General features: G+C 49.7%; 5 protein-coding genes and 1 pseudogene across 15 annotated transcripts; 2 read left to right on the top strand and 4 right to left on the bottom strand.

Annotated features, from left to right (window-relative positions):
• Window positions 1–2,682: 2,682 nt before the first annotated feature.
• CST11 (cystatin 11) lies at window positions 2,683–5,206 on the top strand. Its single transcript, XM_065919151.1, has 3 exons — window positions 2,683–2,907; window positions 3,442–3,546; window positions 5,123–5,206. Exons 1-3 carry the CDS (start codon window positions 2,683–2,685, stop codon window positions 5,204–5,206), a joined length of 414 nt encoding a protein of 137 aa, XP_065775223.1.
• Window positions 5,207–10,081: 4,875 nt separating this feature from the next.
• On the bottom strand, window positions 10,082–16,129 carry CSTL1 (cystatin like 1). Its single transcript, XM_065919150.1, has 4 exons — window positions 16,020–16,129; window positions 13,252–13,489; window positions 10,843–10,956; window positions 10,082–10,165 (listed from the first exon to the last, which is right to left on the bottom strand). The coding sequence occupies exons 2-4, from the start codon at window positions 13,459–13,461 to the stop codon at window positions 10,082–10,084; spliced, it is 408 nt and encodes a 135-aa protein (XP_065775222.1). The 5' UTR covers window positions 13,462–13,489; window positions 16,020–16,129.
• A 7,323-nt stretch (window positions 16,130–23,452) lies between these two features.
• Window positions 23,453–61,188, top strand: NAPB (NSF attachment protein beta). 7 transcript variants are annotated; one of them, XM_065921350.1, is made up of 12 exons: window positions 23,602–23,708; window positions 25,428–25,571; window positions 39,810–39,889; window positions 43,724–43,840; window positions 45,702–45,748; window positions 45,839–45,916; window positions 50,724–50,779; window positions 51,330–51,414; window positions 54,910–55,014; window positions 55,666–55,734; window positions 56,048–56,098; window positions 56,985–61,188. In XM_065921350.1, exons 3-12 carry the CDS (start codon window positions 39,841–39,843, stop codon window positions 57,093–57,095), a joined length of 768 nt encoding a protein of 255 aa, XP_065777422.1. In that variant the 5' UTR covers window positions 23,602–23,708; window positions 25,428–25,571; window positions 39,810–39,840; the 3' UTR covers window positions 57,096–61,188. The 7 variants fall into 7 exon arrangements, with proteins under 7 accessions (XP_065777425.1, XP_065777421.1, XP_065777419.1 ...); XM_065921349.1 differs by lacking the exon at window positions 25,428–25,571 and having other exon boundaries at window positions 23,457–23,708; XM_065921347.1 differs by lacking the exons at window positions 25,428–25,571; window positions 45,702–45,748 and adding an exon at window positions 41,829–41,947 and having other exon boundaries at window positions 23,457–23,708.
• LOC136157836 (transcription initiation factor TFIID subunit 13 pseudogene) lies at window positions 37,139–37,673 on the bottom strand (annotated as a pseudogene).
• Window positions 61,180–69,513, bottom strand: GZF1 (GDNF inducible zinc finger protein 1). Of its 5 annotated transcripts, XM_065921345.1 has the most exons (7): window positions 69,248–69,513; window positions 68,599–68,713; window positions 66,825–68,224; window positions 65,628–65,722; window positions 64,044–64,211; window positions 63,424–63,581; window positions 61,180–63,164 (listed from the first exon to the last, which is right to left on the bottom strand). In XM_065921345.1, the coding sequence occupies exons 3-7, from the start codon at window positions 68,201–68,203 to the stop codon at window positions 62,829–62,831; spliced, it is 2,136 nt and encodes a 711-aa protein (XP_065777417.1). In that variant the 5' UTR covers window positions 68,204–68,224; window positions 68,599–68,713; window positions 69,248–69,513; the 3' UTR covers window positions 61,180–62,828. The 5 variants fall into 5 exon arrangements, with proteins under 5 accessions (XP_065777417.1, XP_065777413.1, XP_065777415.1 ...); XM_065921341.1 differs by having other exon boundaries at window positions 68,599–69,513; XM_065921343.1 differs by lacking the exon at window positions 68,599–68,713 and having other exon boundaries at window positions 68,918–69,513.
• A 6,496-nt stretch (window positions 69,514–76,009) lies between these two features.
• Window positions 76,010–78,953, bottom strand: NXT1 (nuclear transport factor 2 like export factor 1). The gene is made up of 2 exons (XM_065919596.1): window positions 78,681–78,953; window positions 76,010–76,657 (listed from the first exon to the last, which is right to left on the bottom strand). Exon 2 carries the CDS (start codon window positions 76,601–76,603, stop codon window positions 76,181–76,183), a length of 423 nt encoding a protein of 140 aa, XP_065775668.1. The 5' UTR covers window positions 76,604–76,657; window positions 78,681–78,953; the 3' UTR covers window positions 76,010–76,180.
• Window positions 78,954–140,381: the final 61,428 nt, after the last annotated feature.

Raw genomic sequence — 140,381 nt, 5'->3', positions numbered from 1 at the left:
AGTGCTGAGATAACTCAGGTATTGGAAATATCTGACAGACTTTAAAGAAGGTATTATCCAAAAATTCCAGGGACTTCCCTGGCAGTCCAATGGTTAAAACTCCATGCTTCCAATGCAGGGGGCCCAGGTTCGATCCCTGGTTGGGAAACTAAGATCCCACATGCTGTGTGGCCAAAAGAAAAAAATGAAAGTTCCAAGTGGGAGTAGGCACTATTCAAAGATTGGAAAGGTAGGAACTACTAGTAAGAAATAGAAGATAGCCTTAAAAACAAATGGTAATTTTACTGATATCCTGGAAAATTAAATAACCAAAATAAAAATCTCATTAGTGAACTCAAGAGCAGACTGAAGATGTCGGCAAAAGAGGCTTATGAAGTTGAGGACAGATCAATAGAAATTATCCATTACAAACACTAAAAAGGAAGAAAATGTTTACAAGCATGAATAGAGCTTCAGCAGTCTATGGGACAATTTCAAAAAGTTTTTCCTGTCATTGGATGCGGGGAGCGGCTTGAAAGAGCTGACTCTGGGAGCTGCCTTGATTGATTATCAAGGGTCCCTTCAAGGACATAGCTCTCTGTCCCGCCACCCCTCTCCTGGAATCCAAAGTTAATCAGAACACTAGTAAGCCTTGAATGCACACATGATGCAGATAGAGAAGCCTTTCACGACCACCCTTAAGATAAACGGGATGCCCTTCTTAACCCTTGACGTTATCAGAGAGTTCTGGTGATTGTTATCTCAAAGTGTGTTTATGGAAAGATATTTTCTCTTCTTAAGATTCTCTTCTTGTTTTAGTATAAATGTAACCCTGAGAAATAAAGAATCATCGCTGACTGCAGCGATCCTCTCGACCCCATCTGTTCTGTGTCTTTATTTCTTAGCCTAAAGGAACGCGCCGTGTTGCTCGCTGAAATCTCCCGGCTGGTCCGGCAATTGGACTTCCAGAGGGAAATGAGAAAGTGTTACAGAAAAAGAAGAAGAAGGGGGAGACAAAGGAAGAAAAAGAAGAGATAATGGCTGAGACTTTACCAAATTTGTCAAAGACACAGGTTTATGAAACTCATTGAACCCCAAAACAAATAAATTCTAAGAAATCCACATCAAGGTACTGCTAAAAAACTAAAGACAAAGGAAAAAAACCTGAGAGCCTTTAGACAAAAGACATAACTTACAGAAGAACAAAGATTTAAACAACTGCAAATTTCTCACCAGGAACAGAGAAGCTAGAAGAAAGTGGAATAAGACTTTGAATTCTGAGAGATAAGAACTGCCAAACCAGAATCCCATAGTCAGGGGAAATATATGTTAGGAATAATCATGATACGAAGATGTTATCAGTTGAGGACAGGTTTATGATATCTCATTGCCAGCAGACTTGCTCTGGAAGAAGGGAGAAGGGAATTCTTCAACAGGGAGAAATTTTCTGAGTTCTTCATGGGCTCAGTAACCTTGGATTGCATTCTGGGCATATGCAAATTGTATTATGAGACTCTGTCTTACTTATCTCCTATGGGGAAAGTTGGTATTTTTGTTTGGAGGGATGGAGGAAGGGGTTCCACGTGAGTGATACAGGAGCCTCTGGAAGAACAGCGGCCCCGCCCATGCCTCTGATATTCAGAGCTACGAGATAATTAATGTGTGTCGTCTTAAGCCATTGTTGGTGGTAGCTTGTCACCACAGCCCCCGGGAGCTAACCAGCTGCCCAGAGAGGAGAGGTCGCTGCCAAGAAGGCTGGGGGAGAGCCTGAAGGGACCTGCTGGGGCTGGAGCCCTGCAGCGGGGCTTCTTCGTCTCTCCCCTTACTCTCCTCCTCAAGACCAGGAAAGTCCAGGATGTGTGATGAGACAGGAGGCAGGGCAGATTGAGGGCCGCCAGAGAAAGAAGACATGTCTCCCTCCCACAGGCAGGCCTCTGATTTGGAGAACCGCATCTCCAAATGCCTTCTAAGCTCTGGGCATCTGAAGACTCTGCCCAGATGGTGGTACCAGATGGAGGCTATGTGTGTACTGTCTGAGTGCCCCAGAGGGTCGCAAGGACGGGCAACACCGCTGGCCCATCCACAGGGACAGCAGGATGTGAACACAGAACTGCGTCGAGGCCACACCTGCAAGTTTTCATACGGGGCACACCCTCCGTTTTCTGGGGAATCTCAGCTTTTCTGGGGAGTCCCAGACACCTCTCACAGCTAAGAAATAGCAGGAGGAAGATGCCAAGGTTTGGGCTCGTGGACAAGCTTGCATCCTGGCCAGCCCAGGAAGTGGAGAGGGGACCCACGGGGGGAAAGTCTGAGGATGATCACAGAGACAGAACATGATGTTCGGGGCTCCACCTCGTTCCACTGCCCTGGGACCCAGCGCCCCCGTGTCCCCATCGCTTCCTGCCCCTCCAGGCCTCCCACGGCCTGGCTGGGCTGAACTCAGTGGACAGAAACCCCAGGCTGGCTCCCACTCAGAGCAGGAGGGTCTAGCTTGCCCAGAGAGCAGCACCCCAGAGAGACAGGGGGTTTGGTGGGTGTGTGTATTTGAGACGAGGAGGCCTGGGAGGAGTACGCGAGTCTGCCCAGTTCTCCCAGCGGGCTCTCACCTGCGAGATCAAGAGGAGGAGAATGGCTGTGTGTGTGGGTGGTACCCGGCTGCCTTGAATCCACTGGGCAGAGCGGCCCCAGGCAGGGCGAGCCACGATGGTCAGACCCCGGCAGGGCCCCCGGCTGCTGCTGGCTGTTGTGGGGGCTCTGGTGGCCCTCAGCTATCAATCAAAGCGGAAGAGCTTCATACTCGTCTACGAGGTGCCTGTGTCAGACCCCGTGGTGGTGACCACCATGGACTTTTTGACCGAGGACTTCAATAAGAAGAATGAGGACCTGTACAACTTCAGGATCGTGCGTGTCCTGAAGGCCGTGAAGAGGGTCAGTGCCCCCCACCCCTCGTGCCCCTCTCTGGGGATCTGTGGACTCAGGGCAGCCATGCAAGTGAACCCTGTCTCGTTTAATCCAAAGTGGGTGTTTCAAGAGAAGTAGAAACCTCCGGGAGTGGATGAAGTGCAGTCACTTAAATGATATCCAAGACAAGGGCTGCACATCCTGGTTCAAGGGCCTGAGCTGCGGGAAGGGGACTCCTGGGCACCGGGAGACCGTGTGTGTGCACGCCGGGGGCTGTCTCCATGCAGGGCAGCAGCACCCAGCACCCACAGCTGAGACGGGCTGGCCCTCAGAGTCTAGCCTGCTGCTCTCTGCCCTACGCATCAGCAACACATGGATCACCAAGGGTGATCTTTGCCCACGGAGTGGCTTCTGGGGAATTCTGCTCAAATGGCAGAGGGGCGAGGGGAGGCAACCAGGAAGGAGAGAGGGGATCCTGGGGTGCCCCACGAGGAGCTCCCACCCCCGGAAGTGACAGAGATGGGAGAGGGGTCCTTTATCCATCGTCCTTGCCTCCCACAGACGACCGACCACCTAGAGTATCAGGTCAACCTGGAGATGCGGCGGACTACCTGCCTCAAGTCGGAGCTCACCAACTGCTCCTTCCAGGAAGGGAAGCTCTACAAGGTACTGGGCGCATCACCAAGAAAGGGCTCACTTCCGGGGACCCTGCTCCTCAGTTGTTGGAAGAATGATGGGGAGGCAGGGGGCCCAGATCGGGGAGAAGAAGTGACTGAACTGCAGGGTTGGGGTGGAGCACTCTGGCCCCAGGCAAGTAGCTGGTTATAATAATATTTTAGCAGCTGGAGGACTTTGCTGGTGCACCCACTGAATATCTGAACATCAGCCTGTTGTGAACACACAGTTGCTAGGCTGTAGGCTCTGTTCCTTTCACCAGCAGTGTTGAGGCAAACAGGAGGAAGCGATAGGAAAATGGGTCAAAAATAGTTCAACCAGAGGTGGAGTTGGTCAGGAAGGGGAGAAGCCTGCAGGCACATGACCTGGTGAAGGAGCCACCTCCCCAAAAATGGCTTCATCCCCACCCAGTTTTCTCATACTGGGAAGGTCAGCTGGGCCATCATCACTCAGGAAGTGGACCATCACACACATACACACACACACGTCAGAAGGGCCCATGTGCTCATGGGCCTTGAAGACCTCAAGTCCTACAGGCCTGCGAGCTACAGCTCTTTACCCAAAGGGACTACCTGAGGGTGATCACATAGTGATCTTGCCTTGGACAGTCCTGGTTGGTGTCTGACTTCCTAGTGTCATTGTTAATACCATCCCCATTTGCTTACAACATGTCCTAGTTTGGTTCCTAGATTTCTGTTCACCCTAGTTCTAGTGGCCTGCATGCTCTGGACACAAACGCGTCCATCCACAGGTTTCTCCTCCCATGGAAAAGTCTTCAAAATTTAGCAAGTTAGACTTGTTGGTGAAGAAGATCATGAAGTCTATGAAAAGAGTAATTGATGATTACAGTAAACTTAGTCTTGTCACTGTGAGAGATTGAATTGTGGAGTCAGTATTCTGAATTCTATCTTAGGAGAAATGTCAATGTTTAAGCTTCCCACCCTACTGTGTCCTCGTCCTGGGGTTTCCAAGCAAGAGCAGGAAAACAAAATCACACTATGAAATGATAATAATGTACAAAATCTGTTGATTGAGCTTTCGTTGTTGGAAAAGAAATGGGATCTTGGGAGAGAACAAGGAAGGGGAAGGCGAAGGTGTGATAACAGGTGGATGGACAGATGAAGGAAGGAAGGACAGGAGGAGAGAAGGAGAGGGGATGGGTCTCATGGGAGGGAGGTGAAGCAAAGCATGAAGGGGTGAGGTAGGAGAGCAGGTGGAGGGAGAGAGGGAGGGAACCAAGCGAGGGCAAGTGTGACATGTACAGTGCATGAGTAGAAAAGAAGAGGAAGAAAAAGTCAGTCGTTCCCACAGTTATGTAGGCGGACAGACACTTTATCTCCAGTCTCCAATTCCAACCACGAGCAGAAGGCGGTTTTGTGGGGGTGGTTTCAGCAGGGACACTATCAAATCTTTAAAACCGAAATAAAGATGGATCCACAAGTTGCCTGGAGGTGGGTTGGGGGGCTGTCATTCCCCCTTCCACATGTCTAACACCTTCTTCTTTCCCCTTTAAAATGTTTACCTTGTGTGTTGATCTTTTCTACATTTTGTTTTGTGTTTATTTTAGAAAATCAATTGCTACTTCTCAGTATTTGTTATTCCCTGGTTTGAAAAGTATAAAGTTCTGGCCCAAAACTGCACAGATGTCTAGGTGTCTCGGAGTGCAGCCCACAGATACTGTGCATCAAGGAGCCCTGCACCCAACAGGAACTCTCAGTGGAGAAAATAAATGTCGGTCAACCTGTTTTCTTCATGCTCTGATGCTTATGATTCCACTCTTCCCGCCCCCGCCCCCCCCCCCCCCCAGATTCTTTAACTTACAATAAAATGATCTGGAGTTGTTCTGGGCTAGGGTAGGTTGCGGTCTAAGTGAGATGACATGTATAATTCTTGTCCTTATAGCCTATACACCTTCATGATAGCAGAACTTCAAACTCATCTTTATATCAAGTAGGATTGTTTAGATTTTAAAATAAGTTGAGAAAAGGGAGGAGAACAAAGGAAGATGCTCTAATTACTTAGCTGAACAGCTAAAAGATACTGGCAAGAATGCCTGTGATGACATCTCCGAGATGACCAGTCTTTCTTGTCTAAAGTGTGAAACAAGAAGAAACAAGGACAAACAATGAAAGTAATTGAAAAGAGGAGGGAACGTGCCTTATTTTTGCAGGCATGAGCACTTTCTGATACCAGACTCCAGAATTAGACTCATACCCCAGCATCAGCAGCACTGAACCAGAGAAGGTCTCTTCTTGGAAAGATTTCTCTCTCACATTTGGCAAACTAACCACAATGATGTTTGGTTTCTTGTTTTCCTTCCTGTGGGAGGAGGAGGATGTGGGCTGTCATGCCCCATTTATTCTTCCCAACAAACCCATCAGATGAATTCCTCCGGGAAGGCAGTGTTTGAGGGCGGAGAGAAACCAGGAATGCTGCATTAAAGGGGGTGCCCTTTCACGGATGTCACGTTAGCAGTGAGAAATAAGCACCCCCACCCACCAGTTTGATTCAGGATGTCAAGTAATGTCACCAGGCTCAGCTCCCCACTCGACTTCCCCCGTGTGGTCTCAAGATGGCACCTGTGGTTCACTGAGTCACATCCGCCCTGGTTCACACAAGGTAGGGGAAGGATGAGCCTCCCCAAGAGTTCGGGCAAATGCCTTGGGGTTCAATGTCTCCAGGGAATTCTAGGGACTCTGTGGGAGACGCACAGGCCCACACAGCAGCCATCGACTGGCAGAGAGAGAGGCAGCTGGGGCATTTATCTCCGGATTCAGGCTGCCAGGCATTAATTCCCTGGAACCTCTGGCTCCTGGTGGCTCGAGGGCAGAGCAAGCAGCCAGAGGTGATGGGAACAGGTGTTGGCATTTGGAGCCGGTGTGCACAGAAGGATGAGAAGTGAGAAGACATGGGCAGATACTGAGGGGACACGGCATGGGTGATCTGTGAGCTGACAGCAGCCGCCAAGTCCCCAACAGCTAGAGAAGGCTGCAGCTTTGAAAGAACAATTCTTCTTTTTTTTTCAACTTCCACTCTCCCAGTGAAAGTTCTGGAGTCCTCAGGACTCCATTTTAGGTGGTGCCCAGGTGAAAGTCCCCTCTACCAACCATCTGGGAAAATGTTAACCTACAGTCTCCTTATCCTTAAACAAGAATGGCAGTACCTATTTCTCAGAATCATTGTAAAGATTAATGATGATAAATGCATCTAAGTTGCTCAACATAATGCCTAACACAAAGCCAATATTCAAACAAACATTAGTGATTTGTAAGAACACCGGCAGTAGCAGTGTAATCTAACATTAATCGGCTGTCAACTCTCTTCTGGCATTTTGACTACTTTGTCTGGAGCTGGGGGCTGGGGTGGGGATGTGTTGGAGAATAAAGGAAAGGCAAGACATGTGTGCTCATTGACCTTGGACTTCCCAGCCCAGAGGGTTTTTGAAATTTCTTATTTTGAAATCCCTGTAGATTCAGAGGAAGTTACAGAGAATACAGAATGGTCCCTTTACCCTTCATTTAGTTCCCCGTCCCCCACCATGGTTACATCCTTTGTAATTATAGACAAATATCACAGGCAGGAAATTGACACCATACAGTGAGTGTGTGCCCCTTCATCATATATGTAGATTTGTGTGACCACCTCCAAAAAGACCTGCCCGAACTCCACGGCAGTCGCACCCTTTCTTCACCCTCTCATACTTCCAGAAATCACTAACTTCTTCTCCATCTCTATCACTGCACCAACTAAAACATTGTGTAAATGGAATCATACAGGGCTCTTTGGGAACTGGTAACAATGTCCTTGGGATCCATCCAAGTCATTTCATGCATTAGCAGTAAGTGCCTTTAAACTCCTGAGCGGCATTCCATGGTGTACTCAGTACCAGAGTTAATTATTTACTTGTTGCAGCTGTGTTAGTTGTTCAAGTTTTGGGCTATTACAAAAGAAGCTTTTATGAGGAATCATGTAAGGCAGTGGTCCCCAACCTTTTTGACTTCAGGGACCAGTTTCATGGAAAACAACTTTTCCATGGGCTGAGGAGGGGTGGGGGATGTTTCAGGATGATTCAAGGGCATTACATTTATTGTGCACTTTATTATTATTTTATTACATCAGCTCCACCTCAGATCATCAGGCATTAGATCCTGGAGGTTAGGGACCATTGATGTAAGATTTATGTGTGGAACTAAATTTCATTTCTCTAAGTTAAATGCCCAGGAGCGCAATTGCTGAGTTATGTGGTGAAGCATATTTTAAGATTAAAAAAAAAAAGAAAGAAACCGCCAAGCTTTTCCAGAGTGGATGTATTATAATGTTCCTCTCTGTCTCTGGTGATGGGCTTCTGTGGTGGCCCAGTGGTAAAGATTTCCCCCGCCAATGCAGAAGACACAGGAGACGCAGGTTCGATCCCTGGGTCGAGATGATCCCCTGGAGGAGGAAATGGCAACCCACTCCAGTATTCTTGCCTGAGAAATCCCATGGGCAGAGGAGCCTGGTGGGCTACAGACCATAGGGGTGCAAAAGAGTCAGACACAACTTAGAGACTAAACAGCAAAATCATCTCTGGTGACAATCTTTGCTCTGAGGTCAACTTCATCTGATACTAATGTAGGCTCTCCTGCTTTCAATGAATGCTTGCATAATAAAACTTTTTTCACCCTTTTATTTTCAACCTACCTATATCATTATGTTTAAGGAAAGTTTCTTGTAGACAGCCCACAGTTGGGTCATTTTCTAAATCCACTCTATCAATCTCTGTCTTTTGATTGGCTCATTGAGGCAATTTACATGTGACTTGTACGTACCATGCATATAATTATTAATATGTCAGTGATTATGTCTATTTTGCTATTTGCTCTCTATTCTCTCTGCTTTTTATTTCTGTTTTATTTTTCCTGTGAGTTTCTTGAACATTTTTTAAAAGAATTCCACTTGTATGTATCTATACTGTTTTTGGTTTTTTTCATGTATTTTTATACTGTTTTTGCTATGTGTCTCTACATACACTTTTTAGTGGTCACTCTAGATATTACTTTAAGTATATATAATTTGGTCTACTTGTATCAATATTCTACCAGTTTGAGAGACGTGTAGACAGTTTATCTCCGTTTACATTCCATTTCTAGAAGTCAGCCACTAGGCCGAACTCGGCTGGGATGTTAGGATCTGGACACAGAGGTTTCCTGGAGGCTCTTGGCCTGTGGCAGGGTGATAAGATGCCATTTCAAAGGACTCTCACTCTGATCAATGAGGGAGCGAGGGTAGCAGGCAGTGCCAGGTCCCCAGGCAGCCCCCTGGGACATCAGATTTGCAAAACTGGACATCCCTCTTTTTTGCACAACAATTTCACCACCTTTAACCTTTTACCTCCATTCTCTCTTCTGCCTCAGGACCTTCCGGCAAATGTGAGGTTCTTGCTTGTGTGTTTACTTTCCCCCTTTGAGAATACTCTATCCAGTTGCCATTATGACTGTGCTGGTGAGACCGGTCCCCAGGGTGGAGGCCAGCTGGTCGGGGGGCAGCGCTCAGCCCACAGCCACTGGTGGTTGAGGGGGCGCACCTTTTCTGCTCGACTATGAGTCACATGAGGGAAGAAACCATGGGTCTCACTCCCCCAGCCGTGAGCCCGAGAGAGGCTCCAGAACCCTCTTTCAAGAAAAGCTCCCAAGGCCAGCCCAAGATGGGGTCCTTGGAAAGGCCTGCTGGCAAAGCTGGCCTTGGCTGGAGCCTGGGAACTTGGATGATAAACCATTCCGACGCTGAATGCTTTCCCTCAGTGATAAGAGGGCCTCACTATGTCTATAATGTTTATACAAACAATGGGGTTTATGCTGAGCACTTGTTTTCTTTCTGCAAATCTGCAATTTCGGTACATGCTGGGCAGAGGCTGCCCATGTGAGCAGCACTAAGTCCCCAGGGAGATTCCCTGGCACACATTCCATTGAATTCTTAGAGGAATGAGGGGTGTCCCAATAGGTGGCCCCGAGAGGGGATGCTGGAATCCTGTGCCTGATGTCTGTGACGTCTCCCCCAGAGCCTCTTCCCTGTGCTGGTTTTGTCCTGTATCCATCACTGTAATAATCACATCCCTGAGCATCCTCCCAGTGGATTCCTGAGCCTGGAGGTGGGCACTGGGACCCCTGACATATCACAGAGACCGGTGTTAATCATAGAGCTATCCATACCTGGGGCAAAACTGGGCCCTCCAAGCTCAGGCCAGAGTCAGGAGGTACCTGAACTAAGAAAAGCCTCAGAGATGTGACTGAGGGTGGGAACTAAGTTATGAGATTCCCCCAAAGAATTAACCACCTTCTGCTCAAATGGCATCAGCTACCTAAAGACCATCGACTCTGTGCATGAGTGTGAGTACACGTGGGAGAGTTTTGGGTGGCCGCGAGTGTGCACGTGTGTGTGAGTGCGGACAAGATCTCAATGAGGGATATGAGGGCCTGGCGGATTCTACAGCATAAAGTACAAAGCACAGCAGCCCCAGGTTCCATCAAGGATCTTTACACACATGCATCTACACATCCAGGCATGAGTTATTCCAGAGCTGGTAATGGTTCATCCAGGGTAGAGTGTACACCAAAAAGTCGCAAATGAAACTCTGTGGGAGAAGAAAGAAAACAGTCAGCTTTCAGGGAAATGGTTCTTGAAGACGACAAGAAGTGTTTGCCTCTGCCCCCTGCCCCTGCTTGAGGAGTCTGGACCCTGTGCTGAGGCGGAGGCCTGACCACATGGGCGAGGTGGGTTCTGCTCACTGGCACATGCTGGGGGCGAAGGGGGTGTCCGAGTCAGCATAGGAATGTCATCCTGGGCTCCCCCACCTGGTCCTCCTGCACTTCCCTCCCGGGCACAGAGAGAGAGACTCTCAGGCCTGCCAACTTGCAGGAGGGACCAGGAGGAGGGCAGAGGTTGGGAGACAAAGAGGTGACTGGACAATCCAGAGGGTCCCAGGGATGTGGACCAAGACAGAACAAGGTCCCCAAGGAAAGTAAAGCCACTTCCACCTGAGGTCCAGGTGTGAACCAGATGGGCAAGGGGTCCGGCAGCCCAGAGACCTGGGGCCAGGGCGGTGCCAGCCAGGGGCACAGAGACGCCTAGTTACAGCGCTTCCCTTTTCCCCTCCCCGCCCCGGGTGCTGCCTGTGGCGTCAGGCAGCCCCGTGGCCGCGTCCTGGCTCTGCCCCAGCCACAGGGCCCCTGACGCCTATCCACCTTTCCTTGTGCAATGTTTACTGTCCCCTAGACTGGAGCCCCTTGGAAGCTGGTTGTCAGCACACACCTTCTTCAGATTCTTCTTGGTCTGAATGGGGCACGAGCGCTTTTTCGTGCTATTCCTCTTGCACTTGGTCCGGCTAAGCTTCACGGTAATCAGGTACTCCACGCCCGTCGTCAGCTACCAAGAAGCAAAGGCTGTTAGCTTTGACTCCCAGCGTGGCTGACGCTCTCCGAGAGGAGCTGGGACAGGAGAGGAGCTTCAGGAGACTCCACCCAGGTCTGTTCCTGGGGCTCAGCCTCCTCCCCACCTGCTGGAGGATGCCCAGTGCCCCCTGACCACCACCTGGGATGTGCGATGCCCTGTCCTTGCTCTGTACCCGCTCTACTGCTGCAGCCATGGGTGGCTTCTTACCTGTCTCCCTCTCATCCTTGGGACCAGAGAGGCAACCTGGCTGCAGTTCCATCATGCACCCAAGTCTGCACCGTGGTCCTCAGAACACGTGGACAGAGCCGTATGGGCTAGTCTAGTTCCTGGGCTCTGACTCTGTCTTCATCTTCCCTCTCTGCTGCCTTGTCTCAAAGTTAGTAGTCAAAGCGGTGAGAAGGCTGGGCACTCTGTGGGGTGGCTCCTGGGAGGACAGCCCCCAGAAAACCTCAGGGCAGAGCAGCAGGGGAAGGGGACTGGGGTAGGACCACCACCCTGATCCCAGTGTCCCCTGGAAGGATGTCAGGACGTGGGCCTGGTCCGACATCAGGATTCAGGGCTCCTGACCCTTCATCTAAAGATGGCTCCAACCAGCTAGCAGGACTGGTGCCAAGAGTTTTCTCACTGACCCTCAGCACACCCTGCACGTGTGAAGAAACAACACTGGCTGCAAAGTTAACTAATCTTTTAGTGTGCTCATGCCCGCATGCTCAGTCGCTCAGTCGTGTCCAACTCTTTGTGACCCCATGGACTATAACACCCCAGGTTCCTCTGGCCACAGGATTCTCCAGGCAAGAATACTGGAGTGGGTTGCCATTTCCTTCTCCAGAGGATCTTCTCGACCCAAGGATCGAAGCCAGGTCTCCCGCATTGCAGGCAGGTTCTATTTTTGTGCGTGCAAGCAGATTCTTTACCATCTGAGCCACCAGGGAAGCTTCAGTGTGCTTGGCATTTTCTTATTTATTGTTAGACTTATTTGTTATATCATAATAGGAAGGAATGATCGTGATGATACAAATGTTTTCACAGGTGCTACTTCACTCTGATTTAGCCTACTTTGTAGGTCAGGAAGCTGAGACCTGGAGAGTCTGGATGGCGTTTGATCAAGACCCCACAATTAGGAGGAGCTGGGTGTCAAAACCAGAAGGGGTACCGGGAGCCCAGCAAAGACGGCCACTCTGTCCCCTCCCTGCCCTTTGTGAGGTACGGATGGAAACAGTCAATGGGCAGAAGGCTCAGGACTGCCCAGGGGCCTGGCCCCAGGTCACCCAGCCCCTCAGGGGCACCCTCTCTCTGTCCACTAATCTGGCTGAATGATATCAGAGGTTTGCTTGTAAACAATTACTTCGGTTAACTGTTAGTGATAGAGGACGGATATTCCATGGGGTCCCAAAGAGTCGGACATGACTGAGCGACTTTCACTTTCACTTCACTTTCACCAACTCCGTTACTGGCCTCCTGGAGCTCCAGCTTTATCCCAGAGACCAAGAGGGGGAAGAAAAGGCCGATTTGGGCAGAATTTGGTGAGTGGATGCCACCTCGTGGCCACGTCACCTCAATGTCCTCGGGCCTGTGCGCTGCCTTCACGCAGCAGAAGTGACTCAGGTGACCGGCTGCTGTCCACGCCCGGTGAGGCCCTTCGGGTCACACCAGCACTGCCTGAGGGCCCGCCCCAGCCTGGTCTCCATTCCTGCCACCCCCCTCTCTAACCAGAGCCTTGATCTCCCAGTCAGTCATTTTCCCAAATCCAGCAAATCGGACCACGGTTTATTATTGTCACCGCCCTAACTCATAGAGTTTACCGTCTAACCTTGAGGGCAGGTTGGACCAACAGAAGTGTTTCTTAAACAGCTTTGCTTTCCTCTATTATCCTTCAACTGATGTATTTCAGAGAAAATTTATACGTTAAACAAAAGGAGAGAGGATGGGTAACTCCAGGTTCTGAAAGGACCCGACTAGAGGCCTTCTGTATCATTCTGGGCTTCTCAAGGACACAGCTACAATCTCCAGATCCAGATTTTCAAGCCCTGGTTGTGAACGCTTATATTTTGCCAAAAGAGAGGAATAATAAAGGCAATGAAAGCATCCTCGGCTGCTGTCCCTCTGGCAAATTTCTGAATGAAAGCAATTCTTCCGGGAGAAGAGCAGCTGAAAAGCTCAGGGGATATTCAGGGGGGTCGGGGGCTGAAGGACCCTGCGGGGCCGGCTCCCAGGAGGCCGCCCCCACCCCAGCCTTCTCTGGGAGCCACACCTGTGCCGCTGTCTCACCTGCACCTGACTGCGGAGCAGCCTGTCCACGCCGAACAGGTAGGAGTCATTGCTGTTGTTGTTGTAGTTCTCCAAGAAGAAGGCGAGTGTGGCGTTAACATTCTTTGGACTCTCGGAATCCTGGAAGCCAGGCCACTGTTGATGCCGACCCAGCACCAGCACCAGGGCCGCCAGCAGCAGCAGAGGGTTCCCCCAGCGTCCAGCTCCCATCTCTGTGGTCTCCTCTCCACGGGGCTACCTGGAGGTAGGAAGGTGCCAGCCACGTCCGCTCACTTGCTCTCCCCACCGCCCTCGTCAATGCAGGTTCCAGTTCTGCTGCCTGCGTGAAACAGAGAACTGAGACCTTGACCCCTTCTTTCTGGGGCTTGCCCGTGACTTGGCTGGAGGACCTGCGAGGGACCTGCAGAGGGTCATTCACTTTTCTCACCCCCTGGGTTCCTCAGTAAATGAGGCAAATATGATTTCTAAATGCCTCTCTCCTCCCCCATCATACCCTATGAGGAGGAAAGCTCCCAGGACAGACCCCGCAGGCAAGAAGAGGTGATGTATCAGACAGAGAAGAGGCTTCTCTGGTGGCTCAGACAGTAAAGAATGCGCCTGCAATGCAGGAGACATGGGTTGGATCCCTGGCTCGGGAAGAGCCCCTGGAGAAGGGAATAGCTACTCACTCCAGTATTCTTGCCTAGAAAATTCCATGGACAGAGGAGCCTGGCAGACTATAGTCCATGGGGGTCACAAAGCCTCAGACGTGACCAACTCCTTTCACTTTCTTTCATCAGATGGAAAAGAGGCTGTCTGTGGGACTGGGGGAAAGTTACAGAGAAGGTGATGCTTGAACTGGGATGCAAGGGATGAGGGCCTGATACATTTCCACTTACCTATAGTGGGTTCCAGCTGTCTAGGCCAGCAATCCACTATTTCCTGTGCTTCCCTTTTGGCACCGGTTCTCTGCCATCCACTGACCACAGAGTTCTGCTGCTGGATCCGACTGTGCCTGCAGGCCCCAGCACTAGCCCTTACCATCTTGGTGTGACCCCAGCAGAGCTTTGTGAGGTAACCCTGGCCTTTCTGTGAGGGAGCAATGAGCTATGAGCCTTGTTCAGAAACTAAATCCTGCCGTCCCCCGGAGGTTAGGTGTTACCTGTGCAGGAGGGGAAATTTCCTCTCCACTCTTTGGGTTTCTGTCTGGGCCTAAGAATTAAACTGACAGAAGCCAGATTAACAGGAGAAAGGCTACCAACTTTCTGGGCTTTCACAAGTACCTGGGAGCCTCTGCAAGAAAGTGAAGCCCCAGAGAAGTGACCAGAGCAGGGAGCTTTTGTAACTTGTAGACACAGTAAAACTGTGAAGTAGCCAAGATGAAGGGGTTGAGTTCAGGGCGCCCCATGGTGAAGGGTAACAGGTTAGTTTACACAGTCTCCTTGGCTCTGCGTTCGTCTCCAGTTACCAGGACAATCTCTGTTCTCACGTGCAGGGAGGGGATGGTTTCACTTGGGACATTTATCTCCTGCTTCAGGAAGGAAGGACTAGGGGGGAGGTCAGAGTGACCTTCCTGCTTCTGCCATTTTCTCAGACTCCTCTGGCTTAAGACCATCTTTGGGCCAAGGTGCCATATTTGGGGGTAGCTTGTCCTGAACCCCATCACCAGCACGCATAAGCCCTTAAGAGGTCCCTGTGCTTAAAACACTCATCGAAGTGGGATTCTGAATGGCATTTTGCTCCAGACAAAGAACGCTAGTGGGACAATTATGAAATGTGGATAAAGTCTGTAGACTAATAGCATAAAACTGCTGACATGGATAACCAATAACCCATCTATAATGGGGATAGAAAAGGGCTTTATTTGAGACAAACTGAGGCGTATAGCCAGAGACACAACACCTCAGATGACTCTGAGGAACTTCTGGGAAGATGCACGGCTGTTAGCAGTTTTATGTCATATCAGAACAAAGAACATCAAACCAGTCAGGGATACATGCCTGCAGGGTTTCAAAAAAACTGGATCAGAAGTATACAGAGTCAGTTCAGCCATGTCCCTGGGAGAGGAGTCTTATCATCAAGGAGTCTCAGCATTGACCTCCTAGGAAAGGAGGCATTTATCTCTTATCTTCAGGCATTATAAAATTCTGGACAGTCTGCCCTTTTCTTTAGCGATTAAAGCAGATATACAATGTATGTCTGATGAGCCACAAACAGGCTGTTTTAATTAGCATAAAATTCAACACAATTCATATATAAGCCAGAATGACTAACTCCTACCTCAATATGTGAACATTTCTTTTGTGAATACAAATGTTAACTATTTGGTTTCCACTGTCATCCTAGAATTAACAGAGGATTAAGTTAGCATGCAGGGATGGGAGAACTTGATGCCACTGTTGTAACCTTTTTGTAAGTCTGAACTGACTTCAAAATAAAGATTAAAATGTTCAAAAATAAATACATAGGATCTTAAGTCATTGAGAAGCAGCTTGATATGGTGAGGGAGACCCAGGTTTGTAATTGGTTCTGCTGGGGTCTTTGCTGGGTTCTAGGGGAGCTAGTTTATCTCCTCAGCTTCAGTTTCTTCATCTATAAGATGAAAACGGGGAAAAAGACTCATCTCAGATTAAGGTGGAGACAATGAAGGGAGGAACCTGTTCTCAAGCCAGGCAAGAACACCCTCCTCCTTGATTCTGCCATGACTCTAAACATACACGCCCATGGCCCGTTGGACCCCAGGTGTCCTGGAACCTAGGCCACCCTCCAGTGTGAAAGTCTTACTATACCTGGCAGGGTGTCCTCCCAGACCCCATGGCTTCATGATTTGTCCAGCTTGGGGAGGCAGCAGCTTTAGAACACTTGAGCCTGGATGGCAGGAGTGCAATCATGAAACAGATACAGAAGGATTCTGAGTGATGTGCGAGAGTGTTTGGGCCTGGACCAGCTCAGCCTTCCCCGGTCGTCTAGATGTACAGCCGCCTGGATACACCATCAGTCTGTGGACCCGGGGAGGGGAAGGTGATATCCATGGGCCGTGTTAGGAAACCCACAAACATGCCAAATAGATCTGCTTAAGAAATGTGGGCTGTTATATGCATGGAATAAGGGGAGCATAGGAGCCCTGGTCAAATGCCAGGAAAGGGAAAAGGAGAACGAATACATCCAAGGAAAAGGAGGAAGTGGGATGAAGTAGGAGGCTTCATTAAGTCTATGCCTAAGGGAAAAACAAGAGCCTTGGTCACATCTGTGAAAGGAGGAAGTAGCCGCACTCTAGTTCTTTCCAAGAGTAAGGATGAAACAGGGCATGATCCTGGACCAATGTCCTGTCCATGGAAAGTGAGGAACAGGGACTGGACAACATCCCTGGGGCAAGATGAGTCAGGCAGCAGTGTTCCATCCACAAATCAGAGGGCTGAGATGGGCTGTTTCCACAGTTGAGGGAGAAGTTGAGGGCTTAGTCATGTCCATGTGATAAGTGGAAAGCAGGGGTGGTTCTGTCCATGGTAGAAGGGGAAACCCGGGCTTGGTGAAGACCATGGAATAGGGGGAAATGTGGAACACACTGCGGGGAAAAGCAACAACTTAATGTCCATAAAATAAGGGGAAATGGGGGCTCATCATGTCCATGAAACATGGTACAACTAGCAGGAGAAAAGGAGATACTCATAAAACCCCCAGAAGGAGAAAGCCTGAGGCCCCGATGGCTGTGTGTGGTCATGGGAGAGTTGGGTGAAAACAGAAGAGAAGATATGGCCGTGGCAGGGGAATAAGGGAGAATCTGAAGCCTGGGCACGTCCACAAGGTCAGAGGAAGGGGCCTGATCACATCCAGTGACAGAGCCTGAATAGACCACGCTGGGCAAAACCACTGCTCATCGCGCTATGGTCTGACTGGACATCTGAAGTGGGGGTGCCTTTGGTACCTGAAGTAGTGCGGGTCCTGGGGGCGAGGGAGTCACATGGCTGGTGAGAGCCGAAGCCCTAGGGTGCCCAGCAGGCTCCAGGACACGCTGTTCGGGAGTAGGCAGGCAGATAGAGGGCACTCCTGCCTGGCCAGGCTGGGTGCAGACATCCCATGGGGCAGCGGTTGGTCTGGTCTCACCGTGGGGCCTGGTCCACTGTGAGGGGGAGACCGCCCAGCAGGAGCCGAGCGTCGAGGTGGGGAGGCCTCGCCACTGTTGCTTGGCCAAGCTTCACCTTCTGAGTATGTAAAGTCAGGTCATAGTAAAACAGCGTGGAAGACTGTGGATGTTGAATCATAAAAGGTACAGAAGTGCCGGCACAGTGCCTGGGGCTGTTTGCACAAGAAGGAGGTGAGGCAGGTAGACCGACCCTGGGCTGCCGCCATTCCTTCCCTCCATCCCTCTGGAATGACTGGCCTGGGGCTGGGACAAGGGTCACGGTGTTGCACTCTCCCAGCGACCTGCATTGCTTCTGTGCTGGGAGCCGGCACACGAGATCCCACCCATGACAAGGTCATGAGGGAGAAAACCTGACAGACAAGGCGGATCAGGTTTTCAAGGGTTTGGAAAAACTGCCCCCGGCGCTCACCTTAAAGATGATATCTGTCTTTCTGATGCCTGCCTCAATAGACTACTCCCTAATTTCTATGACACAGGCAGAAGGCCTTCCCCGATCTCTTCCCAAATAAGAATCAATTTAGAACTTTAATCAATAAGTTTCCCAGGTAGTGGTATTTTATGAGATTATCCAGGGTGAAAGGAATGTTTTAATTTAAACTCCTTTGCTGGTAGTTTGTTAGCCAAATGCATTTATGCCCTTGGTACTAATATGCATGATTGCTTATAATATCCTAATCATAAAATAGCATAAAGAACCTGATTATATAAAAGCCCTAATAGACATAGAGCATTTTTGAGGGGTGAAGGAGTCCTATTAGAAAACATAAGAAAAATTATTCTAAAAGTAGCTTTTGGGTTAACATGTGCTTGCTGTGTTTTGCTTGCTGTGTTTTTGCTTTTAATGGGCTAAGGTTGTGTTATAGAAACCATTGTTAATATAGTTAAAGATCTAGAGAAATAAGAACTTAGCCCTAGTATGGTAACAATGAGATGGTTGTTAATTGTCAGCCAAGAGTGCTAGGCAGAAGCTGCCTCACCAAAGTCGCAGAGTCAGTCTGGGGTAAACTTCTTAGATAAACGCAACTGACAACTTCTGCAGGATTAATTTTTGTATTAACAAGGTTATACTTCTATTCTGTATTGTTGCCCTATGAGACTGCTACCTTTCAGTCACCATAGAAACAGAAAATAGGTTTACATTCACCTGATCTGCATAAAATGTTAACAGGCCCCAAGGCCAGAAGATAATGTACAAGACCCTCATAAACAAAGAAGTATGCAGAAAACACCCTGGTTTCGTGAAGGACAAGCTGACGTAATGTTAAACTATCTTCCCCTTAGAAATGTTCTAACTTAGGGTATAAAAGCCACGGTAAAAAATAAAGCATTGCCAGACTCTGCTGCACCCCCCGTCTGGTCACTCTCTCTCTGTCTTTCTCTCTCCCTCGCAGACTTGGCCGTATCAAGGCTGGTCTCACGTGTCTTCTCTCTCTCTCTCGCAGACGCCGTTCATCCTGAGGGTACCCCCTGGATCCTGCCGAGGCTGGACCCCGGCACTCCTGAGCCTCCCCTCCTCACTTTGGGGGAACAAATGAGCCCCTCTGAACAAAAGGCTGGCCCCCTCTGGGTTCTGCTTTCCACCATCTTCTTGTTTGGTTTGTGTTTGACAAGCTCCTCCTTGTCCTCTGAACAGTTCTGCTCTGGCCTTGCTGCTGACCTGGATAGAACCCAGGCAGGAAGCCAATCGATTTGTGGTTCATCCTGCTGCCAGAAGCCCTTCAAAGACAGCCCAGCAAGGAGCAGCCCGGGGTGGATGAATGCCTGCCCAGAACGCTCCCAATGGAGGCTATAGAAGGCACTGCCGGCTGGCAGCGGCTGCCTTGGTCCCTGGGCTGAGGCAGAAGGACGTGGCTGATGCTGGCTAGAGGCTTGCTGGTCCCCCACGTGTACGCCAGCAGCAGAGTGACAGCGGTGACAAGGCACCTCCCTGAAAGGCCCAGGGGACGTTTGCTCTTTCCTGACTAAGACACCTAAGAAACCGGGGGCTCAGGAGGTCAGAGGTCACAGGGCCAGGCGTTTTGCCTCCATGGGACTTCTGCCTGGGGTGGTGGGTTTTTCACATGCCATTGTCCCCATGCAACCTTTCTACAGATGGCGTCCATAATCCTGTGATGTTGGTTTATCAGCTCCTAAGCAGGCTATAGTGAAGGACAGGGAAGCCTGGTGTGCTGCAGTTCATGGGGTCACAGAGAGTTGGACATGACTTAGCGACTGAACACCACCAACAAAGCAGGCTATGTCGCTTAAATAGTGGTCAAGACCCATCCTGAAAACAAAGAAACGGCACCCAGGCCCCAAAGGCCACTGGCTGCCGTCGCCTGGTTTTCTGTGAACATACCTCCATTCTCCCCAGGCAAACAGCAGCAAAAGCTGAAGAGGATCCAGACTTTGTGGTTGTAACCTTCAGGTCTTCAAGCCCTTTGCCCGTGTTTTCTATTTGGTTGTCGGTCTTCCACTAATTTGTAAAATTTCTTTATCCTTAATAATAATGATTTGCGGGTAGGTGAGCTGCATATATCCTTTTCTGGGTTGTGGTTTCCTCTTTCTGTTTGAGCTATGCTAAGTTGGTAAAAATACATCTTTACTGTTAATGATGTGTGTGTGTGTGTGTTAGTCGTTCATTCGTGTCCGACTCTTTGTGACCCTACGGACTGTAGCCAGCCACGCTTCTCTGTCCATGGGATTCTCCAGTAAAGAATACTGGAATGGATTGCCATTCCCTTCTCCAGAGGGTCTTCCCGACCCAGGGATCAAACCCTGGTCTCCTGCATTGCAGGCAGATTCTTTCCCGTTTGAGCTATAGAGAAATCCTTGATGGAGTGAATGTATCAACTTTTTCTCTTATGGTTTGCAGTTCTGATGTCTATTTAGGAAATTAAGGTCATAAAGCTATTTTCCCGTATTTTCACTTAAAACTTCTTGAAGTTTAGCATTTCATATTTATGTCCATAACTATCAAGATTTTCTTCTTTTGTGCATGGTGTGTTTACTAATGTTTGTTTAGAATTTTTGTATCCATGTTCATAAGTGAGAGTGGCTCCAAATTGTCCTTTCTCACACTGACCTTTTCTGTTCTGGGTTTCAAGGTTATACTGGCTTCAGACAACGACCCGGGGAGCATGTCTATCTGGGTCCCTGCAGGACACACTAGTTATGCGGGTACCTGCAATGCTGTGGGCGAAGGAGCCCAGGGCACAGGACTATCATTTCCTGAAGGATGAAGGGAGCCTCAGATGGTCATCTGACCAGGAGACCAAGGAAAACTGCCATGATGTTTCTTACCTTCTGCCCTCCACCTCTGGCTGGGCATCTTTTGGCCAAACGCAACAGGAAGTCAGAGGTCACAGCCCCATGGATGCAGTCCGTGTATGTCAGAACTGCAGAGCAGATAGCACCAAGAGGCGGCTGGTGAGTGGGGCTGGGGGCAGGGTGGTCTGACATGGAGAGATTTCCCTGCTTCCCTTTTCGAGAAGAGTTGCTAGATTTTTTATTTTTGTCCATTTCTTTTGGGGATTGGGAAGAGAGATTCCCTGATCTGACTTCACTGTCTACCAGACACCCTCCCAAAGTGGTCAATTCTCACCATTAGAGGTAGTTCTGTAAAGTCAGTAGAGACCCTGAATTAACAAAGACTGAACCATCACCCTGCCCCACCTTTCAACCCTCAGGGAAATGCAGGTTTGCTTCCCGTGTTGGTCACCCATTGGTATGTAACCTTCTTGCACACAACATATTTTGTTTGATTTGACATCTCAGTGACTTGTTAACATGGACTTACAGCCCACAACCCCACAACTCATGCCTGAATGGAGTTCATCCAACACATGCGTTTTCTCTGGAGGGCACAGTCCAGCCTTCTCCCCTGAAGACACTACACAGCACTTCAGCATGGTGCTTGGGGGATAGTTTAAATAGTGAAGTCACCAACAGAAAGTACAAAATGGGGAAAACATGACACTAAATAGACGATGAGAAGGACATTGATTTGTAACAAGAGAGCAGCATGGTCTTGTCCTCGTGAGCGTAGGGCATGTCAAGGTCTCCTGCTCTGCCCATGTCCACAAATGACTGCAAAAGTACCCTGGTATTGATGTGGTTACAAACAGATGTTAGGGAGTAGGCACAGCGGCAAGTATGGAATCCATGGGCAACAAGCATCACACGTTTCCTGATCCTGTCACCTGTGCAGAGCATGGACGGGAAGAGACCCCACATCCTAGAGCAGCCAGGTCCATGTGACTGCTTCTGGGAAAGCCTTTCTTGCATCTTGGAGTGGACTTGAGTATTTTGGTAACAGCCAAATGTGACAAAACTCAAATATGCCACAATGGTGTACTGATATGTTACATTCGGTGCATGAACTGGATGCTCTAGAATAGTAGTGTTCTTTCTTTTTTTATAGGCATATAGTTGTTCTACAACGTTGTGTCAGTTTCTGCCCTACAGTAAAGTGAATGAGCTAGATGTATACATATATCCCCTCCCTCTTGGGTCTCCCTCCCACCCGCTGCATCCCATCCATCTAGGCCATCATAGAGCCCCAAGCTGAGCTCCTTGGGTTACACAGCAGCTTCCTGCTACCTGTTTTACACACAGCAGTGCACATACATCAATCCCAATCTCACAGTTCATCCCACTCCTCACCACTCCATGTCTACCAGTCCATTTCCTACGTGTTTCTTAAACACACATTTCCTAGACTCTAGCTTCAGGAGATGCTGGCACAGAGAGCTAGGGGGTTAGAGATTGATATTTCTTGAACATCCTTTGGGAACTGCTTTAATCAACACGCTGATGCTGCTCTTGGAGCTTCTGGGTTGGTCCTGCCACCAAATCCACTGAAGCTGCTCTGCCTCTCAGATGCTCATGCCCACTTTTTGCAGTTTTTCTCTTTACTCTACATTGAGGACTGCCTCTAATTTCCTGCCTACTTTCCCAATCCTGCTCCAAATTAGCTTTTGGAAGTCAGAATAATAGATGTAGTGAAAATAAATAAGCTCCACCTGAGCATCTAAGGTTTCCTTCTGCCTCTGAAGCGCCTGCACTGTAGGAACTCTGTGACATATGCTTTAGTGACCTTTCTTTCTAGGAGTTTGACCCCGTTTGCCTTGCTGTTAAGACAGACTTCATTTTCTTAGGTGTATTTTGTGTGCCAGTGCCCACAGTGTATGTATTAATAGTTTGAAGCTGTCACAAGTTCTCCTTTGGCACGGACTTTCATAATTGCATCACCACCCCTGCTTTAGTATTCCCAAATATAAATGGTCTAGACTTTGCATTACAGAATAACTCCCTCTGGGACAGGCCAGGAAATCACTGGCACTGGAGAGCGTCTGTCTATGAATACTTCTCCTAGGAGAATAGAGGTCGTCCTGGCAGGCAGAGCTGTGTCCTAAGAGATCCACTCCACACTATGGCCAGCATTATGTCAAGAATAAGAGAGCTCAATGGCTCACGTCCATTGAAAAGAGTCCAGTCAATAGAGGATTATGCACAGACCCTATATATGGAAGTCTTCGGTAACCAAGGAAGAAGACAAACATTCACATGGAGACCGAAAACCAACTCTGAATTTGTCTTGCGGCAAATGCTTCCTTCTTAACTGCCTGGCTCTCCAGATAAACTGAGTCCTCCCTGGAGCTGAGCGGTAGGCGCGTGACCCTCGCAGGGTTAGGGCCCCTATTTCCCGTGGCCGTCCTGCATCTCTCGCAGAGTTCGCGTGCGGTCGAGCTTTCCTACGGGTACCCGGACACCCGACGTGTCCTCACCCGCCTCCGTTATCCCGCGCCCCCGGCCACGGTCGGTCGTGCTGGGCAGGGACTCCTGATGCAACGGGATGCTGCCGTTTCAGGCCGTCTTCCCTGGAAGCCGCGGGCCCTTTTCCATCTCCTGCATCTTTAAAAGCCAAGCGCTCTCCTGGTCCGAAGGTCCTACAGAGAGAGTCAGGAACCCGGCTCCGGGCTCCAGCTGCCAGCCGACTGTGCGCCCTTCAGGAAACGAGAGCGGACGTCTCGCGATCTCCCGCGGACCGAGCGCGGACTACAACTCCCGATAGGCCGCGCGCCGCGCCTCTGCGCCCAGCCACTGCGAGAGGACGGCCGTGGCACCGCCTGGACCACAACTCCCTAGAGGTCGCGCGCCGCGCCTCTGCGCCAGGCCGCTGCGAGAGGGGTACGAGGTGCGGGCGGCGCGTCCGGCCTGCTGAGGAGGTTGTGGTGGGGAGCGAGGCCGCCGACATGGACAACGCGGGGAAGGAGAGGGAGGCGGTGCAGCTGATGGCCGAGGCCGAGAAGCGAGTCAAGGCCTCTCACTCCTTCCTCCGAGGGCTGTTTGGGTGAGCGCCTGACCGCGCGTGCCCCGGGGAGGGTTTCCTTCCCGGCCTGGCGGCCCCCAGAGCGCCCCGGGGACCCTCTAATCCCCCCACACACCCTCCAGAAATTCCCCTAGTCTCCCCGGCTCCCGCTGGGGTCCCCAGAACGCCGCAGGGCCCCTCACGCCCTCCAAGGATCCCCTAGGATCCCCAAAGCCTCCCACCTTAACTCCAGGAGCTCCTGGAATCCCCGGAGCACCCCCCACACCCACCAGGGATCCCCGAAGCCCCAAAACCCTTCCAGGGATGGCCCTAGGAGCCTCGGAGCTCCCCACCTTGCCTCCAGGGATCCCCTAGAATCCCCGGAGCCCCCCACCTTGCTTCTAGGGACCCCATAGAATCCCCGGAGTCCCCCACCTTCCCTCCAGGGGCCCCCTAGAATCTCCGGAGGGCCCCCACGCGCCCACTAGAACCCTTCAGGACGACCCCAGGGCCCCCCACATGCCCTTCCGAGATCTTCTACGACCCTCGGAGGGGGCCCACCTACCCCCCCACCCGCCGGGCGAGTCCCGGGTCCCACTGGCCGAGCACGAGTGTGCATGACCCCGCGGCGGCCACACCTGTTTGTTCTTTCGCCTGGAGTCGGCCCGCCCCTCTCGGGAGCCCCGCGTGGGCGTGAGGCTCGGGGAGAGGCGGGCCCCAGACCCCCGCTCGGGCACCCGGCCCGCAGTCCGCCGCCCTGTGCCCGCGCGCCTTGCGCCAAGCACACGGGTAATAGCCGTGGGGTGAGTGAGGACGTGCTCTCAACCCGGTGCCATTGCTTCGCCAGAGATTGATGAGATAGCCAGGGTCTCCGGTTGACCAAGGGATAACGCAGCTCCTCGGAGTCTGCGTCTCTTGGAAATCCCGTTCATTTTCACTTAATTCTTCTGCCCCCTCCTAGGGAAGGCCTTAAATTCGGACTTCCCAAAAAGCAGAGCCTGCACTAACAGTTCTTGGAAGAATTCTGGGCGGTTGAGGAGGTGAATGATTCAGCTGTTTAGGATGAGGGAGGCGGAAAATTCCTGGTGGTTTTCTGTATTTTCTTATGGAAGCGAAAGGCCCTTGGCCAACACCCAGAGCATTTGCAAATTCATTTTGGAATCTCCTTGTTTTGCCACCTTCGTTGTTTGAGTTGTGATATTTTGCCAGTGTTGATAATCTCCAGGAAACGCTTAAATGTAGGTTTCATGCTGTGCGTAGTATAGGATGCAAAGATGCAGGAAGATAAAGGTTCCTGCCTTCAAGAACCTCTCTAAGCATTTATCCCAGGTGGTTTCTAAATTTATCATGTGATGTATGGTTTAGAGTATAGCCATGAGTTACAAATTTGTACTCCTTTAAAAGTTATGACAGTACTATAAGGAACCCTGTCTTATACCTGACCTTAATTAACACCAAGCAGTAACTCCTTTCTCTGGTTCACAAAACAATTACAGTTTATACTAGTAAAATTTAAGTGTCATAGCACCTCGAACTGGGAGGTGATCTTAATGGCACAGCATTTCCAGTCCGGATTCGCTTCCCTGGAAGAGAATCTGTAATCGACAGAGAAAAAAGCGCCTGACAGCACTCGATGATTCTCAGAGGGATGCTCCCTTCTGGCTCCTTTCAGTGAAGAGGTGTTGCATTGTTCTTGTGAAATTTGACCACATCTTGAACCAGTAATCCTAGAAGGATTTTAGAAATGCTTTTTGTCTTTAGAGAAACATCTTTTCTTCTTCTTCTTCTTCTTGATTGTTGATCACCTGTTTCGTTGAGGAGCATTGTAGGAAGACTTCATCTTCAGCATTCAGCCTCAGTTTGCACGGAAGTCATTGCATCTTAGGACTGATCCGGATCCAGCAGGTCGGTGTACTGTCCTTGGTCTGGGACCAGGGACAAGTTCCTTAGCCCCTCCGTGCCTCAGTTTCCTGTGCTGTATGAGTGTAAGAGAAGTGAGTGAAGGTTCCATGAATATATGCTTGTAAAATGTTTAGTCTTAAAGATGAGGATTATTAATTAGCATCTTCATCAGAATTATCAAGCCCGGTTATTTATCAAGCAAACAGAGAACCAAACAGATCAAGTTGACTTTGCCAGGATTTCAGAGTCAGAGAATTTTTGGACTGCATCCTTGGGCTTTTAATGAAATAAAATATCAATATTTGAAAGAGCTTTGCACCACATAAGGATTATTTATACCGTGGAGGACTGTGTTTTTAGTAATGTTTGTCTCCGGAAAAGCTTGGGGAAGAAGGGTACTCAGAGTTCTTTGAGCTTTAATAGCGTTACATAATTCTTTGAAGCCAACAGCTAGATCTAGTTTCTCTACAGTGACAATGGGAAGACAGATTCTGTGTCAGTTTTAGGTGTTCAGAATCTTACCTTACACTGGGCATCACTTGCACCTGTCTTCACCTTTCTGGGCTGGGATACATGTGTTAATCCTCCCTGCCCTAGCTCCCTTAGCCAGAGAATTTTCCCCTCTACTTGTTTGCCTTTATTTAAACCACAGTGCAGTCCATCTGCATGTCAGACTCCTTAGTTGACAGCACAGGCCCACATGAGTGTCATCGGTGTCACTGAGCCCACCTGTGTAAGAGCTGACGGCGCTTTGCTGGGGCAGTTGATGCTGTTTGGGACTCTGGTGGTCGTTACAGGCGCTCAGCCTACTATACTGCAGCTGTTTCACGCCTGGGGCTGCTTCACCCAACTGCAGATTAAAACCTGTGTAAGAGTGGATCCCCTTTGCTCAGTGTCGATCCACACACTGCTAGTTTTGTGGCAATGCCACCTTCTCACTGCTCTTCCTTTTTTGTTGCTTTCAGTAAAATTAGCCAAAAATATGAAGAAGTCAGTCATGCATTCTTCTGTACATAAGGCACAAGTCCAGGTTCACCCACGAGATGTCTGTGTTCCTTGCCCGCATTCCCCTGCAGGAAAGGACCTGCTGAGCCATCGCAAGAAACCACTGTCATGATGGTCAGTCTTTCTGCTTGACTGACAGATCAACAGTGATGTGTTTTTGGAGTCGTGGAATTCAATTAAAACTTAACTCCTTTGCTGGCTTAGCTTAGTGTGGCAAAATTGCCACCAAAAGGGCTGTGCTTTGATTTTATTTCCAAAGATGAGCTATTGAATTTTGTAGTTAACTTCAAATTTTAGTTTGCCATCTTAATGAACTGATAGTCAGTTGACCTAGGTCTGACAGCAAGATGGCTTTGCATTTCTACAGCCTGTACTGTCTCTGCCATCCTGCTTTAGGAGACCACAGTGGGGAGTACTGCCTGTGGAAGAGAGGGGCTTAAGACTTACTGTGGGAGCAGGTTCTGGGTGGTTAACCCTGTCTTCCCATGCTCTTGACTGTTCCCCAGGCTCAAAGCTTGTAAAGAGCCGTAAATCTGGCAGTGTCAAAGTAAATTTAATGAAAGGCCCTATAGGGTTGTATGCATGCTCAGTCATGTCTGACTCTTTGTGATCTCCTGGACTGTAGCCCACCAGTCTCCCATGGAATTTTCCAGGCAAGAATATGGGACTGAGTTGCCATTTCCTACTCCAGGGGATCTTCCCCACCCAAGGATCAGACCCGTGTCTCATGCATTGGCAGGCAGATTCTTCACCACTGCGCCATCTGAGAAGCCTCTTACAGGTTTGCTCAGAAATAACTGAATCTATATTTCTTAGCTACTTGTGAAAATTGGGAGTGTTTCTTAAGCATTGTGGGTCATTAATTATCAGTATTTTTCACTCAGCTTTATTTTGGCAAAGACTGTGTTTAAATTTTGCCAAATTATGATGGGGACATATGATGGCATTTGTAAAGCATTTAGGTCCCCCTCAGTTACAGTAGATATTCAGATGCAGATTGAACTTTAAAAAAAAAAATTATTATTAAGCTCAGATTTAGAGACAGGTGGTATAGTGTAAGAAATATGTGTTATGTTATATTTTTATGTAATATGTAATGTATATTATATGTGAGCCATAATAATATGTACACACACTCTGTATGTGTGAGTGTGTGTGTGTATATATATATATATATATATATGTAAGAAGTCCAAATACAGGTTCTAGTTTACTGGCTTGGTGACCCTGGTCAAGCAAATCATACTCAGAGCTTCTGTTTTTTTTTTTTTTTTTTTTTTTTTAGCTTTCTCATGGGGAAAGGGAAAGAATTTACTTGTCAGAGCTGTAAGGATTGAATGAGGTGCTGCACAGAGCTATATTATAATCATTTGGTTTTTTGATTTTTAGTGTCAAGTTATTCTGTATATCAAATGATAATCACAGTTGGCCTTTGTTTGCATTTTTGCAGCGTTCACCATATTCTCTCATTCCTGTGGGCCCTGTGAGGTGCAGAGTCCTTTACCAGTGGTAGAGAGGACCAGGATTGTTGTGGCCTGCGGCTCGCGGGTGTAAGGTCCTGGAGGTCTACCTTGTTTGGTGGCTGTGGCCCAGCACCTCCCTGAGACTTCAGGGGACTCCACTGAATGCCTTACAGATGCTGATTTGTTTTCTTGTGCTCTTTTGTTTAATTTGAAGAGCAAAGGTAACAAAGTGAAGGGCAGTCCATGTTTCTTTCTTCTGTGTTTCCTACAATACCTGGTCATTGTAAATGTAGCAGCTACATATGGTAGGAAAGGGCAATAACTGCAAGGAGTACAGAATGGTTTCAGTTGAAAAGTAGAGTTTTCCCTGAATCCTCATGCTCCTAAATCTTACTCAGCAGACCTAACTCTTTTTAACTTTCCTTTTGATTCTTCTGATGGTTGCTACCATGATTCTAAATAATTTAGAATACTTTTGCTACCTTACTAATTTAGGTGCTGTTTGTTGATTCTGCTGAAAATGAAGAAGGTAGCATGGCTTATGTGACAGTGCATCTTCTTCTGATTTTTATGATTTCTCAGTCTCTAAATACTATCTTTTATATGTAAATAGCATTTAACTTTATATAATACTGCTTTAAACTTTTTTCAGATATTTCCCCGTATCTGTGAGTTATAGAGTGACCGTGAAGGTAGTGGTCAAACTGGGACATTTTTGAGATGCCAAGAAGATGGGTATACACCAGGAGTGTCCCTGCAACCAAGACAGAGGATCATCCTAGTTAAAGGAAACTTTATAATTCATTTTTATGCTTTCACTTTGAGTTCATTTGATCAGCATATAAAATCAGCAGGACTTTTGTATCTTAAGAATTTTTGGTGAGTGATACGTAGGAGTTCATGGTAAGGAGATTTTGTAAGCAGAATTTCAGAATGTTAATCATGTCTATATTTGAATATTAATAGAAAGTATCTTAGGAATGTTAGTTTAATTAAAATCCAGCAAGTTAATAGATCAGTACTTTATTGGATTAAAATACATGTTTTTCACAGTAAGGAGCTATCTGCCAATTCTGGTTTTAATAGGTGTTTTCATTATGGATTGAATGAAGGACTTATATTTTAAGGCCTTTTCAATAACTGTGGGGGAAGCTTGACTTTTTTCTTTAGTTATTAGTACATTAATCAAGGGATATCCTCATACTGAACTGTCCTAGCATCCCTTGAATAACCCCCTGAGTTATAATGCATGAATTTTTTAATGGGCTGTTGGATACTGTTTTAAATTTTTTTATTTTAAGTTCTTTTATTTACAGCGTGTGTATGTGTATAGTCTTTTTCAGATTGATGTCACAGGGGCCTCATAAAAAGAATTTGTAAGTTTTTCTTTTTTTTCCCCATGCTCTGGTCTCTGCATTTTTAAATCGAATCCTCTTAAGTGAAGTCATGTTGGGCTTTTTGGTGTTAGTTTCCTTGATACTTTTCTTTTTTCCCCTGGAAATGTTTAAATGTTTAAACTTCCTATCTCTACTGAGGTCAGTTTTGGTAAATTGTATTTTTAAGGAAATTATTCGTTTCACCCATGAACATGATTGTACAGGTATCTCTTCAAGATCCTGCTTTCCATTCTCTCGTGTATGTGCCCCAAAATGAAATTCCTGGATTATGTAGTAATCCCATTTTTAATTTTTTGAGGAACTGCCATACTGTTGTCCACAGTGGTTGTACCATTTTACATTCCTACCAACAATGCACACAGATGCTAATTTCTTTACACGCTTCCTTCCAGCACTTGGTATTTTATAAATAATGCCCATTCTAACAGGTCTGAGGTTATATCTCATTGTAGCTTTGATTTGCATTTCCCTCATTATTAATGCATCTTTTCATATGCCTGTTGGCCATTCATGTATGTTCTTTGGAGAAATGTCTATTCAAGTCCTTTGTTCATTTTTTTAAGTTAATTTATTTTTTATTGCAGGATAATTACTTTACAGGATTTTGCTGTTTTCTGTCAAACCTCAGCATGAATCAGCCATAGGTGTACATATATCCCCTCCTTTTTGAAACTCCCTCCCACCTCCCTCCCCTCTAGGTTGATACAGAGCCCTGTTTGGGTTTCCTGAGCTATACAGCTAATTCCCCTTGGCCATCCATTTTTGGATTGACTTTTTTTTTGTTATTGAGTTTTAGGAGTTTGCTATGTATTCTTGATGTTAATCCCTTATCAGGTATGTGATTTGAGGATATTTTCTCCCATTCTGTATGTTGCCTGTCTTCTCTGTGAATATGTCTGTGATGCACAGTTTTTTCATTTTCATGAAGTTCAGTTTGTCTCTCTTTCTTTTTTAACCTGTGCCTTTAGTGTCATATCCAAGATACCATTGGCAAATCTAGTGTCATGAAGCTTTTTCTCTGTTTTCTTTTAAGAGTTTTTGCTGTTTTAAGTGTCACATTTAGGTCCTTGATCCATTTCGAGTTAATTTTTGCATAAGGCAGGGCTTCCCTGGTAGCTCAGATGGTAAAGCGTCTGCCTACAATGCGGGAGACCCGGGTTCGATCCCTGGGTTGGGAAGATCCCCTGGAGAAGGAAATGGCAACCCACTCCAGTATTCTTGCCTGGAAAATCCCATGGACTGAGGATCCTGGTGGACTACAGTCCATGGGGTCGCACAGAGTTGGACACGACTGAGCGACTTCACTTTACTTCACTTCATGCATAATGCCGGGGCTTCCCTCACAGCTCAGTCAGTAAAGAATCTGCCTGCATGGCGGGAGACCTGGGTTCGATTCCTGGGTGGGGAAGGTCCCCTGGAAAAGAAAATGGTAACCCTCTCCAGCACTCTTGCCTGGGAAATCCCATGAACAGAGGTGCCTAGCAGGCTACGTACAGTCCATGGGGTGACAAGAGTCAGATACGACTTAGTGGCTGAACCACCACCACCACCATACATACGTAAGGCTCCAGCTTCATCCTTTGGCAAGTCAGTATTCGATTTTCCCAACACAGTTTGTTGAAAAGACTGTCTATTCCTTGTTGAATATTTTTGACACCTTTGTTGAAAATCATTTGACCATAAATACAAAGATTTGTTCATGGGCTTTCTATTCTAGCCAGCTGGTCTGTATGTTTGTCATTATTGCCAGTACCACACTGTTTTGATTAGTATAGCTTTGCAGTAAGTTTTGAAATCAGGAAGTGTGAGCCCTCTAGTTTGTTCTTCTTTTTCAAGATTATTTTGACTTTCAGGGCTCCTGTGATTTTTGCTTTATAAAGAAAGATGGCTGCTGTGTTTGGGTGCCTAGATGTTCACAACCAGTATACTTTCATTTGAATTGTATCTTTAGTATTATGAAGTGAATTTCTCTATTTCATTTGATACTTTTGAGCCCAAATTCTACCTCCTTTAATGCCAGGGTAGCAGTCTTTGCTTTCTTGTTACTGTGATTGCCTGTTTTGGGGCTATGTTAGGTAAGAGGATTATCTGATGCCTGTGGCCACATGGCCTGTGCTGCCCGGCCCCAGGGAGAGGGCAGCTCCCCTCCCTTATCGAGTCCGGGCACAGTGGCCAGGGCTGACTTGGAGGGAGGGAGTGGGAGCAGAAGCTGCAGGGGTCGTCTGTGCTGTCACAAGAGGAGTACGCTATTACCCCATGAATCTTCTTTAGTACGCTTTGCCTGATTTCCTTACTTGGGAATCTAATGTTTTGTCTGCTCTGGGAAGCACGCGTTACCTACCTGTGTGCCAGTCAGTGAGCATGCTCTACTTAATCCCTCTATTCAGGGTGTGTGTGTGTCAGGGGGATTCAGGTATTTGTATAGGTCTCTCTCTGCCTACAGTAGGGTTATGTCCCCATAAACCCATTGTAAGTCGAAAATGTGTTTAACACACCTACCTGGCCTACCAGAGCACTTCCATTAGCCTACAGTTGGGCAAAACAATCTAGCACAGAGCCTGTTTTATAGTAGAGTGTTGACTGTCTCATATAATTCATTGAATACAGTACTGAACATGAAGGTAGAGTGAGTGTCTGGTCCAGAATGATTGTGAGTGTGTCAGTGAGCACATGCCTGACTGTGAGCTCAGATGGTGCCCTTGCCAGGCCCGTCACGAGAGAGGGTCTACTGCAGACCGCTCACCTGGGGAAGGGCCAACATTGGAAGTGTGCTTTCTCCTGAACACATGTTACCTTTGCAGTATCTTCTGTCCATACGTTGGTGTGGTTTCCTTGATGCCTAGGATTTTGGGGGTGGGTTGGGGCTTGCTGCCACTCCAGTTCTGCCCCCACTGTTTCCCAAAACCCTGAGTTTATTTCCAGCTCTGCTTTCTTTCACTAACTGCCAACCCTCCTCTCTTCTTCCCTCCCCCAGAAGCACATCTTCTGGAGCCTGACACCTCTAGCCAGGACCCCCTTCCAGGCCCCCATGCCCTCCAGAAGCACATCTTCTGGAGCCTGACACCTCTAGCCAGGACCCCCTTCCAGGCCCCCATGCCCTCCAGGTCTCATACTTGCCTCCTGGATCCCACACTGCAGCCCCTCTCTGAAGGGGTGTTGCTGCCTGTGAACTGTGCTTGTGGGACCCTGCTGCATGCCGTCTTGTGTCTAGGTCTCCCCTCCTGATTGCTAGCAGGGGCTGTCTCCTTAGCTCTGTTGCGTGCATTCTAAGTCGCTTTAGTTGTGTCTGATTCTGTGCGACCCTATGGACTGTCGCCTGCCAGGCTTCTCTGTCCACGAGATTCTTCAGGCAAGAATACTGGAGTGGATTGCCATGCCCTCCTCCAGGGGATCTTCCTGACCCAGGGATCGAACCTGCGTCTCTTATGTCTCCTGCATCGGCAGGGGGGTTCTTTACCACTAGCGCCACCTGGGAAGCCCCTAGCTCTGCTGGTTCAGGGATTTTACTGCCCCAGTTTTCTTAAATGAAATTGTGTTGACTTCTGACTCAATGGTCTCCAGTTTGTTGAGTGGATCCAATCCATTGGTTACATCCACTCCTTGTTGATCTGTGTGGTTCCAGAAGATACAAGGACGTGTTTTTGTATTTAGGCAGCTACCATTGTCCTGTAGGAATCTCAGGTCTCAATGATTAAATTCTGTTTAAAAAATCTAAAGTTTTATGAAGATTGAAATTAAATATAAAAGTTTCTCTTGACAAGTCCTGTTGTGTATGAGTCATTTCTGAGTTTATCCAGTAATTCTTATTCTTAGCTTCCTTGTAACGTTTAAGTATCTCAGTCTGTTTTACTAAAAGATCCAATCTATACATATCTCCCCTCTACAGGAAGCGTGACCCCTCGTCACACTTGACCCCTCGTGATAAAAGTCCCAACAGCTTTCTGTGCTGTACCTGTTCTTTAACTTTATTTCAAGAAGTTATGCTTAAATGCAAATATTTTGGTCAGACAGTCCTTAAACGTCTCAGATTGTTTCCTGCATTTGAGAATCTGTGATTCTTTTTTGTTAAATAGAAATAAAGTGAGACGTTCTCAGAAGGTGGAATCCCAGGATCCAAGGCAGAGCACATGGTGGTTGAGGTTGAACCCCCTGCTCAGCTTCTCTGCTGGTTGCTCTGGGAGTGCTGTGAATCTGGGGGCTGCACTTGTTCTTGTGGGCAAAGGGTCAGGAGCTGATGGATACTTGCATTTGTCTGTTGGCAGTCCGACTCCAAAGCCTACCTCCTTGCAGCCACACCTCTTGTTACTGGTTTGTGAAAAAGCGAAGGATTTGAGTTAGGCAGTTAGAGGCACCGTGGGCCATTGGTGCCCACGGCTCTTGCCTTGGTACCTCCCCACCCTCACCGTCCACGTGCTCAGTTAGTTTGCTGGGCCTTCCATTTAGCTTTCACTCATCACGAGGAAAATGCAGGATTTTGGATGAGTCGAGGGCTAATAGTCTTGTCTGTTTGTAGATGTCATCTGAGCTGTCTGGACTAATAGGCTGTGATTTTCCCAGACTCAGTTTTTCCCTCCTAAACAGGAAGGGGCAGGGAGGGGAGTCAGGGGCTTGGACCCAGCTCTGCTGTTCTGGGCTCCTGGGCGGTGGGGGCGGGGTGGAGCGCGCATGTCGCTCTCACCCCACCTCCTCTGTAGAACCTGGGGTGGGGGTGTCAGGCAATCAGATTTTTCCAGCCTGCAGTTAAATATTCTTTTCTCAGCATTTTGACCTCCTTGGTAAGAACGTTATTTTCTTAATGTTTTCTGGCAGGTTAGTGCCATGTGCTGTTTTTGTTTAGTTGCTAAGTCGTGTCCAACTCTTCTGTTACCTTACAAACTATAGCCCGCTAGGCTCCTTTGTCCATGGGATTTCCCAGGTAAGAATACTGGAGTGGGTTGCCATTTTCTTCTCCAGGCGATCTTGCTGACCCGGAGATCAAACCCTAATCTTCCGCGTCTGCTGCACTGGCAGACAGATTCTTTACCACTGAGCTACCCAGGAAGCCTGCCATGTGCTGTACTGTATCACTTATAATGTAGACTCCTCACTGAAACTTGTTTCTGTTTTCAGGGATCTTCTCCCTCAGTTCTAGGGGCTCTGGATAACAATCAGTCAAAAATACTTTTCTTTAAAATTCACAAAAATCAACTTTCACAGGTATAGAACACAGGAGGCATTTGGAGTGACTTAAAAGTAAATTTTTTCAGTTCAAGTTCAGTTCAGTCGCTCAGTTGTGTCCAACTCTTTGCGACTCCATGAGCAGCAGCTTGCGAGGCCTCTCTGTCCAACACCAACTCCCAGAGCCTACCCAAACTCATGTCCATTGTGTCGGTGATGCCATCCAACCATCTCATCCTCTGCCGTCCCCTTCTCCTCCTGCCCTCAATCTTTCCCAGCATCAGGGTCTTTTCAAATGAGTCAGCTCTTCACATCAGGTGGCCAAAGTATTGGAATTTCAACTTCAACATCAGACCTTCCAGTGAACACCCAGGACTGATCTCCTTTAGGATGGACTGGTTGGATCTTCTTGCAGGCCAAGGGATTCTCAGGAGTCTTCTCCAACACCACAGTTCAAAAGCATCAGTTCTTTGGCGCTCAGTTTTCTTTATAGTCCAACTCTCAAATCCATACATGACTACTGGAAAAGCCATAGCCTTGGCTAGATGGACCTTTGTTGGCAAAGTAATGTCTCTGCTTTTTAATATGCTGTCTAGGTTGGTCATAACTTTCCTTTTAAGGAGTAAGTGTCTTTTAATTTCATGGCTGCATGGAGCCCTCAAAAATAAAGTCTCTCACTGTTTCCCCATCTATTTGTCATGAAGTGATGGGGCCAGATGCCATGATCTTAGTTTTCTGAATGTTGAGCTTTAAGCCAACTTTTTCAGTCTCCTCTTTCACTTTCATCTTTAGCTCCTCTTCACTTTCTGCCATAAGGGTGGTATCATCTGCCTATCTAAAGTTATTGATATTCTTCCCGGCAGTCTTGATTCTAGCTTGTGCTTCACGCAGTCCAGCGTTTCTCATGATGTACTCTGCATATAAGTTAAATAAGCAGGGTGACAATTTTTTCATGAATTCTTTAAGTTGTGTCTGTTTGTGACACATTAGTTCTCTGGTGCTGTTAATGTCAGGATTTTTCTGGTGATTCTGTTTAGTGAGAGGTGAGGGTCTTGAGTCTCGCAGAGTTCTTTCATTAGTTTTGTAAAGATCGCTGAACCTGACATCAGGTGTCCGCTCCTACTGACCTTGGCTGGATGACAAGCCATTGACCTCCAGGTACAGTGTTCTCCCTTCTGTAATATGGAGACTGCATTCTGCAGTCCATAGGGTCACAAAGAGTCAGACACGACTTCGCAACTGGACAACAACAACATGGAGAAGTCATCTTTTGTGGTCGTTGTAATACTGAAGGTGGCATAAGGCACATGGAAACAGCAGCATAAAACTTAGCATGTTGTAGGCGTTCTGTTATTCTTAGCTGAACCTGCTTCTGAAAATAATAGGATAAAGTACATTTTAATTAAGCTAGTTTTATTTGGAAACCTCTAATAAGGATGATTGCACTGTAATTACAGTTCAAGATTCCTGGTACACTTTAGAAAAATAAGACACAGAAAGTGGTAAGCCCTTTGTTAGCTTCAAGGAGCTGTGGCTAAGATTGAAATCTTTCTTGAGTTAAGAATGTTCATCAGAATAATTAGTTTTTTATTTTATTTTTATTTTTTCATCTTTTTAATTTTTCATACTTTATTCTCTATATTGATAGGTTAAGAAAGTGAAATCTTCCTAAGTACTGATTCACAGATAATGCTTATAAGCGATACACAAAACATTCAGTTTCACAGAGTAATATCCAGTGATCCCTTTAAATGCAATTTTAATCCTTACTTTCAGCTAAGTGCAAGACTAATAAAATGAGCTAAATACACACAAAACTTGTATATCCTGAACTACAAAAGTGGTTTCCATAGCCACACATGGTTTTAGTCAAGTATACATTTTCACAATAAATAAATACTAACAAATATGTTAATAAAACACTATCCCAAATGCTTATCTGCCATCAACTTTTTTCAGCAATTTCATTCCTGCTACTAAAAGCACTTTCAGAAGTTTTAATCTGATCTGGGGAAATGAGTTCTTTTAAAACCTGACAAACAGTATATTATAAACCCCAAAGATTTTTAATCCAGTATGTCTTCCAACACAGAATCATTTATAGGAAATTCTTAGTTTCTCAAAAAATAAAAAATTAAATCACTCTTGTTATCTAAAGAAGAGTATTAAAACAAATTATCTTAAGACAAATAAACACTCCTACAAAAGGCTGTATTTTCTAATATCATTTTCTCCTTAAAAGAAACACAAACCAGTTCACCATCTTTTAATAACGTACACTACTGTGGTCTAAAAGCTTTAGAAATATATGAAACACATCTTAGCTATCAAAGTCAAAGGTGCCATTTAGATTTCACATATTAAACAGCTACAGTACAACCTACAATGGCACAAGTACACAAATATTAATTCATCATTGAGATGGTCAAGAGTCAGAAGAAACCGAATGGTTTGCAAACCCAAGGTACTTTGACTTACATGTGGTCATTAAAATCTAATATGTAATTCAAATAGGGTAATGTAATGGCAGGCAATTAAAGGCTCATATATCACTCTAAAATTGAAAACGTGAAAATAAAGCCTGAAAACTTTGTGGTTCTCTATTTTTCATTCATATGGTTAGGTATTAAGCAGGGCCTTACTGTGGAAAATACAGTTATTAAGTATGGTTTCCCCAGAAGATAATGAAGCTTCAGAAAGTACAAAAGGTGTCAAGATCCGTAGTTTGCTTCATCAAATGCTTTTCTAGCACGTTTCAATTCTTCATTCATAGTAAGCAAGTCTTTAACCCTAGCAAACTTTCTTGGGTCCTTTCGAATCAAGAAGACGATATCTTCAACTTGTACCCGAGCTTGTCTTCCAGTTGACATTGCCTTATGAGTCATTTCAGTGATGAACTCTATGACAAGGTCTTCCAAGAATATCTACTGATTCAGTATAAGGATTCTGGTCATCTCCAAACCCATACATCATACATCGTAATTCTTTAGAAAAGTCTTTCTTTTACCCTGTCCACCTTCTCCACCTCCTCCAATTTCTTCATTTTCTTCCTCAAAGGTAGGATCCTCTTCTTCATCTGCCATCCCACCAGCCAGCCACCTCTGCTAATTAGCTTTTTTTAAATGTAGCTTTGAAGTGAAGAGAAAGGAGCGTGAAGGTGTGAGCGAGAAGTCTTTGCTCCTTCTGCCACTTTATTGTTGGCGTGGTTTGTTGCCATCCTGTCCCTGGCTGTATGACATACCCACCCAAAGGGGATTTTTCTAGAGGAGAGAGAGATAGCTTTACTGATATGTAATTCACATACTATACCCTTCACTCATCCAGAGTGTCCAGTTGAGTAGTTTTTAAGCATATTCGCTAAACGATGTAGTTACCACAACAAGTGGTTTTAGCACGTTTTCACCACCCCAGAAAGAAGCTCTGCCTACCCCCTCTATTTCTCTCCGGCGCTCCCAGCTCTAGAACCAGCCTGTTGCAGTCCTTTCCAGTGAATGGTGGGCTCGCCTGGGACTGGCCCTTCACTCCACATGATGTCGTGAAGGCCGTCTGCTTTGTAGCACAGTCAGTGCTTCCTTCAGCACGTCATTCCGTTTTATTGTCTGAGCTGCTCCACTATGTGCACCACCTTCAGTTATCATTTTCAGTTGATGGACATGTGGGTTGTTTCCACTTTTGTCTGTTATAAGCAATGCTTCTGTGAACATTTGTGTACAAGTTTGTGTGTGGACCGATGTTTTCATCTCTCTCAGGTATGTGCCTTGGTGTAGAATTTGGGGTCATACAGTAACTATGTTTAACCTTTTGAGCAGCTGCAACACTCATCCAGAGTGGCTTTTTATACAGTTTGCCACTTGTACTAGCAGTAAATGTGGGGGCCAGTTTCCTGCATCCTCTCTAACATTCCTTAGTCCTTGCTTTTGATTCTAACCAGCCTGGTGGGAGTAAAGTGCTATCTCATTTGTGGTTTTGATTTGCATTTCTCTGATGTTTAATGATGTTGAGTAGCTTTTCAAGGGCTTATTGGCTATGTCTTTTTTTTAATCTTCTTTGGGGAAGTGTCTATTCAGATCTTTCACCCATTTTTACTTGAATTATTAGTCTTTTTGTTATTGAGTTGTAAGGGTTCTTTATATAGTCTAGATAGAGATCACTTACGAGGTGATCTGTATATTCCAGAGTTTGTCTGCCTTCAGTACACGAATCTAGTTACAGTGATCGTCCTCACTGACTCTGGGTCCAGCCCTACAGTGACAACTCCACGTGGATTATTTCTTCTGATCTTCGTAATAACCAGAGGTAGAGACTGTGTATACCCTCAGTTTACACATGCAAGGTTGCAGGCCCAAAGAAGTTAAAGGACTAGTCTGGAGTCAGACTCTCAGTGGTGACTGCCCCAGGTGGACTCACACGTGATCCGTGCCTGCCCTCTGCAAGCTTCGTGGCACAGGGGTGCCCCCCCTCCAGACTGCAGTCAGCCTTGACCTCGCCCTCTCTTAGTCCTTACATCCGTTTTCCGCCGGGAGTTCCCCGTGGTGTGTGTTGTGCAGAGCCCATCTTGTTCTGGTTCTCTCTCTTCTTGTGTATAGAGTAGACACACGAGACAGAGGAGCAGCAGGCGTAGGGGCCTCAGCTTGGTGCAGTGAAAACGCTGTAAGCAGTAAGGTTCTCCCAACGGGATGTTGTAGAGTGCATTTCCACAGGGTGGGGGCCGGGCCTCACGGCCCCTTTCTCCTCAGGTATTACAGTCCTTGAACAGCCTGGTGCATTGCTGCTCCTGCTTCGGGTTTTGTTTTTACTTTTAAGTCTGAACACAAACAGTGCTAAGCTCTTGGACATTGAAAGCATCAACACGCCTTTATCCTTCAAAATTCAGCCTCCTTTGAAAAATATACTTCTCATTCCTCGGGACGAGTAAAACTTCTGTCCGCACGTATGGAAAGGATGCTCTTGAGGGTGTAAGCCCTGGGTCCCGCCACAGCGGTGTTTGCATCTCAGTGCTCTGGCATGCCCGCAGGGTGGCATTTACTCTCTTAGACCTCGATTCCCTCACCTGGGGCAGCAAGGGTGATCAGAGTACCCCGTCCGAGCAGCTGGCAAGGTTCTCTGGCGCTGGTCTGGCACGTCCTAAGTGCTTGGTAGATGTCCATTACTTGAGGGATATTTAGGGACGTGGATGGTTGTTACTGTAAAACTTAACCTCATCTTTACATTTTTCTCAGAGGAAACACAAGAATAGAAGAGGCTTGTGAAATGTATACCAGAGCTGCGAACATGTTCAAGATGGCCAAGAACTGGAGTGGTATGTACGAAGGTGTTGTTTGTTTGCTTTTCAGGCAAATAACTTTAAAATCACTTTGGAGAAGGACGTGACTGTCCACCTTCCTCTTAGAAAGACTGCTGGCTGTGTGGGTGGGGTGGGGGAGGGGGGCTGTTGAGCCAAGGGAGCAAAGCTTGAAATACTGATTGAAGTTTAGGCATAAAGGAGTGTCTGCTTTAGTGTCTGCAAAATACTTACTACAGTGGGCATGTGGTGATTAAAAAGACTTACTACTATTTGGAGTTAGGAAGGATAACCTTTGCTGTTTACTCATGTGCTTAAATAAATTTAGTACAAGGAGTGAAAATTGAAGTAAAAGTTACTGAAAAAAATGTTAGATAAATAGGAATGCCTGTTCTTCTTTGCCTAAACCTTGGTGGAGACTTTGTAACCGTACCTTACCCTGATAACTGATTGTGGTCCCCTGAGAAATGAGGCAGTGGGGTTGTTACTTCTAAACCCTGACAGACTCTTCATTTTCTAACATAATACTTTTACTCAGGGAAGGTACACAAAATGAAATCAGAATTGTTTTCATTATTGTGAGTAGGGGTGGCTCTTTTCCAACACTGATTCAAGAAGCAGATTCATCCTCTACCCCTGGAAAAAAGAGGTTACATGAAGGGGTCTTTCTGTAGTGAAGGTGGACATGGCTTTTGACCAGGCAGGATGTGGGTCTCTGACCCTTTGAGCCTGCAGTTGACCTGAGGTGGTGGCCTTTCCCTCCCAAAGTGCGTTTGTTTCCCCCGGGGCTCTCCCAGCTTGATGGAGATGCCACGCCGAGTCATGTGAACGTAAGGTGTGTGATCTGTCCACTTGTTTCTAAGGCGGACACTTTCAAGTCAGTTCCGTGAAGTAGATGCTGTTGTGCTAGATGGCCCTGAAAGGTCCTTTCTGACTGTAGATAGATAAGAAAGGTATGTTCTGTTTCCAAAGTGCCTTTGCCCCTGAAGTATAATGTATTTTTAAAAGAGAGGAGAAAAGAGGATCAGCGTTCACCTCTTTTTTTGGTTCAGGTCCTGTCAGCGTTGTTGTTCAGTTGCTCAGTCGTGTCTTACCTCCTTGTGACCCCACGGACTGCAGCACACCAGGCTTCCCTGTCCTCCACCATCTCCTGGACCCTGCTCAAACTCGTGTGCATTGAGTCAGTGATGCCATCTAGCCAACTCATCTTCTGTTGTCCCACTCTCCTCCTGTCCTCAGTCTTTCCCAGCATCAGGGTCTTTTCTGATGAGTCGGCTCTTCGCTTCAGGTGGCTAAAGTATTGAAGCTTCAGGTTCATCATCAGTCTTTCCAGTGAATATTCAGGTTTGATTTCCTTTAGGATGGACTGGTTGGATCTCTTTGCTATCCAAGGGACTCTCAAGAATCTTCTCCAACACCACAGTTCAAAAGCATCAGTTCTTCAGGGCTCAGCCTTCTTTATGGTCCAACTTTCACATCCATACATGACTGTTGGAAAAACCAGGTTCAGATCCTGTAAAAAGTGATCTTATCTAAAAAGACCTTTTCCTTCCTTTATCTTGGGACAAGATGGTCTAACCTTTGAAAATTCCTTTCAGAGGAGCGTTACTCTTTATGTAACTGAAGGGGATATATGTGTATCCTTACCCTCACCCTTGTGATCTCTTGCCCGGGCTGATATCGCCCTGCCTCTTGACTTTACCTGTTTGTTTTAATGAAGAAACCAACGTAGCCCTGTTAAATCTCTAGTCAGGTCATGTTATCTCAGAGCAGAGCTATGATCCTTCAAGGTGGCCTTCAGAGTCTAGCTGGTCTCCCATCCTCTCCTCACTCTGGACGCTTCTCCTGCCCACCCACTCCTTCCCCAGCTCCCTCCTCTGACTCTGCCTGTGCTGTGCCCTCCCTCTGATACCATCTTCCCCGCGGTACAGTGTGGCTGGTCCCTGTTTTCCTCCAGGCCCTTCTACAAATGTCATCATCCTCTTCGTGAGGTCTCTCCTGGCCATCCCTGGCAGTCCACTCTTCTGGGAAGCCCCTTCCCCTCTTCCCCAATGCCCTTACCACCATCTAGCAAAAGTAAGTGAAGTCCATTTGTTTGTTTGTATTGTCTGTGCTTTTATGATGTGCTGTCCCTCCCCGGAACATAAACCTTGGAAGACCAGCGTGTTTCTGCGCTTTCTCTCTGCCCTGCCTGCAGGGCCTGGGCCCATGTGTGCAGCACAGTGGAAGGTGCTCAGCGTATTTTATGGAGTATTAGGTTCCTTGAATTTGGGACTAACGGATACCACTGTTTATAAAATAAACCACGAGGACCTACCATATATCACAGGAACTATACTAGATATTTGTAATAGCCTATAAAGGAAAAGAGTCTGAAAATGAATACACACACACACACATACATATAACTGAAACAGTTTGCTGTACATCTGAAACTAACACAACAGTGTGAATCTACTATACCTCAATTTTAAAACTGATTAAAAAAGGAAGTAATAAACTGAAAGAAAATTAGGTTCTTTGAAATCGTTTCCATGTTGCTGTGGTGGTGATCATGATACCATTGCATCTCATCTCTTTATAGTTTTAAAAGTTATTTTATGAGGGTAAAAGAATTCATTTGATTTGTCTGCTACTCTGCTTTTGAGAGATCATCCCGGCAGGAATTAGATGTTTACAGTTGAGGAAACTGGGTCTGAGAAGATGTGTAACTTTATTTTGATAATATACTCTTTTAAAGATACTTCCACATTGGTAGAGACGGAAGTTAGTGGTGTTTGGAGTGAGTGCTCAGATTGAAAAGGTGAGCCGGCAGCTTGTTTTGGAATGTGGGAGCATGAAATTGTCAAATCAGCACTTTCAATACTGTCGGGGGAAGTGGAGCCAGCCTTGGAGAACCTGGGTGCTCTGCTGTTACCCCCAGCCAGGAGGGACTGGAACACCATTAGTTCTGGGATGGCCAGCATAGATAAGCTGTCAAAAAATGAAATTACTGGTGGGAGGAGGAGGATTAAGTTGTAAAAGAAATGATGACATTTCAACCTGGCAAAGCACAGGTGCTCTGAGGGCAGATATACATGTGGTTATGAAAATGGCCAGCACGTGAATGTGTTTCTGGGGCCACGCTGTCCTGAGCACTTTGCCTAGAAGGTCCGAGTGATGCTACATACTTCTGAGACCCAACTCGTCAGAGTTGCTTTTGGGCTGTCGCATTCCTGAACTATGGTGGAAAGTTCCCAGCTGCCTAGAGGTCCTGGGTGCCTGCCCACCACTTGGCAGCAGCTTAGACCCTCCTCTGGGCCGCCAGGTTCCTGATCCACAAAGGTAGGGGTCAACGCCTGGTGGGCAGGCTTCTCCTGTCCCACCTCCAGTCTTGGGCCAGCGTTGACTCAGACTGGCAGGGCCCAGGCCGCACTGGTGGGTCCATATCTTCAGAAGTGCCTGGGCCTTCTCTCGTCCTGTGCAGAGCAAGACTTGAAGCTGGGCGGTCTGATTTGGGGGCTTGTGCTGCCTCTTCTTGTGTGGCCATTTCTCCGGCTATGCCGGCCGAGTCCATAGAAATGGAGCCTCCCAGCCTCATGCCTCCTCGGAGACGCCCCATCAGTGTGGGGCCTGCACTGGGGATGGAGCTGAATGCTGAATGCGCAGTCAATGTGGAAGGAGGCCTGAGGCTAAGAGCGGCCCTTGTTGCTGGCCCATTGGGTCCCGGGCATCTTTGTGGCCACCAGAGGTGACTGGGTCACATGCACATGTGCCCCCAATCAGGATGGGGCCTTCCCCAGGCGTGGGCTGGAGCGGGGCTGCCCTGGGGGTGGCTGCCCCTGTGTTGACTCACCCACATGTCGTCTTCAGCTGCAGGAAATGCATTCTGTCAGGCCGCCAAGCTCCACATGCAGCTGCAGAGCAAGCACGACTCAGCCACCAGCTTTGTGGATGCCGGGAACGCCTACAAGAAGGCAGACCCCCAAGGTGAGCCTCGCACCCCCCAGACTTCCCGCGAGTTCTGCTGCTGGAGGGATACGCACTCCCAGATGGTGCGGATTTGGAGATTTTTAACTCTGATCATCTGAAGTTTCTGTGGATAAAATCTGTTAAATTTATCCTGTTATCAATACCATCTTCTTAAACACCATCTATGCTGCATTGTGGACAGTTTTTTGGAAATTAGCTTTAGCTTTATCTAAGTCTTCTAATGTTAATGTCATGAATGTGTACTTCGCTCACTAAGGGAAACAGAGGTTCGTTTTCTTACTTCTGAATAGTTTATCTGGAGATGCAGTGAATGGGAGGTCGTAAAATCCAGTAATTACAAAAAGTTTATACGCATAGCATTCATCTGACTTTTTTAGTATACGTGCTGCCAAAGTGAGTACTATCTGACTATTTTAAAAAGCGTTTTTCCAAGTGTTGGTTTTGAGGAAAGAATGATCTGGAATATTTGAAGTGGTGAAGTTTTTCAGATGTCCTTTGTTTTTGAGTTGGAGAAGCATATACTCTGCAGTTGAAGGCCTGCCCTCGCTCCACACATGCCCTGTGGTTGTGGGATTGCCCTCCTGTTTCAGCAGCCCATTTTAACACAGAAATCCCGAGTTTCCTGACAGTCTCACACTGAAATAAGGGCTGTGGTATAAGAATTAGCCATAGCTTATTTCCAAAGGGAAAGACTGGGCACAGCCCAAGTGCACAGTAGAGTCGTTGAACATCAGCGTTTAGTGCCACACCCACGTGGAGGCCCTGTGACCTGGGACATGTTTGCACGGCAACTGAAGGACCACAGGAAGCCGAAATCTCAGGTTCACAAAAAGCGTGTGCTCATGGAAATGCGTCCAGAAAATGGAGGAAAAGGGCATCAAATTCCTAGCTGGGGTACTGAATGGGATTTTGTGGGTCGCTCTTCAATTTTCCTATATTTTTAAAGGCACAGCTATCCATATTTCTTAGGCAGGTTGGGGGAAATCGCTTTCATTGTCACAAATTTACTTACTTTCCTGATTCTTCCGTTGGGTCTTTTTGCTTTGCTGCCTCTCCAGAGCAGAAGTGGTGCCCTGGGTGCTGCCAGCTATGTGCCTGCGTTGTCAACGCCTCTGCTCTGTGAGGTGGGCGCTTGTTGGCCCTGTGTGCCCGAGCGGTGAATGCCTCTGCTCTGTGAGGGGGGCACTCATGGCCCTGTGTGCCCGCGCTATACATGCCTCTGCTCTGTGAGGGGGGCACTCATGGCCCTGCGTGCCCGTGCTGTACACGCCTCTGCTTTGTGAGGGGGGCACTCATGGCCCTGTGTGCCTGCGCTGTACACGCCTCTGCTCTGTGAGGCTCACTGTTCTGGGAAATCGATGTTATTCATGAGCTCTCTCGTTTATTAGACTTTTTCTTTCTGTTGATATTTGTTAGTACACTGAAAGTTAGCTTCTTCTAATGCTGTACAAAGAGTAATTGTCTTCCAAAATCACTGTGTACACGTGGTGTCAGTGAGGAAGGAGCTGCCCTCAGGTTTTAGTGAATAGGTGGATGGGTGTTGATGCTGGCTCCGGCTCCATTGTTCTGTCTTCATGATGCAGGCTTCCCTGTGAGGTCCTCAGGGTCGGGGTAGGTGTCATTGAGCCAGCCTCCCCTCCCCACCCTACCCTCCTCTCTGCTGCTGCAGCCGCTGTGTACTGGCTCATGGAGGGGCCGGGCATGTGCAGATGCGTGTTTGCTTCTTACCAACCATCCTGCCTCCCCTTCGCCCCAGTGGGGCCCCGTTAGTGGTCTAGAAGCCCCCAGGAAGACAGGCTTAGCAAACCCTCTGACTGAATGGATTTTTCATTGTTTCTCTTGAATGCCTTCGCTTCAGAGGCTATCAACTGCTTAAATGCAGCCATCGACATTTACACAGACATGGTAAGACCTGCCTTGCTTGAGCGGCTGTGGGGTGGAGCTGTGAGATGGCTCACAGTTAACCGGGATGTGACCGCTGTGTTTCCTCCCCAGGGAAGGTTCACGATTGCGGCCAAGCACCACATCACCATCGCAGAGATCTATGAGACAGAGCTGGTGGACATTGAGAAGGTGCGCAGATGGGGGAAGCTGGTGGGCGGGGACCCCAGGCGCCCCTGTGGTGGGGACGCGAGGGCAGAGGGAAGCACGCGCAGGTGGGGTCCCCTGGAGACCTTGGGTGGCAGCGGGGGGGGAACCCCTTGCCAGGGCCCCAGGCTGCCTTTGCTCAGATTTGGGACAGCGTTTACGTAAGACCGAGCGCCGTGGGCAGCAGGCACACATCAAGGAGGAATGGCTGGTTCTGTTGGTGGTGGACGCTGAGCTCAGAGGTCCCTTCATCCCATGCCTGCTTCCGCCCCAGACTGCTGTCACTCTCGCTTCCTGTTTCACCTCTCCCTTGGCCTCTGGAGCATGGTCCTGCCTGCTGCTCACACCCCTGCCCTCTTCCCTGGCTGCTTGCTCCTCTTCCCTGGGGGCTGAGCTCTCATCCCCTCCCTGCCCTCGCTACCGTGATCCTTGCTGCTCACATAGCTTCACGGCATGAAGTGCTGTGTCTGGCAGCAGCTCTTCCGCGTCAGCAGTGAATCAGGTGGTTTCTCCACTACTCACAGCCGCGGGGCCCGCCTCCTCACCCAGCACCTCCCCCCACCGTGCTCCCCTATTCCTCGTGTGGTGGCCACCCTGACCTCCGGAGCCTCTCACGTGTCAGGCGTGTGCTGCCTCAGGGCCTGTGACTGCTGTTCACTCTGCTCTGAGCTCTTCCCCCACACGTCAGTTCTCCTGCAGAGCTTTGCCCATTGGATACTGTGATGGAAACTGTCCCAGCCACTTCATGAAAACTGGAATCTCCGCCCTCTCCAGGACACACCCATAGTCCCCACCTCAGGGCCTCCTTACAGGTGCTTTGACAGCCCGCTCACCACCCCGTCTCGCTCTCTCCCTCCACTGCAGTGGGTGCTCTACTCCAGCCTGAGCCTGCCTCTGGTATACCAGCGTGTCCGAGGCCCTGGCTCTGCTGAGTGAGCTGAGGGTGCCTTCCCCACCAGAGCAGATGGGGTCCCAGGTGGGGCGTCCCTCAGGACTGCCGTGGGACAGGCTGCCTCCCCGTCTGACTTCACGGGGATGCCTCTGGTGGTCACGTGGCTCAGAACTCACTGGCTTGTGTCATGGACTGTCTCTGGGCCATTGTCGTACTGTGCCCTGGTCTTCTGAGGCCACCCTCAGACCTTGACCACATCAGGGCTGTGAGCCCTGTCTCCTGGGGAGGTCTTCTCTGACCCAGGAGCAGGTGGTGAACCCCAGCCTTGAGCCCGTCTTTGCGACTCTGAGTCTGCAGAGTCGCTGGCAGAGCAGGAGTAGTGGGGCCGGGATGCTTGTCTGGTCAGGGTGTCTGGAGCGGGCTTGGTCTTTACTGAGTCTGAGCTGTCCTGAGAAGGGTGAGTGCTCGTGGGCAGAGCGTCCGGCAGCCGAGGCTGCTGTGTCCTCTCCTGACCTCAGCGTTCAGTTTTCAGTCGGAAGGGCAAGGTCTCGGGACGCCTCTTCACCACATGCGTCTCTGTGAGATTCAGGGCGGCTAATATGATCTGTGGTGAACTCCTGTTTTTCTTTTTGTTAAACAATGTTGACAGTTTGTCACGGGAGTTTCTGCAGCCCGTCACGTCACCTCCAGTGTTCCTGCTGTTTTGCAGGTTGCTCATGGGCCCTGACGGGGTGGGGGGTGTCAGGGTCAGGGGTGTCAACGGTGTGGGGTGAAGGCACGTGGAGCAGCTTGCCTCCACTTTGGGCTCCTGTATCTAGAAACGTCCTTGCCCTTGCCTCCCTGGAGGGACTCTTCAGATTGGGTCGGTGGCGCACAACATTTGTTTGAAAAATCAGTTCCACTAAGGCACCTTGTGTCTCATTCATTCACGAGTGAGTTTCTTCCCTGTTAATGTGGCCACAGTGTGTCCCCAGTTCACTTGGATTTTAGCCAGTGAACAGGGACATGTGAAGTTCTATAAACTTAAATTTCTCCTTTGATTTCAAGTAAAACATTAATAATGGTAACAGTCTGTGATCATCAGTGACCCAGAGGAGCCCGGTTCAGGTCCCTGGAGAACGGGGTTTCTCTTGTCTGTTAGCATAGGGTAGGTGTCTATAGGGTAGGGTAGGCTTCTTAGGGTGTAGGTTCTAAAAGAATGATCCATCTGAAGACTGTTTTACCTACAAAGTGGGCTCTAGAGCCTGACTCTCAGCCACTGTGTTGTCTGTAAAGCCCTGGTGGTGACCGCGGTCCTGGAGTCCCGTCTCTGTCTTCAGGGCCCAGTGCTGTCCAGTATGCTGTGGCTTATCAGGCTCCCCAGGGAGAAGCATAGTGTTCGCTTTATCCAAATTAGAGTGTAATAATTTTGTCTGGATTCATTGTTACATACACTGTTGTTCTTGATAGTTGTGTTCTACTTTTGATATTTATTATCCTCGAGGGCTTCCCAGGTGGTACTAGTGGTAAAGAATCCTTCTGCCAATGCAGGAGGTGCAAGAGATGTGGGTTCAATCCCTGAGTTGGGAAGATCCCCTGGAGAAGGACGTGGCAACCCACTCCAGTGTTCTTGCCTGGGGAACTCCATGGACTGAAGCGCTTGGAGGGCTACAGTCGATGGGGTCACAGAGTCAGACATGACTGAAGCGACTGAGCACACAGGCACACCCTCCAGAGCAGCAGTCCCACTGCTCCAGGCCAGCCCCGCTCCTCAGATTTTGGGTGGTGAGAGCAGAAAGGTGAATAGTTTGCTCCCTCCTTGGAGAGAGGGCACACAGCCTGGTTCCCTGCACGGTGACTTGGTCTTGTTTCCCATGCTTATCCCATCATTACAATGGGAAGGAGTGCTCATTAGAGGATGCGGACCATTCAGAGACGATGTTTGATTAGTTAGAAATTCATGGAAAACCTGGTGGTATCGTAACCAGGAATGCCGGTGAAGTGCACCTGCCTTTGTCTGCTCATCACCTGTTTGCTGAGCACTTGCTGTGACAGGCATCGCACTGGGCCTCCCTACCCTCAGCGCTCGCAGGGTAGTGGGAGAGGAAAGTCCTTGGGAGTGTGTGTGTGTGATGGCTCTGCCCCTGCTCCAAAGGAGTGGATTCCAGGTGTTTCTCTCAGGTATATGTTTTTCTATGGCTGTTTTTAAATGTGCTATTTCATAAAGAACTTTTCATATTGATACTTCCTGTCATTATTCTTCATCTTAGCACAGTAGCCCATTATATTTAATCACTTAAGTTGTTCCCAGTTTTTCTCCTATTATCAGTTATACTCAGAAAACTTGCATGGGAGCGTGTTAGTGAGGGAGGGCTGCGTGGCTGACCCGTAGACCCCAAGTGCCGTGACTCCACACGGAAGTGTCTGCTTCACAAATGGCCCCGGTGCCCTGCAGTCCAGTCGAGGCTGGCGTGGCTCCAGAGGTGGCTCTGCTCCCTGGTCGTCCTGCTGCCACCTGCGCGAGCGGGCCCAAGGCCCTGCAGCCAGCTCGGGGCTCCCGGTGATCCAGCTGGAGGGCTCTTCTGGTGGGGCTCCCCTGCGTCCGCACACCCCCCTCTCAGATCCTTGGGGCTGCCCTGCAGACACTGAGCTGCTGGCCTGAGTCTGCATCAGGCCTCGCCTCCTCTCCACTCCTCGGGTCAATCTGGATGTTAAGGCAGGAGTGTGCACATCAATTGCCTATTTACGCCCACAAACTAAGGATGGCGCTTACGTTGTGTGATCACTGGTGGGAAGAACATTGCATGGCATATGAAGTGTGTGGGGTTGAAATCCCACCATCCACAGTCAGGTCTCCAGGCACAGCCCTGCCCCTTCACGCCCGTGTCCTTGGTGGTGGCCTCTGTGCTGCTGTGGGAGAGCCACGGGGGCAATGGATGGAATGGCTCATGAAGCCGTTGTGTGTGTCATGAGGCCTGCTGCAGACCCGCTTGACCCACCCCTGCTGAAAACGCCATTTGCCTTCTCTTGCCAGTTGGGGTATAGAAGACATTGGTCTTTTCAATCTTACAAGGTTCTGTCCTTGTATAATTGCCTACAGACTAGCTGATCTTTCCAGAGTTCTCTCTTATGAAACCTTGCTGAAACCAGGCACTGTTGTCTGTCTCTTCCCCTAGAGTTCCTGCTCCAGCAGCATGGGTTCTGCTTTCTGAGTCATTGGGTGCTTTATTTCACTGTGTCTTATGCCGCAGCGTGACCAGGGCTTCTAGCTCTCCAGACTGCAGCCTGTTTCCTCTCCACCTGACAGTTCACAGCATCCCCATCTAGATGGAAGGCAACACCCTGATTCTACAGGATCCCTAGGTCTTGTAGGAACGTCTGTGCTGCTGCAGCAAGCGATAGAGCTGAGTGGAATAGCTCAGCTCTGTCACCACTTAGGGTTTGGCAGTGGTGGGGACACCACTTGGGAACCAGGCTGACAGAGGGCTGCCATCTTCAGTTTATGGCTTCCAGCATCACTAGATGTGGTCCCTGCCTTCAGCTTATAGGAAGGGGACAGGCCTGGAGAAGGCTGCAGAGTCAGCTATATGGACCATGCCTGGAGGTGGGCCACAGCATGTCTGCTGACATCCCCTTGGAGAGGGTGGGTCATGTGGCTGTCCCTGACTGCCACAGACCTGGGGAAATGGGGTGGTGGGCATTTGTCTGGGTCGGGGGTCAGGAAGAAGAGAGTCTGGTGGATGGCAAGCCACCTGCCACCAGTTTTCTGGAAGCACATGCTTTCTTGTGATCCCCAAATAAAGCAAGCCGGGTTATGAACGTTGTGCTGCTGAAAAGGGTTTCTTTATAGGAAAAATACCTGTGCAAATGTAAATGCAACTCTTCAAACAAGTAGTCTGAATAAAACTTGTGTGTTTTCAGGCTATCGCCCATTATGAACAATCAGCCGATTATTACAAGGGGGAGGAATCCAACAGGCAAGTATTGTTTTTTTTTTTACAATTTTGTGATATGTGATGAAAGGTTCCGATAATTTTGTGATGTGTGAGGAAAGGTTCTGACAGATTGGTGTGTGATGAAAGGTTCTGATAGATTGGTGTTGTGTGATGAAAGGTTCTGATAGATTTGTGTCGTGTGGTGAAAGGTTCTGACAGTTTTGTGTCATGTGATGAAAAGTTGTGACAGTTTGGTGTCGTGTGATGAAAGGTCTGACAGTTTTTTGACATGATGAAAGGTTCTAACAATTTTGTACATGTGATTAAAGGTTCTGACAGTTTTGTGATGCAATGAAAGATTCTGATTTGTGTCATGTGATAAAAGGTTCTGATAGATTTGTGACGTTTGATGAAAGGTTCTGACAGTTGTGTGACGTGTGATGAAAGGGTCTGACAGTTTTGTGATGTGTGATGAAAGGCAAACCTCCGCTTTTTCTCTGGGAGTCTCTTGCACTGGACCTAGTGAAGGTGCGCTGAGGTGCCTTGTCATTTTTCTTTGGGACTGTCACCCTGCCCTGGTTCTTGGTTTCAGCTCGGCTAACAAGTGTTTGCTGAAAGTGGCCGCGTACGCCGCCCAGCTGGAGCAGTACCAGAAGGCCATCGAGATCTTCGAGCAGGTGAGGCTGCTGTCTGCACAGCTTCAAGCAGAAGGCCTGCTGGAGTTCGTGTGCTAGTATTTTGTTCAGGATTTTGCATCATGTATCCATATGGGCTGTTGATCTTTAATTTTCTCTTGTGATGTCTTTCACTTCGGTAGCAAGGTAAAACTGGCCTCAGAATGAGTTAGAAAGAGTTCGCTCCTCTTCTGTTTTTTGGAAGAGTGTGTAGAGAATTGGTGTTAATTCTTTAGATATTTGGTAGAATTCAGTGGTTTTCTGTACTGTTTTTCTATTTTCATCAATCCTTCTGTTATTCTGATTTCTGTCCTCTACTTTCTTTGGATTTATTTTGCTCTTCTTTTTTAGGGCAGTGATGATGGAAGCTTAACTTACTGATTTTCCTCTTTGTTGTATGGGCATTTTTAGTGCTATCAGTTTCTCTCTAAGTGCTGCTTTGACTGTCTGTCACGACTCTGTTACATTGTTTTATCTTTATTTCTTTTTATAATAGCAATAAATAATTTACTGATTTCCCTGGGTTTTTTAAATAAGTGTTTTGTTTAGTTTCCAAGTGTTTGGAGATGTCCCTGTTTTCTTTGTTTTTGGTTTCTAGTTTGTTCCTGTTGTGGCTGGAAAGTGCAGTCTGTGTGATTTCAGTCCTTACAAGTTTATGTTCTATGGTGCTGCTATTACTGGGTGACATGTGCTGCAAATGTTGATAAGCTGCTTGTGGTTGATAGTGTTGGGCTCTTCCGTATACTTGCCGGTTTTCTGTTTCTGTTGTTGAGAGTGGAGTGTTGCAGTCTCTATCATTGTGGATTTGTCTAGCTTGTATTTCTTATCAGTTTTTGCTTCATGTTATTTTGCAGCTCTGTTTGCTGCATACTTATTTAGGGTTGCTGTGTCTTGCTGCATTGGCCCTTTTATCATATAATGCCCCCTTCTGTCTCTGGTAATTCTCTTTGCTCTGAAGTCTTTATCTGCTACTAAATATAGCCTCTCCTGCTTTCTTTTGATTAATGTGTATATGACATATCTTTATGCATTCTTTTTCTTTCAGCCTGCCTATGTTGTTACAGTTGAAGTGTACAGTTGTTGTAGACAGCATAGAGTTAGGTCTTGTTTTTAAATCTACTCTGTCAGTTTCTGTCTTTTAATTGGTGTATTTGGCCCATTCACATTTAATGTAATTATTGACATATTAGAACTGAAGTCTGCCATTTTATTTTTTTGTTTTCTGTTTATCCTGTTTTTTGTTTTTCTGTTTCTTTTTTCCTGCCTTCCAAGGGGTTGCTTGATTACCTATAGTATTTTTTAGTATCTCTTTCTAAATAGCCTTTGTAGTGTTTGCTCTAGGTGTTACATTTACATAATGTATCACAGGGTAATGATGTCATTTTTTTCAGTTCCAATGAAATATAGAAACCTGACCTTACTTTCTGTTCCGTTATCCTCCCCCTTTCAATATGTAATCGTCTTTAGTATTTTCTCTATACACTTTTAGAAACATACCAGTCACTATTACAATTTTTACTTCAATCACCCAATTTAATTTACAAAACTGAAGAGGAGAAGAAAGGCCCGTTGTATTTTCCCATATCTTGCTTACTGTGTTCTCTTTTGATGTTTCAGGATCTCTTCCTGTATTTTGTTCTACTTAGAGGGCAACGTTTGCCATTCTTTTAGGGTAGGTCTGCTGGTGACACATTCTCCTGGTGTCTCTTCACCTGTGAATGTTTTGATTTCCCCTTCATTCCTGAAGCTGAGTATACAGTATTCCCTGGGTATACAATTCTGGGTTGACAGCTTTTTCAGCACTTGAGAAATGTGCCCTTATGGCTGACTTAGTTTCTGATGAGAGGTTTACTGTCATTCAGGCTGTTTTCCCTGTAGGCGTGGTGGTGTTTCTCTCTGTCTCTTTCAAAATGTTTTCCTTTGTCTTCAATTTTCAGAAGTTTGTATGGCTTAGCAAGGGTGTTTTTGCTTTGATGCTGTTTGGAGTCACTAAACTTCTGGAATCTGTTGTTTATGTTTCTTGCCAAATTTAGGGAATTTTCAGCTACTATATTTTCAAGTGATTTTTAGCAATTCCTTTCTCTCCCCTTCTGGGACTCAGACCGCCCAGATGTCAGGCCTTATTTTATCATCACATGCATCCCAATGCTCTGTTCCTCTTTTCTCAGTCTCTCTTCTCTCTGCTGTTCAGACCAAGTAATTTCTAATGTTCTACCATCAGTTCCCTGAGTCCTCCCTCTCTTCCATGGGTTCTGCTGTTGAACCCATCCATTTTTTATGTCAGGTATTATGTTTTTCAGTTCTGAAGTTTCTGCTCATTTCTTCTTTGTATCTTCTAGGGGGTTTTGCTGAGAATTTTTTTTCTTACTTCATTGATGCTTGGGTTTTCCCTCTGGTTTCAAGCACTTTTGTAATGGCCGGTGGAAACGTTTTAGGAGGATTCCTTTAACATCTGTTAGGTAATTCTAACATCCCTTCTGTGTGAGAACTGTTGTTTATTAGTTACCGTTTTTTTCATTCAGTCTGAGTTATTCCCTTTTCTTGGTATTGCAAGTGAGTTTTCCTTGAAAACTGGGTATTTTCACATTGTGTTATAGGACAGGGTCTTGTTTAAACTTCCTCTCTCAGCTGGTTCTCTTTGACACTTAAGGGGTATGACCTGTTCCTGCTAGGTATAGGTGTAGGACCAGGCTCCCCACCCAGCCTCCTGGTTCCTAGCAGGTGATGGTAAAGCCAGGCGTGCTGGGAGGCAAGGACGCCTCATTCCTTCTAGGGGGCATGGTGCAAGCCCCACATTGGCTCCAAGGCCTCTGTGGTGGGGGCACAGACTGGCTTCTAGCTGGTTCCCTTGGCAGGAGGGTTGAGCTCTCTGCCCAGTCCCAGGAGGACAGGCTGTCCCGTCTCTCTCTGGCTTTTATTGCTGTGCATGGGGTGGATCAGAGCAGGTGCCATCTGAACCTTCCCTGTCTCGTGCACTGCTCCTCTCCTGGTCCTCTGGCTAGAGAAAGCAGACTTCCATCTATTCCCTCACTCTTTTATTTTTTCTTTGCCACACCCGCTGGCATTTATGGGTTGTTGGCTTTTTCTGTTCCAAGTCAGGGATTTATGCAAGAAAAAGCAGGCAACTCCCAGCCATTTGCCCTGTGCCCCATGCTGATCTGCTCTTCGCTCTACCTTTTAGTCTCCTGACATTAGTTTTCTATAAAAGGATCAAGGCTTTTAGTTGTTCTTAGCGGGAGGGACAGAAGACAGCTTGTCTGTTCCATCCTCCTGAAAGTGGAATTCTGAGTTGCTTTGAACAGGTTCAGCACTTTATGTTTCAGATACTGTTTCCTGTCTAGTAACATTTCTGGTACATGACTTTGGGTTAAAAGAATGGATTTCATAGCTTCTCTAACATAAGATGTAGAGAGAGCACTTGCTAAAGAGCCGGTGAGGGTCAACGTGCTTTTTGTAGGAAAGCCAACCTTTTCACTCTGATCCCACTTTCTTGCCTAGATTGGGGCCAACACTATGGATAACCCTCTGTTGAAGTACAGTGCAAAGGATTACTTCTTTAAAGCCGCCCTCTGCCACTTCATAGTGGATGAACTGAACGCCAAGGTGAGGCACCCTGAGGCACAGTTTCTGATGTGCTTCATTCACCCCGAACGCGGGTGCTCAGCCATCATCTGGAGCAAAACTGTGCTGTATCCATCAAAAACAAGACAAGGATGAGTCCCTGACCCCAATCCTGGCTTTCCTGCAGCTGCTGGAATCCCTGCTGTCAAGGCTGTTATGTTAAAGCAACCCAGGGGCCACACCTCATTCAGGAGTTTGGTTTAAAGAAATCGGGGCTGAGGGGAGACAGGAAAAGTAGAATCACATCTTTTTTAAACTCAGAAGTGGAGTTGGAGTGAGGATTGGGAGAAGTGAAAAGCAGAGTGGAGGCTGGAGGCAGGCGAGGACAGGGTTGGCGTCCGGGTGCGGCGTCCATCCAGAGCACAAGATCAGACGCCTGCCCTGGCAGGTGTGGTGATGACGTCTGTCTCATGTGGCCTTCTCCACAGCAGCCTCTTTCAGAAAAACTGGTTTAGAAGTTTACTCTTAACTGAAATTGAAATTCAAAATAAATAGATTTGGTCAGTACAGGTTGCTTTTGTTGTTGAGTGTAACAAACAGGATGTAAATAAATTGTGTTGATGTTAATAGAACATCAAAGCTTCATTTTCTGGTTCAGTGACTCAGATGTTAACAAGTGGTTTTCTTCCCTAGCTTGCTCTTGAGAAATACGAGGAAATGTTTCCAGCATTCACTGACTCTAGAGAATGCAAATTACTGAAAGTGAGTAAGTGGGATTGGAATCCAGCAACGTTTTAACCCTGTGAAGCTGTGAGTCCTGCTCTCGCACGCTAGGCCTCAGATGCCATTAGGGTTGAGTGTGCACCATGCTCTGAATTGGGCAGATCAGAAATGTTAGCACAAGGCTGGATCCCTGACCTGGGCGCCTCTTGTAATTGAAAACTTCCCCATTTTTGTAAGTCATTTGGAAACATCAGTTAGTATAGTAAGAAGGCTGTTTCACTGTTTAAAGTATTCATTCATAGATGGAACTTTTTAGCCAACCAAGATAATTTTTCTGTATTTATGTTCCCAGAAACTTCTAGAAGCTCATGAAGAACAGAACAGTGAAGCTTACACAGAAGCAGTAAGTTCTCCTTTGGGATATAGTGAATTCTCTGAAAGATTACATTATAGATACAACTTCTCTTTTTCATTGTGTAAATGCTAAGCATCTATTTGGACATTATTGTGCTATACCTGTGTTGCTTTCCAAAAGAACTGTTTTTAGATTCCACCAGCCTTCAAAATTAAGACAGTCTATGAGCTCTGCTGACTTTAGCTGCAAGGCAAATATATATCACATACAGTTACAATGTATTTGGATATTTTCTATGGAAAATAATCTGATCCATAAATAAATGAGAAGTACTATCAGTAAATCAGTTAAATTTAAAACATAAAAATAAAGCAGTGAGAGTTTGTTATATTCTTGGCATAAAATGGGAAAAAAATTTTTACATTTACCAATTTCCTGTTTTCCCATATTTTTCCATCTTATGTTTAGGATCAAAGTGAATTTCTTAGTGCCCTTCAGTAATTCATTCAACCTGACTTTGAAGCCATGGTGGGAAGCGAGTTTCCCCCTTTAACTTCTGCTACAAAACCGTTTTCACCCTGTGAAAGTCCATTCTTTAATGACTCATGGAAATGAGTTGAAGGAATTTTTCCTTTTGGTCTCTCTCTGCAGCTGTGTTTTGTGTTCATTGGAGACTGGGGCCACATTAATTTTCCTCATCCCCTTGTCCTTATACAAAGTCTTACGTCCTTTGTCACGTTAAACGTGCTCTTTGTCCAGTTACAAAGGCTGCTGTGGATTTTTGCCTTAGCATGTTAGCATAAGAGCAATGTAAAAAGCTCTTAATGAAGAAAGTTGTAAACTAGAATGAATGATTTTACAGAGTTAGTGTGGTGTAATTCTGTGTTTGACTGTGTTTCCATGGACCACTTTCTGCTTCTCTTCCCTTCACCAGGTGAAGGAGTTTGACTCCATCTCCCGCCTGGACCAGTGGCTCACCACCATGCTGCTACGCATCAAGAAATCCATCCAGGGGGACGGGGAGGGGGATGGAGACCTCAAGTGAGGCGCAGTGTCCCTGCGGCATGCCGCCGAGTCCTCGCTCATTTCGTGTTAGGGCCAGTGATCATTGTGGGATGCCCATTCAACGGCTTCATTTCGTTGCACATGAGCCTGACAATGTGTGTGTGTGTTTAAGCTGCCGTGTGTGTCACCGTGCTGTGGGTGGGTGGGCCGCTCCTATGCATACTGTGAGTGTGTGACGGGCTGTCTCCCGCTTGTCAGAGTCCCCAGAGTTTTCCAAGAACTACTTCAGAATCTTCCTCCTCGTTATTTCAGTATGTGCAGAGCTCGTGTTTCATTTTGCCACATGTTTTTATGTCCCTTTTCTTGGACTTGCGTACCCAACCCAGTTGTTCTAATAGATGCTTTGCATGTTCACTGTGAACTTGCACCTTGGTAGATTCTCTAACTGTGTGTGTTTAGTGTAGGATGGTTGTTCGGAATGCATTTATGGCTTCCCTCATTAGAATTATTTATCCTTTTTGTTATCTCATGATTCTTTTGATGGCGCCAGTGACCTGTTTCCCTGCTCTTGTGTATTGTTCTGTAGCTGACGTGCATGTTGAGAATTCAGGTCAGCCAGGCCTGCTGGCTGCTTGCGGTGGGGGTGAGGGAGCTTCCTGACAATGGCCCGCTGACGTGTGTGGCTTTGTGGAGGTGAACTTGAGCTCACAAGTGCACCGTGCGTGAGATCTTGGAGAGGCAGGAGTCTTCCTTTCCTGGAGGGAGTGTCCACTTCTAGTTGGGGCGGGACCCTTGCTTCACCTTCACAGAAGGGTGTTTGAACTGGCATATCTCTTTCCTTTCAATGTTCACACACCTTCCCATGTTGAGAGGGCACCCCGTGTGTTCCCTCGTGTACATCCTCACCAGAGCCAGGAGGTTATCTCAGTCGAAGCTTGTATGTCATTCATTTTCATTTTTAATTGTCTGTCATTCATTTTATCTGTTAATGGACACGATGGGCTTGGTGGGCTGAGTACAGTACAGTTTACTGCACCGTTGGGAAAAAGCCCCAGTGAACTTCTGAGGGGACCTGCCCTTAGCCAATGGATTGTTTTATCTGGTGTATTTGAATTTTGTCCTATTGTTTTGACTTATATATGTGCGCTATTGACCTGTGACCTTAATCTCTACCCTTTATGTTACGTGCTAATAACCTTGTGCTTTAGATGTGCTCTTGTTTCCTGAATCTCTTCTAAGTGGTTTGTTCGATGTGCATTTATTGCTAGGTAGTGGCAGCGTTGACAGATAAATGGGATTTCCTATGTCCTGTCAGATGTTAACTGGTATTTGAAAGATGTTGCATTTTTGGATGGCTAGCAACTGGGATTTGAAGGTGCCGTTGGGCAGAAACAGAGAGTGGGTCCAGGTTGAGGGCTGAGCTGGGAGGAAGGTTTGGGGATGGGGAACAAGTCCTACTAGGAGGGAGGAGAAAGTGGCAGAAAGGAGGCTGAGAAGGATCAGCGGAGGCCTGATCGAGGAGCAGCCCTGTGGGCAGCCGTGAGGATTCGGTGACTGTAGTTGCGGGTTCATCTTTGCGGCTTGGACTGGTGGAGAGGTGGGGCAGTGGTGGCTCTGTCCCAGCCCACGGGGCAGTTGCAGTGGACCAGGAGACATGGGGTACTCTGACCCTGGCTCCTGGCGTCCAGTGAGGATTCCTTCTTTCCTTCAAAGGTTTGGGATCCTTAAGAGAAAGCTGGCTGTTGGTTATGGTCCATTTTGGAACAGAGCCAGTCCACTTGGTACTTCTTCACATCCTATCGGAACCTCTTAAGAAAAAAACTCGTAAGAGAAGTGGGGTTTTGTTGCTCTACCTGATTCAGTGCCCAGCCTGTCAGAAGCACGTGGGTGAGAGGAGCGTGGGTCCTCCGGCTGCAGGGGAACAGTAACCCTTCCTGCCAGCCATGCACTTTGTTGCTGGTCTGGAAAATCTGCTCCCACTTGTTAAGGAAACTTGTGGTCTGACCATGTAAAGGAAAAACCGAATGTTTTGTTTATTAGCTTTTTATCCTGATCCCCTGACAGACCCCTGTCTGAAGACCTGGGGTTTTGAGAAATCCTATTGGCAGCATTTTCAGTCCCTGGGATGGGAAGATCCCCTGGAGAAAGGAATAGCTACCTACTCCAGTATTCTGGCCTGGATAATTCTATGGACTGTATCGTCCACGGGGTCGCAAAGAGTCAGGCACGACTGAGCCACTTTCACTTTCGTCACATCAGAGTTGTGTTGAAATGAACACTAGGACCAGTGACTGAGTTAAGATGCTTTTGTTTTTAATGTTTCACATGAAAAAATAATTGTAATGGCTAGAACAGACCACTAGAACATGAAAAGAAAAAAGCCCCAGGAACAGCTCCAGGCTTCGTCCCTAGAAAGGTTCCATCAGAGTGGGTAGCCCTGTGATTTCCAGCATTTATAAATTGTTATTTATGAACAAAATATAATGACTATGTTACAGTCTTTGTATTTTAGCGAGTCATATTTAGTTCATTGTCAAAAGAGTTAAAATTTCTTATGGGAAAGCTTTGCTTTTTGTGGCAACATTTTTATAGCTTGTGTGAACTTTTTTATTGAATGATTTGGAAGCAGTGTCCTTGCACAGTCGTGACCACGTGTGCCAGTGCCCCGCTGTAACCACAGTGTGTGTGTTTATTGTTTCCTCTGACACCATGCATTTCAGATGCCCGGCGTCAACCCCCATGGCTTCCGCGGGGGCCTGGGACTCTTCCCCAGGGCTGTCGGGGAGGGTGTATTATGAAAACTCACCCTGGATGACAAATCCACCTTCGCAGAGTCAGTGTATTTTGTGTGAACCTGTACAGTAAATAAAGTCCCAGTTATGAGCAGCGTGGTGCGTCTTTCCTAGCTGGTTTGCACAGGTCAGGGCTGGCTTCTCGTCCTGGAAGGTGTCCCCGGGCAGTGGGCACAGCCGTCCGGGCTCTGCAGGCCCCGCATTCCCATCCTTGCTGCTGCTAGGTCAGGGAGCTCACAAGGTTCAGGGAGGAGCGGCCCCTTGCTGGCGGAGGCCAGTGGTCGGTCTGTCTTGGCAGAGCCGTGATGACTTGGTGCCGTCAGGGTCTTATTCAGGTCCCTCAAAGATCATTCGAGGCAAACCCACAATGTATGGTCTAACAGGTGGTCCCATTTAGGAGCTCTGCCCCATGGTTGATCCTCAAGGTTAGTTTCTCATTCAGATGCCTCTCAGAATCTTTGTGTACTAACAGAAGCCCTCCTGGTGGGTTTTGCCAGCCTCGGGGAGGGTCCCATAGTCCCTTGCTGGTGGAGGGAAGTGGGCAGCTCCCAGGCATCAGCTGGGTCTGACTGATGTGCCAGCTGGCCCTGTGCCTGTGTCCACCTGCCCGCCATGGTGCCTGTGAACAAATTGCCTTTCACCTTAAGTGACAGGAACACCATCAAGTTAAGGGGACAGGCACTCTTTTGGTCTCCAGAAATGTCCCTGCTGTGGCAAGGCACACAACATGCAGGTTGGAGTTTAAATTGTAACTCACACTCAGATTGGTCAGTTTAGATTACCACCTTTGGCAAAACCACATTTCTGTGAAGGTCATCTTTAAGAAAGGTGGTAAGACCTGGCCAAATTTTTTTTCAAAGTCTGTACAACAAATTTTGGGTAAAAGCAGAGGCAGGGGAGCTTTGGAGTTTGGGCTGACTTCGTCTTCCACACGAAGGCCAGAAGGTGCAAAACTGGGCAGCATGTCCTGTGGGTCTGGGGCTGACACTGACTTGGCAACACAGCACCCAGATGGGAGAAACGGAGATGTCCCCAAATCCCTGAAAGATGCACCTTCAGCAGAGTTTAGGGAGCAGCCCTCCCCTCCCCTCTAGAGCAGAGAGAGAAGTGACCATAGACAGAGGAGGCCCTGTGGAGCAGACTCACCGTGGCCGTGACGAGCCCGGGCGCGTGCACTGGGCCAGGCCGGTCACATCTCAGAACACAAATGCAGCAGACAGAGTTGGCGAGACTCTCCCAGGACCAGAAAATGCAACTACCTGTTTCAGTCAGGAATCTGACTTCTACAGAAGGTGAATTCTAATCATGGAAATAAACAGCCTTGCAAAACTATTTTTACAAAACAAACATTTATTAACACATAAAACTTTTATAGAATCTCTAAAACAAATTCAAGACAAAAATTAATTCCAGTAGGTAACAAAATAATCTATTATTTAAATTCCTTCTCATTAAGATAACTTTATCCCATGAAACAGTTTATCAGTGGGTAGGTTCGTTCTATTGAGAGCAAAACGTGTGTGAAAATAACTTCTGTAAATACAAGAGGGTGATGCTGTCACAGCAAGAGACAGACGTGGGACTCAGTACCCTAGGAGCAGGCGTGTGGCCTGTGTCAGCATCTCATGGGAAAGAAAGCATCTTGGGTCTTCCTCTGGCGTTTTGTGCACTTGTGTCTCCATCTTGGACTTACACATAAAGTACCTTTCTCTTAGAAAATGAGTGTTTTCACAGCAAGTTTAATAAATTAAAATATAAGAAGAAGAGCGACTAGTGACAGAGGAATTCTTTGCTTTTGATCTGGGTCACCTGTGAGTCAAAGCACTGTGCGCACGGTGAACTGCCCTTGCCAATGGGTCAAGAACCAGGCAGGGTGGGATGCAAATGCCACTTGAGCAAGAGTGGCCAGCGTGAGACAGGCACATTTAAGACAAGGCTGGCCATTCCGTGGTCCACTGTTAAGGCTAATCAGAGAGGAAGGAGCTTGCCAAGGCGCTTGGTCCCTGCTGCCCAATCTACTCATGCTCCCAGGGGAATGTGTGTCAGTGACTTGCCTTTGTCAGGCTCCTCACGCGTTAATGAGAAACACTGGGTTTCTGAAAATCACAGAAATGAAGTAAAAAAAGTCTAGCAAAACTACCAATACTCTTGTGTTCTTAGATTTGCCACAACCACTGCATTGCTACTATGGATAAAATAACTACACTATATTTCAAGTGTTCTCAGCCCCTGGCTTTTTTCATACCTCTTTGCAAAAACTACTACACTGTTTTCTGCTAGTCTTTGGTAGGACAGCTTTTACCTAATTAGGTTTTTAAGGAAGGAAACCTGATGGCCACAGTCACTTCATGTCATTTTAATGACCAACTTCCTAGTTGCATGTGTGCCACGAGCAGCTACTTAACAAGCGTTCAGTTTAGTGCCTACAAGCAGGGGCAGGGGCCAAGTGCTGTCATTCATCTCTTCAGCCCAGAGCATCTCTGATGGGCTTCAGTTTGACAGGAAAGAAACAGCTGAAAATAAATACGTGGTCCCAGTTTTCTTTCACCTTGGTAGAAAAATAGCTTTAAAGTATCAGAAACAAACCTACACAAAGCCTAAGGCAGCGAGCTGGTGCACAGCTCCGGGAGCAGGGTTGGCGCTCTGCTCCTTGATGAAGCTGAGCAGTAACCGCGGCCTTGCGAGCGAGCGTCAGGGTTGTTGGGCATCAGGGCACTGCCACCAGAGGTCAGTGAGGCGATGCTAACTGCCTTGTTTGCTGATGAAGTGTGGCTGAGGTCATGCGGGTCAGGATTTCTAAGGGAAAGCTTAAGAAATGACTTGATAGCAACATGCAAGTAGCAGTTCAGGAAACTGGAAGCCCTCCCTGCCCGCTTCTTTGCTTGCAGTTCTTGGCCCCTGACAAAGCTCACATTCAGCCCTCCCGTGCAAGTGCAGGCTGGAACCCTCCAGGCAGGTGACCCCGCTCCAGTCCACGTGGGTCAGAGAGCGGAGCTATGTGGGCCCGGTTCTGTCTGTGGTGTCAGCTCGCTAAGCTCACTGATGGCAGTGGCCAGCAGTGTGTCCTGGGACCCCATGGGACCGTCAGACTTGCAGGCCGGGTCTGCAGGACTGTCCTCATGCATGGCAGGCATGCTGCCCTGGACGGTGGCCAGGTTGTGAAAATGGCCATTTTCTGCAAAAGATAGCAATTTATCGGAGAGTTTGGATGGTGCATACTCGTCATCAGGCTGCTCAGTCTTGTGGCCATCGCCGTTCTTGGGAGAGCCGTCCACAATGACCAGGAAGGACTTCCACGGAGTTGTCTTGTCATGGATCTGTGGAGCAAGCGTACAACGGCGGTCACCCACGTGTCCCTGCCCAGGGTCTGCAGACCCCCAGTTCACGGCCACGTGTCATTGGGCCCAACAGCCTTCTCCACCCATCAGACCCCTGTCTTCCCGTGGTCCTGGTCAGAACGGACTCAGCCGGCACAGGCCCCCTTCCCGGACAGAGGGCCCCAGGGCAGAAGTTCAGGCACTCTGCCATCCAGGCCGTGCAGCTGAAAGCAGCGCCCCCAGGGCCAGCCTGGCTCACCGAGGTGTGCCGCCGCAGCGTGGACTTGTCGGTGAACGCCCGCCCGCACGCGTTGCACATGAACGGCTTCTCCCCCGTGTGGATCCGGTGATGGCGCTGGAGGGCGTTGAGCTGTGTGAACTGCTTGCCGCACTGGTCACAGCAGTAGGGCCGCTCCCCTGAGGGGAAGGGACGGAGAACACGGGGCTGCCTATTGCTCTGTGGCCACATGGCGGCACCCCCACCCCGCCCCCGCCATAGCAGGGCCGCAGGAGCACACACCCCCTACTGCCACAAGGGGCCCCAGGGGCCGTGGCCTCACCCACAGCCGGCGCGATGGCTGCAGGCAGCTCACCTACTTTCTAGTCACACCTGACCATGCACACATGTGGTGTCCCAAAAGGACATGCACACCGTCACCCCTAATTCTAATCTGAAGGTTTGAAAACGTTCACATGTCCACATCTGTATACACATGTTCAGACCTTTCCAGTTTGTCAGAGGAACTAGAAACTCAGGAAATTTTTAAATGCTATTAAGACACACAATGTAAAGTTAAATTCCAAATAATTTTTCAATAAAACCTTCAGGATGTTTTCTTGCATACTGACCTCCCATCTCTGGCAACACTCCAGCCATACCTGTGTGGACTTTGATATGCTGGTAAAGTGAATTCCGCTGAGCAAAAGTCCTGAAACAAACTTCACATTTAAAGGGTTTGGACCCAGTATGGATCCTATTGTGATGTTTTAAATACTCCTTGGAAGCAAAACTCTTGCCACACGTTTCACACATGAAAGGCCTCTCACCTACATAGAGAGAGGAGACACGGAGTTAGACATGACACAGGTGGGAGGACTGGGTCCACCCTCCCAAGTGCCCCGACAGGCTGTGGGTTGCCTTCTCTCGTGAAAATTACCCAGAAACATCTACTCATGTACGGTGCTTGCTACCTGCTCAAAGTTGGTAGAAATGCCCCCTGGAAATCTCCAGAAAGATTCCAGTAGATAAGGATGAAAGAGCACGTCCAGCCAGCTCACATTTTGGAAATTCAATCATTCCCAAACAAGAACAGCCTGCTGGAAAAGCTGAACTTTTCCACAGGGCTGTGGTGGGTCTCCAGCAGAAGCCCTTCCAGAAGGGAGCGGGGTCTGCCATGAACACACGTGGCTATCCTGGAGTAGCGCCTGCCCACTTGGGCAGGTGAGGACCAGGAGGGCATCCGCCCTCCATGCTGTTAGGTTTGCCCTGATTTCTCAAATGCCAAAACTGGCTTCAATAAAATCTGAACATATTAGCATGTCCATCAAATGACTGATTCTAACTGAATGCCTCAGTGTGACCTGACCTCCCCTCCCCCACTCTCATCAGACACCACTTCTGCTTTTTCAGTCTAGTAGTTCACATCATTAAGTGGCTCACCTATCTCACCATCTGAACTTGAGGCTCACAGGACAGTGCAGAGAAGTAAACAGTTTTAAATGCAGGCAGGAAGGAACTGGGCTAGTATGATAAGCACAGTACTGAATAGCTGGACTCGCCGGGGCTCTGACCCCAGGAGCACTGCGCAAAATCAGAATGGAGAGCTTAAACGTTCTCTCTCACCTGATGAAATCATACCATAAAACTTCTAAGAACCCCATAGTTCCACTACTTCAACACATCATGTAACTCTTAAGTCTGCAGGTTTTCAGTAAAGCTGGGATTCACTGTATGCTTCACTGTGCATTTCTCAAGCTGACAACCAAGCACTGGCATTTTTCATAATACTCAGAGACCTTAGGCTGAAAGGCTAAGGGTGGGACAGGATGGATTTACCTGATTATTGAACCACTTTCTTGGGGCTGGACAGTCAATTTGTTCCTGATGCTGTGTTATTAGAAACAGTAAGAATGGAGATAATAGCATATGGCTTTCCCCACATTCTGAGCAGTTTCCTTCAGAAAGATTCCTGGAAAGGGAACTTGGGGCTGAAACATCAGGGTACCTCTGGATGCCTAAGACACAGGACCAGCAGTACACAAAGGTCATGGCCATGGACACACAGTACTGGAGGCACTGGGGCAGTGGGCATATTTTATTAATTTACTTGTGCTCACTTACTAGATGAGAAAGCAAATCCGGGCTTTAACCTGAACCCCAGGCAGTCAACAACATCTAAACTAATAAACTGCAGTTTCCCTTCTACAGCCAGGAAAGACATTCAATCACAACAGCATATTTACCTGTGTGACACCTTTTATGATAAATCAGCATGTGGTTCTGAGTGAATCTTGCACCACATTCATCACAGACAAAAGGTTTTTCCCCCGTGTGAATTCTGAAAGCATAACAGAGAGTAATTCAGATTGTGTTCCAAAGCTCACTCTGCATCACCAGCTCCTCCCTCACCTGCAGAAACACTTTGCTCCAAGAGCCCGCATGTGAAGGACTGAAAGTTAGCAAGGCCCAGGATTCTCACCCCCAAATCAGTCTCTGCCTGAGGCAAGACTGCCAAGTCCCGCCGCACACAGAGCCCCCGAAATACACCGTGTGGTTAGTGCTGCCCCACATGCAGGCAGAGGCTGCACCTCCATAGGTTAAGATGCTCAATAGCACCACATGGTATTTATAAAACTGCCTCATTGAGAACAGTCACCTAGACTGACAAAGAACCATGTGGTCAAAACCTTTACTGTCCTTTTCCAGTTCAACATAACAGTCTAGAAAGAACTGTTAACATGTGAAGCTAGCTGGTCCCCGGGGCACACACGTCAGTCCTGCATCTCAGGGCGAGGACGGAGTGAACATCACCGCGTTTCCTGAGCCCTTCCTGAACCGGACTGGGGCAGGAAAAGGACAATGAACACCCACCTACCACCCCCAGACTGGCCCAGGGTAAGGGCAGATCTCGGGGAGAGTGGAAAACTTCTTTGTCTGAATTTCAAGTACTGAGCACCAGAAAGGAATTTATTTAAAAACTGAAAGTCCCCTACTTGTACTTCAGAATCAAAACAGGGAATCCCTATCTGTCCTAACCCTGGAGCTTATCAGACTGACAGGTGGCAGGCACTCTCCAAGCCCAGAGAAGTGTCCCTCCACTGAGGTCTCCATGGGGACCGCGCCACCCGCTGGTCTCAGGCCAGGGTCCCAAAGGAAGGGGGGCTGGGGTCTCTGGCCTGACTCAGCAGGGGCGGGGGGTGGGGCTATAAGGGGTGGGGAGGGGCCCCTGAGCCTGAACGGGAGGCTGGGGTCCCCATCAGCCTAGGCCCGACCCAAGGAGCACCATCCTCACATCTCTGTCTCCAGGGAGAACCCAGACGAGGAAAGCAGCCCCCGACTTCGAGAAGGAGCAACCAAACAGTGATCCCTCTGGGGAGAGGGGACCACGCCGGCCACCAACGCCTCCAAGCCCACCCGGGGAAGGCGCAGCCCGGGCTTACCTCAGGTGGGTCTTGAGGGCTGAGGGCTGCGAGAAGGTGGCCGGGCACTCGGAGCAGCCGTAGGGCTTGTGACCGGTGTGCGTGCGCTCATGCAGCCGCAGCGCCGTCTTGGAGCTCAGGCCCTTGCCGCACTGCTGGCACTGGTGCCGCTCGCCGCCCCCCTCGTGCACCTGCACCACGTGCCGCTTCACGTCCTTCTTCCTCTTGAACTTCTTGCCGCACAGCTCGCACGGGAAGTGGCGCTCGCTGCTGTGCACGTGGCGCTGGTGGCCCTTCAGGTTGCAGCGGTTGGCGAAGGTCTGGCCGCAGGTGTCGCAGCGGTGCACCACCTCGGTGGCCACGCCGTGGTGCAGCCGCACGTGCTTCAGGAAGCTCTTCTCGTACAGGAAGGCCTTCTCGCAGCGCGTGCACTGGAAGTTGCTCCTCCGCCGACCCGGGCCCTCCTCCCCCTCCTCCTCCTCCTCGTCCCCCTCCTCCCCTCGCCCCACTTTGGGCGGCACAGCCTCCGCCCCTGCCCCGGTGCCGCTGTCCTCCTCGTCCTTCGTGACTGCTTCTTTCTCGGTTTCCAGGGCTTCTGGGCTGGGCTCCTGGGGCCCCCCGCAGTCGCCCATGTCCTGCTCAGCACTCTTCTGCTGCTCCCGGAGTCGGCGCGTGTACTTCTTTTTAGGGATTTCCACGAATACCTTCCTCCCAGCCAGCCGCCCACTGGCCCTTCTGAGCTTGGGGTAGGGGGGCTTAGCCACCTCTTTCCTCTTGTCTGGCTTCTCCCTGGACTTCCTCGGGGGCAAATCTGGCAACAGGCCATTGCTGATTCTCTCTGCTGGGGGATCCAAAGAACCAGCAACCCCGTTGGCCAGAGGGCCATCAGGGGCCACCCCTGCCCAGGCCTCTGGGGCTAGAGCAGCGGTAACCTGGGAGCCGCTGCTCCCTTCTGCCTCCTGAGACTCTGAGAAATTCTGCAATTCCAAAAGTACCGACTCTAACATCTGCTTCTTCAGCTGAAAACAAGTTTCGGATAAGTCCAAACACTTCAGCTTTTCCGCCATTTCCAGCATGCGCTGTACCCGATCTTCCTCGACCTGTACCTTGGCCGTGTAGACAAACTCAAGAAACGAAGCGAAGTCGGCTACCTGCACTTCATCTAAGTAGACATTAGTCCTGGCACCATCCACAGTCTTCTCGTTAAGGAACACTTCCTTAAAAAACTTGCTGGTGGCTGCCAGTACTGCCTTGTGGGCCATGAATTCCTCCCGGACACCCTGGTATTCCACGCTGACGGTCACGTCACACAGGTGACCCAACAGGCGGAGCTGATGCATCTCATGCAGGAGGTTGATTGGGGAGGACTTGGATTCCAGCAGGACCGCACCACTCTCCATGTTGCTTCTTCCCAGAAACACCTTTGAACACAAACCAAGAATTATTCATGCATCAGCACCCTCCAAAGCAGAAGAAATTAGAATTGTGAGGATTATATATCAGTTCTTTAGAGGATATAAACTGATTAAAGACCTAAAAAACGTAACTTTCCTCCCGTACACTTTCAAGTCACACATCAGGTCTCAGCATTTTTTCTGAAGTCCCAATGTACCTCCAGAGACATTTGTATGAAAAAAGACTAAGGCTGCCCTAAAGCTATTATTAATGAAACATGTTAAAGCAACAATTTGCTTCCCGAGGTGACTCAGTTATTTGCCTGCAGACCCCCCTCTAAACAGAATTTAAAGCAATAAACAAGGTGTGATGCTTTCATCAGGAGGAAATGGCAACTCACTCCAGTATTCTCGCCTGGGAAATCCCATGGACTGGGGAACCTGGCCGGCTAGAGTCCCCGGGGTTGCAAAAGAGTCGGACACACGACTTAGCGACCAAAACACAAACACTTTGATCTGGAAACCAGATAAAATACATGGCCACGACGGTTAGGAGAGCAACCCTGTCTGACTTTGAAAACAACCGATTGAAGAAAATATCTTTCTACAAAGAAAACTTCCAAGAAAGTAGCGGACGATCCACAGCATCTCCACCCCCGGACGCCCGTCCTACTGCACTGGAGCGATCGGGGACACAGCGCTGGGGTCCAGGTGTGCTACCTGGAGCAGGGCCCTCAGCCCCTCGGGCCACAGAGGCTCCTGGGCTGGAGGCTGGACAGGCCGCCGTGGGGGTGGCAGCCACGCCGGCCGGCGACCCCGGGGCAGGCTTCACCGGGGGGGCCCTGACACGATCACAGAGCGGCCGGGCCGGACTTGGGCCTCCCCCCCGCACACCGCCTTCCAGTCGGGTCCGTCCGCCCAGACCCGGCCTCCGTCCCGTGCGGTCGGGTCCCTAGGCCGGCCTCGCCGGTCCCGGTCCAGCCCCTCAGCGCCCCCCGGACGCAGGGGCCGTGGCCGCCTCTCCCCTAGCCCGCCGCCCGCTGAACCGACCCCGACTCCTCGGCGGCTTCCTAGCCCGCGGGTGGCCACTGAGCCCAAGGCGGGGGCCAGGTCTGCCGCCCGCGCCCCGCTGGCCGCGTACCCGCCGCCCCGTCGCCGCCTCAGACGTGCTTCCGAGGACTAGGCCCGGACACTAGTAGACGGACAGACAGGCGGCCCGACGGACGGGGGGCGGGGCGCGGAGCCGGCGAGGGTGACGCCGATTGGCCGCGTCGGACCAGGCCCCGCCCCCAGCTGGTAGAGGGGAGGGCCTGCGCACGCACTGGAGACGGTGCAAGCCGTTCGGAGAAGTTACGTGATCCGACGCACGGTGCCGCCGCGCGCCTCGCCGGCTGCACGGGATTGCGTCACCCGCCGCGAAGTAGGGTCTGCGCCTGCGCAGAACACTGCCGGCAGCGCAGAGCGTCTCGCGACGCGGTTGGAGGGAGGAAGGGGGCAGGGCCGGGAGAGTCACGTGACCCGTGGGGGCTACCGGCACCTCGCGCGCCGGTCCCTCCTCCCGGGCCCCAGCCGGGTGGGCGGGACGGCAGGAGGGCGGGGTACCGGATGGGGCGGAGCGTCTGGTGGGTGGGGTCAGAGGGGGCGGGCCGGTGGGGAGGAACCAGGAGGGGCGTGGCGCCGGGAGAGGGCGGAGCGGTGGGGAGGAGCCAGGATGAGCTTGGTACCTGGAGGGGGCGGGGCGCCGCCACGTGCCGCGGGAATCTGTAGGTCTAGTTGGGCAGCGCCCGGCGGAGTCGAGGCTGGGGTCGCTGTGGGCGCGCGGGCGGCCATGAGATGAGCTGGAGCCTCCTGTGCTCTGAGAGCCCGCGAGCCTCGCGCTTGGGCCACCGCTCCCGGGGGTGTGTGCGCCTTCGGCTGTCCGCAGGCGATCCCGGGACCTGGGCTGCCCCCCACCCACCCGCCCCATTCCGGAGGCTTCACGTCGCCGCTCCGAACCTCCCTTTGTCTTCATTTGTCCCAGAGGTTCAGCATATCCTGGGCCGACCTCTCATCCAGTGTCTCCTGGTTCAGTTTGCACAGTGTAGACAACGTCCAGAAACGAGGCAGATCCTCTGCATAGTCCTCGTCTAGAACAAGCCCTCTCTTACTGTCTCTGTACCAGTCTGGAAAACATCTGCCTGAAGTGGCTGGGATGTAGTGTGGACCCGGGTAGCGGGCCCGGATGCCAGGGTCCAGGCAAGGGCGGCTTAGGTAGCAGCCTCTTTTCCATGTTGTCAGGGCAGGAGGAATGGGAGCCATTGAAAATAACTATTTATCATCCTTCAGCTTCCATGTTTAGGACTATAAGCGCTCAAGTTCATCACAGAGTGGGAGGCCTCGCCCTGACGATCGCAGTGTCACTAGTGGAAGGAGCCCAGTACCAGGGAGCCTGGAGGTCCTGTGGCAGAAGACAGCTCAGCTTGCCATGGTCAGACGCTTCCTCCATTCAGGGCACATGTCACACGCCCTCCCTGCCACCTGGCACTGTGCCCACCTGCCCTCCCTGGCTGCAGTCAGCGCAGAAGCCCGTGACCTTGGGAAAATGGGCCAGCCGCTGTTCACAGTGAAGCCCAAACAAGATAAGTAGTTCCACCATCTGTTCCACCCTACTTTCTATCTTCTGATTTGTAGGTACCGCACAATCTCTGCTTTCTACTGCAGCTAGAAAAACATGATGACTCTGCCAGTTCCCTGCCCTCCTCACACACTCGTGGGCTCTTCCTTCCTCCAGGTGCACTAGGAAGTGGATCCCACAGTTGTTCTCCTTCTCAGGAGGTTTTCCAGAAGTCATCCCAGTTTCTGGAGGTTGGTCTCAGGCCGAGGTGCAAGCCCTGAGAGTTAAGTCTCTCTCCAGCCTGGGAGTCTCCTTTCCTCCCTCACCAGGGGCCCTGACTTCCTCCTGCAAACAGATCTCCTCCCAGCAACTTCACCCAAACTGGTCTCAAATCTCAGGATAATAACAACAGACCATGCTTCATGGTTACAGAAGGTGGGCCACTACTACACCATTCCCCCGTTACTGATGTTAGTCACTGCTCACAAAACTCTGAGGGGGTAGTATGATTACCCCCATTATATGAATGAGGAGACTGAGGCAGAGGGAGGTTGGCCAACTCACCCAGGATCACACAGGGAGAGCAAGACAGCCAGGATTGAACTTCCATAACTCAGCTCTGTGCTGGCCACACGCCTCTGCCACTACAGAACAGAGCTGTCTCTTGTTGGATCAGGTAAACATCAAATGGGAACCAGAGAGGGTATGATTAAGTATCAATAGCATCCTAGAAGTTCCATGTCTGGTGTGCGTGAATCCAAAAGTGAATACTGAGAAGTATGGTTTTCTAAGGTGCTAGGGGGACATGGTGGGGCTTCCCATTAAAGTCCAGCAATCCAGCCCTGCTGCCTGGCCACATTGCTGCTATCTCTCACCTATGTGCTCTCCTGGTATTGGTCTGCCAGTGACTGCTATGAATACTGGTGTACAAGAATCTGAGTCTGTGCTTTCATTTCTTTGGGGAATGTATCTAGAAGTAGAATTGCCAGATCATATGGTAATTCTCTATTTAACTTTTTGAGGAACCCCCAACCTGTTTTCCATGACAACCACACCATTTTTCCATTCCCACCAGCAGTGCATGGGGATTCCAACTTCACATGCTCACTCATGGATGGAAACAACTTTAAGCAAGGGATTTTTACACATACAGTGTTTTCAGCATTATGTTCTGCTTATTAAAACTCTGAATAGTTTCAAAAAATAGTTTTCAGTCTTCAAGATGTGTGCCCAAATAAAATGTTTCCAAGAAAAGTGTATATGCTAATGATAGGAAACATACAAACAAATAGCACCTTATTTGTGGAAAGAGTTCAGATTCCATTAAGCCATGTATGTTTTAAAAATACATATATACTCTTATCATGAGCACCACATTTGGATAAATTTAATGTGGCCACACACGTTTTGAAATCAACTTTGCTTCAACACAAGATGTAAGTTCATATAAAATGTAACACCACTGCAATCTTACTTTGTCACTAACAAAGAGTCTAAGTGTTTAAAAGAGCACATTAAGTATTTAGAATTGTTAAAAGTCCAAGTAGACATAGAAGCAGGATATGTGGGAAAAGCAGCCAAAATTCTGTGTTCTACCCAAGTTGGTTAGTATTCAGTGCTGAAAGGACTTCTTTATTCAGTGTCATAATAGCTTTAATGATTAAAGTGAAGAAACTGGATGTGATTATTATAAGTTTTATCTTCAGTTCCTTTTAGAAATGCTACCTGATCAGGTTCCAAGGTAGAAATTACAGCAGGCTATTCAAAGAAGCTTTAGAAAATGAAAAAACACCAACAGCCTAATACAAAACAAAGAAGACAAATAGACAACTCACATACATGTACGCATGGCAGAGCCATCACTATAAAAAGCAATGATAATGAATAGGACAAACTGACCCAAAGTTAAACAGAACCTGTGATGCAGCAGAAGTTTGCATGGGAAATGCAGTCTCAGGGAATAGATATCTATCTCTATGTAACGCCCTGTAGTCATCCTGAGGAAGTGGAGTGAACAACCTTCAGGTAATTATGTTAGTGAAAATTAGGAAACAACCTTCTTGCCCAAAAGGATACAACTGAATATATCCATGCACTGGTTTATTATGCAGTCATTAAAACAACGTTTTAAAGAGTTTAATGGAACTCGTGGTAATTATTCCACAATGTATGTTTATCAAATCATCATGTACACTTTTAAGACAGTTTGTCAATTATACTTAAAGCTGGAAAAATGTTTGAGGAAACCCTCACTATACTGTAATGAATAAAGAAGGAATGCTGTTTTACCCAGGAAACGATCTGATTTAAAAGCGAATCTTTGGAACCAGACCTTAAGCAGCTCCCCACATCAAATTCTAAACTGACCAGGGAGGGTCGCCGGAGCTGCCCGCTCCGCCCACCCGGCGCTGACGAGGGGCGGGGCTGGAGCCTCGGGTTCCAGTGGGTCCTCAGACGTGGCCAGTGAGGCTGTTGGCCGCCCTTCGTGTGCCAGGATGCGCGGCTTAGTGGCTGGCGGGTGGGCGGAGGCGGATCGGGCGTCTGTGCCTGGGGCTGGTGGCCTCGCGGTTTGGGTTCAGGGTGGGGGCCCGGCCCTCTGTCCCACCCTCGGGGCGGCGGGGCCGGGCAGAGGTTTTCTAGCGCGGTCCGGCTGTACGGTCCACTGCGAGATCCGGTTCAAGTGGGCCAGGCCTCGCCGTATTGGGTCAGCTGGTGCTCTATCATCAATGAGATGAGGCATGTCTTCACTTGCCTTAAATTTGGACAGCGTTTCCAGACTAACTTCTCACAGGGCCAGGTGGTGATCTTTAATAAAACACTCTCCACCCCCCGCTTTTTTTCCCCCGCCCCCGAGAACCCAGGATGTTTCAAAGTGGTATCTACTTGGATACTTCACTGGTAGGGTCAGGCTCAGGTCGGGAAGCTCTGGGGCGGGGGAGGCCACTCCTCGAGGTGTCCGCAACTTAAATGCCCCTATTTCTGGCTGTGAAAACAGCCTTGATTATTAAATGAGATTTTAATTTAAAAAACATGATGCGCACATTGTATGAAAATCGACGAGGACATTCGGCATCAAGTGCCTTGTCTCCGCGTTAAAACTCTAGAACCCATCCCCTAAGGACAGCCGTACTTAACGGTTTTGCCAATCCTTCCAGCGGTCTGTGCATATAGGGCAAGCCTATATAGAATCTTTTTGTCTTTTTAAACACAAAGCAAGTTTCCTCATTTGTAAAATGGGGCCGAAAATAATGCAAAGTATTTTGAGCTGTTCTTGGGATGTTGTTCTTGCTGCCTGTAACAACTGTTGTTAATATTCTACCAAGTATTTGAACTTCAGAGACTCTCAAAGATTTTTCATATTTGTATCACAGGCAGGTCTGCCTCTTCAAGCCCCCTTCAGAGGGGCTGTGAGCCCCTGCTACACTGAAGTGCAGGCCTGCGTGCTAGCTGCACTAGCCAAGACCCACAGAGCAAGTGGTCTGACCTAGCCCTCAGTGGACTTGGGTCAGAGGGCAGCTGATGCCCTTCAGTGGGGCACCCTGATGACTTGTGGCACTCACTTGTAGATGAGACAGTCCTGCATTCACCTAACGCCCCTCAAAGCCTCGAGGGTTAGAAGGCTCTGTGTCTGGACCCTCCCTCAGCCAAGTTGGTGCACCTCTAGCCCCCTGCACCAACCTCCATCATGGCTGAGTTTATGTCACTAGCCTTTGGAGGGGAGCATTCTGTAAGAGGAGTTGGCTTTCTCTGAACCTGGATCTTTTTTTCTCTTGGGGCACTGGAGTGGGTTTTCTGAGGCCTCAGCACTGCTTAGTTCCTGTGTGCTAAGTCGCTTCAGTTGTGTCTGACTCCGCGACTCTATGGGTTGTAGCCCTCCAGGCTCCTCTTCCATGGGATTCTCCAGGCAAGAATACTGGAGTGGGTTGTCATGCCCTCCTCCAGGGAATCTTCCCAACCCAGGGATCAAACCGCCTTTCTTACATCTCCTGCATTGGCAGGTGGGTTCTTTACCACTAGCACAACCTGGGGAGCCCAAGACTGCTTAGATCTGGCCTTAGAAAACAGACCTCCTGCACTGGGGGGTTCTTGCTCCCCTAGCAATTCTGAGCCCTGAGGACCCTGTCCACTCTCTGCTTGGCTTCTCCCAGAGGCCCAATGATCAGGCATCCGAGACACCCTACCACTACCCCCCACCCCACCTGCCACACACACACTCACCGGGCTCTGTGTTCAGGCCTGCATCTCAGCCTGGGACACTGACCAGGGCTTGCCCTGAAGTACAGGCTGCCGCTGCCCCCCACCCTCTGTGCAGCAGCCATGGTCCAACCTCCTGCCCTGTCCCTCTGTCCCGCCAGCTCCCAGTCCAGTCCCTAAGATCAGGCCCCTTTTCCTCTATCAGAGTGGAGTGAGATCCTTCCTGACACGGCAGCAATGCCCACCTTGCCCAGCCATCCCCGGTGGACGCCATAGCCCAGGCCTAGAGGTCCCTACCATCTGTGCAGCCTACACAAGTCCCCCATTCCTAATCCTAACCCACAGCCCCCAAGCCCAACCTTTGATTACAGATTTACCTGAGGAAGCCGCGTGTCTGCCAAGAGCTTATCTATTAATCAAAGGATGATGGAAGCGGCTCGTTTTTTTTGGAGAAATGGGGTGAGTTGGTCCTTAGGGTCAGTAAAACCAGCATCTAATTCTGATGCCCCCCAGCCTCACCTCAGTACTTCTTCCTCTTAAAAGCAGTTCTCCTCTTCGTAAGGGAGTAGTCAATGGAGCTTCCTTGTTTACAAGCAGTTATTAGCTAACTCCAGGTATCTTACCTGTTTTCATCTATGTAACTCCCAGCACAGGTGCGAAGTCCTAGTGCGGGTCCAGCCACCTAGTCAGGGGGTTCTCTAAAGTGTTTTAATAGACAGCTAGGGGGCTTTTGTAAAATGCCAAAAATGCTCAGGCCCACCCTCCGAGATTCAGGAGTAGTTCGACCAAGATGTGTGCCTGGTGATTTCCGAAGAGTCCCAAGGGTGTCCTCTGTGTGCGGGCTGAGTCCCGCTCTGGTACCCCTGTGTGCACACCTGTGTCTGGGGCAGGTGCTCAGCCCTGGGTCTCAGTCTCTGCAGTACCTTCTGCTGGCCTTGCAGCTCTAACCCTCGTTCCCCTGGGCCCCTCTCCCCAGTATTTTCCAAACACATCCGCCAAGGGGAAAAGAAGCAACATTTGTATGAACCTTTTATTAATCAGAATTTCCAGAACCAGAGTCTCTACTGGGCAAATAGAAAAATAGAATATTTTACTACTTCAAAAAGGCAGCTGTGACAAACAACTGTATGCCCAGACAGGGGCCCCTCAGGCTCGAGTGAGCCCAGGGTTCAGGCTGGGGGTGTCCTGCCGCCCCACTAGCAGGCCCAGTCCTGGAACCGGAAGCAGTCGCTGGCGATCTTCCACACTGTGTTGCTGGGTGAGGCCTGCGCCGTCAGGATGAAGTTCTGGTTGAAGTCCCGCTGTTTGTTGCCCTCAAACTTCACTGTCCCACAGATCACCACAAGGACCGTGGTCTGGCTCGGGGTGGCTTCATCGTGGACAGGCTGGCAGTCTACCACATTGATCTGGAACTCGCTGGAAGGCAGCATCTCAAAAAACTCACTCAGGGACTCTTGCCCGGAGACGGCATTGCCGTTCCACACCAGGGTGGCCGTGCCCATGTACAGGCGGGACAGCAGCCGCCGCCGCTTGTCCATGGTGCTGTAGTACACGTTCACGAACTCCTCCGCCGCTCGGCATGCCTGGTCCACGTAGGTCTTGAAGTCCACGGACACCATCACTGGCCCCGCCAAGGGAGGCCTTGGCCCAGGTGCCTCCTGTACCTGAGGGGGCTGGAAGGTGGAAGAGACCCTGTGTGAATGCTGATGACCATCATGCCCCACAAGGGACCAGTCCTCCCACTGTGGAGAGGCGAGCTTCTAGGCTCACCCTGCTGCCGACGCCTTGTCCGCCTGGGCCCCAGCTTGCTTATTTGAGACAGGAACATCCCTACCTGTACATGACTGCAGTGCAGGATGAAAGGAAGCAGGGGACACCACACACTCAGTTAAAAAGCCTGAGACCCACACGGTCAGCAATGACAGCTATTACTATGAATTTTAACAATCTTATTTTATAAGCTGTAAATAATTTTTCCTTATGCTTTTGGACCTTTTTTTTTTAAGGAAATGTTTCATTTTGGCTAAAGCTGAAATTCTTCCTTGCTGCGACTGTGGAAGGCTGCTTTTTCCTGGAAGCGTGGAACAGCTGTGACTGCCCTCATGTGTCTGGTGCAGACACCACACTCTGGAGAAGGGAACAGTGGCCCAATGAAGGCCGATCTGTCTATCATGAGCTCACCTACCGGGCCTGGGAGGGTGAAGAGAAGGCGGGTTTCCTAACAGGGCAAGAGAACAAATGTTGTGAGAACAGGACAGGACCAATTCTGGTGGCCACAGTTCTCACTATGGTCTCTATCTAAGGAGCAAGGCTGGAGGTGACTGGAATGAGTGAAGACTCAAGGGCTCCAGGGAGCACAGGGGAGTCCCCTGAGCCAAGAAAGGACAGCCAGAAGGAAGAGACTCTGTGGGGCGAGGGGGTGGTCGCAGCAAGGAAGAATTTCAGCTTTAGCCAAAATGAAACATTTCCTTAAAAAAAAAAAGGTCCAAAAGCATAAGGAAAAATTATTTGCTTTTTTTTCAGAGTATACAATAACTATTGTAGTTGTATTCTTTTTTGCCTGATTAAAATATTTCACTACACAAAAATCCAACAGAGGACAACATTACTAAAATATTAGATGCATTTAGATTTACAAACTTAAATACTGAGTTTTTTTTTTTTTTTTTTTCATTTCAACGTTGTGCATGCATGCTCAGCAGTGTTCTTTCGACTCTTTGCGACCCCATGGATTGTAGCCCGCCAGGCTCTTCTGTCCATGGGATGGATTCTCCAGGCAAGAATCCTGGGAGTGGGTTGCCATTTCCTTCTCCAGGGGATCATCCTGACCGAGGGATCGAACCCGCATCTTTTATTTCCTGCACTGCAGGCGGATTCTTTACGGGGATGAGCCACGGGGAGTGTCTAACTTAAAAAAAAAGAAAAATCAGCTTATGAAAGAGGTAAGATCCCAGGCAAGGTTAAGAGGCAGTCAGGGAGAGGAAGGTGGAGAACTGGCCAGGGGGAGGAGGAGGAAGGCGGGGAGAGCTCCGGCCTTGAAAAGAGCGCTGAGGGCCAGGCGCCTACGCGGGTCCTACCACCCCCTGGGGCGTGGGTGGGGCCTCAAGTCCAGCCTCGTAAACACTCGCTCCAAACTCTACTTCCCAGAGCTTTATATACACCCGGTCATTCAATGGTCACCGCGAACTGACGAAGCGTTACTGTAACAACTTCGCAACGAGGAAAGAAACCCAAGTGTGGACGAGGTCGCGGGTGGACACGCCCCTGATCTGTCCTTTACTAGAATACTCTGCCTGCCGGGACTGCGCGGTCGTTTCACCGGCTCCTGCATCTCTGGGGTTCAGTCTGGGGGCGCAGGGTTCTAGGATGGCCAGTTTGTAACTCCCACTCCGGGTCCGTCTCCCTCTCTGGACACCACCCCCTCGCCCCCAGCCGAGCCCCCATCAGCCGGCGTCCAAGCCGATCACCGGCATCTCGGGCCTCCGCAGCTCAACCAGCTGCCCGCCCGGGCGTCCTCAGGGAGCGGTAGTTTCTGCGGGGCTGCGACCGCCCCAGACTCGCGGCGAGACCAGGCGGCATCCACGCCATTCGGGGGCCACGGACAGTGGGGCACCTCCTACATACGCGGGGATCATCTCACCTGCGCGGGGGTCATCTACGAGACCAGGGAGCGCCGACCTGCGCAGGGGCACCTACCTGCGCGGGAGTGACCGCCCTGCTCAATGCGGGAGAGGACCGGGTCAGCGGGGGGCTCAGTTGGCCGGGAAGGTGCGGGGGAAATCACCGCAAGGGTCGGCGTTCACGCGGCTACGCGGAGCCCCCCGTGACCGCAGGCCGGAACAGCCGAGGCTCCGCGATTCTCTGCCGCCTGCCCAAGGCGGGCCGGGAAGAGCCGCCTCCGCCGCACCCCTCCCTCCGGGAACCTGCCGGGTCCAGCGAGAGCCTCTGCGGGTTCCCGCGCGCGGCCGGCCAGAAACGCGCAGACTCGAGCGCCCGGCTCCGCCTCCGCCCCCCGACGGATAGCCGTTTCAGCCAGTGGGGCGGCCGACCGTAAGGCTAGCCCCGCCTAAGTGTGGCACGGGAAGGGCAGCTTCCGGGAGAGGCACGTTCCCAGAAGACCGCGCGCTCGAGTCTTCATTGGTCTATAGACGCCGGCCCGAGGTTAGGTGCGGCCTCTGATTGGACGAAGCCTCGCAGGTCCCTAGCTCTGGGCGGGGCAGGGGGGAGGGGTGCTCTGGGGCCGTCTCGCGGCTGCGCGGAAGCCTCCAGGCAGGCGTTAACTGACGTTACCGTCTGTTTTGGGTGTGTTCACCTTGGCCACACTAGGGCGCTTCTTTGCCTGCTTTCTTAACGGAACGGTTTCTCTCAGAGTTCAGAACCAGTTTAGAAAGTGGATGCGCTCTTCAATATAGGCTCCCGCGCCCCCCCCACCCCAGTGAAAAATGTGGTTTATAAACAAATAAGTTGCTGGTTGAGTAGAACGTTGAGTTGAACTAGCGTCTTTGGAACCGTATTCACAAGACAGTGTCTTTACAAAGCCCGATCCAGTGAAATTGGGATTTAATCTACAAAACTCCGAATCCCAGCATCACTAGTATGAAAACGAGAATTGACCTCCTGCATGCCCACTGGGTTGGATGTCGCTTTTAAGTTTCCGTATGTTTCCCATGTAAACCCGTTTCATTCCATTCTCATAACTTCAGGGAGACATCACTGTTCCCGGTTTTATAAACTAGGAGGTCGAGAGACAGAAATTAAGTGACAGCCTGAAGTCACAGAGCCTCTTCAGTCCTAGAAACACTGGTCGGGAGGATATTTAACCAGCACTAGGTTCTGATGAAAACAAGAGTTTAGCCCAGCCAACAGCAGGAAGATGGGAGGTCGGGAGCTTTCAGATTAGTCTCTACCATCTGAACTGTGCCTGATCCACAGCAAGGGCTCGGTAAATACTGTTTGAATGAGCAGAGTTCAAATTATTGCTCCACAACATTCTAGCAGGCTTGCAAGCAAGCCTGTTTTATACTCTCCGGTGCTCCTTGAGTTTAGAAAGTTAGACACACTCCTGGCTTTAAGGCAGCAATTCTGGGGTGGTGGGCTGCCTGACTAGGGCCGCTGAACCTAGAGAAGGAGTTTCCTGGGAGTTTTGGAAAAGATGCTATTTCTCTTTTTCCTTCTGGACATGTGATGTGTGGTGGTGCTGCTCCAGCCATCTTTCTATGCCAAGGGGGGCACCCTTGTACCATGAGGCAGACCAGAAAGAGAGGGAGAAAGCACACTTTGATGACTGTTTGGGGAACTAAATCAACCCTGAAGTTTAGACTTTCTAGTGTCAAGAGTCAGTAAATTCCCTTTATTATCAGTACTATTAAAAATTGGGCATAAACAAACACAGTGTTAGCTGTTCAGTCATGTCTTACTCTTTGCAACCCCATGGACTGTAGCCCACCAAGTTCCTCTGTCCATGGAATTCTTCAGGCAAGAATACTGGAGTGGGTAGCCATTCCCTTCTCCAGGCGATTTTCCCAACCCAGGGATTGAATCTGGGTCTCCTGCATTGCAGGTGAATTCTTTAGCAACTAAGCTATCAGGGAATCCTGTAAACAAACCTGCTTGTAAGTTAATTAGTGTGGCTTCCTGCACTAGCAGAGTGATTGTGCAAGTGAGTTAACCTTCTTGAGGTTCAGTGCCTCACGTGTAGAAGAGGGACAGTAATGCCCTCATTTCCTTGGGTCAGGAGCGACTGGAAGAGGGTGTGGTCAGTGCTCAGCCCAGGGCCAGGCACAAAGCAAGCAGCCAGGAATCATTGGTGTGCTTTGACATTTTGCATTGACAACAGCTTCCTTATTTGCCAATGATTCTTCCAACAACTGGCTTTTAAACTTGGAACAAGTGTACCGACAAATTGGTGGGATTTGTCACCAAACCACATGGGCGCCTTCTGGAAAATGAGTCTGGCTTGAGCAACCATGGAACCAATGGCCTGTTTGCCTCATGGAGTCTGTCCAGGGAGGAAGGACGCAGCTGGTCAGACTTGCTGAGCCGCTGGCAGCTCTGAAGACAGGCTGGTATCCTTGGGTCTGTAAACCTGGGACTGAGCTTTTTCCCTTATCAGCATGGTTCTCTGCTGCAGGATCTGATGGCGTTTGTTTGCTTGGTAAAGCTGCGTGACTTGGATCTGATCTCCTTGGATCTGATCTCCATGGTCCATGGTGAAGGCTGGGCAGTTGTGCCTGCAAAATAGGATGACCAGCACCGTAATGTGCTGTCCTCTCCCCCCTACCACCCCCCACCCCCTCACCCCACTCCCACTAGAGGAACTATTAAAAACTGAGCATAAACAAGCATAATTTTAGTTGTTCAGTCATGTCTTATTCTTTGCAACCCCTTGGACTGTAGCCCACCAGGCTCCTCTGTCCATGGAATTCTTCAGGCAAGAATACTGGAGTGGGTAGTTATCCCCTTCTCCCACCCCCACCCCCACCACTGGAGGAATCATCCTAACTGATGCTGGTCCAGAGTGAGCTGGGACTGCATTTCTGGAAGGTCACTTTGGACCTGTCTTTTCTGGGGGTCCTAGGAAGGCAGGGATAACAGAAGTCCATTAGTTTAGGAGCTGTGCTGTGGCCAGGAGCCCAGAGGGGAGGTGTGAGCAAGAGAGAGGTAGGGACGGAGAAGGGGAGCAGGAGTGTAGTGTGCGCGCGCGCGCGCGCGCGCACACACACACACACACACCAGAGAGGAAGCAGCAGAAGTACAGAGGAAGCAGTCCTGGGAGTGGGCTGCCTTAGAAATGTACCCTCCAGTTCTGGTCAGGCTGCTGGGGCTGGTGTGACTCAGGGTAGACATATGCCTCCCTGCCAAGCCCTGCCCTGATAGGTGGCGGACTCCTGAACAAATACATGGCTGGTCCCCTGTGATGCACCGAGGATCATGTGGCCTATTGTGCAGCACTCTCAGAGGCCCACTGAAGCCCCTTCAGAGACCCAAGGAAAGCCTCCGGAATAGCACCTCACAACTGTATGACCTGAGTGGGCCACTTGCTGCTAAAGGGACCCTGAAGACAAAGTCCCTCCAGGCCTTTCATAGTGACACCGCCTCAAGGAGCTGCCCACAGTCTGAAATGGCTCCCTCCTCATCTCTGAAATTGCATCCAGACGGAAGTTTGATCATCTGCAGCCTGAAGCTGTGTCCTGGGGACTAGAGCACCCCATGAGACCAGCACAGGCTCTGAGGGAGCAGAGGAGGTGGGGGCCATGGCTGCATGGATGGGGCCGGGGTCTGCAGCCGCGACCAGGACCAGGGGTGATGGTGGATGATGTGATCTGAAGGGTCTGGATTCCCAGGAGAGAAACTGTCACTAGGGAGGACCAGACACAGCCCCTTGAGCACAGATCCCTCCAGCAATACCACCCATGTTTGTCCCATAAGCTTTCCACCTGCTTTGGTGTCTCCCACTGGGCCGCTGGGTCATAGCCAGACTGGCCTGGAGCTTCCTTTTTCTTACGGATGACATTGTACAGGAGGCAGGGATCAAAACCATCCCCAAGGAAAAGAAATACAGAAAGGTAAAATGGTTGTCTGAGGAGGCCTTACAAATAGCTGTGAATAGAAGAGAAGTGAAACGCAAAGAAAAAGAGGAAAGATATACCCATTTGAATGCAGAGTTCCAAAGAATAGCAAGGAGAGATTAAAAAAAAAGTCTTCCTCAGTGATCAATGCAAAGAAATAGAGGAAAAAAACAGAATGGGAAAGTCTAGAGATCTTTTAAAGAAAATTAGAGATACCAAGGGAACATTTCATGCAAAGATGGGCACGAGAAAGGACAGAAATGGTATGGACCTAACAGAAGCAGAAGATAATAAGAAGAGGTGGCAAGAATACACAGAAGAACTGTACAAAAAAGGTCTTCAGGACTCAGATAATCATGATGGTGTGATCACTAGCCTGGAGCCAGACATCCTAGAATGCGAAGTCAAGTGGGCTTAGGAAGCATCACTATGAACAAAGCTAGTGGAGGTGATGGAATTTCAGTTCTATTTCAAATCCTAAAATACGATGCTCTGAAAGTGGTGCACTGAATATGCCAGCAAATTTGGAAAACTCAGCAGTGGTCACGGAACTGGAAAAGGTCAGTTTTCATTTCAATCTCAAAGAAAGACAATGCCAAAGAATGCTCAAACCACCACACAATCACACTCATCTCATATGGTAGTACAGTAATGCTCAAAATTCTCCAAGCCAGGCTTCAACAGTACATGAACTGTGAAATTCCTGATGTTCAAGCTGGATTTAGAAAAGGCAAAGGAACCAGAGATCAAATTGCCAACATCTGTTGGATTACTGAAAAAGCAAGAGAGTTCCAGAAAAACATCTACTTCTGCTTTATTGACTATGCCAAAGCCTTTGACTGTGTGGACCACAACGAGCTCTGGAAAATTCTTAAAGAGTTGGGAATACCAGGCCAGCTGACCTGCCTCTTGAGAAATCTGTATGCAGGTCAGGAAGCAACAGTTACAGCTGGACATGGAACAACAGACTGGTTCCAAATTGGGAAAGGAGTACGTCAGGCTGTATATTGTCACCCTGCTTATTGAACTTATATGCAGAGTACATGAGAAACGCTGGGCTGGAAGAAGCACAAGCTAGAATCAAGATTGCTGGGAGAAATATCAATAACCTCAGATATGCAGATGACACCACCCTAATGGCAAAAAGTGAAGAAGAACTAAAGAACCTCTTGATGAAAGTGAAAGAAGAGAGTGAAAAAGTTGGCTTAAAACTCAACATTCAGCAAAACTAAGATCATGGCATCTGGTTCCATCATTTCATGGCAAATAGATGGGGAAATGGTGGAAACAGTGACAGACTTTATATTTTTGGACTCCAAAATCACTGCAGATGGTGACTGCAGCCATGAAATTAAAAGACACTTACTCCTTGGAAGAAAAGTTATGACCAACCTAAACAGCATATTAAAAAGCAGAGACATTACTTTGCCAACAAAAGTCCGTCTAGTCAAGTGAAAGTGAAAGTCGCTCAGTTGTGTCCGACTCTTTGCGACCCCATGGACATCCATGGAATTCTCTAGGCCAGAATACTGGAATGGATAACCTTTCTCTTCTCCAGGGGATCTTCCCAACCCAGGGATCGAACCCAGGTCTCCCACATTGCAGGTGGATTCTTTACCAGCTGAGCCACAAGGGAAACCCCTGGGTATACTGGACTGGGTAGCCTATCCCTTCTCCAGTGGATCTTCCTGACCTAGGAATCGAACTGGTGTCTCCTGCATTGCAGGCGGATTCTTTACCAACTGAGCTATGAGGCAAGCCCCAGTCTAGTCAAAGCTATGGTATTTCCAGTAGTCATGTATGGATGTGAGAGCTGGACTATAAAGAAAGCTGAGCACCAAAGAATTGATGCTTTTGAACTGTGGTGCTGGAGAAGACTCTTGAGAGTCCCTTGGATTGCAAGGAGATCCAACCAGTCCATCCTAAAGGAAATCAGTCCTGTATATTCATTGGAAGGACTGATGCTGAAGCTGAAGCTCCAATCCTTTGGCCACCTGATGCGAAGAACTGACTTATTAGAAAAGACTCTAATGCTGGGAAAGATTGGAGGCTGGAGCAGAAGGGGACGCCAGAGGATGAGATGATTGGATGGCATCACTGACTCAATGGACATGAGTTTGAGTAAACTCTGGGACTTGGTGATGGACAGCGAGGTCTGGCGTGCTTCAGTCGCAAAGAGTAGGACACGATTGAGCGACTGAACTGAACTGAACTGATGGGACTGTAGCTTGTGTCCGCTCCAGTCAGAACTCTCAGGGCTATCTGATTCCTTTGCATCTTAGCATCTTCCCTCAGCATGTACAAAGTGCTGGTCCGTGGCTAGTATCCTGATCTGGATCATCCAGGAAGTGGATACAGGAAGTGGATATAGGGATGCAGTGAAGGTGGTAGGTGTGGGAGGTGTGGGAGCATAGGGGAGGGAGAGTTGAGACAGGGCAGGTATGGTACCAAGATTTAAATAAAAGGTACAGATTTCCTCTTCATCCTGTTACTGGCACAGAGCTCCTAAATCCCTTGGAAGGCAGCTATGCTCACCACTATACCACCAACGCTGCTCCTAAATCCCTTGGAATTTCCTAAGTGAGTAAAGTTGTCTTTTGTTATGTTGATAAGCTGACTTTGGGACCAAACCTAAGGGTGGAGTTGATTTCCAGAAGAACCAACCCGGTGATGAGAGGGTTAGAGGGTAGAACTTTCAGCCCCAGGTCTGGACCTCTGAGGAGGGGAGAAGCTTGGAGGTTGAGCTCAATCATCAGTGACCAAAGATTGAACCAATCATGCCTAACTACATAATAACAGACTGGTTCCAAATAGGAAAAGGAGTACGTCAAGGTTGTATATTGTCACCCTGCTTGTTTAACTTACATACAGAGTACATCATGCGAAATGCTGAACTGGATGAAGCACAAGCTGGAATCAAGATTGTCAGGAGAAATATCAATAACCTCAAATATGCAAATGACACTACCCTTATGGCGGAAAGCGAAGAAGAACTAAAGAGCCTCTTGATGAAAGTGAAAGTGAAAAAGCTGGTTTCAAGCTCAACATTCAGAAAACTTTGATGCTGAAGCTGAAGCTTCAATCCTTTGGCCACCTGATGTGAGGAACTGACTCATTAGAAAAGACCTTGATGCTGGGAAAGATTGAAGGCGGCAGGAGAAGGGGACGACAGAGAATGAGATGGTTGGATGGCATCACCAACTCAATGGACATGAGTTTGAGTAAACTTCGGGACTTGGTGATGGACAGAGAAGCTTGGCATGCTGCAATCCTTGGGGTCGCTAAGAGTTGGATACAACTGAGCAACTGAACTGAACTGAAGAACCCAAAAGGATGGGGTCCTGAGAGCTTCTGGGTTGATGAACACCCAGAAGAAGGAGGCTGGTGAGCTTGGAGGGGCAGGGAAGCTCTGTTCTTTCTCCTCATCCAGCCCTGAGCATCTCTTCCAGTTGACTTCCTGAGTTACATTCTTTTGTAATGCATTGTCTCCTCTCTGGCCGCTGCAATGTATTATGAAAGAACGTAACTCAGGAAGTGGGGACAGTAACATTCTTTCATAAAGCAGTGGTCTAGTGAGGACTGATTTCTGTGAGTTGCTCCAGCAAGTCAGCCTGAGGGCATGGGGGAGGGGGGTCGTAGGAACCTCTGATCTACAACCAGTGGTCAGAAGCACAGGTGACCACCTGGACTTGTGTCTGGCATCTGGGGAATTTTGCCTGACTGAGCCCTTAGCCTGGGAGGCCTGACACCATCTCCGGGGTAGAAAGAATTGTGTGGAGTTGTTGGACACCAGTTGTGAAGACTCCCACTCCAGTGAACCTCAGGGATGGTGATGTTGACTTTTCTGACTCTTGTGACTGCAGTCAACTAAAGCTTGGGTTCTGTCAACCTTTGCCTTAATGCTGTGCTGAATTCTCCTGCCTGAGCCCCCTCACAAACACACATGTACCCACTCTTACTGCTAGGCAAACACTCTTTTGGGGAAGATCCCCAGTGTTCTTTTTATTTCCTGCAAGTAATACATCCCTCCTTCTCCCACTCTTTGGCTTGACTGTGTCTTTTGGCCTGACACCCACCAAGAGGAGGACCCAGTTTTTCAGGCAACAGTCCCACCTTGGAGGCCAGAGAGGGGACAGAGCTGGGGTATCTGCATCCAACTTCTGAGGATCCCGGGCTGCGGGAGGGTGTCATTTCCTGGCACCAAGTTCTGGAAAAGCCCTCAGGCACTTGGAAGTTATTTGGAGCATCTGACGTGGGGGACCCCTGGCTGTGTAGGGGACACTGGAGTTGAAGAGGCAGGCATTGTAAGAGGATGGTGACCTTCATACTCAATGTCCTTCACAGGCCACCCCTTGGTGGTGGGTCTGTGAGGTGACTGGTGCCAGTGTTACCTCTCCTAGATGCCCAGCCGGGTCGTCTGGCTGTGTCCTTCCTTAAGCCACATCTGCTCCGAGCTGACCACCCTGGGGAGAATGGAGTGCTTCCTGGGCGCCCCCCCTCAGGGAGCTGACCATCCACGTGAGGTCCTCAGGGGCAGGTGGCCTGGTAAAACTGCCTGTCCCCCGGGCTCCACTTCACTCCCTCTAAGGTGTTTCTTTACAGCATCTGGTCACCTGTGGAGGGACCCTTCTGGTCTAAGAATCAACAGGGCCCAGAATCAGTGGAGATGCGTGTCTGAAGCAGCAGTGCCCCATCTGGAGATGACAAGGTGTCCAGGGAAGAGGGAACTCGAGACGCCTCGGCCAACGTGGGGAAACTGAATAAGGAACCAGAGTCTCTGAACCTTTCTTCTCCCTGGCAGCCTGGGGAAGCTTGGTGGAGCTGACGATGGGGCCTTCCATGCTGTCCTTTCTGGATATGGGTCCTCTGGTCACAGATTCCAGCCTCGTCCAGGGTGCGGCAGGACACCCGGGGGTCAACACCCCAGAGCCGCCCTCAACCATGACACACAGGGCCTGGAGGACTGATGGCCCAGTTCCTGAGCCCTGGGAGGGACATCTCTGAGGCTGCCTGCATCGTCTCCAGCACCCCCAGTGCTGGCCTGTTCACCACACCCCATGTGCTGACTCCTCCCCACGCCCAACACGTCTGTCCTGGGGGCACCTCCCCAGGGCTGCGCTCGCACTGGAATGATTGTCGGGGTTGCTGCTGTGGGAACCCAGCCCCAGCCGTGAATGAGAAGACAGGACTGCCTCAGCATGAAACATCCTGCGGAGTCTGCAGGGGGTTCTCCTGACACTTGCAGGGTCAGTCCCTTGCATCCAGGTGTGTTGCGGCAGTAGCAAAAGAAAGCAAAAAACCCAAACACACCTAACAGCATGGGCATCGGGACCCTCTGGAGGGCATCTGTATCTCACAGATGCTGGAGCCTTGGCCTCATTTTCTGCTTAGGAGGATGGTTGAGGCCTGGGTTTGCATTAGTAACTAAGTCCCAGGGCTTGCTGGAGCAGCGAGTGCTGGTCTGAGACCACACAGACAGCCGTCTTCCTGACCAGAGGACGTGCTGGGGGATGGGTCTCTGAAGGGCTGCAGGGTGAAGGCTGGGGGAGAAGTCCCCAGAAGTGGAGGCCTACTAGATTCTGCTGATGGCGATGACCCCCCAGTCCATACCCAGGATTCTTGTGTCTCTTGTGATCTTAGCACCTTGAATTGGGCTTTACTTTCCACCCCACCTCTCCGCCCCCTGGCAGTTAGTTCAGACCTGACTGCACTCCTGATTTCCATACATCACAGATGGACTTTCCAGCCCTTAAATTCTGAGCTGCTATTCAAGCAACGGCCACACGAGTGTGGTCCAGACTTTGGAAAGAGCCTCTGCCCGCACGTCTGCTCAGTTCTGTGGCTTCAGGCCTGTGATGACAAAGCAGCTCTAGAGCAAACCCGGGAAGATGTGGAGAAGTCCAAGAATATTTCTTGTGCCTCAGCAGTGGGTCACTGACAGGCTTTGGGTCTTTCTTTACTGGAAGGAAGTGTTGGAAGCCTTTGGGCAAGTGGATGCCCTGTGCCCTCCTGCAGCAGCAGAGCCGTCCTGGAAGGTGAGATCAAAGAAATAGTCCACCAGTGTGAGGTCTGCTGCCTCCCAGAAAAAGAGGAAAAGGTGTCCCAGAGAAGAGGGCTTGATGGTGACGGCGGTGGGCACGCTGGACCACAGATGATCCTTGCTGGCACAACCCCCGCCAACAGCCCAAGATCTTCCCAAAGCTCAGGATTCTCTCAGTTGTTTTTCCAACCCATGCTCATTGCTTAGGAACGAACTTTGTGATTTGGAAGTCAGGTCAGATGATGCTGTGTAGCATCATCAGAACTGTGTAGAAGGATTTCAGACTTATCATCACTCACCGTCAGGATCATGTCTGATGGTTGCTCCCAAATAGCAGAGATTTTTTTGAAGGGAGGGAAGGCAAATGGATGCTCCAAACCGAAAACTGTTTTTCAAGATTCTGGGTGAGGAGCTGTTTTTACTGTCTCAGAGAATAACTGCTTCCATCTGTGTATGGCTTTATCCAAAAACCCCCACAACACTTCTGTGAGAGGGGTTTTGTAAGTGTTGCCATTTTATACAGGAGGAGACTCAGGCTGGGAGGGTGAGGTATTAGTCAGCTTGATTGCTGTAACAAAGTATTGGGTTGGCCAAAAGTTCATTGGACTTTTCTATAACATTGTGCAGAAAAACTTGAGTGAAACTTTTGACCAACCCAGAAGAGTGGAGTGGATCACCCTGCTTATTTTGTCACTTATATGCAGAGTACATCATGTGAAATGCCAGCCTAGATGAAGCACAAGCTGGAGCCAAGATTGCTGGGAGAAATATCAATAACCTCAGATATGCAGATGACACCACCCTAATGGCAGAAAGTGAAGAAGAACTGAAGAGCCTCTTGATGAAAGTGAAAGAGGAGAGTGAAAAAGTTGGCTTAAAACTGAATATTCAGAAAACTAAGATCATGGCATCTGGTCCCATCACTTCATGGCAAATAGATGGGGAAACAATGAAAACAGTGACAGACTTTATTTTTTGGGGCTCCAAAATCACTGCAGATGGTGACTGCAGCCATGAAATTAAAAGATGCTTGCTCCTTGGAAGAAAAGCTATGACCGACCTAGACAGCATACTAAAAAGCAGAGACATTACTTTGCCAACAAAGGTCCATCTAATCAAGGCTATGGTTTTTCCAGTAGTCATGTATGGATGTGAGAGCTGGACTCTAAAGAAAGCTGATCACCGAAGAATTGATGCTTTTGAACTGTGGTGTTGGAGAAGACTCTTGAGAGTCCCTTGGACTGCAAGGAAATCTAATCAGTCAATCCTAAAGGAAATCAGTCCTGTATATTCATTGGAAGGACTGATACTGAAGCTGAAACTCCAATACTTTGGATGCGAAGAACTGACTCATTTGGAAAGATCCTGATGCTGGGAAAGACTGAAGGTAGGAGGAGAAGGGGATGACAGAGAATGAAATGGTTGGATGGCATCACTGACTCAATGGACATGGGTTTGTGCAAGCTTCAGGAATTGGTGATGGACAGGGAAGCCTGGTGTGCTGCAGTTAATGGGGTTGCAAAGAGTAGGACACGACTGAGCCACTGAACTGAACTCCCAGACCTTGCTGCACCTGAGTGTCATCTGTGGATCTGAGATTATTGATATTTCTCCCAGCAATCTTGATTCTAGCTTGTGCTTCATCCAGCCTGGCACTTTGCATGATGTATTCTGCATGTAAGTTAAATAAGCAGCATGACAATATACAGCCTTGACATACTCCATTCCTGATTTGGAACCAGTCTGTCGTTCCATGTCCAGTTCTAACTGTTGTTTCTTGACCTGCATACAGATTTCTCAGGAGACAGGTAAGGTGGTCTAGTATTTCCACCTCTTTAAGAATTTTCCACAGTGTGTTGTGATCCACACAGTCAAAGGCTTTTGATTTTTTGAGGTTTTGGAACCTGAGGCCATTCTCAGAATACTTTCAGAAGGTCAGTTGAGAGGGTGGGGCCCAAGCCTCTGACAAGGTTAGGAGAGGAGGGTGCCTCCAACCTCTATATATGATAAACACAGAGCCTTTTCCATAACACGGCTCTGTGTTGAGAAGAGTGGAAAAGTGAAGGAGCCATCAACACCCAGCCCCGCTTCTGATTCTCTGTCTCTCAACTCCTCCCTCCCTCCCTTCTTCAGCTGTTGGGTCCACTTGCTGAGCACTCTTGAGGGGTGAGTGGAGGAAACTGGGCAGGTCACACAGATGTGGCCTCGGTTCCCCCTCTGCATGGCACCCAACGCTGTTCCGGGGGCCTTTCCTCTGCCAGTGGATGCCCGTCCACAGTCAGCATCCCAGCATGTGACCTAGCCGTCACACAGGGTCCTGCATTTGGAAGGCCTCGAGCTTGCTTCCGCGCTTTGTGTCTTGGAATCCTAACAACTTCTGAGCAGGGGACCCCGGGTTTTCAGCCTGTCCTGGACCCAGCAGATCCTGTAACCCTTTTTTCTGGGGCTTTGATTTTCTACCAGAGAAGGAAGGAGGGATTGGATTGGGCCCAGGGACCCTGAGAGAAGTGGGCATGACTCTGAACTCAGCACGGTGGACAGGCTTGAGCAAGGCCAGAGGCCAAGATACTCCTAAGACAAGGACTCATGTGGATCAGGGACAAAGGCCCAGCTGCTCTGGGGACCAAGCGACTGAGTATGAGATAGGGTTGAAAGAGGGGACCCTCACTGCGTGAGAGCCCAGGCCCGCTCCAGCATCCAAATAGTGTGGGAGGCCGGGAGTAGATTGTGGGGTGCCTGCAGGGCTCTTCGCGAGTGGCAGTGGTTTGTGAACAGCAGAAGACAAGGAATAGCTACAGAGGGGATGAGGGGAGTAGAGGACAGATGCTGTGCACCAAGGCCTGTGGGCCCAGGTGTGTGTGTGTGTGTGTGTGTGTGTGTGTGTGTGTGTGTGTTTGGGGGTATCTGAGCCCTTCTACTGGCACATGGCTATGCTGGTCACCTGAGAGCTTTCTGAAGCCAGGTTAATGGGAGTCCAGGGCCGCTGATTCATGGCCGTTGGCAGACTCAAAGCCTCAGTGTTGACATCACGAGGCAGGAGCCAAGCTCCACAGGTGCTCAGGAGATAGGCACTGCTGTGATGAACGGTCTGCAAACCTGGCCGTGATCCTACAAAGCTGACATCAGAGGCCGGAGAGCCTGGACCCTCTGCAGCTGAATAGGGTGTGAGATGGGACAGGCCTGGGATTCATTGGAAACTGATGCTCCCTGACTGTGAGGGAACCAGGGCCCAGAGTTGCAAGGTGTCACTCCCAGGGTCTCAGACCAAAAAATCCCCACCTCCTGACCCCAAAGGGTGCTCTTCCCCTCTCCATCCCCCTCCAAGATCAGACCAGAGGAGGCCACTCAAGTCACCTTCAGGCCTGCATGACTGGTTTTCTTTTGTTACAAAGTCCAGCTTGGTAGCAATGGTGGGCAGGACAAGTGGGCAGGCCACTCTGGTTCATCCTCAGGTCTTAGTTCAGGGGTCATCAGCTGGGAAGGCTTCCTGGAGCCTCTCAGCCACCAGGGGTCCTGAGAGTAGCAAGCACGTGAAATAGCAGTTCTCAGCTTCCCGTCTAGTTCTTGAACTCTGGTAGTTCATGAAATTTCCCTTTTGGCCTAAGTTGTTCGACTTCACGTTCTGTTGCTTGCACACCAGACCCCTGACTGTTTCCGGTGGAAGGGACGGCCCGGGAGTAGGAGAGGGGATGCACAGGGCAGGACATGGGGACGTGCAGCAGTGGGCTTGGCCAGCGTGGGGCCCGGGGCCGGTGACTCGCAGGAGGCTGTGTGCTTTGGGAGTCTGCCGAGGAAGCAGGACAAGGTCCCTGATCCCGTAGGATGGTCAGGAGCTGGCAGCTGGCGCTGTTTCTCATTTGTCAAATATCTCCCATTTGTCGCCAGGTGGCTCAAGTTGAAGCTGTTGGTGGGTGAGTGGGGGGTGGTCTGTCCCTGTCAGACCTCTGGCTGTTCTGCAAGTTTGCTTAAGAGTCTTGAGCAATTTCCCCCATGGACTGACCCTGGAACCGGAGCATGAAAAGCCTCGATCCAGAGAGCAGTCTGCAGAGGCAGGAGTTTTGGGTTCGCCAAGAACAGTGTGTTTGTGTGGGTCAGCCAGGGTCCACGGGCGCCTCGGGCAGTCCTGTTCTCCCCCTAAATAGCAGGGAATATTGGACCTTCACCCCAAAGCCAGGCCAGGAAAGGGTGCTTTCTCCAAGACCTATTCGCTGAGCCAACCAGACAGTCTGGTTGGGGTGTGTCTTCTGGGCCAACAGGTTTGCAAGAGCACTTCTGAGTGATGGAGCCTCAGACAGGGCCACAGAAGATGCCCCCGGACCCTTTACTTCAGAGTTTGAAGGAGCCGCCAACAGGCCCCTGAGACACGGGGCAAAGGTGTGGCCTTGTGGCTCCCCTCCCAGGTGTAGCCGCCCATCCCCTGGGCACTCGGGATCCTCTCTGGGGTCATCTGCCTTCCTACAAACCTTCATCAGAACTCTACATGTGCTCTGCTCGACACGCAAGAGGTTGTTGCCATGGGACCCCAGTGAATCTCAGTGAGTCGCCGTCTTGCATCCACACCCCTTAATGACAGACATTTAGGGGTGACATATCATGACATCTGGGGGTTACTTTTTTTAAAATTGGAGTGAGGATTAACAAACTACTGATTTTTGCCATAAATAATGGAGTATTTTTTTTTTTTTGCTGTTCTGGGTCTTTGTTGCTGTTCCCAGGCTCTTCGTTGTGGTGCGCGGATTTTTTCTCATCGTGGTGGGGGGCTTCTCTAGTTGCACATGGGCTTCGTTCCTGAGCAGGAATCGAACCCACGTCCCCTGGCTTGGAAGGCAAATTCTTAATCACTGGACTACTGGAGAAGTTCTTGGGGGTTGCTTTGTATATTTCGCAATTATTTTAAAAAATACTTCACTGCGTATACTTGAGAGTTATCACATTACGGTTGCAGAGGGAAGAATGGGGGAAGGGATAGTTAGGGAGTTTGGGATGGACATGTACACACTACTATATTTAAAATGGATAATCAACCAGGATCTAGTGTTCAGCACAGGGAACTCTGCTCAATGTTTTGTGGCAGCCTGGATGGGGCGGGAGTTTGGGGGGGAATGGATACACGGTAAGTATGGCTGAGTCCCTTTGTTGTCCACCTGAAACTATCACAACATTGTTAACCAGCTATACCCCAATACAAAAAGCTTAAAATAAGTAAATAAAGTTATCACAATCATTAAAATATTTTTTTCAAGAGTTTATGGACATCTACTGAACATGATGATGTTGAGAAGTTATTGTGATTTGGGGTCACACTTCCCGGAAACCCTCTCCATCTCTTGGGGGTGTTTTCCCCCAAAGGTGCCATAGGCTGGAGTTTAGGAGGAAAGACAAAGATGGAGAAGAAACACTCAATAACCACTCTGGTGCTCGTGCTACACTCGGTCTGAAGGTGGGCTTGGCCTCCAGGGCTGCTCAGCTGTTGCACTGGTTGCTGACAACTTCCTCACCTTCACACCTCACACATGCCCCAGATCCCAGCTGGGATTCTCCTCACGGATGTTTGGGGGACTGTGGAAAGGAAACAGCTTCCGAAGTCCTCTGGGGACATGACAAGAAACGAGACCAAGTCTCCGCTGAGTGCTCTACAGAGAGAAGGTGCGAGATCCTGACAGAGCCAAGGGTTCCTGCAGATGCCAGTCCTAGAGCCAAGAGGCTAGGTGGTCTGCTTAACTCCTTTCCCACCTAACCCGACGTCACAAACCTCCTCCTCCTCCCAGATGGAGTTTTCTGGAGCCCTCCCCTCCATCTCCATCTCTGCCCTTGCAGTCCTCACCAGTCCCGAGGGTAATACCAGTTCCAGGTACAGACAAGTTCTTGGAGGGCAGCGGGTGTCTAGGTCACTCCTGTTTCTCAGGCTGGAGCTTAGTGCTTGACCCAGGGCAGGTACTCAACTTAGAAACATTTGAAGTAGTTGAGGAAAGAGGTCACGGTGGCTGGGGGAGATCCTGGCAGAGAAACAGGGACAAGGGGCCGTGGGGGAGGTGCGCATGGGAGCCATTCGGACAGGACTGCCTGATGGGCTAGGAGAGGGAGGGCTTGGGGTCTCCGTCTTGGGGGACGTGGGAGCCCCAGTTGCACCCGTTTGGGGCATGAGGTTCATAGGGCACTGAATGGGTGATCACAAGGCAGCTGGACAATGAAAACTGGAGGTTGGGGAAGGAATCGGCCCTGAGTTCTCGTGGTTAACTGGGTCATTCCCACTCACAGGAGTAGACGAGCCTGTCTGCAGTGGGAATTTCAAGGGATAAGAAAGAGTGTTTCGGGCGAGGCATGGTGGGAGGGTGGCTGGCATCTGGCTGAAGCTCCACAGGGCGGTGGGGCACTGATGGAATAAGCTGGAGGACATGAGTGGTGGGCGTCAGGCTGGAGCAGTTGAATTCTATTCTGTAGTATGGAGAGCCTCCCAGGGGGTGACTTTTTTCTACAAGTCACTTCTTTGTCATCGTAATTCCCCTTGGGGAGATGGGTGCAGAGGCAGAGCCCCACCTCAGGCCTTCCATCAGAGATGCCACCTCTGATTGGGATCCTGGACCACACCCCGCGGTGGGACCATGGCCACAGGGATGCTGAGCCAGGAAATGGCATAACCAGCCACAGACAGACTGGCAGACTGAGGGGGAAAGCGTTGGGCCTGCGACATTGGGCCTTTAGGCAGAGGGGACGGAGTATGGGGAGAGCGGCAGATCAGTAAGGGCCACTAGGAGGAGGTTAGAGGGACGGAGGGGCCAGCTAAAGCTCGGAGATGCTTGTTGACCATCTCCCCTCTGCCCAGGCAGTTGTCTGTCGCCACACAACACATCCCCCAAACCCTGGCCTTGAAACAGCAATGACCATTTACTGTCTGCCGCTGTGACCCCAGATCGGGAACTCAGATGCAACACGGGACGGCTTGTGTTTGCTCCAGGGTGAGGCCTTGGCTGGGAGTTGTGAGGGAAAGAGATTCTCCTGAAGGCACCCACCCACAAGCCCCCAGGGGCTGTTGGCTATCCGTGGTGGGGGGGTGGGGTCCCACTAGACCTCCACGTGGAAGCGCGAGCCTGGGGGTGGGGGAGAGGTTGGGAGGGAGAGACCGAGGACAGAGCGAGACACATGCTTCTCCAGGGCCCGGGGGCAGCTGTGGTTTGAGTTGCCCAGTTGGTGGGGCCATTTCTGCTTTTACTCACTGATCCTTGGCTCCTGGAAAACCCACGTCACCCCCAGGGTGGAGTTAGAGGGCTGATTTGGGGTGTTCTTTCTTTCTGTAGCCAATGTGTGTCTGGAAAAGAATTGTCAGAGACTTCCACTAAAAATCAAAGCCTTTTCTTATTTTTCAACACTGTCTGTAATATTGTCATACGGTTTTCAGAATAAAAAGCTTAAAGCTGTACCTTTAAGCCCCAATTCTGCAGTAGGAGAGTCACACAGCCTCGGATGTTGTGCTGATTAAGAGGGTCCTTTTTTTCCAATCCTATATTCATGGCTCCTCAGCTTTTGTGTGACAGAGCGGGGGCATTGTGTTTGGAACAGTACATCAGTGGAGCTGCCACTGCCCAATGGATTCAGGCGTGATGGGTCTCGTGGCCACCCCACATCAACTACAATAGTTAAGCAACTGACTCCCTTGAGATACGTGGAGCAAATTTGGACTTTTGTATGTTTCAGATATTTTGCATATTTTTCATATATTTTGCAGTGATGGTGAAATCGCCTTGGCCTCTGGTTCTGGTCTCAAGACGTTAAGTGGATACGCAAGCTTGGCGTGGAGAGAGCTGGGCTTTGGTCAACTGGAAAACAAGTTTTAACCACAAGCAGTCGATGGAATGAGGCAGGCTCGGGCGGTCCCTGACTTGTGGAATCAGCAACTGTCAAGGGGAGTCCACAGGGCGCTGTGGTTAGTAGACATGTTCAGGCAGCCAAGGTTTCCACCCCAACCCCACTGTGTTTGCAGGGAGACAACTGCAGGGTCCCACTTGGTGCCACACCCTCTGACCTTAGCTGATGGCATGAGGGGCCCCGGTGGAGAGTGGGGTGTGTTGGGTGGGGACCCCTGTGCTTCATCACAAGGCCTGGAGCATGAACCCAGAGCTGGTGGGGAAAGTGAGAAAGTGAGTCTTGGGCTGAAATCTAAGAGTAACTCTTGGGAGAATCATGGGTCGATGCAAAATGAGGACCGCAGCAGGGGAGATGCCCAGGAACCCGTAGTGGGCACCAAGGAAGGGACGTAGCAGTTTGCTGCGTGGATGCTGCTCTCTGCTCTCCACTCCCATCTGTCCCTGTCCTGGTTGATGCCCTGCAGATTGCATCCTTAACTTAACCCTTAGCTGGTACCACATCTCATAGTTGGTCTGTCCTTGAGGCTCCGGTCCCATGGGGCTGCAGGAACATAGCCCCTCTTCAGCCTTAGGGTGTCAACAGCCTCAGGTGTGTTTCCTCACACCCATCTGCATCTCCCTCCATGAAAGGTTCTGCCCTAAACATCAGAGTAGAAATCTATTTTCTGCCAACACCGAGATCAAAGGGTGCGAAAGTACTTTGCATCACACAAAAGTGGAACGGGCTTCCTGAAGCGCTCTTGCAGCTAGAGATGCTCAAGGCCGACATGGGCGGTGTGTCAGCTCAGGAAGCTGATGCCAAGATGGGAGATTTAGAGGAGAGCCACTTGTCTGTGGAGGAGATGGGGTTGAGGGGCCTGTGTAACATGACTCTGACACCCGTGAAAGAAGGGAGGCTTGGGGACAGGCACCCCTTCCGCTGCCTCACCTTGTAGCCCTCGCATTTCTGCAAACCTGCTTCTTAGCACAGCAGTAAACACGGCTCCTTCACCCTGTTGGATTGGAGACATGACCCCTGGGAGATGGTCTCTGCAGAGACCCTGAGGTCTTCTTAGCTGCAACTTCCTACTGGGAAAACTATCCTTCTCTCTTCAAGCTCACCATCACCTGCCACGTGTTTTGTGCTATTTTGTTCTTTTAAGGTAAAATCTGTAGGGTGACGAAGCAGAGGTCCTCCAGGCATTTTGTCCAAACATGGTTCTGCTGCCTGGGAGAGGGGATCAGCTCCCTGGAGTGCAGACTCCCCAACCCTCATTTCAGGAGGAAGAACCTTAGCATCCACTGGAAGACGAGCCCCAGTGTCATGTCGGTCTCAGCACACTGCGAAGGCTCTGGCCAGCGCATCGTCATACTGGCACCTCGGCTCCTAGACAAGCAGGTTCCATAGTCACAGCTCCACCCACCTGAGGATGGGCTGGTTCAGGCAAGGCTGGTGGGTGAGCACCCACCTCCCATGGCCCGTCATGAAGCTCAGAGTGCACAATTTTCACGGACTGAGTGACACCCCAGAATCCCTGGACACACCTGGAGGAGGTTCTTGTTAGGGGGAGTCCCTGGTCATGGCCATGTTGTTGGGGTTTCTGGCTCTGGCCATTTCTGTGGCCTGTTCTTGTTTTGTGGCATTTCTGTGAGGCTACATTTTAGCCCATTAAGTTTCTTCCTCTCCAGTTCACGTCCTTGGACCTTTCCCTTAAAATAGCTGTCCCTTCGTGCCCCAGGGGCCGGCGCCTTTTAGATCCTGAGTGTGGAGAGCCTGTCCTCACGATGGGAGTGGATTCCTTCAGTCTCTTCTGACCCTGCTGTCCTTCTGCCAACAACCGCACTGACGACAGAGCACAGATGCACAGACCATGCAAAGCTCGTGTGGCCAACTAGAGACAGCTGGATGCTCTGCTGCTCTTTCCAGTGACAGGTGTGGTCTGGTTCCCTGCCCTCCACTCCGGGCTGCTGGGCCCACAGACAGCAGCGAGTGTTTAAGCATGCTTTAAGCATGTATTAGGTACATTCTACACATTTTGCATTATTCAAATGAGAGGCAACTGGCATCCAGGGCTGGCCTCTTGCTATGGAAATGTGTCAGAGAAAGTGACAGAATTGAATTCAGAGAAATAGGGTTTGCACAGCCTCCCTCAAGGTGAAACACAATGGAGGGTCCCTCCTCCACTCTCCCAGGGGTCCCCAGGGACTCAGATGTCATTTGAGGGGACAGAGACTGGGGTCCTTTTCCAGGGAAGAGAGTGGGGACTCTGGAAGATTCCTGCTCAGATGCAGTCTGTCCTGGGAAGAAGCTCTCGCCTGCTGCACACCGGGACTACTGGGGAAGTGGGGTCCAGAGGTGACTCCCTCTGTGGCTGGCTGAGGGCTCATCACAGGTCTGCATTAGCTGAAACACACCTTATCTCAGGGGCTTATAAGGCTGGTTTCATCACAGATCCCACCCCCACCCCACCCCCTGCCAAAAGCTACCTGCTTCTGAAGGAAGAAATCATTCTTTCCCTGGAGACTGGCTGGTCTCTGAACTCCATCATCACCATGTCCCTTCACCAAGAGCACTCTCTCTGTACCGGTGCCCTGACACCAGGATCCCTCTGCACGCTCAGGGACCACCCCTTCCTCCCTGCCCCCACTGCACTGCAGCCAGGGCGGAAGGGCTGGCCTGGGGCCCCGGGTGCGGCCGCCTCCCAGCACAAAGAGCCTTTCCTCTGACAGCCATCATGGCCCAGGGTCATCGTCCATCAGGCCCACACCTGCCCCAGCACTGTTCCCTCTAATCCTTTGCTGAGGAGTTTCTCTGAAGGATGACAGGAAGGGAGGGGATGGAGGTGACCCTGCACGGAGGCCAGTCTCAACAAAACAGCAACATAGACTTGGCGCAGAGCTGCCAGAGGAGTCAAGCCAAGCATCCCAGGGCAGCCTCAGGCGGCATGGGCACCCAGCCTGGGGTCGAGCTCTGGACTATGTGGTCCACCTGAAAAGACGTGCAAGAGCTGGAAGCCATGTCCCTCCCAACTGCTCCTCACTGCCTCTCCTCTGGGGCTCTGACAATCCCACATGGCTGCCCTGGCTCCTTTAGTAGGGCCCTAATCAAGGGATGTCCCAGTCCTAGCAGGGCTCCTCCTGCCCAGAATAGTGCCTGGGCTGCCCATGAAGACCAGCCCTGGCGGCGTCTCCTCACCCAGTCCAGACTCCTTTCACTGTGTGGGTGAATCATCACCAGAAACTCCAGAACCAACAATGGAGCAACACCCTGAGTCTGCTGGTGTGCTGGGAGGGAGGTTGGGGGAGAAGTATTGAAAGCCATGGGGGGAGGGGGGCAGTTCTCATTTTCTCAAGCAGTTTCTGGGGTGCTATCCAGGAGCAGAGCCTTAGCAAGGAAGCTGTTCTACCTCCCTTGCCACTGGGACTGGGCCAAGCTAGAGTCTGAGGCCAAAGGCAGCACCCAGAAAGGGACCAGATGGGGAGTGGGATTCAGGGGCTGGATGGATGCACAAATCAGGAAGAAAAACTGGTTGAGAACAGGCTCAGCCCTAACCTGTCCCAGGAACGGGGAACCTTGCCTTGTCCTTGGGGGTGCCCTGAGAGTGGGCCCCTGGACTCTGCGATCCCATTTCACCAGGTTTGCGGGGGTGAAAGAACTGTGGTTTGTGGGAACCTACTGCGTGCCATGTCTGAGCCACCAGAACTTTCCTGGTAAAGTGTCTGCTTAAAATGAGGGAGACCTGGGTTTGATCCCTGGGTCGGGAAGATCCTCTGGAGAAGGAAATGGCAACCCACTCCAGTACTCTTGCCTGGAAAATCCCATGGATGGAGGAGTGTGGTAGGCTACAGTCCATGGGGTCGCGGCTGAGCGACGTCACTTCACTCACTGCATGCCATGGGCAGTTCATGTGTGACACATGTGACACAGTGGTCAGGATGGATCCTCAGTTGACATCAGAGTCCTTGTTGGGGAGAATGTTCTTTGTTGAGGAAATGCTTGGATCAAGGCTGAAATCACCTCTTTTTCATTGCTGCTGTGATTTATAAGAAACACATGTTTGGTCTTTATCCCCCTCCTGGCCCAGGGCTCCTAACCCATGAAATGTCCTAAGAGACAAGAGCAATAAGGGTGTCATGTTAATGAGGTGACTTTTAGGAAATGTCTAAGGATGGAGACCCAACCATGAGATTGGGTCCCACCCTGTCATCAGAGGGTTGAACTTTCAGTCCTGAACTCCTATCTCTGACCTCAAGGAGGGAAGAGGGGCTGGAGGTTGAATCCATCAGCAAATGTCCAATGACTTAACAGATCATGACTGTAAAATGAATCCTCCTTAGAAACCCCAGCTTCCCTGGTGGCTCAATGGTGAAGAATCCGCCTGCCAATGCAGGAGATGAGAGTTTGACCCTTGCTTTGGGAAGATCCCCTGGAGGAGGATATTGCACCCCACTCCAATATTCCTGCCTAGAGAATCCTTCGGACAGAGGAGCCTGGTGGGCTACAGTCCATGGGGCTGCAAAGAGACACAACTGAGCGACTGAGCACACAGCACCATAAAACCAGGACTCAGAGAGCTTCTGGGCTGGTGAACACGTGGAGATTTGGGAAGAGTGCTGAGCCTGGAGAGGGCTTGGTACCCTTTCACCACACCCCGCCCTGGGCATCTCGTCCATCTGGTTGTTCCTGAGTTATATCCTTTCATAATACACTGATCATCTAGTAGGTCAAAGTCTTCCTTGACTTCTGTAAGCCACTCTAACAAAGTAATCAAACACAAAGAGGGGGTCATGGGAATCTCTGATCTAGAGCTAGTTGGCGAAGAGCACAATTGATGACCTGGTCTTGAGATTGACGTCCGAAGTTGGGTGGGGGTGAGAAGTGGAGGGTGGAGTCAGGAGAACTGAGCTCATATCTGTGAGAATCGAGTTGAATGTGGGACACCCAGCTGGGGTCAGAGAATCAGCTGGATGTGTGGGAAGAAACCCCCACGTTGGAACTGGGCGCAGGACATTAGTCCCCCTCCCCAAGGGCTGAGGGTCTGCTGATTCTAAGGCTTCTTGCCCAGGGAGAGGAGTCAGGAAGGATGGGGTGAGGGGAAAAGGGAGGGCTGGGTGGGAGGGGCCAGGGAGACAATTTCTGAGTTCCAGCAGTGAGGCCCCAAACCTTTCCAGAGTCCTTGAAAACGTTGTCCAAAGACCACAGCAATGGTCCATAAGTACTTGAAGAGGTCCTCAGTTTCCCCTGACATCGGGGAAATGCAGTTAAATCACAAAGAAGTTGCCCACCTCCTGCTGCAGGCCTGGCTTCAGCCCACCCCCACCCCCAGCAAAGGAGCCTGCTCGCAGCCTCAGCCCAGGCCTGACCCCGATAGCACTGATCAGTAGCACCCACCGTCAACACTCTCCCAGCTGGGAGGAGCTCCTCACAGAAGCATGGTGGCCACAGTGTCCCAGGACCGGGAGGTGAGGCTGTGGTGCTGACCAGGGTCCCCTGGGTCCATGTTCCGGGCCCAGCATGAGCCACCTGGTTCTCCTGGGACCCCAGAGTGTCTGGTGAGCGTAGTACCAGGGAGGTGGACTTTGTGTCTGGCTGAGTGAGATGGGGGTTGAAATCAGACTTAAAAACATTCGAGAAAATGAAGACTGTATATTGGTTTGCGCTTTCGTGCTATGTCGCTTCAGTCGTGTCTGACTCTTTGTGACCCCGTGGACTGTAACCCGCCAGGTTCTTCTGTCCATGGGATTCTCCAGGCAGGAATACTGGAATGGGTTGCCATGCTGTGCTCCAGAGATCTTCCTGACCCAGGGATCGAACCCATGTCTCCTGCATTGTAGGTGGATTCTTTACCATTGAGCCACCGGGGAAGCCCGGAATTGGTTTGCAGGTGAGTAGAACTATCTTGAGTACAGACACAAACAGGCGGCCTCCAAGGAAGGGAGCTGGGTGTTAGGGAGCTGGAGAGGCAGTTTGCCCTGTGTGGTTTTTGAGCACTCTGCCCTATAAATACATCACCTATGAAAAGACTAATGCCGTTAAAGTGAAAATACAAAGAAACCTGACTTTTCCTTCACGTGCACGTTTTGGGAGTCAGATGCCAACCATGCGAAGCCTGGGACCTTCAGATGCCTGCTGGAGGAGCCACCAGAGCACCTTAGGAAACCCTTTCTTTTCCTTTTCTGTGTTTGCTGCACACAGAACCTTGTGCCTTACACAAAATGGGTGGCATTCAGTCATAGGTGTGGGATGTACATAAAATCCCGGCATCACTCACCTCCTGGGGAGTGGGAGCCCCCAGCAGGGGGCACAGCTGCAGGAACCAGGGAAGAAGCCTTTTCTAGTTGAGTGACTCTCCCACAGATTTCAGGAAGATTCCCCAGCGCCTCCCCCGGGCCCCTCCCCCCCACCCCTGCCACTGGCGCTAACACCTGAGTGCGGGAAGAGGTGGGAGGGGAGAAGGACGGCAACAGAGGGTTGTAGGCGGGGGTGGGTGAGTCTCTCAGGGACGCAGACTTGGAGCAGGCAGGTGGATGCTGTGCAGAGCTCCTGGGGCAGAGGGGGCACGGAGCTCGGGAGGCAGTGGCTGTCTGGGGCGGGAGGGTGGACAGAGAGGCCTGGGGCCTGAGCCTCAGCTGTGGTGGGGAGACAGTGGGTGAGGTGAGAGGGTGGAGGACACAGGGGCCGTGATGAGGGTGCTGGGAGGGCAGGAAGGCTGTGAGCCGCAGGTAGAGGCCCACGCGCCCGCTCACTTCATCTGCCCTCGACTTGTTCGGGGCTGAAGGGGAAATAGAACAACTTCATGAGGGCTGCCAGGAGCCATGTGCACCGTCTGGGCCAGCCCACAATGGCTCCGCTTTGTCACTTACCAAAAATGCTGCAACAAATAAAATTCTCCGGAAATTAGAAGTGAGGTCCACCCAGGATTCTATACTTTCTCACGACGATAATCCATAATTGAATAATTCTTGTGTTTGATAATTATCAGGGAAATGTATTTAAAAAATTTTTTATGATATATATATATATATAATAAAAATACATACATATATGTATATGTATATAGCTGAAGTCTAGTTGATCTACAACGTTGTATTAGTTTCAGGTGTAGAGCAGTGATTCACCTATATACAGACACACACATATTGTTTTTCAGATTCTGTGAAATGTATTTTTGAATTACTGAGGCAGCTCTAACAAATTTTATGCAAATTTTCTTGAGTTAGTTTACAGTTAACTAGACTGAGTTTGTTGGAGCTCCCTAGATGATGGATGGATGAAGCTTTGCTATGTTGTCCCAAGCAGCACAACTGACTCATCTGCTTCTAACTCTAGAGCAGGTCAGCTGTTTCTTAAAAAGCTGAAAGTCAGTATTTTCAAACTGCAGCCTGGATGGTCTCCTCAAAGCTCTTCAGCTTTGCTCTGGGTGATGCATCCGCAGACATGGAGCAAAGGCGAGGCCAGGGCTGTGTTGTGGCCTGGTCCCAGGGAGGTGCTGGCCAATAGGAAGATAATATGAGCCACACAAGTAATGTTACCCTTTTTGGTAGGCCTATTAAAAGCACAAAGAAAGAGGTAGGATCAATTCTAATAACTTGTTGTTGTTCAGTTGCTACGTCATGTCCAACTCTTTGCAACCCTATGGACTATAGCATACCAGGCTCCCCTGTCCTTCACTATCTCCAGGAGTTTGCTTAGATTCAAGTCCATTGAGTCAGTGATGCTATCCAACCATCTCATCCTCTGCCACCCGCTTCTCCTTTTGTCCTCAATCTTTTCCAGCATCAGGGTCTTTTCCGATGAGTTGGCTCTTTGTCTCAGGTGGCCAATTCTAATGATATATTTTACTTAATCCCGTACATCTCAAGTATTGTCATTTCAAAATGTAGTTGAAGAAAATGAGATATTTCACACCCTTTCCCCACACAGGCCTCCGAACCCAGCATGTGCTTTACACGAAGGCACATTTTGGAAGAGTGTCTACAGGTAGAACGTGTGTCCACACGTGCTCACACATGGGACCACACTGGACAGCACAGCCCAGCCCTGGACACTTCACAGTGGTGTGAAACTCATCTTTGCTACTGAGTCTCTCATCAGCTTTCTGCTTCTTTCCTGGTTGGAAACACTGTTGGAGGTTTCCCCACATGGCGGGCCAACACGGTGTGGTGGGGTGGGGTTCTGTCTATATGTGAATGTGCATGGGTATTTTGGGTACATGCATGTGTATATATGCATGTGTGCATGTACCTGTGTATGACTGTGTGTGTGTGAGTGTGCTCAGTCATGTCCGACTCTTTGCAACCCCATAAGCTGTAGCCCACCAGGCTCCTCTATCCATGGGATTCTCCAGGCAAGAATACTGTAGTGGATTGCCCTGTCCTCCTCCAGGGCATCTTCCCGACCCAGGGATCAAAACTTTGTCTCTTGTGTCTCCTGCATTGGCAGGTGGATTCTTTCTTTGTTTCTTTTGTTGTATTTTACTTTTATATTTGTGCCAGTAGACAAATAATTATTTGTACCAGTAGAAAAGCAGAAACATTACTTTGCCGACAAAGTTCTGTCTAGTCAAGGCTATGGTTTTTCCAGTATTCATGTATGGATGTAAGAGTTGGACCACAAAGAAAGCTGAGCGCTGAAGAATTGATGCTTTTGAATTGTGGTGTTGGAAAAGACTCTTGAGAGACCCTTGGACCGCAAGGAGATCAAATCAGTCAGTCCTAAAGGAAATCAGTCCTGATTGTTCATTGGAAGGACTGATGCTGAAGCTGAAGTTCCAATACTTTGGCCACTTGATGCGAAGAACTGACTCATTTGAAAAGACCCTGATGCTGGGAAAGATTGAAGGCAGGAGGAGAAGGGGACAACAGAGGATGAGGTACTTGGATGGCATCACCAACTCAATGGACTTGGGTTTGAGCAAGCTTCAGGAGTTGGTGATGGACAGGGAAGCCTGGCATGCTGCAGTCCATGGGGTTGCGAAGAGTCAGACACGACTGAGCAACTGAACTGAACTGAACTGAACTGAATTCAGAAAAGGGGAGAGTACTACTTCTTTTACATTTAATTAATTTGTTTTGAAATGGGAAAATATCTACCTACAATCAGTCTATGACAGCCATCAATAATAGTTTCACAGTAACTCATAAATAAATTTTAATAAAACTGGAATATCTCTGAAAGGTATATTTTAGGCAAATAGCAAATTGTATCACTGATGCATTGGCAGGCAAATTCTTTATCACTGTGCCACCTGGGAAGCCCCATGTATGTGTATGTGTGTATATATATATTAATATATATATGTGCATATGTGAGTGTGTGTTTAGCAACTCTCGCCACAGGAGGCAGGATTATGAGGGCAAATCCCTGCGTGTAGGGAACTACCATGATAGAAAGTGGGGTGGAGGGATGTCCCTGGTGGTCCAGTGGTTAGGACTCTGAGCTCCCAGTGCAGGGGACCAAGGTGTGATCCCCGGTCAGGGGACTAGATTCCACTAAGGGTTCCAATGCTGCAACTAAAGATCTGGCACAGCCAAATAAATAAATTTAGGAAAAAGTGTGGTGGAGGGGACGCCCACAACACATGATGCCATGCACAGTGCCTGCAGAGAGTGTGGGCAGGGCTGTGGGGTCACATGAGTGAGGGGAAGCACCCGGATCGAGCAGCAGTTGTGGGGAGAAGCTGAGGCTGGAGCTGGGAGACCACGCGGGGAGGTTCCTGGGCAGCCTGGCCAGCCCGGGTCAGTGCGTGGTGGGTGCAGAGTAGATGGCTGGGTTTGGCCCTGAGGAGGGTGACCCAGTCTGCACAGATGCGTGACTTCCTCCAGACACCCACACCGTGTCCTCAGCCAGAGGAGGGATGGAGGCTCCACTGGCAAAGAGGAGGGCAGGAGCCGTGGGTGGGAGGGAACTTTGCCCGAACCCCTGCTCCTCAATGATGTGACTTCGATTTGATTTAAAGTTCACGTCAGATTTCTTTTAATGAGTGGAGATTAATTCCTGTCCATTTACTTAACATCCTGGCCTTCGTTATCAGCACACCTTCTTTTGACATTTCCTAAGGTCAGATGAATCTCTGAACCTTCTTGGGTAGTTCAAAGGCTTCTTCAGATGTGGGTACATGACTGTATTCTCTTCCCTCATCTGCATCACTGTGTAAATAGGGTCGTGCAATCATATTGGGTAGGATTTGTTTGAAGTTCATGATGGATGACTTCATCCACTTTGTTGTCCTTTAAGAAGTGCTGTTGGTCAGTCTGAGAGGCCTCTTGTGCCGGGTCCTCAGGGATCGAGCCTGGTCCCGCTAGGTCAGCTCAGTGGGGGTCGCCCCTGGTGTGCGGAGGCCCACCCCTTGCCATCCGGTCCCCCCTCTCTAAGGCGCTCATGCTACTTCCCCTCTGGAGGGCTCACCACCACAGGAGCTTGGGCATCTTACTCAGACTCCCTAAGACCTTGGTTTCTGCGAAGGTGAGCTTGCAGATAATAGCCCTGGATTGATCATGCCAGAACATTCCATGGAAAATCCCATCAGGCCCTCAAGGGGACTGCACGTGTAGAAGCTCCATCTCTGCTAAGGGTGAGGAAGATGGGGGATGGAGATTTACAGATCCTCCTCCAGCTCCTATGAAACCTCTCGTCTTTTGTGTTTTTTCTTCATTTCAGATGGAAACGCGCAAACACATTTGAATGGGAGGAGGATGTTTAAAAGTTCCCATCACAGCTCAGCGTGAGTGCAGGTTTGAGACCTTACTCTGCTCACCACACTGTGACCTTGGGCCACCTGTATCCCAGGGACATTCTAACCTCTCTAAACCTTGGGTCCCTGGCATGGGGCCTGGAATGCTCACTGTCCACACCCAGCTGTTAGGTTCATGAGACCGGCTCCTCCCTGCCCTTGCCAACACTCCAATATCCTGTCATCTCATTACCCAGCCTGGGTAACTCTTCTTGGAAATAAATGTATCAGTATGTGTCTGTTGGGGCTGCTTTAACAAAGGACTGCCGACTGAGACTCAGATAATAGGAATTATCTCTCAGTTCTGATAAAATTTATAGTTGAGAAAAATGAAGCAAAGAAAATGAAAACAACAAAGGAAATCAATAAACCCAAGATCTGGGTCTTTGAAAAGATCAACAAAATTGACAAACCTTTACCTGAATTGATTAAGAAGAAAAAGCAAAGACTTGAATTACTAAAACCAGAAGCTAATGTGGGGATATTATACCATTCCACAGATATGAGATTATAAGAGAGTTTTATGACATTTGTATACCAACCAATTGGATAATCTAGATGAGATGGACAAATTCCTGGAAACACAAACCTATCGGGCATGAATCCAAGACATAGAGCATTTGAACAGACCTATTCATAGTAAGATGATTGCGTCTATAAGCAAACATCTTCTACTAGGAAAAGTTCTGGCCCATTAGGTTTTATTGATGAAATTTCAAAAATTTGTTATGAACTAAGTTAAAACCACTTGTTAAAAACCAAATTGGTAGCTGGGGAGAGAGATTCAGGTTAGGAATTGAGAGGGGAGTGGTCCGTGAAGGCTGGAACCAGGTGGGAACTAGCAGAAAATTCGAATCTGTATCTTGAATCCACCTCTCAGTCCTGGGACAGGCTGTTCCAGCGAGACAGCTGTGTCCCATCTCGATAGCCTGCTCCACCTGCTTGCAGATGTTCCTGTGGTGAAGATGCCATGTCGGGCAGAGCTGACCACCTGATGGCATCTGAGCACCACCAGCAGGGACTCTGAGTGGTCACTGGGCCCGGAGGAAGGTCCCAGGGCATCGGAGGGGGGCTCGGGGCCAGCACCTCACGTCTCTGGAAAGAAGACATGACGTCACCCAGCCCAGCTGTTGCTGCAGAAGTTTTCCTGCTGATCAAGGTGCTCAGTCCTGACACCAGGGAAACACATGATGCTGCAAAACAAGCCCGAGAATGAACCACTGGGTATCTGCTCTCTGTGGGGGCCCCCCTTGAAGCGGTGCCCCACTGCATGGGCTACATCCGGGAACAGGGTCTGGCTTTGGGAATGGAGCCTGGGGGCCTCAGGCTGCAAAACACAGATTTCCAGGTGGGTGTGTTTTGTTTTCCTAAATCTCTTGATGGTATTGGCAGAAGCATTGCAGCCCAGGAACAGCATAGAAGACACACTGTCCCTTGTTCCCACCAACTCTCAACCCCACCTGACCCCTCAGCTGGAGTGTGAGTGGGGAGACGCTTTCTCAGTCCCTCTTGGGGGGAGAGAAACACAGGGGTGGAAAATACTTGAGGCTTTCTGACTCCAGACGTGGCCTCCGAAGGGCCCTGGGACAGGCGGGTTAGTGCCAGACAAGGCCTGCACCCCCCGCCCTCCCCAGGCCTGACCTCCTCCCCTCTCATCCCTCAGCACCCCGCCTCCCATTCCCAGAGCTTCAGGCCCCTCTGCCCCCCACCCTGGGCTCCATCCCAGGCCCCCTCCACCTCCCTCCCCTCAAGGATTCCTCTTCCTAATCAAGTTCTCCTGATTTTGTTTTCACACACACCGTGTTCTTAGGAGGCCTCTGCCCTGTTCACTTGCAAACATTTAAGAACAAATTTTCAGCAAAAAGAATTTAAAGAAATGTTAAAAATTAATTTATTTGGCTGCTCCAGGTCTTACTTGCGGCGTGTGGAATTTTAAGTTGTGGCATTGGGCTCCCGGCTGGGGCCTGAGGGGTCTAGTTCTCTGACCAGGAAAGGAACCTGGGCCCCCTGCACTGGGAGTGCAGAGTCTTAGCTGCTGGACGGCAGGGAAGTCCCCCAAATGGATTCTGAATGTAGTCGCACTGTGGCCCTTTCACGGGTGTTCTGCCCCCCTGGTGTCAGGCGTGTGGGCCGTTGACAGGTGCTCGGGGACCCCGTGGGAAGCACATTAGAAGTCCCCCTCACCCAGTACCTGCACGAGGGCTGCAGGCCCAGAAGGTCCTGGGCTTTCGGCCTCCGGAGCGTCCTCGGGATTAGCAGTGCTTAGACAGTGAGCACCAGACCAGAAGGGTCAGTTCACCCAGACCAACCCAGGCTGGAGACCAGGTCACCACTCCTGTCCTGCTGATCAAGCACCCTGTCCTCCAGACGGTTACGTCTGGAGTCTTTGTGTATCACGTCTTTATAACGGGGCCTAGGGGAAGCAGGCAGGCTCTGTGATGGGTGTGAGTGAGGCCAGACAGGCCCTCGGGGCAGCTCTGGTCTCTCGCTGAGACAAGATTGTCCTGAGGACCGTGCAGTTGTTGCTGTGACTCAGAAAAGCCTTCCTGTGGGGACGAGACCTCCCCCTTGTCACTCGCAATGGCATTGGTTCATTGCCAACCGCACAGACGTGTTCACTGTCTTCTCATTTCTCCCTGACGCTTTGCTGGTTTATTCGCCCATCTGTCTGCTTATAGACGGCCCCCGACTTCAGCTCAGGCACAGCAGCATTTCGGGATGTGCTTCTCAGGGACGGCTCAGTGCTGATCTGCGAGAGGCCGCTGGTACTCACGGTGTGACTCGTGCCCTCTGCCAAAGGTCAGCGAGGCCAGAGCCGTGATCATCGATGATGTGAGGCTGGACACTCACAGACGCTGGGGTGGAACCAGCTGGGTCTCTACATGCAGACAGCTCCTCCTGCCCTCCACACACCACTTGTGCCTGTCTGGGTCCCACCTCCAAAGTGACTGCCAATCTCCACGGACCACTTTGCTTCTCCCAGGGCCAAGGGTAGCGGTATCCTGGGCATGGTTCTGCCAGGGAGGCAGAAGGTGAGCCCAGAGAGAGAGGCTCCCCACTGGGGCAAGGCCAGCCTGGCTCTGCGACCCCTGCACGTTCAGACAGATTCCTGTGTCATGGAGTTGGTGGCCTTGAAGTGGCTTGGGTGGCTGGAGCCTCTGGGTAGGAACACTTCCCCAAACATGCATGACTGGCTACTTGAGATGGGAAGGCGGTTGGGGGAGAGGAAGTGGGCATGGTCAGAGCCCCCCATCCATCAGTGGCCATGAGCGAGTTCACACACTTTCAGGGCGGGTGCAGCAGCTTGGCTCACCTAGGCCCCATGGTTGTCCCTGACCCCCCGTCCTGCCATCCAGCAAGGCCCGCTGAGCATGGGAGTGCCTGCTATGTGGCTGAGTCAGGCCTGTCTCACTTGCACACACTCACCTCTGAGGTTTGGGGGCTGCCGGGGTTCGGGGGAGGCTTTCCAGACTAGAACCGCGTCAGCAGCCTGGTGCTGGGAAGCAGCTAATCCATTGAGCAGGCACGCGTATTGTGTTAAGAGATAAATTCTGAACGTTCAGACGGGAATAAAACAAAGCCCAATCCAAGGCTGCCGCAACCCAGGAAACTCACAGGAAGTGAGAAGTGGAATTTCCTTCCTGTAAACAGAGTCCACAGGAAAATGTTGGGCTGTAGAAAGTAGGGTGTCTATGAACAGACAGGTGGTGGGGGGTGAAAGTGGGGTGGGCAGTGAAACCTATGCCAAGTAAAGGGCGATGCTACAGGGCCCCAGGGCAGAGGGCAGACTTTACCTCCTGGCCTCATCACTGCCAGGTTAGGGGTGACGGGTTAGTCACTTACCATCTTAAAAAGTAGGTGGGGGATGTCCCTGGTGGTCCAGTGGTTAAGGATCACCTGCCAATTCGGGGGACATGGCTTAAGATTCTATATCTTAGGCGCAGGGCAACTAAGCCTCTGCACCACAACTACTGAAGTCCAGACACCCTAGAGCGCATGCTCTGTAACAAGAGAAGTTACCGCAAAGAGAGGCCCGCACACCACAATGAAGACTAGTCCCTGTTCACCGCAGTTAGAGAAAGCTCACACGCAGCAACGAAGAGACTGTATACGACAACAAAGACCCAGCGCAGCCACAGATAAATAAAATAAATGTTAACTATTAAAAAAAAAAAAAGATAGGCAGGGCTTCTTGCCCTACCAGCTACCTGCTTTGTCTGCTACCTACCTGCCCTTCTATGACCTGTTCTACCTGTGATCTGTCTTTCTTACCCTCTACCTGCTCTATCAGCTACCTGTCCTGTCACCTGCTCTATCTGCTACTTGTCCTACTTACCACCTGCTGTATCTATTACCCTCTCTTTACTACCTGCCCTACTGATACCTGTCTTAACCGCTTGTTCTACCTACCACCTGCCCTAAAAAAATCCTCTGTGCTCTACTGTTCATCTCTCCCTCCCTTTTAACCCCTGGCAACCACCTATCTTTTTTTGGTTCCCTTATTCCTCCTTATTCTGCCTCGTCCAGACTGTCACAGGGTTGTAATCACAGTAGTGTTTTTAACTGCCTGCTTTCACTTAGAAATAATGCATTTAAGGTTCCTCTGTGAATTTCATGGCTTGATAGCTCATTTCTTTTTATGGCTGAATAATGTTCCGCTGTCTAAATGAACCCCAGCTTACCTATCCATTTTAAATGCCCTTTAATTTCTTTTTCCTGAAAAAGTCCTTAATTGATTGGCTTGGTATAGAATTCTCAGTTGGAAATTGTTTACAAGAACTGAGAAGGTGTTGATTTCTGTTCTAGCTTTCAGAGTGGCGACGGAGTGGTGGATGCTGCAAAACCCTGGTTTTCATGTAAACCTTTATTGGATTCCCCCTGGATGCACAGGGGCTTTTGGCGTGGGTCTGTGTTCAGCCCACGTGCCGGCCATTTGGATGGCATGAGCACTCTCTGGGTCTGCAAATCCCTATAGTGTGGCCGTGTCTGAGCCAGAAGAGAGGGCTTGTTTCACAAGTGTGTGGTTGTGGTACAGCTGGCTGCTGCCCCTCTCCTGGCAGACTGAGTTGTCACCGAGTGCTGTGACTGCCTTGGTCCCGGAGGAAGTTGAGTCACTTCCCGGTGCAAATCACAAGCTGTCAAAAATGCTGGGCTTGCAAGTGAACTTTCCATGTATCGAAAGCAATAATGGCTTCACGGGAGCCAAGACAAGCCCAGGGTCTGGTGACACTCAATTGTGCAGACAGAGCAGCTGCTGAAAGACAGACTGGCTGGCGGAGATCCATCTGGGCTCTCCCAGCTCCTCTCTCTCATCCTAAGCGGGACCTCTGGACTGAGAAGAGGAGTCAGGCTGGGTAGGATCCCATCATCTGGCATCTTGGATTTATCAGCGATCAGGCCCTGAGGCTTCTTACAAATGGAGAGTTGGCTTAACTCCGGCCAACCTCTGTCTCACCGAGGCTGTAGTTCTTTCTCATCTGAAGCCAGTCTCTGATGGGGTGACAGGGTGGCTGCCCGCCAAGAGGGACAGCATTGGGCCACAGTCTTAGCCCTCACCACAGTGCTGGGCAGGTGTCATTACTCCCACCCCACGACGACGATCAGACCCACAGGCCCACTGCCCCGCGGAGTCAGACTCACATCTGGGTCTTTTTTGATTCAAGCCCCCAACTCTCTCCACTGGCCCACACTGCCCCCTGGTCCTCAGGTGCAAATATATATGCTGACATACAAGAGAAGCTGTGGGAGCCTGTGAGTGCAGCATGCTGGAATGTCGCTTCTGCAGGGAAGAAGGGCTGTGTCACCTTCAGACCAAACCCCTTGCTTCTTAGGTGGCCTGGGCCAGTTGGAGGTGCCAAACCTGGATTACAGGCTGAATCTGAGTCCGGGCTCTGACACTCAGTGGAGCCTCCCCAGGCAGTTGCTCCGAACCTCAGATTTTCCATCTGTAGGTCAGGGGTGAAAATGTGGCCTATTTAAGGTCACAGGGCTCTGTGAAAACCAGGGGGGGAGCATGCTGTCTGCTAAGTATCCTTTTCTTTTTTTTTTTTAATTTTGACTGCTCCCTGTGGCATGGAGGATCTTAATTCTTCGGCCAGGGATCAAGCCCATCTTAATCACTGGACCACCTGGGAAGTCCTTGCTAAACATATTAGAAACTGTGAAGCTCCATGTGACTGCAGCCGCTGGTGGTGGCTGCCTGGACACGGGAAGGGCTGTCCCCACGGCACTGCTGTTCACTTAGGTAGCTATGTGTGTTTCCTGCCCTCCTAAGTGCTGGGACTTTCATTTTTGCTGATGGGAAGGAACGACTAGCATTTCCCTGGACTGATGCTAGGACCCCTGCCTCGTGGGGAATGGAGAAGGGTGTGTCTCAGAGTCCAGTGTGGAAATGAGCCTCTTCCCTGGGGCGGGCGTGGTGTCCGCTGTGCTCTGGCCAGCAGGGAGGGCGGGTCTGGAGGAAACGGGAGGGGCCAGGCCCATGTCCTCTTACACCGCACCCCCCCCAATTTCACTGGTGACAGACATCTGTCACCGTGTCTGCGAAGTCAGTGCCCCCAGGTCAGCAATGCCCTCCAGGTCCCATCAGCGATGAGTACCACAAAGGACCAGCCGAGGGTGGGGGGTGGACAGTGAGCTCTTTGAAGGAGCAGGTGGGAAGTACCTGGAATAAGCCTTCCAGGCCTGAATTCTCAAATTCGCCTTTCCAAGTGGTTACTAATGGCAAATGCAGGGTGACCTTTGTGAAGACACAGGCTCCCAGGCATTTCATACACAACCTTTCCCCATGCTGGGCCTGGAGAGGATGGTTGGTCAGCATAGACTGAGCTCTCCCCTGTGCCCACCGCTCCCTATGTGTGATGAGCGACATCTCTATTTCAAGATGAGGAAGCAGGTTTAGAGGAGAGGAAGAGAGCTGACAAGGTCAGGCAGTTGTCAAGTGGTGGGCCTGGAGTTAGAAGGTGGGGGTCAGGCCCTGGGCCCGCACTGTTTCACTTAGAGGGCGGACGTCTTGGACGGGGCATGTCTGGCGGGCTGCAGTCCACAGGGTCACAGAGAGTTGGACACAACTGAGCGACGGAGCACCAACAATCTCAGTCACCTTCTGCTGAGAGCGATGGTTCGTCAGGAGCGGGCATCCTGAGGAGGGCGGGCCCTGAACCCAGTGTGGCTGGTGTCCTGCTAAGAAGAGACACAGAAGCAGGTGTTCAGAGAGAAGGAGGCGGTGGGATGAGGGGCAGAGGCTGGAGTGGCAATGCCACCAGCTCAGGACCACTGAGGCAGAAGCTGGAAGAGGCAGGAAGGACCCTGCCTGGAGCCTCAGAGGAGGTATGAGAGAGTGTGGCCTCAGGACTCTGAGAGAATGGTTCCTGTTATTCTTGCCCTTTCTACACGCGTGGTGATTTCTCACAACCGCCCTGAGACACCAACTCACACATTCAGCACTTTCTGCAGATGATCTGTTAGAGCTCAGACCTGTGGGGTCACATTGGCTGAAGACTTCCTTCCTGTGACATCTGCCTTTGGGCCTGGTCACCGTCCTGGACTGCCTTTCCTGCAGTACTGGGAGGGTGAGTCCTTCCATTCCTTCCTTGGAAAGGAGGGAGCTTCCTGGACCCTGTGTCAGAGGCTCCGAGTATCACTTTTCAAGAGACCTGCATGTGGCCTTGGAGGGGCCTCCCAGTGGCTTCTCCTGCAGGTACCACCCCCTCAGACAGGTCACAGAGGGGGTCCGTGAGCGCATTCTCTGAGGACCCCAGGCTGGTGGGCCGACAAGGAAGCCCTTGGATGGAAGAGAGAGAGAGACATAGGGGAACAAGGGAGGGAGTGGGGATACACCTCCTTTAGGGAAATCACAACTGTTAAGCCTAAACTAGCTTCGCCCTAAAGAAAAAGAACCTTCATCCTGCCATCTGCTCTCAGATCCCAGCCTTCCTTGTAGCTTTTTCTCTTGTCACCCACATGAAATTAAGGTTATCTTCGTGGCGTAAGACTATTTTCAGACTTTCCCTTCATGAGCCCTTTTGTCTCTAAAGACAAACGCTAAAGCTCTCAGAGACGGTGCAGAGAAACCTCTGCCCCACCACTCCCCAACAGTGTGTTTTCTCTTCACCAAGTACACTTCCTGCTACTTGAGGATCTCCCCCATCCACTGCAGTGTCCTGTATAACATTGTCAGGTTGGTTTGGCCCATCTTTTTATTCTTTAGTCTTGAGACTTAAGTGGTGTTGGTTCTGTTAACTGACCTTTTATTCCCAGTTACAGGTCAATCACTTCATCCAAACACCATACACGTGGTTTTGTGGGATGAGACCTCCAAAGAGCAACCTTCCTTGGAACATTCAGAATAGACTGTATTTAGCAAATTGTTGGACTTCCCCGGTGGCTCAGCAGTAAAGAATCCGCCTACAATACAGGAGGTACAGGAGATGCGGGTTTGATCCCTGGGTCAGGAAAATCCCTTGGAGGAGGGCATGACAACCCACTCCAGTACTATTGCCTGGAGAATCCCATGGTAGAGGAGCCTGGTGGGCTACAGTCCATAGCATGGCAAAGAGTCAGAAATGACTGAATCGACTTAACCTGCCTGCACGCAGAGCAAAATGGTAGATAACCTGTTTACGGTGAAAAACAAGACAAGACTCTTTTGCCAATGTAGTATCTGCTATTGCAGAGAATGAAATTTAGCAAGAAACAAATAGACCAGCTATAAGAATCTTGCCACTGACTACCCATTCAGGGTGGAGTCATAAACAGCAATTCCTCAGTGACGATTTTTATGATCTCAGATTATGTTTCTCTCATTTTGAGTCCTCAAAACATGTCCCATTACTGGATCCATTCTCTGTACATCCTCACAAAGTTCCACCTAGATCTTGTAGCCTTCTCATAGCTCTTCTGCAGTCAATATGTGCCTACTTTGATCAGTAACTATGCCCATGGGCACACTTTACTAGCAAATACAGAAACTGTTAGAAATTCAAATACAACATCGGTGACATGAAACTGCTGGCTCTGTCCTAACACCCTGCACACACGTATTTTTGAGAAAGAAGTAAACATAAGAACCAATCTGTTGTTGGTATGCATATAACACTCATGTCATATTCATGGATAATACTCATGTGTAATATCCATGTATAATATTCAGATAATAAAGGAAAATCCACAAAGTTATTATAGAAAATTGACAGTTTGGGTGACATAAAAACAATTTCTATTATAAAAGGCATCCTAAGCAAAGTTTTAAAACATATGAAAAAACTGGGGGAAAAATGTCATTTAAGAAGTTCTAAAATCATTTCAAAAGGCTAACAACACAGGGGCCAGGATATGACTGGGTTGTTCAGAGGAAGCTCACCAGCCAATGTAAACACCACCACTATTCAGGGAAATCCAAACTAAAACAACTGTGAGATAATAGTTTTCACCTATTGGGCTGGCAAACAGTAAGATGTGCGATGATTTCAAATGTTAGCAGACGTGGGAAAACAGCTGTTCTGATTTGGGGAGAACAAGTCTGTACAGCTATTTCGAGAAAAATTTGATGTATTTATTAAGATAAAGAGTAAGCACAGATTTTGGCTCAGCGATTCCCCTGCTCTATGTTACTCGAGAGAAACAGATGTGCATTGGAGATGGAGGGAGATGTTCATGGCAGTGTTGTCGCCAGACAGGAGCTTGGGCTACAGGGCTGAAGTGGGAGTTTGGGGGGGTCAGGGAGTTGTGGTGGAGGTAGGGGAGGGTGATGGTGGTGGAGGGACTCTTTTCACATTATTTGATCCTTTTGTAATGTATTCAGATACTGATTTAAAATGATAAATGAATAGATGAGAAAAATAGATTATGAAATAAATTTGTTTTTGAACAAAAATTATATGTGGACATATGTATAATACTGGCTTCCCTGGTAGCTCAGATAGTAAAGAATCAGCTTGCTAATGCAGGAGACCAGGGTTCAAATCCTGGGTCAGGAAGATCCCCTGGAGAAGGGAACAGCAGCTCACTCCAGTATTCTTGCCTGGAAAGTTCTATGGACAGAAGAGCCTGGTGGGCTACAGGCCATTGGATTACAAAGAGTTGGGCATGACTGAGCAACTAACACACACATGTATAATACAGGCATCCCAGATGGCTCAGTGATAAAAAATCCACCTGCCAATGCAGGAAACATGGGTTTGGTCCTTAGTTTGGAAAGATCCCCTGGAGGAGGAAATGGCAACCCACTCCAATATTCTTGCATGGGACATCTCATGGACACTGGACCTTGTGGGTTACAGTCCATGGGGTCACAAAGAGTTGAACATGACTGAACAGAGAGCAGGGAGAGATGTGCGCTACATATGGGATAATATACATCCATATAATATGTATCAGAGAGAAAACATCAAAACATACACAAAACACTGTGTAAAGTGGAATCATAGATCATTTGAGACTTTGGTTTCTCTTCTCTTGAATTCCTAATTTTTCTATAAAAACGTAGAAGTTCTCTGTAATGGATTTTTAAAAGGAGACCACTACCCAGGGACTGCCAGCACTGTGTGCTGATATCTGAGCACTGTGGACTTTGGGTGTGGCCACATTCTGGGCAGATCTCACATGTGTTCATTGCAAGGGGCAGCGGCCAGTCACAATGGGAGGTGTCTTGGGCTCTGGGATCCTCTGTAAGGTGTCCAGACTCCACTTCACTGCCCAGAGGTGCACTGAAGACAGGGCATACCCTTCACTCCCTTGCTATAAGCATGTAGGCTAGGTGGGACCATGTGCCTGGGGTTAGTTCTTCTGTGGTTTCTGCTGTTTGCTGGAACTCTCCACGTGGTTTGGGGAGGTCTTAAGGATAGCAAGCCAGATGTGTTGCTCCAGGGTGGACCATCCTGAGGTTGACAGGACCCAGATGGAGGCGGCAGGGCACAGGGTACCACAACCACCCCTGTTGCCCACTGTGATGGTTTGAGTCAGGACGTCATCACCCCCCTCACTGCCTCCTTGGGTCATTGCAGGGGGCCTGAACGTTCTCTGTGGAAGCCACTCAGACAGGGATGGGATGAAGCAGAGCTGGATGGATCTCCCAGTTGGGAAGACCCCTGGAGGAGGGCATGGCAACCCACTCCAGGATTCTTGCCTGGAGAATCCCATGGACAGAAGAGCCTGGCAGGCTACAGTCTGTAGGGTCACAAAGAATAAGACGCCACTGAAATGACTTAGCATGCAATGGCCCACAGGCTTCAGTGAAAAGGGAAAGTTGCCCAAGACCATTATGTCACTTGCTGGGAGTCTGGACAAAGCTGTATGAGGCTCTTCAGTCAGTCCAAGGGGACTTGGGGCCTGAGTCCAGAGTGTTGGCCCTGCACTCGCTGGGGTTCCAGGTGCATTAAATTTCTTGGAATCTGAACCTTCGCTGGGTACCCACAACCCACCAAGCTGGGCTCACATTCATGCCCTCTGAGGAGGAACTGGGCCCAAGAATCAGCTCTTGCTTAACCAGCTGCGACTGGAGGGAGCATCGGCCTCCAGACTCCAGACTTCCCAGGGCTCAGATTGACCACTCAAGCACTGATGAAAGGACATGTTGATCCGGAGTCTTGACTAAACAATAGGTTTTACAATACATATGTAAAAGAGACCCCTGAGTCTTATGGGGGGGTCTGGTTACACACACACACATACACACACACACACACACACACACACACAGAGGTGGCGTTAGAAATATGGGTGATGGGGCAAGACTTCTTTGTTTCTAGGCTCAAGGAGATTTACTGAAAACCAGAACCGTGTTCTAGTAGTGTGGTTGGAACCTGAGGCTGGCTCTGTCTCCTTCTCCATCATGAGAGGGGCTGACCATCACTGAGAATCCACTGGTTCCAGCAGCTGAGAAAATAAAACTCTTTGAAATGCAAACTGTAGAGAGAAAACATTTCTCATAAGCATTGGAGCTAACTGGGGAAGACGCTGCTTACAGCTTCTTAGAGCTGTTTACACAGTTTGCAGTTTGCAGGTAAACGTGACTGGCTGTGCCAACATCACTGGCACATGGGCCGCTGTCAGTGGGAGAGGGGCCGCTGCAGAGTCAGCAGTTCCTTCTAAAAACACTGAGGCAGAAGGCCCTGAGGGTGGACCAGAGGCCACTCCCATGTTCCTCTGCCAAGAGGTGGAGCCCCAAATTCCAGACTAAGTTCAAGGTCCTGACCCTGGAACTGATTCTGCCAGCAGCAGTCAAAGCTGCCAGCAGCAGTCAAAGCAGAAGGAGAAGCTGCAGGCAGGGGCGTGAGGTTGAAGGGTCCTGGCCAAGCTCCAGTGGCGAGTGATGGTTCAAAGGACCCGCCCTGCCTAGAGTCCTTCATGAAAAATCAACCGGCCCTTCAAGTCGTGAGACAGCCATGATAGAGCTCAGCTGCTGCACATGCCGTGGGTGCTGGGCCACAGGCCGAGCCCCGGCCCCTCCCCAGGGCGCCAGATAACTGGTGAGTCTGCATCAGATAACTGATGCAGGAGCCTCAGCAGCCAGTCTTCTGTTGCTGTCCACTATTTATTTTCTGACTGTGCTGCATGGCATATGGGATCCTAGTTCCCATCTACGGATCAAACCCATGGTGCCCCCTGCACTGGAAGCATTGTGTCTCAACCACTGGATCACCAGGGAGGTTCAATATCACTTATTTTAGAACTTCTCCTTTACAAATTCCACTGCTTTTCACTTGATTATGATTCGGGCAGGGTGCTGGGGCCCCATCCAGACAAGATGTTGTGGCTGACGGTGGTCTGCTGCAGTCTGGTTCTGCCCCTGTGATCTGGGCAGGGGTGGCGCAGGGGACTGTGGGCACAGATCAAGGGAAGCATGGAGAATGGGGGCTGTGAGCATCTCCCCAGGACCTAACACTGACCACTGAGGGTCCCGCCACCCAGGGGGACGGCCTACCAGCTCATGTCAGCAGTGACCCTAGGCCTTCAGAGAACTCAGTCCCCACCCTCCCTCCCTCGGGGCCATCTTGGCTGGACCCCATGGGCAGATGTGAGTTCTGGTCTCGGGGTGGAGCCTTTAGGGGAGCAGCAGGGACATGAAGCCCCAGGGGAAGATTCTACAGAAGTCTGGCTAGATGGTGGTTTGGGTTGGGACTGAGGGACAGGGAATTAGGAGGGTCAGGGATGGAGGGCTTTGGAGCTGATTGAGGTGGGAGGGGTCAGTGAAGGGGAGGACAGGTGACTTTCTTTGTGATGTGATAGTTCAGCCCCCTTCCTTTCCCTTCCCTTCCTGGGCTCCCGGACATGGGCAGTTTATGCCTCTGGGTCACTCAGCTCTTGCTTCACCCTGAACAATTCCACAAAACATACAGATCTTATTTTTTGAGAGCTGTAAACAATGACACATATTCTAAATGGTCAGGGCCAAGTTTGACAAAATAAAAGACTTAATTCAGTTCAGTTCAGTCGCTCAGCTGTGTCTGACTCTTTGTGACCCCATGGACGGCAGCACGCCAGGCCTCCTTGTCCATCGCCAACCCCCAGAGTTTATTCAAACTCATGTCCACTGAATTGGTGATGCCATCCAACCATCTCATCCTCTGTCGTCCCCTTCTCCTCCTGCCTTCAATCTTTCCCAGCATCAGGGTCTTTTCCAATGAGTCACCTCTTCACTTCAGGCAGTCAAAGTATTGGAGTTTCAGCTTCAGCATCAGTCCTTCCAATGAATATTCAGAGTTGATTTCCTAATTTAGGATTGACTGGGTTGATCTCCTTGCAGTCCAAGGAACTTTCAAGAGTCTTCTCCAACATCTCAGTTCAGACCAGCACAATTCCCACGTCCATGGCGGTGCCTTCCGGGGAAATATGCACTCTGGCCATCCTCTTTGATCCTCCATGAGAACCTGTGTCCTGTTGGTTATTATCACCGTCGGCCCAGATCGGCCTGGCTCTACATAAACTTAACTTACTGGTCTCTTGGTCACAGGGCTTGTCTTCCACCTGTAACTCTGCCACTGAGAACACCAGTGCTTGACTCCCACAGAAGCATGGCAGCGCTGCAGGGGGAAATGAGGTCAGGCTGTTCCCTGGCGTTTCGGGGAGGGAAACCCTGCGCTCCTGTGTTTGGGGTCGGAAAGCCAAGGGCAGAAGTGATGTATGAAGAAGGGTGGGGGTGAGAGGCTGAGAGGGAGGTGCCATGTGTACCCCTGGGGCCAGCACTCAGGTTCACGGGGCTGGGGGCACCGAGGCTGAGACTAGATGCCCGTGCCAGTTGCTGAGCCACCCCATTGTTCTTCTGGGCACTTCCTTCTGGGGTCTGTGCCCCAGTTTTCTCCTCCCAATGACAGGGTGAGAGTAATGGCCTCAGCTATTGTGAGGACCAGCGAAGTGCCTCCTACAGGAGCTGAGAGAAGTGTCGCTATTGGAGCTGATGCTCCTGTTTCAGCTGCTGTAACTGAGTGGACAGTGAAATGACCAGCCTGACCACAGCAGGCTGGGCAGTGTCCACAGGGGGCGCCTGCCCCTCTTCCTTCTTCTTTCTTTCTCTTCCCCCCACTGTTCCTCCCATGCCCTCGTGGAGGCATCTCGTGGAGTTGGCTCAAGGATCTTTCTGGGTGCCTAGGCTGGGGTCGGCTGCCTATGATGCTTGGAACAAACCAGGCTTCACCTGGTTGTGCCTGGCTGAGGTTGCTGGCTGGACATGCAAGTGAATTCAGGACGCTCATCACTCCAAAGTCAAGGCTTGTGGCTGGTTTGTGTTGTTGTATGACAGAAGTCAACACAATACTGGAAAGCAATTGTTCTCCAATTACAAATAAATTTTAAAAAATAAATTGAATTAGCAAAAAAATTTAAAAAATGACAATGCTCAGTGTTACATGGCAGTCTGGATGGGAGGGGACTTTGTGGGAGAATGGATCCACATATATGTATGGCAGTCACTCTGCTGTTCTCCTGAAGCTATCACAACATTGTTCATTGGCTATACTCCAATATAAAATAAAAAGAAAAAAAATTTTTTAAGTCAACGTTCTAGAGACAAAGACTGGTGGGAAAAGAAGGATATTTTATTTAGGAAGTTGGCAAGGGTGGATGGTGGAATAGCAACCCCCAAACTGTCTCCCCTTTGTCAGTTACTGGGAAAGAGGTTTTACAAGGAAAACTTGGGAAGTTTCAGGGGGGTGTGGTGGGGGCTACGTGCAAAACAGCACAGGCAACTGAGCAATCATCTTGATTGTTCTAAGCGCAGTTAATCTTCGACTCCAGGGTTGGTTTGTTCCCATTTCCTTGAGGTCAGTTCTGGGAATCACGCAGGTCACAGACTCAGGGCTGCTGGGATGTTCAGGTGGTGTCATGGCTGCAGGCTAGCCATCATGCCGCTAGCTCTTTATCCTCTGGTGGTGGTTATTGTGTCTCCCAGACAGTTTAGGAATGTGTCTGGGATACTGCTATCTGTGTCCTTCCCGGAGGAGTTAGGCCTCCTGTGAATCTATCGTCATGATCGTTAAGTGCTTGAGCCGGCATCTTGGTGACTCAGGGCAGCCTGGGAGACCAGCTTTTCTACAAACAAGAGGCAGGCCCATGACGTGGGGGCAGAGTTGTTCCTGGGAAGGCCCCACTAGGGTCCTGTTTCGTTGCAATTTTTACATTTTTAGATGGTTGGGGAAAAAAAATTCAAAATAATATTAATATTGCATGACATGGAAAATTCAAAGTCCAGTGCCCATAAACCCTGTTTTCTTGGCACACAGAGATGCCCACCTGCCTGAGTTTGCCTGTGTCTGCATTCTCACCTCAGCTGCTGGTGACCAGCATGACGGAGACCAGACAGTTCACACTGTGGGGGCTCGCGATGCAGGGGGTCAGGCACCTGGAGTGAAGTGGGCAGCTCATGGCAGGACAAACACAGGTCTGGAGACCTGGGGACCTCGATGACCCCTCCTCACCCTGCCAGTCACTGGAAACCTTCACCCTTGGATCCCAGGATTGTTTGGGAAAAACCTAACTCAGGGAGGTCTTTCTGACAATTGGGATGGCTGTGCATCTAGAGTTCATCTTGGGTACATGTTTAGGTGATTTCCTCAGTACTTTCACAAAAGTCTCAGAGTCGGAAAAACTCATGTGGTCCTGGGGTGGTCAGTGAGTTTGAGTGGGAGTCGTAGTGACTGACCCCTTGTTTCATGAACTGGGGCTGTGTATGGGTGTCAGGTGTTTCCTGGTTCTGAAGAGGACAACCCCCAGGACTGGCCAGGCACAGGGGTGTCAGGGATGGGGGCTCCTGTCCCTCCCATCATTCACCCGCATGCTCCCTTTGGACACCAGGTCAACCTGATATTCTGCCTCTGGGCTGTGACCCACGACTTGACTTGTGTGACCCACTTCCCACTAGCCTGGTGGAAAAAGAGCCGGGGTGGGCATTAGCGCTCATGAACATGAACTCCAAAACTCCCAGTAATATGTGCTTTAGAAGATGCTTGTTTACCTAAAGGATTTCTTAGGGTAAGGGGTGAGGTAAATAAGTTCATCTCCAGTTGTTTACATACTTATTTATATTATGATGTACTTCAAACATCAGAAACATAATTACCTCAGATTATTTACAAATGATCCTTGTGTTTGCTTGTTTTTTTAAAAATATATCTTACAGTGTTTTATAGTGTTACCTGGTGGCTCAAACTATAAAGAATCTGCCTGCAATGCAGGAGACCTGGGTTTGATCCCTGGGTTGGGAAGATCCCCTGCAGGAGGGCATGGCAACTCACTCCTGTGTTTCTGCCTGGAGAATCCCAGGGACAGAGGAGCCTCACAGGCTACAGTCCATGGGGTCGCAAAGAGTCGGACATGACTAAGCGACTAAGTATAGCACACACAGTGTTTTTAAAGTATTTTTATTTATTGATTTCTGGTTGCGCTGGGTCTTTGTTGTCGAGCACGGGCTTTCTCTAGTTGCGGTGATGGGGGCTACTCTCTGTTGCGGTGTGTGAGCTTCTCGTTGCAGTGGTTTCTCTTGTTGTGGAGCACAGGCTGTAGGCATTTGGGCTCAGCAGTTGTGGCTCACAGGCTTTCATTGCTCTGAGGCATGTGGGATCTTCCCAGACCAGGGATTGAACTTGTGTCCCCTGCATTGGCAGGCAGATTCTTATCCACTATACCAATAGGGAAGTCCTGTGCCTTTTTTTTTTTATTGTGGTAAAATACATAGAACATAAAATTTAGCCTTTTTAGCCATTTTTAAGGGTACAGTTCAATGGTAGTATCACATTCACATTGTTGGGCAACCATCTCCACCATCTATTCCCTGACCTTTTTAGTCTTGCCCAAAACTCTCTCCCCATCAGACACTAACTCCACTCTCTCCCTAGCACCATTTGTTTTTTAAGATTTAGCCTTGTTGAAAACACACAGTTAACATGTCAACTTTAACCACAATTGAGTGGACCACTGAATGAATGTACCATACTTTATTTATTTATTTAATTCAATTTTAATATTTTTTTAAAATTCAATTGTAATTGGTTTTTTTTTATTCAATTTTAATATGGTTTTTTTTTTTTTTTAAAGTTGGTGGATATTGACATTATTTTGGTCTCTCCTTGTTGCAAACAGTGTCTTTCAAAAATACAGGAATGATCACATTATCCTCTGTCCAGATGCTTGGAGATTGTAGGAAAGGCATTAAATTAGGGAAAAAAAAACCCAAAAAACCCAAGAGGAAGTAGGAAAGTAGGTCAGCCACAGTGGGTCTAAATACAAGACAGCCTTGCAGAAGGTCTGAGCGTGGGCTGTCCTGGCCTCAGTCACTGGCTCCCTGGCCAGGGTGGACCACAGAAGCAGGTGTGTTAAGGCTTGGTGTGTCTGCACAGCAGTTCCTGTTTTCACCCATATGGCCTGTTTCTTCACAGTAAACACCCCTGCTTTCGGGGATAAATAAGGCTTGTTGTCAGAAGAAAATGAACTGAAACAGAACCTGGCTTTTGCCCAAAGTGACCTGAGGCAAGAACTTGGTTCCTCACAAGATGTGCCAGTGTCCTCTGAGTCACCTTGGACAATGGCTTCCCCAGAGGGGAGCAGGAGCAGTCTAAAGGAACTACTGTCAGATGAGTTAAGTACTGGCGCCTGGTCGAATTCATCCTAGGATCACTTAACTGACCCATAGTCGTTTGGAAATAGGAAGGGGGTGAATTTTCTCCCTCTGTTCCAGGCAGTGTTTCAGGTGGGGAGCATAAGCATTCCTGGTGGGGAGTGCATAGGGCATGGGGGAGGCAGGATGGCATAACCAGGAGGTGATTTTGAGGACTGAAAGTGATGGACCATGGGCTGGAATTCTGGAATTGTCACAGCTGGGTGTCTGTGAGTAGGGAACCTACGTTCTCAAAGCTATAGTTTCTGCTTTGGTGGTGAGGGGCTTCAATAGGACTCACCCCAAAGGATTTGTTTTAAGGAATAAATGAGATGACATTTTAAGAAGAAAAGGAGAAAATGGGCAGCATGGAGACATGCTCAATATATGCTGCTGTTGTTCAGCCGCTCAGTCATGTCCAACTCTTTGCGACCCCATGCACTGCAGCACGCCAGGCTTCCCTGTCCCTCACCATCTCCTGAATTTTGCCCAAGTTCATGTCCATTGCATCAGCGATGCCATCCGGCCATCTCATCCTCTGATGCCCTCTGAGTATTATTAGAATGATCACCCAATATATCGTCACGATCATTATGGTAATAGTAAGAATGATAATAGTGAAGATGGTGAAGAGCTCATTGTTTCCTTCCCAGTGTGTGGATAGGAATCTTAGGTGTTGCCCTCCTTGGGGAGGGCAGGGGTCCTCTGGGTGGGACACAGGCTGGCAGCTACCTCTTGGACATTTTGTGGACTGCTCCCCAAGGATCTGTCTGGCAGAGTTTTAGCAGCTTGATAATTCAGTTGTTTTTTTCCCACATCCTGAAGAAACCTTCTGAGGTCAGCCTTATTGGGACGTGAAGAGTACGCTGGGGGAGGCAGTCCTGCCGCACAAGCTCAGAACATCTGTTCCTCCTCTGTGTCTTCACTGACCTTGTCAGCAAAGCCTGGCTTACCTGGTGTTCCAGCCCATGGAGCTCTCTGATGAGGGGACACTGGGCCCCATCCAGCTCACAGAGAACACGGGAGACCCGCTGGTATGCAGCGCGGGCTGTTCCAGCTCCCTCCAAACACCAGTTTTGAACCCACCTCCTGCAGGGGACTCTCTCTGAAAACTGCTGGTGGTGTTGCCTTTTCATTTCCCTAACTTTTTATGTACTTTTCTACTGGACAAACCGTGAGCAACATAACCGTCTGTGCTGAGATTTAATTGCACTTCCCGATTTAAGGATGGATCCGGTCACATGTGGTGATGTCACTGTGGCAGACTGTCATTAACTCTTCAGGGCACACCCTCTCTTCAGCTGCCTGCCTGGACATTTTTTAGCTTGAGGACTTTCTCTGGTCACTGAACACAGCTTCACTGCGAATGTAGGCTGGAAGTGCCAGGGCATTAAAAGCCCAGGAGCAGCCCTCTTCCCAGGCTGGAGTGTGGGGTAGATGTGTTAATACCGCATCTCTCTGGCCTCAGGGCCGTTGTAAGGCTTGCTCTACATGTCTTCCCAAAGGGCTGTACTGCAGTTGCCCACATGATGTCTTGACTGGCGGGACACCTTTATTTGCTGCCTTTCTTTGAATCAGTTTCTCAGTCCCCTGCCTGGGCTCCTGGGCTCACCTTCCTGACAAATTTACACTTGGATTCTTAATCTAGAGTCAGCTTCTGGAAGAATTCACCTAAGATGCCTTTTGCATTGTTCTAAGATCAACAGGTTCTTGATGGAAATGTCATCACCAGGTATCAGCACCATCCTGGCCAAACATGACCCTCCCCACTCATCCCCCCGCCTTTTTTAAAAACTACTTTTTAAATGGATGTTTATTTATTTGTTTGTTTATTTTTGACTGTGCTGGGTCTTCGTTGCTGTACCTGGCCTTTCTCTGGTTAGGGGGTGTGGGCTTCTCACTGCAGTGGCTTCTCTTGGTGTGGATCATGGGCTCTGGGGGCATGGGCTTTATTAGCTGCAGCTTGCGGGCTCTAGGGTGAGGGCTCAGTAGTTGTGATGCATGGGCTTAGTGGCCCCGAGATACGTGGAATCTTCCCGGACCAGGGATTGAACCTGTGTCCCCTGCAGTGACAGGTGGATTCTTAACCACTGACCCACCAAGGATGTCCCACCCTGGACCCTGGCCTTTTTTGTTTTGAACAGCAACTCCATATTCATAAGGCAGAAAGTCAGATCTGGACTGAGTGGGAAGCGGCTCTCCCACCAGCGCGCCATCCAGGCAGCCCAGCCCAGCCACCCTCATCCCTGTCTCTGCTTTCTCTCCCTGTCCATCCTCAGCTCTGTTCACACCCTGTAGTCACCACAGCCAGGGAGAGTTTATCTGGAGCAGTGTCTCTTATTAAGTTTACCTGGAATCTTACTCCTCCTAGGAGACCCTTGGGGGCAGAGGTTGGGGAGGTATTTCAGGCTTGCAGAAAGGTTTAACACTGAAAAAAGAACACTGTCCTCCACGTGACTTAAGTCCAGGCCAATCTCCTGCTCTTATCCCTGACCCCAGGCCTCTTCAGCCAACCACATCACAGGGCAACGTCTCTGCTACCTGAGCTGCTAGGTGAAATGTGTGGATGAGTTTGACTTGTTAGTCAACTACTCTTAAGTGAATTTATGAATTTAGGCATTAAGAATTTAAAAAAGTTTATTGGAAAAAAAAGTTGCTCTGAAGGACATTATAGGGACAATTGATCGAATTTAAATATGGACTCTGTGCTAAATGATAGAATTATATCAATGTAAAATTTTCTGATTTACATATTGTATAAGTATGTAAGAAATTATTCTTGTTTTTATGAACTACACAATGAAGTTAGTAGTCAGAGGACACTTTCTCCCAATTGCTCTCAAACAACTTAGAAAAAACTTCATATAAATTCATATGTATATATATATTTATTTATATCAGAGTGATAGAGTGATTAAGGAAAAGAGGCAACATATAATTAACTGGTGAATCTGGGTAAAAGGTGAAGAAGAGTTCCTTGTACAATTCTTGAAGCTTTTTAAATTTGAAATTATATCAGAGTAAAAAGTCACAAGAAGGAATGTGCTGTGGACAAAGACTGACCAGATGTCCAACTCCCACACGTGAGGAGCAAGAAGAGTCTTGCCACTCATCTTTCGGTCACTGCTTGCTTCCTGTCCTGTTTGCCTTAACGCCTTAAACGCAGGAAGTCCTTACAGACAAGCTGGGGAGGGACGGAGTTGCTTCCTCCCCCAGGGCCACGGTCGGCACCCGCTCAGACCTCGCTGCCCTCCCCCGTCCTGCCACACGGTGGCACTGTGGCAGACTGCGCGTCTCCCTGAGGCTGTACCGAGCGGGCCCCACGCTGCCCGGCAACTGCTGGGCTCCTTGAACTTGGAGGGAAGGCTGACTTGTGACTGTGAAGTGCCGTGGGGGAGGCTGATTTCCTGGGCATGCAGCAGGCCTCCATGATGTTGGCATGGCTCTGGCCTTGATGGGGGCTGAATTTGGTTGGGAGGAGGGACCAGGGAGGGTAGGTGGGAGGGTAGGTGGGTGGGCAGGGTGGGGGTGTGCAATGGTCTCGGAACACACAATGGTCAGGAGCAGAGAGCTCTCCCGGGATCTTTGATTGTTTGGGACCTGGGAGTGGGGGACTGCCTACCTGTGTGTTAGCAGAGCCCATGTAGGTTCTCGATGACCATGCAGGGAATTAGAGTCTGCGGTCGTCTTAGACCATTACTGCTGCAGAAAGGGCTACAGCCCTACCCCCATCCTCTATCAATACCTTTGCAATTTGACTTTGCAAAGGTCACCATTTGCAGTCATTTTGGAGCCCAAGAAAATAAAGTCTGTCACTGTTTCCATTTTTCCCCCATCTATTTGCCATGAAGTATGAGGGAGGGCCGTGGAGGAGGGGGCCCTGGGGCAGCTCTAAAGGAGACGCAGGAGTTAGAATCTGTAGACCCAGGCGCTGACTCATGGCTTCGTGGCAAGTCACGAAGAGCGAGGTGGGGAAGGACAGCAGACAGGGGATGAGAATGGAGCCTTCGGGACAGTGGTAATTCTTGCTGCCCGCTGAGGCCTCCTTTTGTTTCTGCACAAGGACAGAGGTGACTGATGGGGAGGGGAGACTTGGAGTGTGTCTGGGCCATGGAGCAAATAAGCCCTGGGGATGCAGGCTCCAAATGTGCTGATGCCCGGGGCTCAGGGATCTTAATGCATGCCCACCTGGCCTCCTCCCTCTGGGCTGGATGGGTCAGAGGTAGTTCACAGCGTTGGAAGCAGCCCCAAGCCAGCAGCCGGCAATGAACCCTGCTACTGAGACCACAGACCTGGATGGAAAACACAGCAGGTACCCAGGGGTCATGGGGCTGGTGGCAGGAAGCTTGTCTCTCAGACAAGTTGGACCATTTCCTGCTGGGGCCAGACCAGCCTTCCTTCCACCCAGCACGTTCTGGAGCTGGTGGCATGGATGCAACCTCAGGGCCCCAGATCTGGCGCTCACACTCCCAGCAGACGCAGAGCAACTCACAGGGAAGCCACAGGTAGCATGAGTTTTGGTTTTTGGAAGAATGAAAAATGCCCGTTTCGTTCAGACCACTGTTCAGGTGCCTCTGGGTGTGAGGCTGTACCCCCTGGACAGGTGGCCTGTGTCTAGTCTGGTCCCTGAAGGCAGAGCCATGGCAGGACATGGAGGCAGGGGGAACAGTTGGAAGTCCCTGAAAGCAGAGGAGGAGAAATGAGAGGGGCAGGGGTGTTTATGAGCAGGGACGGGACTGCTGGGGCTGGTGGGGCTGGCAGGGCAGTGCATGGGGTGTGGGCGCAGGGAGCCAGGCATCTGTTCCCCATCACCCATGCACTGGCTCATCATTCATCAGCCTAAACCATATGCCTGCTGGAGCCTGGCCCTGGGGGTATGCCTGAATTTTGGTTTTATTTCATTGTATTCACCCAAGAAGTATTAATCCTCTTCTTGCTGCCCTGATGTCTAAAAGTATACTTCCCTTTATTTAGACAGTGAGCGTTTAAGTTTCAAGTTTTATTTTGCTTCTCTTTGGTTATTGTGTCATCCCATTGCCAATTCTCTGGGCTATTAAAATTATGATGAAGAATATCTGCTCGTCAGATGCCAACAGACTTGTTAAGTGTTGCATTTGTGTGTGTGTGTGTGTGTGCATATGTGTGTTTTGTGAGCCTGTGTGCACACATATGGGATGTTTCTCCCAGCCAGGAGTGCGTGTGGGTGCGACAGAGGGGAGGAGGCAAGGGTGGGGGGTTTCCTCTGCAGACATGCAGAGCAGTTGTGTTCCCAGGCCTCGTTTCAGGGACCCACACTGGTTTGCTTTGGCTCATGTCCAAGGATCTCGCTAGGTTGCCATTTCTACTTTGGCCTTTTTGCCAAGAGACCGGGCTCCAGGGGTCAGGGGCCAGGCAGAAGCAGGTAAAGAACAGAAAGTCCAGCTCTCAGGTGAGATGAAGGCTAGTGGGCAGAGGTAGGCTTCGTCGGGTTGTGGGCTGTGGCTGGTTTCCCCTCGCTCCTTGGGGCTCAATGGGACACCTCCTGGCTTAATGGGACCATCCAGGACAGGACGATCACCCCAAATCTAAAAAGAAATCCCAAATATGCTAACACATGAAATGTGTATATGTGCACACACACATATTCTGTACTTGTGACACTGAAGTCGAATGTTATCTGAATAATAGAATATCCATCAAAATAAAAAGATAACAAGACAAAGATGAAATACACAATATTTAAAATAATCTGTATTATTTTTATTGTGGACACAATTTCTTTTTTCTTATTAAAATGGTACTGGAAGCATTAATATGGTTGAACATATGCTATGGATTTTATAAATCCTGACTACACTTTTGGAAGCAGCAATTCAAGCTTCTGAGCATGGGACTTTTGGGGATCTGGTTCTATAGACTCTGCCCCAGCTGGAGACACAGGCACACGATTCTGTTTGCAAGTTTTCTCAGTGAACAGATATAAAATTTTTATAAACAATATGGTTATACATTTCCGGTAATGAAATCACGTAAAGACAGAAAACACTCCACACTTTCAATCTCTTTGGGACGAGTTTCTATAGAAAGCAGTCTTTTTCTCTCCTTCTGTGAAAACCTCATTTTTTCCCTGAAAAGACAGCTTCAATGGGTTTATTTATTTTTTTCAGAAAGTTTGCTAGGCTGCCCTCGATGAGTAGCGTTTGTCCCCAGAGGGGAGCTCATCCAAAGAAGTGTCCACCTTTTTGTGAAAGAGAATTGCCCACTTAATCTCTAGAATCACCTGAGTGCATGGATCCACGCCAGTCAAGGGGTATAAGAATTTGCATAGTCACCCCACTCTCATGTTAAGGTCCTTCCAAGATGCTTCTGGGTCTGTATCCAAACAGCAGGCCCATGGAAACATCGGGCAGAGCCTTGCTGAGTGCCCGCACTTTCTGACGGCTCGTGGACTTTTGTGGGGGCGGTGCTCGTCCTTGAGTGTCAGCCCTTTCTCTACGTACTGGGAGATGCTCTTTCTTATGTTCTGGTGACATTAATGTAAAGAAAGTCTTGGTGTCCCTCCCAGGCCTTGCTGGACCATCTCACACACTCCTGGGGTCACGTGATCTACTTTGGGGACCCCCCAATCTAGGCTAAATGCTAGTGGGAAGGAGCTCCACGTTCTATGGCCCAAGCTGTTTCTGCACAGATGTCTTTTGGAAACTGGCCAAGAACCTCCCAGGCACACTGGTCAGGGCAGGTGTGGCCAGCATTGCACACCGTCAAGGCAGATCCCCCCAGACTCTGCCGTGTGGTCTGCTAATGGGTCACCGGCAGGTTGCTGGGAGTCGTAGATATGTGTTTCTGATGTGCATGTGTTGGTGAGGCGGGTGCATTTGTTCCCATTTCACAGATGGTGGGACTGAGACTGCAGGGCGGAGAACGGCAGGGCGGCCCTGCCCCCACAGCCTGTGCACTAGTCCCTGGCCCCCATCTCGCCTCCTCCCCCTGGCTGCCCACTCCTCCTCTCTTCAGCAGTGGGAGGGGCATCCCCACCGAGGCAGGGTTTTCTTCCTCTTTCTGCAGCAAAACATTGCCCTGCTAGCCAGAATGGGTTCCAAGATGCGCTGTTTCTTCCCTCTCAAGGCAGGGCAAGGGGGAGAGGGGTTGAGTGGAGAATGACAGGCATTCAGGGTCAAAACTTCTGGGGCCATGAGTCAGAGCTGGTTTTCACAAGGCCTGATCCTTCCCCATCCTCCCCTGGGAACTGCCATTCACGAGCTCGGCCGCCATGTTCGTGGTGGAGCTGGTCCTTGCTCACCAGCTCTGGGCTTGTCCATCAGGTCCCAGGAGGCCGATGCTAACCCTCTGGCTTGAGAGACCTCCTGACCCATCGTGGACACCTGATCCTAAGCCCACCAAACCTGTAGAGCTTACATTCATATACTTGGCCAGCAAGGACTTCCTGCTTTTAAGTTCAGGAAATTTCTTTAAAAACACAAACAAATGGAAGTTGTTTTGGACCTTGGGTAAATATTCCCCAAGAACATTTTGCTTGAAACATGAATATGCAACATATGGGCTATGTTTCCTTCAAAACACACACGTTTTAATGGAAAGGGACCTAGAAAAATAACACATCCCAGATTTCTGCTGAGAGGAAGAAGATCTGGAAAAATTGCATATATTTTTTCCAGTGGTTAATCGGTTGATAATACAATTTCTGGGACTGGCATTCAAGGGCTGTCCGTGCTGCCAACCCGATCTCTGCCCCATTGGCCCCCACCCTCTGCCCCTTGGCCCTGGAGACGGTCTCCCAGCTTGTTCGTGGTGGGGCAGGAGGAGCAGGTAGGGCAGGATGGATAGGTTGTGAGGTAGCCTTAGGCTGGGCACCCCCTCCTTGTGGGATCAGATTGGGGACGAATCAAAGCAGATCCAGATGTGGGCCAAGAGGGGCTTCTGCTCAGTAAGGGAGGGGCCGGAACAACGGGGAGACGGTCAGACCGTGGGGGCATGTGGGGGGCCATCTTCTTTGAACGGGAGGGTCAGCACGGCCAGCAAGGACTTGTATGAGGAGGGGGCAGAGAGTGAGCCGGTGGCAAGGCAGGGAGGTATCCTGACAGCCCAGTTCTTGGCCGGGGGCCTTGAAGGTGGTGCTGGGGAGGGGTGCCCACATTCCAATGGGCTCAGGCTGGGTTGGTCCAAAGTCCAGGGGCCTGGCAGGGAAGGAGGAGAAGCTTCATTAAAGTTTGTGAATTCAGGTGAGCAGGTGTTTGTCTAGATTGGTCCAGCAGCACTGAGCAACTCCACTATTAACGAGGACATGACTGGGCACTGGGGTGGTGTGTGGCCCTATCCCAGGTGAGCAGTGAGGATATCTGGGCATCTTGTCTAATCCCTGTGGGAGTGAGTCTTTGCAGCGGGTCCCTACCAGGAACAGAGAGAGGAAGAGTTCTTAAAAGAAGCACCAGGCTCAGGGCGGCTCAGCATCGTCAACACAGCATCAGCTTGGTAATTTGTCCTTCCTGTCAAGGTCCAATCTTCCAAGAGTTAAAATGAGACTCACACAGATGCAGAAGGAACATAAGCCCAGTACCGCACCTATTACTGAGGGAGTCAATCAGGTGGGGAAGTTCATTCAGAAAGGAGTAGGGGATCAGAGTTCCATCCCCCTGCCCCCAAACATCATCCTGAGATAAGTTTACTGCCTCAGGGTCAAACCCTGGCAGGTTAATGCCCTTTGGGGCAATAAAAACTGTAATATTTGGGATTACATTCCTCCGGAGCAGAAATTATATGCATCTGTCCTAGATTTGGTCTCTAATGAACCATATAATTTCACAGTGTCTAACTTCAAATCAAAGGACATGGCAGGTCAAACCTCGCCCTTTCTCCTCCCCAGATAGATGAAGAATCCTTGGGTGGTCTTGTTAAACATCGCCCAGTGTGGTCATGAAAGTTCCTGCCACCCACTTTTTGACCCTTTTTGCACATTTTAAATACTTTTCTTAACATCTCCAAGGATTTATAGAAACCTGCTCAGGAGCTAACCCATCCAAAATACATCCAAACTGTGACCTTATTCCAGGCAAGCTTTCCAATCTAGAGAACAGAGTTTTGGAGACTCATCTCTTTAAATTACGGATGGCAGGGAGATAGTGGTGTTATTTTCTTCTCTGGTGCCCCAGTATTTTCCACAAGGACCGTTTGGGGAAGCTTTGAAGTGTTAAGGGGGAAAAGAGCCTATTTCTATAACTTCACCCCTGCCCAGAGCAAAAGCAGATTAGAAATCTTCAAAACAAAAATATTTTCCTGAAGCTGAACAATGTGATGAGAAGGGCGGCCAAGCGCAGCTATTCTTAGTTGTTCCATGAGCCAGAAGGCCTTGTTTGCACACCTAGATGAGCCCACGTTTCCTAAAACCATCACGGCTGGCTTTAATGAGCCTGTGAATAGAATCTCATTGTGAGTGCAGTTACTCCTCCTGTCCAATTTTTGCTTCCAATCTCTGTTAATTCACTTGAACACGACGTAGCAGGAGGAATCCAGTGATTTTGTTAACAAAAATAAGCTGACTTATCAGGATTTAACAATCAGATGGGCAAACAGGAATCACTTGGTAATCTTTCCAGTTAAAATGCGAACAATATGATGTTCATTCTCGGCAAACCTTTAAGGTTTTTCTAAACAATTTAATTGCCTGAGTTATTTATAGAGAAGGCAGTTTTGGGAAAATTAATGAGAGACATCAGTAGTCCCCAGAGAAGCTGAGCTCAACACTTTACGAGGCATGGAGAGATCTTGTAGTTTCACTGTCAGCAGAGGAAACTGAACTTTGAATCAAAGTCAATAGAGAGGAAGGAGGGGGAGGGGAGGGGATGAGGGATGTCTTTGAGTTTCAACTCTTACTCCTCCTCACCCTCACACTGGCTTTTCTTCCTGGCAATTATCTTCATGTAATATTCAATAATTGTGCTTTGTTTGTCATCTGTCTCTCCTTACCTGCTCTGCCTCACGTGGAATGTAAGCCCCATGAGGGTGGCCTTCTTTATTGCTTCATTGTTGTTATGTGAACCATGCCCTGCACCCCATATGCAACAGGCACTCCATGCATTTGCTACATGAAGAGAAAGGATGAAAGAAGCCTAGGTTTCCAGAGCAGGATCTCAGAGCCAGCTCAGTTCAGTACAGTTCAGTCGCTCAGTTGTGTCCGACTCTTTGCGACCCCATGGACTGCAGCATGCTAGGCTTCCCTGTCCAACATCAACTCCCGGAGACTGCTTAAACTCATGTTCATCAAGTTGGTGATGCCATCCAACCATCTCATCCTCTGTTGTCCCCTTCTCCTCCTGCCTTCAATCTTTCCCAGCATCAGGGTCTTTTCAAAGGAGTCAGTTCTTCAAATCAGGTGGCCAAAGTATTGGAGTTTCAGCTTCAGCATCAGTCCTTCCAATGAATATTCAGGACTGATTTCCTTTAGGATTGACTGGTTTGATCTTGCAGTCCAAGGACTCTCAAGAGTCTTCTCCAACACCACAATTCAAAAGCATCAATTCTTCAGTGCTCAGCTTTCTTTATTTTTTTCCATTTTTTTCAACTTTCTTTATGGTCCAACTCTCACATGCATTCACAACTACGGGAAAAACCATAGCTTTTACTAGACAGACCTTTGTTGGCAAAGTAATGTTATTACTTTTTAATATGCTGTCTAGGTTTGTCATAGCTTTTCTTCCAAGGAGCAAGCATCTTTTAATTTCATGGATGCAGTTACCATCTGCAGTGATTTTGGAGCCCAAGAAAATAAAGCCTGTCACTGTTTCCATCGTTTCCCTATTTGCCATGGAGTAATGGGACTGGATGACATGATTTTAGTTATTTGAATGTTGAATTTTAAAATCATATTCCTAGATTTGGGGGATGGACAGAAATCCTGGGGAGCTTGTGGGACTTGGGACTGGAGCTGATCATGTCTATGCATCAAAGCCATTTTTGTTAAAAAGTAAAAATCATGATTTATAATATCAAGATGCTGCTGAGTCTTCTGGAGCCAGTACCCCTGGTGTGGCTCTCCCTGATGTGGATGGCGGTTGGGAGTTCCTCACCTCTCCCCCACCTCCCCACCACCTCCTCCCCACCTCCTCCCCTGTCTCCTCCCCACCTCCTCCTTGGTCAGCAAGAGTACCCCAGCTCCACACTGTTTCTATCCCCTGGACCTTCCCGCCTCCGTCTCTGCTGCCATCACCTTTTCCTCCTTGCCTGCTTTGCCTGAACTCCTGTTCAGCCTTCAAAGCCTGCCATGAATGATCCTTCTGCCCCTGCCTGAGTGGCTAACACAACCCTCTTTGTGCTGTGCCCTTGTTTAGAATCTCTGTCCATTAAACTGCTCTGAGTGATCTAATTTCACCACAACTAATGTTGAACCACGGGTTTCCCCGGTGGCTTAGCGGTAAAGAATCCACCTGCAATGCAGGAGACGCAGGAGACTCAGGTTCGATTCCTGGGCTGAGAAGATCCCCTAGAGGGAGGGCATGGCAACCCACTCCAGTACTGGAGAATCCCATGGACAGAGGAGCCTGGTGGGCTACAGTCCATGGGGTCATGAAGAGTTGGACACGACTGAGTGACTGAGCATGCAGCACACACAAGGTTGAGCCACATGATAAGTCATGTTTCTGGTGTTTCTAGTCTGGGATGCTTTGAGGAAGAGGAAGGGTCTGCAGAGGGGACGTGGGACCATGTGTGTTTGTGAGGGCTGGTGGCGGCCCATTGAGCGCCCTCGCTCATGTCCTCCTTTGACCGGTCTGGGCCCTTTTCAGGAATCCAGTAACAAGGAAACCCACCCAGGCGTAGAGAGTGTCCTTTCTCCTGGTGACACAGAAAGGCAGATCTCAACAAGCAGCAAGCGTATGGGCCTCTCTGTCAGAGACACAGAGCCCCTGTAAATGCCCTCCCAGCTTCAGGACAGTGATGGAGCTTGACTGACAAGGGGCGTATTGTGTAGGCTTGGGGTGTGAGCTCAGCATAGAGAGTAGGGACTGCTGTGAAGGATGCTAATCCCACTTGTGATGACAATACTTCCAACAACAGCAATTTAGTCATGAAGCAAATCTTGCTACCAAGCACAGCAGGGGAGTTCATTAAACATTCCAGGGTGCAGGGGGGCCACACGCAGTCAACACGAGCAACCCCAGACTCGACATGACCACGGGTAGGCAGCTTGAGGGTCATTTCAAGCAGGAGGGGAGGGGAGCGGTCCTACAAACCTGGCCTCCGAGACATGAGGGGTTTGAACTCCCTTCTGGAGCTGGGCCCTGGTGACCAACTACAAGTAGAATCCCATTTCTTTCTCTTTCCTTTTTCCTTTGACATGCATGTGGGGGACAGCTTAGCAGGCCTGCTTGGCCTGGGAAAGCTCTCCATCCCATCAGCTGTTTGCAGCTGCTGCATGGTCCTCCTCTGGGAGCGAGGGTTTGTCCTTGGTCACCCTCAAGATGGGCTCTGCCAGCAACAGCCTCTCTCGTCCAGGAAAGGGGAAGGGGTTGCTCCAGCCCTGGGGTGGCGGGGGCTCTCTCATGGGCTCCCCAGAGCTCTCCAGGTCCTGGGCAGGGCTTGGTCTGGGTCTCCTGGGTGGCTGGCCTTCAGGGTGGCTATTGGCAAGACCATCCTCTAATCCCCAAGGCAGCGATGAAGCCTCCGCACGCTGCGTGTGGTCCAGGCCTAGAGAGAGACGCAGATGAAGGGGCCGGATAGGGAGGCAGAAGTCCTGAGTGGCAGCTCTCATCATCCTTTCCTGTCCACACGACCTTGAAATGGGCTTTCATCCCCTGTGCTGGCTTGATCATGGTGGCCTGTCTGGTGACGCCCTGCCCCCTACCCTGCAGGTGGCCTCCCCCTGACTCCTACCACCTAAAGGAAGAAAGAGCAAAAGGATGCATTAGTGTCCTATTCTCCAAAGAAAAAAAAGAGTTCCCAGAGCAAACCTTTTACAACTCCAGTCCTTCTACACCTGCTCCGACGTGGCTTGCAGCCCACGGACACGTCCCCATCACCTGCCATGGAAGCCATGTCCGCCTCTGCCCACTGTCCCCAGGCCTTCCCGTTGCCCCCTGGCCCTGCTCCGCTCAGCCACACTGACCTCTTTCTCTTCTTCACACATTCAGGCCTTATAGGGCTCCAGGGCCCCTGGCCTCCCTGCCCCCATGCAAAGCCCTGCCAACCGTCCTTGCAGCCAGCTCCACCCGAAGGCCAGGTCAGAGGTTGGCTCATTCTGTCTTTGGCCGTCCTGTCACAGAGGCGCCCACACAGCAGCCCTGGAACTGGAATTCTTCCTGTTTTGTTGTTGCTTTGAGGTCTGCCTCCCACCCCGCCGCCACCCAGAGCACAAGCCCCTGGAGTGCAGGGACCTGATCTGTTTCTGTCTCCACGCTGGCACCCAGCGCAGTGCCAGCCACGAGCGCCTGCATGCAGCCAGCCCCAACTTCTCAAGGCTCTCCGTGCACCCAGAGATGAAACGGCCACGGCGAAACGTCCATGGCACGCAAGATGCCCTGTCTGGCATTCTTAGGTCATGAGTAAAATCGTCCACATGATTGAAGTCGAGACACGTAAGTACATTTGAAAAAGTAAAGTGCAGTTTCCAGACATTGTTCTAAAGTATATTAAACACAGACTTGCGGGTCTTCAGGAAATAAGCAGGCGGCACCAACATAGGCGTCTTCCTGAGCTGTCGGGTTCAAGCACACAGCTCACCTGCCCTTGAGGCCACTCTCCTGCCTGTCGCGGCCAGAAAGGCTGGAGGCAGCCTGACCCTCAGGGCATCAGTGCTGGAAGCGTGATGGAGCTGGCAGCCCAGGGTGCTGAGTGACAGGGGCTCCTTGAGAAGCCTGCAAGGTGACCCAGTCCCTGGCCTCCCACAGGGAGGGCCAGGCAAGCTGGTTCTAATGAGACATTTTGGGCTGCTTAGGTCTCAACGCCCCCGAGTCCAGAGGAGCTAAGACAATTTTTTTTTTTTTAAGGATTTAAAAACCAATACTTTATTTGGCTCTGCCGGATCTTAGTTGTAACACATAGGATCTTCCATCTTCCCTCTGGCATGTGAAATCTGAGTTCCAGCACATGGGCTCTCTTCCCCTGACCAAGATTCGAACCTGGGCGAACCTGGGCCCCTTGCGTTAGGAGTGCAAATCTCAGCCACTAGGCCGCCAGGGAAGTCCTGCTGAGACATAAACTTAAGAAGCCCTCTCTCAGGCTGAGCTCAGTGAGGGGAGAGAGGGAAGGCCTCAGATGGGGATGGGGTGGGCTAGGGGATACATAGGTTGGAGGAGACAGAGAAAGGGGCCAGAAGTGGGACAGGCCAGGTAGAAATGAATAACCATAGCTCCTGTGCATTTTGGTCCAATGTTAAAGAAATAAACTCATTTACTGATTTTTCCTGCATGTGCCCTTTTTCTCATAGCTGATGGCTTTTCCCTGGACTAGGTCTTGAATAGACAGAACTGGGAAGAAAATGCTCAGAGCTGCCACTGTCTGACCCTGGGGCATGGCCCAAGGGCAGACCTGCTGCCCCCTGGGAGGGAAGGAGCCCTCTCCCGCCCCCTCCCTCCACTCTCCCAAAGACAACAGGTGGGAAGGAGACATTCCTGGAAGGCCAGGCATCCTGGACGGCAGTGCAAGCTCATGGCCAGCTGCTCGCTGTGAGGACGTGGGGGCCGCATGTGAGCCTCGCTCATCAGCCAGACCACCTCCCAGGATGACTTGGGAACTGATTGGTTTGAGCTTCGTTTCCCACCTCTTGTTGCTGTTCTGCCCCCAGACAGGCTCCAGGGAGCGGGAGGGAGGGAAAGGCGAGGGGATGCTAAGTTCTGTTGAGTGCACAGTCAACGGCGGGGCCCATAGTCCCCGTGGCCTTGGGGGCCACCAGGGGCAGCCTGCCTGCCCCCCACCCCCAGCTGCACTGCTCAGTTGCCCCACTAGTCATGTATGGATGTGAGAGTTGGGCTATAAAGAAAGCTGAGCACCGAAGAGTTGATGCTTTTGAACTGTGGTGTTGGAGAAGGCTCTTGAGAGTCCCTCGGACAGCAAGGAGATCCAGCCTGTCCATCCTAAAGGAAATCAGTCCTGAATATTCATTTGAAGGACTGATGTTGAAGTTTCAATACTTTGGCCACCTGAT

This window comes from Muntiacus reevesi, chromosome 2, assembly GCF_963930625.1.
Source record: "Muntiacus reevesi chromosome 2, mMunRee1.1, whole genome shotgun sequence".
Classification (NCBI taxonomy): Eukaryota; Metazoa; Chordata; class Mammalia; order Artiodactyla; family Cervidae; genus Muntiacus; species Muntiacus reevesi.
This window is presented reverse-complemented; position numbering and strand designations above follow the sequence as displayed.

Excerpts from the sequence above, each read along its gene's own strand:
- NAPB (XM_065921347.1), top strand. The coding sequence starts at position 23,611 with ATGGACAACGCGGGGAAGGAGAGGGAGGCGGTGCAGCTGATGGCCGAG. Across the intron at positions 43,841-45,838 it reads CAAGAAGGCAGACCCCCAAG|GGAAGGTTCACGATTGCGGC; the intron begins GTGAGCCTCGCA and ends TTTCCTCCCCAG. Across the intron at positions 51,415-54,909 it reads CCATCGAGATCTTCGAGCAG|ATTGGGGCCAACACTATGGA; the intron begins GTGAGGCTGCTG and ends TTTCTTGCCTAG.
- CST11 (XM_065919151.1), top strand. The coding sequence starts at position 2,683 with ATGGTCAGACCCCGGCAGGGCCCCCGGCTGCTGCTGGCTGTTGTGGGG. Across the intron at positions 2,908-3,441 it reads TCCTGAAGGCCGTGAAGAGG|ACGACCGACCACCTAGAGTA; the intron begins GTCAGTGCCCCC and ends TGCCTCCCACAG. Across the intron at positions 3,547-5,122 it reads AGGAAGGGAAGCTCTACAAG|AAAATCAATTGCTACTTCTC; the intron begins GTACTGGGCGCA and ends TGTTTATTTTAG.
- GZF1 (XM_065921341.1), bottom strand. The coding sequence starts at position 68,203 with ATGGAGAGTGGTGCGGTCCTGCTGGAATCCAAGTCCTCCCCAATCAAC. Across the intron at positions 64,212-65,627 it reads TCATAAAAGGTGTCACACAG|GTGAGAGGCCTTTCATGTGT; the intron begins GTAAATATGCTG and ends CTCTCTATGTAG. Across the intron at positions 63,582-64,043 it reads GCATATCAAAGTCCACACAG|GGGAGCGGCCCTACTGCTGT; the intron begins GTATGGCTGGAG and ends CCTTCCCCTCAG.
- NXT1 (XM_065919596.1), bottom strand. The coding sequence starts at position 76,603 with ATGGTGTCCGTGGACTTCAAGACCTACGTGGACCAGGCATGCCGAGCG.
- CSTL1 (XM_065919150.1), bottom strand. The coding sequence starts at position 13,461 with ATGGGAGCTGGACGCTGGGGGAACCCTCTGCTGCTGCTGGCGGCCCTG. Across the intron at positions 10,957-13,251 it reads TGCTCCGCAGTCAGGTGCAG|CTGACGACGGGCGTGGAGTA; the intron begins GTGAGACAGCGG and ends GCTTCTTGGTAG. Across the intron at positions 10,166-10,842 it reads CCAAGAAGAATCTGAAGAAG|AGTTTCATTTGCGACTTTTT; the intron begins GTGTGTGCTGAC and ends CTTCTCCCACAG.